The following is a 144,179-nucleotide window of genomic DNA, read 5'->3' on the forward strand; positions in this document are numbered from 1 at the left end:
TTGGAGATACACATTAGGAAAAGGGTTTGCAGATAATGACAAAATGTAATGCTGTTCACACCTTATAATAACCAGTTGTTCTCTTGAATCAAGCTACTAAGAATACAAATTGGATCTTGGCTAACATTGGAAACATGGTGATACATTTGAGGCTCCTTTTTCTCTGGTTCTTGTTGATTTATTAGAGGATACACTATAGTCACCTGGAGGTCTATTGAGGTTCACTCAGGTATCCATTAATATATAGTTTTGGGGGAGGAAATGACACTTCCAGAAGTCGCTGATCTTGTTCTTCTCATGTCTCTAAATTAAGTTTGTAGAAGAGGACTTTAATTTCAAATATGTGAAATAACTGATTGTTGCCCCATTATTTCAAGTAAAGTCACATTTTTGCTTTTGTCTGAATTGTATGCAGTATAGTTAAGGCTGAATCATATGTAGGCATTTACTATGAAGCATATTTTAAGTTTCTCTTATCTACTAATCTAATTTTAGGTTACTATAAACCATCCACATGTTAATTTGATATGGTTGGGCAAAGTATAATAATGAATGTATACATGTAAAACTCCTTATATGTATTTTTAATTCAAATTAAAATGATTAGGAAAGTTTTCATTTTATCATTTACTTTTTAAATTTATTCATGCCTCTGTTTTTCTTCTTCACTTTGAGTAACCTAAAGTTAATTGTATTTGCCTTTTCTTGAATTCCATTTATGTGTACTTTAATTTTGTTCCTTTCTCTTCTACTCTCTCAACTTTGATTAGGATTCTAAGAGTGTTACCGAGCATAAGCAAGTTCATAAAGCATATTTTTGACATTTTCTTGTAGTGTTGCTAATATCTTCCTATTATATCACAACTGATTCTGAAAAGTGTGAAATATGCATTGGATTTTACAAAACTGTTTCTGGTTTACATGTAGCATAAATAATCCCATGTGGTATAAAATCCCAGGAGAGGCTAGAAAAACAAATATACTTTATGTGAATAAATATCTCCGTTACAGGTGGAAAGAGATCTTATGAGAGAGAAGAAGGTTGACTATTGACCTGTAATCTGAGGGAAGAAAATGACATGAAAGAGTCTTCACAAAGCACTGTTGATTTAATTTTTTCACTGTGTGAGGGAGTCTGTGTTTTAAAAATTAATGAATGCCAGCCTTAGGCGTTAAAGACAATAGTAAAACAAACTATGCATGGATGTATTAGGTGGTTTCAGTGTTGTCCTATTCCATTAATAGTTTTGTATAATTAAAACTGTTGAATAAGGGGAGTGACTTTGTCCACCATTGGCCATGCATGTCAATGAGAACTATCACTGCCATCACCCAGAATTGATGGGTGAAAAAAGGTCTCAGAAATGTGGTCTTTCTATAGATCCTTCTATGAAGAAAAACTTTCACACATCAAGGACTAACAAAAAAAATAGCATTTTGGGGGTTTACATATATTTGATATTTAAAAATGGTAATGTGTGAAAGAGCATTCTCTCAGCTAATAATCCTTCCTTATAAAGGCAAACTTTTATATGCCTATAAATCTATGAGCTGGATAAGACACACATTCCATAACACACATACTTAGATTCAGGTAGTCATAGCTTCATTTGATATTTTTCCTACCCCAAATTTTACTGATGATTTTACTTAGCTTCAATGTTCTCTTTCATCTAACTGAGCTGCTTGAAGAGAGACTGAGGCCAAACACACCATCATTCAAGAATTTCATGATTCCCCGGCCACCAGAAAGCGTGGTCAGATTCCAGCCACTGTAACTCTAACTATACAGTTGTTACAAGTCACTGACAGGGAATGACCAACATGTGGCTGATATATTTTGAACGAAAATTCTTCCTTTTTGTTAATGATCCAAAGGCCGTTTGTTTCCTCTGGCAAAGCTTATCTCACAAAATTCTGTGGCTTTACTATTCTACTTGAAACCCCCATATTCTTATATTTAAGACATTAAATTCATTCTGTGCTTTAAAGGGAATTTGGTGGGTAGAGGTCTCATAATATTTTACCATAATTTGGCACATATTTGATAAATGTTGAAGGTCTAATAATATGTATCTAATTAAAGTCATCTACAGTGGAATTGAGAACACGAGATGAAGGTGGATATAATAGGTACGTATTCATAAATATATTTAAAGAGCAGCACAGAAAATCAGTCTTTGTCATAAGATAATGAATGGCAATCAAGTGATGGTGCACATAATTATAAGTAATGGTATATATTTTAGTTATATATAACTATATCTCTGTGTAGTATTTGAAAATTATTAAGTAGTTAATATTTACAAGGTACTGGATTAAGCTCTTCATATCATTCTATCCTCACAAAAATCATATAAGTTGTGTCGTAAAAAACTTATGTCATAAGTCCTATGAGTCCAAAAGATACTAAAGAGATGAGTTTGGCAGTTGGAAAACAGTGAACTTAATGTCTGGGAATCGGTATGATTCTGGAATGAGGTTTTCAGAGAATTTTGTGCACTTGGCTAGGATTACTAAACTTACATGTTGCTTAATATATGCAAGCATCGAATGAAAGGCTGTACACATAAGAAATAATACAATTACACTTGTAAGGGCCATTTCATCACTGGCAACGCTGAAGCGTAGAGCATGACTTGCCCAGGGTCACACAAAGAGTAAGTAGCAGGCGAATTTTCTCAGGTAGGAATGGGGAGTATTGGTATCTGATTAAGTGATTAAATGGTATGCGAGAGGGAAGAAATGAAGATTAAAGGTTACTGAGTTTTTGAGGCTGGTAAAATAGGAAAATTATTTTACCACTGTCAAAATAGGAAGTCCAAAGGAAATCCAATAGGGAGAACTTAACTGAAATAACATGCTTTCTTCTATAGCTTCAAGACATGAAGGAACTAGGTTAAAATTCTCAAGGGCACTATTATGAAAATTGAATCAAGGTCTACTCTTTTTTTTTTTTTTTTTTTTTAACTTTACTTGAGTCTCTACAAAGACGTAATCACCATAAGAATGCTAAAAGTCCTCAGAGGGATAGTTTTGGATGATGTATTATTAGAAAATAGCCTCTAATTTACATGTAAGTGTCAGACTTTGGTACATAGCCAATTTATTTATATATTTTCAAGTTAGAGAATGAAAGTATGGTCTCATGAGAAGAAAAAAGAGGAAAAGCTTCATAGCGTATTTACACTAAGAACAACAGTGCCAGGGTACCTGGGTGATTCAGTCGGTTATGCGTCTGCCTTTGGCTCAGGTCATGATCCCAGGATCCTGGGATTGAGTCCTACATCCGGCTCCCTGCTCACAGGGGAGCCTGCTTCTCTCTCTCCCTCTGCCTGTGACTCCTCCTGCTTATATTCTCTCTCTCTCTCTGTCAAATAAATAAGTATAATCTTAAAAAATGAAAAAAACAATGGTGACAACATCAGTTCATTTATGTACTAGTTTTCAATTGTTGAAAAGATTGTAAACCAGGGTGTTGGCAAGGGATCTACGCATCTCCTGTGGAGCAAAGTTACCATCTGTGGAGAGGCAACCTCTAAATTCAAGTCTGATTCTACTACTTATTAATTTGACACCAGGCACATCTGTTTCATAGTCTTGATACGTTCATTTAAAACATGTGAATAATTTTAGAGATCACCAGATTAAATGAGATAATACATGTAAGTATACTTCGTAAATTATTTTATAGATGTGGGCAGTTTGTACAATAAGCCCAATTTCCATGGGTATCCCCTATAAGTGGCAAACAGATACTTATCCGCGGAGGGAGAATGCAAGTTTGTTGGATGAAAGAAACTGGTCTCATTATGAAACAGTCCAATTTCCTGGGTTTTCAGTTATGTGTTTTAGAATATAGGTAGCATTAGTTGAATCAACAACCAGATTTAATTTTTGTTTTGAGAAAGTTGAGTGGATCATTTTATGTTTTATTTTAAATAAAAATATTTAGAGACGATACATTTTCTACATTGCCCTAGCTTTGGTGTGTGTTGCGGGGGAAATAAAACCAAAGCATTTCTGCATTTGAGGTTCTGTGTGTGCCTACTGAATTTGTAAGTTAATAAAAATAAATAACTTATTCCTGTAATTTCACTCTTTTGATCCGGTCACCCATTTCCCTAATGTTTAATATCCTGCTACTTTTGTTTTGCTGCAGCACAGTACAGCTACACTGAATTAGGCTTTGAAATAGGCATTTGCCTATTTTAGTAATTTCTGTCTAATTTAAAAATGTTTCATTATTGATCTAATCTTCTTGGCTATTCAGAGTTCTCCGGTTTGGATTTTTTACAGTTCAAAATTAATGTTAGAATTTCAGCCTTCAAAACACAAAGTCTAAGCAGACTAGAATGCCATTGATGAAATGTCCTTGACAACTACATTATCAAACAACATCAGTTGGGTTGCAAAGGTTAAGACCCACAATTACCTCTGGTTGCTGCTCAAATGGTCACTGTGCATTCTGGCAACTTATTCATCTTATTTCAATGGAATGAGAGTTTAAGTATGCAAAGTAATTACCTGAAGGCCGAACAGATTGGATTGGATGTTGCATCCTCATCAGGATTCAGAAGCAGTGTAAAAGAATGAAAATGAGTATAAAGTGGAAAGGAAATAAGAGATTGGCATACAGAAAGAAAAATCTATGTGATTCCTTAATTGATATGAAGAAGAAAGCGTGTTTGTATGGCTTTAAATTGTGTTTTTCCATAACTTTTTTAGATTGGCATATGACTACCAACTTAATTGCTTTGAAGAATTCTAGTTATCATTTATGCAACCTTAAAGAATCAAGTCTGGTCAGAAAGGAAACAGATGGAAAGGGCACTGCCATATAGCCCTCTGTGAGCTATGTCACTGCATTGTCATTCAGAGCATAAGTCCACAGAGTTAAAACAGCGTCGCAAGAAAACATGCGCCACCCATCATAATTGAGCTCTATACGACTGTGTCATAAAGCATAGCTGTATAAATAATAAAGATCCTCAACTCTGTCTGGTGATTTTCCTTAAATTAAAAAGATCTCTGAAATAAATCCAACTTATATTAAAAGAAAACAGATGTTTTATTTTATATTTACTCAGACTTGGATTGACACCTAATTATTTTACATGTGAGTCTGGAAATGAATATGTACTGCAGTTTGTTTCTCAGAATAATAATAAAAAATAAGGTTGACAAGTGAAACAAGTAATAAATATGACAACTAGTTCTTATAGGAAATTCTTTGTAGTTGTCATGAATTTCAGTTATGAGATATTGTCACTAATTTAGAAGTCTAGAAATAGTTTGGATAGATAACATTAAATGTAGCTGACTATTGAGGGAGAACTTCATGATCGAGCTAAGTTGAATGTATTTTTATTCTGAAACTGCCCTTTGAGCATACACATAGCAGTGGGGAAAAAAAATCAACGAGACGTGAGGAGTGTGTCATAAACATAAGATAAGCAGTGTGAAATAGAAGAAGAAAGTCATGCTTTCTAAGGACACATGGTACAGTTGCGTAACAAATAATAGAAACATATACAAATTCTTTGCAGGATTCTCACTAATAGAATGAATATATAGCTAAAAATGAAATAAATACTCATTGATACAATGCTAATTATGGGGCACCCATAGGATGAAGTAACATAAAATCCTAAAAAAAGAATGAAAGCCAATTCATTTGCAGTTAATGTAAAAAACTTTTTATGGCATATGCATATTTTAGAATAAGGTTTCTAGTATAATCCCATTTGTATGCAAATAATAAAAAATAAATTACTAAAGTTAATGATTCCAAATTTAAATAAATATAAGTTTTGGAAGAAAAAGCAAGAAACTGCCATTACTTCTAGGTACTGACAGATGCAAATAAATATAGGGAGGGACCTTCTAATATTTTCCTTGTACTCCTCTATAAAGTTTGAAATTTTTGGAATGATAAAATATTGAATGTATCACAATAAAATAATTTTTTTAAAGATACTGCTCCATTTCACTTCACCCCTAAGTGTGTTCTTTCATAAACTCTGGCTTCAAATATCTTTGGCCTTTCAAAAAAACACTAAATGTTCTTTGAGGATTTATTCCAAGGTCTTCCTATGCATTTCTTTATATTATTTTGATAATAAACATTCTCTTGTTAGAACATTTCTATATCAAATTTACCCGATTGAAAAACTGATTTCTAGGAAACATATTTAGTGTTCCTATTTTAAATCAATTAGAACATGGCAATGATGGACATTCAATTTAAATCTCTCTTAGAAGATATGTCTAATGATTTTTTAATGACTACTCTAAAAGCATTTTCAATATTATGAAGTATTTAGTTCAGTATTTCTTGAAATTTAATAACCATTTTTTATTATCTATATTGTAAAATGCTGTATATATAATGATATAAAAGGAAGCATTTACATCTGAGATTAAATATTTAACCAAATGGAAATATAATTAAATGCCAATGTACTACCTGAATGGATTTCCCCTTGTGGATTGATCTTTAGCTGTCTTATTTGCTCCTGTGATCATAAGCCTTCAAAATATTTAATGATGAAGCAGTACTATTTCCTGAGTAGCCTCAAAATTTAAATTTATATTACCTAGAAAGAGAAATGTGTGGTTTTAAAACACTAAAACTAGCTTTGGAAAAGCACACCAGGCTAATGTTATTTATCTTTTTCCAATAAAAATTGAGAAAAAAAACTATGCAAATATTCACATACCATACACTTTGGCAAATTTGATCAGTTTTGGGGTTAATATTCTATGATTTGTAATGCTTAGGTTTTGAGGCTGTGGACTAGTGGAGACATTTATTAAATATAAATAAACGGGAAAGAAAGAGAGAAAGAAGAAAGAAAGAAAGATCAAAGCCAAGGAAAGAAAACTAGGCTTGAGCTGCATCACAGTCTTCAGTGTATTGAACCACCCAAGGTCAAGTATGTAAAGGAAAAAGTGTAGAGAACTAAGATACCAGGATTTGAAAAGGAGCCAAAAAGGGGATTAAGAAAGAAGGTGAGCCTGAATGAAAGAAACCCCAGTGAGAGTTTATCCTGGAAAGTAAGAACTTTTTAAGAAGGTGGAGTTTACAGCATTGCCAAATGAAGCAGTAAATTATGGATGCCGAATAAAAATGTTTGTTGGTGATACTTTCCCATAGACCCCATTTCCTGTCAACCCTCTCTTATGCAATACTGCAAAGCTATTCGAACAGGGACTTGCATGTAGCAGACACCCTGGGAGTGTCTGATAAAGCTTCAGAAACTGATTCAGGAAGAGTCAGATTTCAGTGGACTGAGAATTGAAAGAAGAGACAGCAAATGTACACTCTTCTTTCAAAGAGATTTTATATAAAAAAAGAAAAAAAGAAGTATATTAATGGGAGAAGATTTATAGACACAGGAGAATTAATAGTTAATAAAGGTTGGTGGCAGAAGGTTGAGAGGTCATACACGATGAAACTAATTTTATCAGTTAAATTGGAAAAAAGGGTCAACTGTGGTGGGGTCATAGGGCTTAAATTGAGTGGCAGTGATACAGAAACATCATTTGGTGGGATTAGGTTTTCACAAAAGAAAAGTAAAAAAAAAAAAAATCCCTATTGTCAATAAGGGACAACATCATTGCTTCTATCCTCTGATTCTTTATACATATATATAGAGATATATATTATTTATTTATTTATTTATTTATTTATTTATTTATTTATTTGATACAGAGCACAAGCAGGAGGAGTAGCAGAGGTAGAGGGAGAAGCAGGCTCACCCCAGAGCAGGGAGCCCAATGTAGGACCCTATCCTAGGACCTGAGCTGAAAGCACATATTGAGCCACGCGGGTGCCCCAACCACCCTCTGATTCTATCTTGAAACTTCTGCTCCTTGCACGTGAAGTGAATAAAAGAGGAAATTTTCCAGGTTGTGGATCGGCACAGTCATGTCTGCATATTCTCTGCTAATGGTAGTGCCTGTGTCCCTAGTGAACAGTAAGATTCAGAAGAGGCCAAAATATTTTAAATCTCTTTTCCTACCTCAAACAATTGCGAGTGACTGACTTATTTTCATGGTAGAAAAAATAAGTAAAAGATCGAGTATCTAAGATAAGATCAAAGTTACTGACAATGCAGGTTCAAGGCACAAGCCTCAGAGGGGCTCCTAATAGAATACATTGCCGGCTTCTGCTTGTGTGGACAAGCCATTGGGGATGAAACAAGCCACTGATGCTTTTGCAGGGGTTTTCTCATTGTTGTTATGTAACTACTATATTGATAAGGAACTACAAGGGCAGGTTTTTGAACACCTATAAATGATGATTAAAGCCACACAGGTAGTAATGAATTGCCATTCACATAATCTGCTTATTTTAATTTTTAATGCCCCTGAATTTATTATCTACGACTCTTTATGATGAACATAGAAAACAAGGGGGAGAGGGATGCCTGGGTGGCTCAGTGGGTTAAACATCTGCCTTTGGCTCAGGTCATGATCCCAGCATCCTGGGATCAAGCCCTGCATCAGGCTCCCTGCTCAGTGGGAAGCCTGCTTTTCCCTCTCTGTCTGCTTCTCCCCTCTGCTTGTGTATTCTCTCCCAAATAAATAAATAAAATCCCAAAACAAAAAAAGAAGGAGAGAAACTCTTCCAAATCACAACTCATTGAATGAAGGAGGTATAATAACATGTACAAATGAGATGAAAGTGTTTGAAGAGGAGTGTCTTCTAGATCCGTGCTGGTGGTTTAGGTTACAAATAACACAGCATAACATAAATAAGACAGTAGGGTTAATTTAGAAATAGTCAGTGAACGTTGCATATCACTTCATGAAATGCTATAATGAAATCTCCTACGTGACTATACGGCAGAGAACTTAGTGTGCTTCATTTCCACATTGAATACTGGGGAAGCTTCTTTAAAACCTGGCCTCCTTTCGGTTGCTTATCTCATTGAAAAAAAGACATCAACCCTTCATAACCCAGAACATGAAATGAGAAATCTTACTAAAAACAGCTGCAGCTGCTTTTTCGTGAGAAGAGGAGGTGATGATGTGCTAACAGATGCTCAGCTTCTCCCTTAGTGACAAAAGCATATTGGTGATCTCGAGTAGGGCTGGCATCTCGAAGAAAGCAATTAGGTTCTTCATGAGTGATGGTGGTAAAGAAACCAAAGTAATTAGGACAGATTAAAGCAAAGAAAGATAAATATCTTGCCCAAACAGAGGTCGAAGCTACTTGACCACAATTACTTTGGCAGAAACAGAGCAGTACATATGGTCATGGGCAGCAGCGCCTTAATATCCCAAGTGCATATTTCATATAAAAGGGTTATTAAAAGCCTATGACTTAAGATATCTTATGTAGTCACATCATAAAAGCATATTTGCCGAAAATATTTGCTGATGGTCTTTGAAAAGCGGGGATGGGTATGTGTCAACACTACTATTTTTTGAGAAGAACTTTTAAACTTTATACTATGAATATACTCCCAGCAGACTCTAGAAGGTAATAATTATGAGTTTGAAATTTACTCTCTGATTTTATACAGGTGTTATCTAATTGGACTGTAAAAACTCCTTTTTTTTCTTTTTTTTTCCCAGACACATTTGCCAATTTCTACATTTTTGCTTTTCTGCTAACATGATATAGTCGGGCTAACATACTGAGTATTATCTACTGGCAAAATACAGGAGAACAGGCAATAATACATAAAATTACTTAGTTTAGACATTGCAACCAATAAATACCCCTAAAAGAGTGGCTTATTTGTAATCTTTCTTTTCTTCTTCTTCTTCTTCTTCTTCTTCTTCTTCTTCTTCTTCTTCTTCTTCTTCTCTCTTCTTCTTCTTCTTCTTCTTCTTCTTCTTCTTCTTCTTCTTCTTCTTCTTCTTCTTCATTGTCTTTAAAAAGGAAATTAGAGCTAAGAGTGATTCTGTGGTTCTTTTTTCTCCCTTATAGTTCTAAGATCAGAAAAGTGAAAAGTTAAATGAGAACTATATGAACTAGTGTCAAAGGCACAGATTAATAAACCAGCCTCCTTCAACAGGGATTAAATTTTCAGCTACACTCTATCATGGCCAGCTTTAGGTTGATAGGTATATTCTTATTTGTCAGAGAATGCCAGACCTTTCTCTGATAGCATGGCCCTCTCTCCACCAGCATTCACATGGGTGACTCTTTTTCTTCCAGTTTTTATTTTAATTCCAGTTAGTTAACAGAGTGTTATGTTAGTTTCAGGTGCACTTTATAGCGATTCAACACTTTCATACAAGGGCTTACTCTCATTTTGATGAAGTCGAAGATCCTAAAATTATAAGTTGGAATTATAAGTTAATGCTGAAACTGCTGAGGAAAAATGGACTGATAATAAAAGAGACAATTTTTGCTACTATTAACTCTCCTTGTTTTCCTCCTCTCACACACATATTTTAGATGTTTGGTCCCTTTGGGAGCTTAAGACAATTTTGCAAAGATTGAAAGGCTCATCTACTTTACTCTGAGATTTAGGGAATGCCCATGTCCAAAGCCAATTCAATGAAACTCCACTGAATTTATATACGTTTTAAATTTTCACTAAATCCTCCAATCTTTTCTCAGTTCTATCTCCCGCCAAGATCATGGTGATCCTCACAACAATTAAGGCTAAAGGTAAGATTTCTGATGTTGTCTTTTGGAGAGTCTCCTTAATTTTTCCTTTGATGATTCACTATCCACAGCAGTCAACAATAATTTAGGCATTGTACACTAAATATTCCAAATCACATTTTTCTTCTTTTTTCCCCCTTTTTCAAAGAATGGAATTGGAGCCAAGTAACTGAAATAAGAAGGAACAGAAGATAACAACAGTAATTGAAATGGCAGGGCCATTAAAAGGCATCTGAAGGAGACAACTGGGTAGCTCAGTGGTTGAGTGTCTGCCTTTGGTTCAGGGAGTGACCTGGTCCAGGGATTGAGTCCCCCATTGGGCTCCCAGCATGGAACCTGCTTCTCCCTCTGCCTGTGTCTCTGCCTCTCTCTCTCTGTGTCTCTCATGAATAAATAAATAAAATCTTAAGACAAAGGCATCTTAAGAATAACTCAACAGAGAATAGGGGTACCTTAAAAAAAGATTTGTTCTTCTACTACCTGATTTTGTTTAACTAAAGTTTAAAACATTCCTCAACAAATGCAATCACTGACATGATTATTACATTTTGTATTTTCCTCATGTGCAGATGATGAAAAAACTAATTCTTAAATCCTTTACTTTTTAGATGATAGTTACATTATCCATGACCTGAGAAAATTAATAAAAAATAAACACACCTAAAGCATGGTTAAGACCTAATTTTTTAATGTTTAATTTTGTTTCATTTCTTAGAGGTACAAAAGTCATTCTTGCTTTCACCAGCAAAATATGAATTTTTGAGAGCAATGATCAAAATTGCTCTTACTTCTTTTTCCTCAAGCTTCTACTTCAATTCCAGTTAGCTAACATACAGTGTAATATTAGTTTCAGGTTTAGAATTTAGTGATTCGTCTCTTCCATTCAACTCCCAGTGCTCATCACAAGTGTCCTTCTTAATACCCATCACCTGTTCCACCCATCCCTCTGCCCACCTCCCCCTTGGTACCCATTACTTTATTCTCTATAGTTAGTATTTGTTTCTTGGTTTGCCACTCTTCTCCTCCTCTATGTTTGTTTCTTTTGTTTCTTAAATTCTACATCTGAGTGAAATCATACAGTATTTTTCTTTCACGGAGTGACTTATTTTTGCTTAGCATAATAGTCCCTTTGCTCCTTCCACATCATTGCAAATGGCAAGATTTCATTAATTTTTATGGCTGAGTAAAATTCCATTCCATATATATATATATACCACTCCTTCATCCATTTCATCAGTCGATGGACATTAGGGCTCTTTCTATTATTTGGCTACTGTTGATAATACTGCTATAAACTTAATAACTTAATATTTTGATATAGAGACCAACTATGCATATAAAGTTTAGCATGTGACTTAGACAAATAAGCACATTGGGATCCTTGGGTGGCGCAGCGGTTTAGCGCCTGCCTTTGGCCCAGGGCGCGATCCTGGGGATCCAGGATCGAATCCCACGTCGGGCTTCCGGTGCATGGAGCCTGCTTCTCCCTCTGCCTGTGTCTCTGCCTCTCTCTCTCTCTCTCTCTGTGTGACTATCATAAATAAATAATAGTTACAAAAAAAAAAAAGAAAAATAAGCACATTGAGTACAAATACATCTGAAATTTCAAGACGTGTATGTATACATGACTTTATGAGAAGATTTACATAGAGGCTAACAGAAGGGAAAATAATGATAACTTGAAACACAACAAATAAATTAAAACCTATTGTGACACATTTAGGTTTTTAACATCAGTAATTTCACCAGTGAATTTTTCTACTATGATTAAAATTCTTCCTTAATCCTCACATTTGGATTCCAGATGTGATAACATATAAATATGTCTGTAGTTCCATTGTGAGACTAATGAAATAATTATAACACTCAAAACCATCAAGAAATATTAAATATACACTTTAATACAAATAGATGTCATTATTTCATAACTTTCCTGACACTCAATATAGTTAAATAAATGATACTATGTTTAGATCATGAGCAAGGATAGAGCTAATATTTACTTGATAAAGACTAATGTCAGCTGTCCTTAGACATTTGAACCTTAATTAAAAATTTAGAAGACATAAAAATAAAAATGAACACCAGGTATTAAATAGAAAGGACAATAATCAAATTGGTTCATTGTTTTAAAATTTGAAATGGCTCTGGGAAACAAACAAGGGGTAGTGGAAAGGGAGGTGGGCGGGGGTTGGGGTGACTCGGTGACAGGCACTGAGGGGGCACTTGACGGGATGAGCACTGGGTGATAAGCTATATGTTGGCAAATTGAACCCCTATTTAAAAAAAATTTGAAATGGGTGGAAGGCACGTATGATGGGGAACAGTGGATAATTTGGAAGATATTAAGAGAAAGACCAAAGCATTAATTTTGATATGCATTTTGCTCCATATTTATTAAAAATGAGAGTTATGAAATTAAGCTAGTATTTAGGAATATGTGTCTTACGGTAAAATAAATAAGGTATGAAACCAAATGACTATCCCTATAATAAGTTAGTTCTGAGAGGATTAGAGCCAGGACTAGCATAGGTTGGAATTTGAATTAAGATGAGGTAATGTATATGAGAGAACCACTAAAAGAAGAGACAACTTTTAATAAACAAAATACACCCACAACTCTACAGGGTTTTGAAAAAAAAGTAATTTTGGTACTTTAAATAGCAAAAATGTTTCCACCTCAAACCAAGCACTGACAAGCAATATATAATAGTCTATCCCAACCCTTCATGAGAATACCTCTCATATAAACACAGAGCATTCAAAATTGGTGTCAGTCCTCTAATCTTAATAGAAAGCCATAAACCATATTCTATATGGATTTCCCACTGATTATGTAACTCATATGGGTGGATTACAAAGCACAATTCTGGACAAAAATACCCTTCATGCTGAACTTGAAGTGGGTTGATAACCTCTGGAAAGGTAGGACTTTTTTCAAACTAACCCTATTATATACCTTTCATTCAAGGACACAGTGACTGCAATGAACAGACAATAATCTAAACAAATTGAAGGCCATTGCTCAGTTCACATTTGCTGAGTTTGCGTGACCGAATGAATATTTTATCCATCATTCCACTGCCATCAGCTTTCTGATTTTTACATTCATGGGATGTCATAACTAAAAATGCTCAACCCAGGAGAATGTAGAAGGTCAAGGGAAAATATGAAAAGCATTTTCAATTCCTTAGTCATGGAGGGGAAAATATTGACACTCTGAGCAGTTGAGTATAACAATAATATCAGTACATAAGGGATGTAACTCTTCATGCAATAATAGATTCCAAAACACTCAAGCTGCATTCAAAGCATCTAACGATCAGAAGAATGGGAAATATGGCTGATTCCTAAGGTCTGCAGAGATATGCATGCTAAACATCACCAATTAAGCCAGGTTGTTTTACATCCAATTTTGTGTCTTTAAACCCTATCATACATAAAGCAAATATTTTATGATGTCCCTTAATTATCTTGAAATCATATCTACAGAGGATATAACTTACCTAGATACACATTTTCTAAATATAACCTAAATGTAGTATAGAAAATGGAGGAAGTAAAAATAATTACGTATAATAAAATGTATTTACTATGCAAGCTTAAGCATTTTCTACCACAGCAATAGTCTGTAAACTAGAGAAGACATACCTCTGAAGACACACAGAGACTTTTTAAAGATTTTAGTGTTTAGTTTGGGAAAAGTTGATTATGACTCAAAATAAAATTAGTGGAGTTATAGCTAAATGTTTAATTATGATCTCTAAAAGATAGACTCATGATTACTGAAAAATGTATTTTATCATGAGCATTATAAAAAACTTATTGTTTTAGTTATACTTCATAATTACAAATTAATTAATGAAAAATACCATAATTTGGTTATTCTTATATGATAAATAACTTCTACTAGATCTGTGTCATTTTAAGCTGAACTTAGATATCTTTGTTAGTCCATTTTACATAATACATTCAACAAAGTCGTCTTTTTCCCTTTAAATAATATAGTGGCTCTTATCATATGCTTAAAAACACATTTATATGCTCATTTCTTTTTTTTTTAATATTTTATTTATTTGAGAGACAGAATGAGTGGGGAGGAAGAGCAGAGGAAGAGGGAGAAGCAGACTTCCTGCTGAGTGGGGAGCCTGTTACAGGGCTGCATTCCAGGATCCTGAGATCATGACCTGAGCCTAAGGCAGACGCTTAACCCACTGAGGCCACCCAGGTGCCCTGATATGTTCATGTGCAGGAAATTATAGTAAACCTCCTTTTTCTACAGAACATAAGTCTTACTGGTTGAATGAAAATGGAGACTGCTTTTTCTATTACTTTATGTGATAGGTATTTCTTGTATGTCAAATCTGCTGGTCTAAGCACATGTATGATGAAAGTATTTATGTGTGGACTCTAAAAAAAAAAAATAAGGGAAAGGAACACAAACTCATAGGAAGAGAGATCAGGTTTGTGATTACCAGAGGTACAGGGTGAGGGGGGAGGAAAATGAGGAAGATGCTCAAAAGGTACAAACTCCCAGTTATCAGTAAGTACTGAGAATGTGACATACAACATGATGCCTACAGCTAACGTAACTGCTGTGTTATATACAGTTCAAGACTAAATCCTATGAGTTCCCTTTACAAGGAGGGTTTTTTTTTTTTTTTAGCTTTTTTCTTTTTTTCCTTTCTTTTCTTTTTATATCTATATGAGAAGGTGGCTAACAGCTGAAGCTATTGTAGTAATCATTTCACAGTATATGTCAATCATCATCATACTGTATGCCTTAAACTTACATAGGGATACATGTCAATTATTTCTCAACTGGGAAACCTGAGAGAAAATCTCCCTCACCATTTTTTTTTTATTAGCAGAAGTATATAAAGATAAAATAAATAATTTCCTAAGCTTTTCTGTTTTTTTTTTAATAAAGGAATAACAGATAAAATTATCTGTTATTTTATAATTCTTGATAAAAGCCTTGGTTACATTTTTCAGAAAATACAAAATACTGGGTAAAAAATATATTTTAAAAGCCCTATGGTTTATAGTCTTTGCTTTCAAAGATTTAGGGTAAACATAATCAAAATGTCAGCCTAAAGATCATTAACAATCATCAATGCTGCTAATTCACTTTTTTTAATATTTTATTTATTTGAGAGACAGAGAATGAGTGGGGAGGAAGAGCAGAGGGTACATACTTAGGAAGTTTTGGGTACATACTTAGGAGTTCAAAAAAATTGAGTGACATTGCTTTAAGAAAGCAAAGTTTCTCAAAATAATCTTTTTTAATAATGCAAAGTAGAAAAATAATTAATGCTAAATCTTGCATTTATCAGAACAGTAATAATTATCCAAGAAAACAGCTAAAATCATGTAATAAAAATTATCATACTGTTTACTAATGAGTTATCAAAATCTGCAATATATTTAATTATATACCAATAATACTTGGGATAATAACTCATTCAGAAAAAAAGTCAAAGTGTTATGGACTAAAAGAAAAATAGTTAAGTTTGAATTCATACACATATTTTTCTTTGTTGCATAAATATATATTTGAGATGTCAATTTATGTTCCTAAAAAGGAAGAATAATTATTTCAAAATAATTTTAGCAGGCAAGTTAAGCAAAAATGTTTGAAGACCATTTCACTGGAGGGCAAAAATACTGTATATTCTCTCTCCCACACGTCCCCCTACACACACATACAATTTTCCATAATATTCGTAGGACAGAACAATTGCTTGTAGAAACTCCTAATTCCCATGGTAAACCTTAGGGGCAAGATACCTGCGTTCTAATGGAAAATGGAAATGCAAATATTGAATATACATCTTTATATTCAAAGATAAACATAATAAAAAAAACAAAGATAAACATAAGAAAGGGCAAATAAAAAACATACACTATAGAGTTGATAAAATAATACATCATAAGGAAAAATATTGCCTGAAAACTCAGAGGAAAACCATATACCTAAATTGAGATTATTTTGAGATAAACTTAAGACAGATACATTTCCACTTTTATGCCAACACAGAACATTAACAAACAGAATCTTTACAGCCAAAAAGGAACAGACTATAAATTACAAACATCAGGAAACATGAGAAGGATATGGTATGAAATAAGAATGTAAGTACTATTATTTATTTGTCTTCATGTACTCAGTCATGCATTTAATAAATATGTGAAAAGACATGAATTGAACAGTAAAGATATTATAATAACAGAAAGAATCCTGAGACTAAAATCCTAATGAAGAGGTATAATGTAATCAATTAACAATAGAGTCATGTAATGTTACAATTGTCATTAGTTTTGGACAAGAGCAGCCCGTGGTAACCTCATGGAAAAAAAAAGTATAGTGACTTAATCTGATTTAGAAAGTTTTTTGGGGGGTGCCTGGGTGGCTCAGTGGTTAAGCCTTCAGCTTGGGTAGTGGTCCCAGAGTCCTGGGCTCGAGGCCCACATCTGGCTCTCGGCTCAGCAGAGTCTGCTTCTCCCTCTCCCTCTCTCTTTCAAATAAATAAATAAAATATTTAAAAAAGAAAGTTTTCCTGGGATTGAAGATAGAGCTGAGAGCTGAAAATTTAATGAAGCAAAACAAAAAGGGAAGGGGCACAAAGCTGGGAGAAATAACATTTGCAAAACCTCAAATATTGGTGGTAGCAAGAAGGCATGATACAGGAATAGAATAATTCAACATTAAAAATATGATGCAAAATTACTAAAAATAAAACAACTGAAAAATCAGAATTGTTACAAAGAAATATATATATAATCTCACATATACTTTTTTGTTGTAAACCATAGTAATAGGTAAACTGTGAAACAGTTATGAGTAGGTCTCCTGATTCTGAATTTTGTAACTATTTTAGATTGTCTTGAGGATTTTACTTTTTTAATTATACCTATTTGTGTTGGTTTTGACTCATCTTCTAGTCCGTTCAAATTTTAGCATTCCCAAGTTTGTATCATCTAGAAATCTAATTAGAGTTCAGTGTGTTAGAAAAAAATATCAACCAGCCTATTAAAAGATGTGACAACATTCCAAGTGTATCACTAGAGTTTTACTTCATTATACTCGTAAAGGTCAGTGCTATTAAAGCTTATCATATTTTTAAAAAGATAGTACTACATAAAAGCTGGATAATCAAATAATGTTCAGAGGAAGGTAGTATTTGAGTTGCATTTCCACATCTCACACACAAAAAAAAGGAATGGATTTATTTCATGCTAAGCATGAAAATTATCTCCAAAATGCTTCCTGTTTAGTAAATGGTGCTGAACATGGCCATCTCTCTTGCCCTCTTTTTCAGCCATGAATAATTAAACTTGAAAACAAATACAACTGAGAATAACTCAGCTGAGGAATACATGGATGACTCAGTTGGTCAAGCAACCAACTCTTGATTTTGACTCAGGTCATGCTCTCAGGGTACTGAGATCAAGCCCCGCATCAGGTACCACACTCAGCAGGGAGTCTGCCTGAGATTATCTCTCTCTTTCCCTCTTCTTCTGCCTCTCACCCTGCTTGCACATTCTCTCTCTCTCAAAATAAATAAATAAATCTTTAAAAACCTTCAGTTGAAAAATGGTCAAGACATAGTTCCTGTGTCTATCTGATTTTTGAGATAAAATTTGGGTTTTTCATTACATAAAGTCTAATAGATACAGATGTATGTAGAGGTTGGTCAGCATTACTTTTACTTAAAAAAAAAACAAACTTTTGACTCAGCTGGTAAGTAATGAAAAAATAAACGTAGAAGCTCAAATATACGTGATGCTGGGAGTGAAGGCAGCTCCTTAATCCTTCCTTATCTCTTGAGAGGGTGCTTCTGAAATTCAATGGTCTCAGCAGCTAACATGGATAAAGATGCCTCCTGGGACAGATGAGTCCCAAAATGCATGTTACCTGCTGTCTTCTTTCCTGTTTACATCCAGTTAGGGGTAGGGCACATGTCACCCTATCTAACTCTGGCTTTACTTCTGGGGTTTACAATTTCTTAGGGTTCCATCTCATAATCCATTTTTTCTTTTAGATTTTATTTATTTATTCATGAGAGACTGAGAGAGAGAGGCAGAGACACAGGCAGAGGTAGAAGCAGGCTCCATGCAGGGAGTCCAACGTGGGACTCGGTCCCAGGACCCCAGGATCACACCCTGAGCAGATGCTCCACCACTGACCCACCCAGACATCCCTCATAATCCAATTTGATCATTCTCATAAAGTATTATATATTATCCCACCATTTCTGGGTTATATATTTAATTTCTTGCTGTACCATTTATTTCTTGATTCAGTGTAGCAGGACTTGCTGTCACCTGTGAAAAACTGGCTTTAGGATCTTTCTCCTTCAAATGAGAACTCAGAGGATGACAAAGACTACAGATTTGATCTAGGGCTACAACAGTTGGTGAAGTCTGTTCTAGACCAAAAATCCAAACCAGTGATCTTTTTATAATTCCTTTTGTAGTTCATGTAATTCTAATGCTTTATGTGAGTAATGCTAATTATTTCACTAGAATGAAGTTAAAGTTGTTTCAGAAGGCCTTTTTTTTTTTTTAAAGAGAGGCAATTGTGATCTAGTAATACTAATGATTACTTCACAACCTTTTATCTATTATGAGATCTTTTTAAACCTGCATCGGATTTAACAAGGGTAAGTAATTACTCATAAAGTCACAAAAAATCTTTTGCAATTAAGAGAGCTAGTCGGTATGTATTATTGACTAATTAAATTCAAGTTAAAAAGCACATACTGCACAACTGGAGAAAATAACTGAAATAATTAACTGAAATAATTGGATTTATTTTAAATCATCTAGATTTACTCTGCTTATGTGATATAGCTTGGATTTAGTAAACCTATCATCTACTGTAAATCATAGGAAATCATTTAAGAGATAATTTTTTGTTTGTTTTAGATAAGCTAGTTTACGTTATGTCATAAAAAATAGTCACATGTGGGGCACCTGCATGGCTCATTCGGTTAAGCAACCAACTCTTGATTTTGGCTCAGGTCATGGTCTCAGGGCTGTGAGATCAAATTCCTTGTCAGGCTCCACACTCAGTGCAGAATCTGTTGGAGATTCTCTCCCTCTCCTCCTTCCCCCTGCTTGTGCTCTCTCTTTCTCTGTCTCTCTTTCAAGTAAATAAACAAAAAAGTCACATGTCCAAAAATCAATGTAGGAAGTGGAAGACAGTATATATTTTTACCTGCATTCATTTTATTATGTACTGTCTTTGTATTGCAATAATACTTAACAGGGGGCTCTGTTAACTTATAGAATAAAAAAGAGGGAAGAAAAATTGCATTCCAATTAACAATGATTTATTTATCCTTTGAGTCCTATTTATAATGTTTATTCTCTCTTGTAGTATAGTGCAAGTTCAGAAAGTACAAAAATTACTGAGCTGTTATGAATAATATTTTTCTGTTCTTCTGAACGTTGTTGAAGATAGCCATATCCACCACTGTTAGGATACTAAATCCGCATCTAGAGTGCCCTCCTCATGATGAGGTGACAAAGCACCTTTTAGAATTTGCAAAGTACTAGCTGTGAAATTCCTAAGCAAGATTTACATTCAAGTTCCTCTGTCTACTACCATAAATGGGAACCAGATAGGTCTCCATTAACTCTGAAAGTTACTGGTCCCTTTTTGGCAATATTGAAATCAATGAATGCCTTAAAATTATTTTTTCCACGAATATTTATTAAGACCCTCCCTACAGTGTTTCAAGCCTGATTCTAAGAATTAAGAATGTAGGGAGAACCTTAGTAAACATTTGTGTACAGAGAAGTCACATACCATTGATGGAGGTAGCTTATAATTCAGTAACTGCATAAATACCCACATGAGAAATTGGAATAGATGTTCAAGTGCCATCCAGAATGTAAATCAAAACGATATGGTATAACGACAATGTGACTCCACTAGGTTGAGTGGTTAAAAGAATGCCTGTTTGAGTGGATAACACATACTCTAAGTTAGACCTATTCATGGGAAGATCAAGTAGAATGATATTCTAAGCAATTGCTCTAAAACGAGCATGTGCTCCATGCATTCAAGAAACCACAAGAAAGACAATGTGACTGGAACACAGAAGCAAGAAAAAGAGAATTACAGGGTGAGATCATCTTTCAGGCCTTGTGAGGAAGGCAGATTATGTAGATCTGTTTTAGCTAGAAGTTTAGGGTTTATCTCAAATGTCAATGGAAGATACTGCAAAGAGTTTTGTGCAGCTGTATGGAGGTAACTGATATTGAAAGTCAATTAATTACTCCAAGAAAAAGTTATGGTCATTAACACAGTGATAGTATAGCTAGTGCAACAGTCATTATGAGATTTTTTTATACAGGGAAAACCAAGTTACTGATATAGCGGGGTGAGGAAGGTAGTACTCAAAGACAACTTCTCAACTTTTGATTGAGCAACCTATTGGAAGCAATAACCTTTATTGAGCCAGACAAGATTGAAAGAGAAAACAATAAGAGTGTCAGGAACAGGGATCAAGACATTTTGACATGGTAAATTTGAGGTCACTATAAGAAGTCAACATGAGCCTGTTGAATAAGAAATCTGAGGTTCAGAGAATTCAGATATAAAATTAGGAATTGCTGACATACAGTCCATGTTGATGGGCAGCGATGGGGAAATTAGTGTTGGAGAGAGTAGGAATAACTTCTTGAAAAAGAGAGAGGGAGACTTCAGAGGCAGAGTATGAGTGAAGAGACTTCACCTGGTTGGTAAGTGTAGGGACATTTTATCCATGGTAGCAAGACAGAAGGCAGAGAATGCCTGTGCCATGTGCATCTGCTCTTGATGAATCAGTCCATTCAGACTGGTTCTGTTTCTCAATGAAGCATGAGCCAAGGCCAGTATCTGAGAATAAAGAAAGAATAGAAAAAGGAAAATTAAAATGGATATAGAAAATGAGCAAGAAACTTGGGGTGGTAGAATTTTTTTTAATGTAAAATACACTCAGATTTCTGACTTAACTATAAAGAGATCATTTGAAATTTGTAGCCCTGAATTTAAGGTGAGACAAATCAGTTTTGATGTGTGCAGTCATAGAGAAGGAGAAAATTGAATTTAATTAGGTATCAGGTAAAACAGATGGAGAAGGGGAAGGGAGTTAAAAGTATTTGCAAGGGTGTTGGTATAATTATGGAGCATTGACTCCAACTTGAAAAGGAAATAAGTGAAGACATAGGTTGGAGAAAGAGTAGTTCATGGAAAAAAATCAACTGGAGTTTTCGATAAGATCAAAAAGTTGTTAAAAAAAAAAAGGAAACTGAATTAGAATGATAGAAAACATGTTCAGAGAGCGGTTCTTTGTCTTGTTTTAGTTTTGTTTTTTCACCTACCTTTGAGTCCTAATTTAAGTAGTGACTAAAGCTAAACAAAGATAAAGCAATATATTCATTTCAGAGGGCTTTAGAGGTAGTGCTGTCAGGATACAACTGAGTTTCTGCTATGAAGGTGTAGATGGACTTGCAGAAATAGTTGGAAAACTTGAGGAAATTTGCTGACCATAGATCTTATCAGTCAAGATATGTCATAGGCTAGTTTCAGAGGTTGGATAAGCATAAGGGATTATGACAGATTAATACATATGCATAATGTGAAGTGGACCTGGAGACATGGGTTTCTAGTGGTGTATAAAGTGGAGGGGGTGTCTATGATGGAGAGATTTTTAGTCATGTACGGGAATATATAAGGCTTAGAAAGTTCATCATGATAGTCTCTTGAGAGAAAGCAGCAAATCAGTTTAATATGGATGGTGTGGGGCCTCTGAGAAATTTTCACTTCAGTCTTGTGGGAGTGGTATCCAAGGTGCTGATTGTGACTGAGGGCCTTTTTTTTTTTTTTTTAAGATTTTATTTATTTATTAAGGAGAGACAGAGAGAGAGAGAGGCAGAGACATAGGCAGAGGGAGAAGCAGGCTCCCTGCAGGGAGCCCAATATGGGGCTTGATCCCGGGACAATGGGATCAAGACCTGAACCAAAGGCAGATGCTCAACCACTGAGCCACCCAGGTCTGAGGGCCTTTTCAAACGATGGTTTCTTTAGGTGAAAAGTTCTACTCAGGCCTTTATATTCAATAACCTTGCTCATTGGCACCCAGCACTCCTCCAGTAGGAGCTAAGAAACTTCCTCTTTGGGGCTCCTGGGTGGCTCAGTGGTTGAGCATCTGCCTTCAGCTCAGGTCATGATCCCGGGTCCTGGGCTCAAGTCCCATGTTGGGCTCCCCACAGGGAGCCTGCTTCTCTCTCTGCCTGTGTCTCTGCCTCTCTCGTGAATAAATAAATAAAATCTTTTTCTTTTTTAAAAAAGAAACTTCCTCTTTTTTAAAATGGCAAAATACTGTTGTGGCTGTCCTGAGAGGGACTTGGATGACGCTTCTCCTCTGGGCAGCAATGCTGTGGAGAGAAAGAGGCATATGTGATGTAACATCTGTGGGTATCTTCAGCTATAGTTAGTCCATAACTTGTAACGATCGATCTTAGATCTGTTTCATTTTGCAAAAGAATTAAGATGTGATGTGTATATATACTTACACATATAAATACATCATATATATTTCTTATATGTAAGTACATTTATTTACAAATCAAAAAAACACATATTGGCCCTACTATATGCATTTTACATATATACAAAATATATACTATTAAAATAAATTTAAAATTTTGTATGTAAACATTCTAATAGTTTCCTCTCTACAAAGAGCCTGCCTGTTTAAGATTTTTGGAACATGGCCACCCCATCTTAGAGACCACTCAAAATATACACAGTTTTAGAAACTCACTATCAGAATTATGTTAAATTAATTTAGAATTATAGTCAGATCATTTAATATATAAAAATATGAGGATGCATTTCATTTTTGTGAAAAATCATAGGAAATCTCTAATTCACAGAATAAGTAAGAATGAACCTATCCAATAAAATGTTGTTGTTTTTTTTCAAGAGATTAAGCTTATGTTCAGCTTTATGAAACCCGATTTCTGGATTTATTGTCTAGTACAAGATATTTTTATTTCTTTGCCCCTGGCTGCTTTCAAAGTTAACATGGATACAATTTAAATGCTTTCTGATGCTCCAGATTGTATGTGGAAACATAAATCGAGCATGTGTGATAGCACAACATGCAATTTGATTCTAAGTCTTCACATGCACTATCCTTCTTTATCCCAGTTGTCCCTCCTTGATTTGAAACCCAATCATTTCATATGTGGTTTGCTTCAATAACTTTCTTTTCTATCTACTCACACTGTCTTTCACCTTTGACCCAATCTGTGACCCATCACCACATTTCTATTCTAAATTTAGGTCTTGTACGTTGTTAACTGTCCTGACTGCAAAGGTGCTGCTGATACTTATTACATCAGATTCTAATCTCTCAGCAAAACATTTATTGTCCTAAACACTTTAAAAAAAATCACCTGGCTTTCTATATCAACTGATATTTACCCTCTTCTGTGTACAAACATAAGAACTTGACTTCAAAAATTTCAATTTTTTATTGTACCTTACACAGTTTGTTTTTATTTCTTATTCTGTCTTTTGTTTGATTGTGTCTCTTCAGGCTTCTCCATTTAAGATTCAGTCTGTATACTTTGGTAAAGAATCTGTATCTCCCCAAATTCTTTTTTAAGAGGAAAGTATACTTATTAGTGAGAGATTAGCTTAAGTGAGACCAGAACCATGAGTATGCTCAATGGCACAAAAATGGACCCTAAAAGTGTTTCCAATGGAAGATGGATGCTGGAAAATGGAAGCACTTGTGTTTAAACTGGAATATGCAAGCTTAAAGATGAGACATGGGTTCGGGCTGAGATGTTTAGCATAATAAAGATAAGGACTTGAATGTCTCTGGAAAAACCAAGAGAGAGAGACTTTTTTTTTTTTTTTTTTTTTTTTTTTTAGCAAGGTTGTCACTTATAAAGAATACATGAGAAGACATCTGCTTAAGGATATTGGATATTGGAAAATATATAGACATGTCTAAGGAGATTTTATTTTGTAAAAATGTATAAGTTTTTCCTCTACATACACACTTTTAGTTACTCTTTTTCAAAAAATCAGAGAGGGACTGATACTTATTTTTGGAAAGATAGGAACAAAAATGGCATACATTGCTTCAGGAAATAGAAGATGAGAGGTTAGCTGGAATTTTAGACACAAAAGTCCTAAAAAGTCCATCTGGGTGCCATCTCTTTAAAATATCCTTCCTTAATGTTTACACCTTACAGTGCTCCTCTCTAAGTCTAGCTTTTCTGTATGAATTGCTGTTTTATTTTATTTTTTTAAGATTTTATTTTTATTTATTTATTCATGAGAAACATAGAAAGAGAGAGAAGAAGAGACACAGGCAGAGGGAGAAGTAGGCTCCAGGCCGGGAGCCTGACATGGGCCTCGATCCCGGGTCTCCAGGACAACACCTCGGGATGTAGGTGGGGCTAAACTGCTGAGCCACGGGGGCTGCCTTGAATTGCTGTTTTAGAAAATATTATAGCACTTATGTACCACCATATATAATTACTCAATTATTCTATTTTATAAACCTAATTTTCTACATTATGCCACAAGAAGTTTGAAGATGAGAAAATATAATCTAAATGTTCTTTAGGCCTTTAAAAATCTGGAATTTTGACATAGTCGACTCTGTCTAATCATTAGTATTAGGTCATTTACAATACATAGCTTCCTTATACATTACATAATAAAAATTCTAAATATTAAGATTATTACTTTGTTCTTATTCTAAGTAAAAATGGTAGGAGAGTTTACTGTACATGCAAGCAATATTGCCAGAAAACTAGAATCTTGCATTTTTTTGTCTTCATTTTGTATTTTAAGCTATTTTATAAGCTATCAGCACTAAAAATCTCCAGATATGGGTCCTAAGGATAATTTGGTATGGACAGATGGATAAATGCTTGCATAATTGTTTGAGACATCCAAAAGGGTGCAGAGTTTTGGTAGTCCCTCCTCAGCCCTTAAGTTGCCTATGTCAGAAAAATGTCATCATGATTAAACAAAGAAAAAACATGATCCAAATCTAGGCCACAAATAATAATGCTGTGAGTACAACATCCTAATTAACTTTTTGTGTTGTTTGAATCACTTGTCTTTATTTAGTTCATATTTCCCTCCATCTCTTCTAAAAGTGAAGTAATGAATTTTTTATTGATATTAAAAATGTGCTGCATTGGGGCAGGTGACTGGGCTAAATGAGTGATGGATATTAAGGAGAGCACTTGTGATGGGCACTGGATATTATATGTATGTGATGAATCACTAAGTTTTATTTCTGAAACTAATATTATACTTTAAATGAACTAACTAGAATTTAAATAAACACTTGAAACATAAAAAAATTAATTATTTTGTTTTATTTCAATTTTTATTTAGACAGAGAGAGAAAGCAAGGGGGGCGGGTAATGAGGAGGGAGAGAGACAATCTTAAGCGGGTTCCACACTTAGGGGAGAGCTTGACCTCACAACTCTGAGATCATGACCTGAGCTGAAATCAAGAGTCAGACACTTAACTGACTGAGCCACCCGGGTGCCCCCCCTCCATTTTTTTTTTTTTTTAATGTGCTACATTGGAAAACCTGATTATTTCTAGATTATTATAATTGCATTAAGAACAGGAATTCTAGGGCACCTGGGTGGCTCATCTGCCTTTGGCTCAGGTCATGATCCTGGGGTCCTGAGATCGAGTCCTACATCAGACTCCCTGCACGGAGCCTGCTTCTCTGTCTGTGTTTCTGCCTCTCTTCTCTCTGTGTGTCTCTCATGAATAAATAAATAAAATCTTAAAATAAAGGAACAGGAATTCTAGACCTTTCATTGCTACTAATACTAGTGAGTTTTGTTTTCCAGTACCTAACTGTATGAAAAAGCAGTAAAATTATATAATATATAGAATAATCCATTAAACATTGTTGAATAGCATAAATTGTCATAGCACCAGAAAAGAACCATTGACTAGAATTGCGTACTACATGATAGCTCACTATTCATTAGTGGATATATGAAAATTTGTAATCAACCTAAGCAATTTTCTTAAGGCAAAATATACTGAAGTGAAATCCTTGAAAGTAGAATTAAAATGCCAAGAAAAAATATATATATTGATTATAATGAGCCACATTAATTCTAATCAACTTGTCCCAACACTTGCCGAACTCTCTCAAGCAGTTAAATGGTTCTGATATTTTATAGATAAACTTCAAACCCATTTTGTTGCCTGACTTACCACAAAACTAGTTTTGTTGAACACTTGGAATTATATTTGCTGTTGCAAATGTATGGCTTTGATAATTAGAATCTTAAAGACTTTTGTTGATATAATAGTAGTATTTCAAATGTTATTTCCCCAAATTATCAGAAAAGTAAGAGAGAGTAAAAGTAGAACACAAGGCACCACCACTATTTTCTTGCTTTTGCATTCATTGAATTATGATAAAGAGGAGTATAGAGTAGCAGTCAGTGTCTGAGAATGCCAGAAGGAACCTAAATGTCTACCAGTGAATCTATATCTGCTAAATGGATTGCTACTTTTCCTCATTTGATTTACTTTCTTCCTTTCCCCCAAGTTGCTACATAATTACAGTTCCCTGGAATGATTTTAAAATGGATTAACATTCTTCTTAAATATATTGCTGATATAAACTGGTCGCTTTTTTTTTTTATTTAGGGATGACATCTTTTGAAATAAAACATTAATGATTTTATAATTAAATTAAATTATACAGTAATTATTTGAAAGTCACAATTGGCTTTCGAACAGAAATTGATCACATTCCTAGAGCCTGGTGACATACTGTGCATTTAATGATTGCCCAGTAAATGAATAACGAAGAGTATACAGATGCAGCAATCAATGAGCACATTCACCAATATATATTTACTAACTATAAAAATACCTGTATTATTTTTGAGTCTAGTTCCACAGCTAATAGGATGACATAATCAATATAAAGCTCTTGAATTACTGAACCAATTACTTTCTGATGACATTTTTAGGATTTTGATGAGAAGAGGTATTCATCTAATCTATCAAACTCTATAAATTGTATACATATATGCAAAACACAATTCATATGTGTCTGACTGTGTGCCTGTGTTTATCTTTCTATCTATCCATCTATTTATCAAATCAGCAATGACTTTCAGAAAGGGAGAGAAAGGGAGTTGAATATGGGGTTTTCCTCACCGGCTTAACTGTTGCACCATTATAGAAAACAAATGAGAGATTTCGTGAGGTTTTTAAGGAAGCCAAATATTTTGGAATGCTCACTATTTACTGATCTTGAAATAAAATGTAAAAATATGAAACTGCTCTACATCTCAATGTAAAATAAAAGTCTTCCACGCAACTGATAAGAAACTCTGCTGATTTTGGTTGTGCTAACATAAACAGGCTGGAAACAACCTCTGGATACCCAAGATTGATCTGGATGGATTAACCTTGACAGCAGATAGCAGCAGTGCCACACATCATACACACCGTCCAACATTTTGCAATGGAAAGGTTGCCTGAGGCAGCATATTAAAAAGACTGCAGTGCAGCGTAATACTTTGAACTGTTAAAGATTCCAATGACTGCCACCATTGCTATTTCCCCCTAATCAATGCTTTTAATATTAGATGATTACACTGTTTTTGGTACTGCATATTTGTGGCCATGTATTGCTCTATTATACACTAAAAGCATTAACACTTGAAAATATTTATGTTTGCTGTATTTTAAGTTTGTGGTAAGTAATTACCTCAAATTAGTTCTATTCTCATTGCTTTGTGAACTAATCAAATATACAGTGGCTCACCTTTTCTTCAATAAACCGCCAGTCTGCTGTGTCCTCATTAGTTTAATTCTACACATCTAGACTCCTTAGCAAAAGCGGCCATCCGTGACCCTTTAATTTTGTGATAAGAGGCAAAGTATCTTCTATAAGAACCGTACCCTACAATTGCTCTAGCAATGCATGGTCATTGGCATTTTTGAGTTTATGGCTTGTCTTCTATGTATGTCTTTCCGAGTATCTAGGGCTTCCTTTCTCTTATTATTTACCATGAAAAACACAGCAGTCTTCTCCAAACATTTGTACACAAGTCATTAATCAACTAATTAAATGAAAACTTTTTTTTTCTTAAAAATTAGTACTAAGTATGTAGTACAGTTTTAGGCATGAAGAGACACAATAAATAACATTAAAATAACCTTCTAATCTAAATGTACAATACTGGCCTCACAAGGTTTAGCTCTACAATGTATCTTTTTTGGTATTTCTAAATTTTTGTCCTCTCTGTACTTTGCATTATATATATATATATATATATATATATATATATATATATATATATTAGAACATGTCTTCTTTCTCTACATTTTTTTTTCTTTCCTTGATGTCTAAAAATGTAAATCTAATCTGAATCATCCTTATATTTATTCATATCTTTATTCAATCAGTGGCTAAATTCTCATCTACCTTAATAAGGTTTTTCAAAGTCTTGTTTAGCACCCACTATACAAATTCAGGCCCTCATTATCTCCCACAATAGGCAATAGTAGATATCTCCTAAAGAGTTACCTTCCCCTTATCCTTCTCTTGGTATAATCAATTCTAAAAATAATCCCGAATGCATTTCTTAGAATTCAAGTCAACACCCAGACCCTACACAAGCTTGTGACAAGCAGTGCTTGAAAAATAGCTTCCATATGATTAAATAGACTTTAATTTCCAATTTCAACACAATCAATTTGAGCCAATTCCATCAATGGCAGGCACATTATTGTTAACACAACTGTCTGCCGACCCTCAGCACCTACACTGTTACTATCCTAGACGACCCACACTGGTTCTTACTAGCTTGCTCATAATTTTCTTCCTTTTTTACATCTTGCCCTTCTAAAACTCTAATATACATATGCTAGACTATTTTATAATATTCCACTGGTCAATGTGGCTGTGTTTATTGTTTTCACTTTGTTCTCTCCCTACTTCTTTTTGGGTACCTTCTGTTGCTCTGTTCTCATTTTCACTAATCTTTTCTGCATCTGTTGTCAATTTAGTAAATATATATTTTTATATATGCTCATATATATTATTTATATATTAATATATATATTTAGAACTCCAGTTTCTAAAAATTCTGTTTCTTTTTAAAGACATCTTCAAAAAAAAAAAAAGACATCTTCATTTCATTCCTCACTATCTTTAGTTGACTTAAAAATTTTTTAAAAAATATTTTATTTATTTATTCATGAGAGACACAGAGAGAGGGAGAAGCAGGCTCCATTTGATGTGAGACTCGATCCCAGGATCCTGAGATCACGACCTGAGCCGAAGGCAGACACTCAACTGCTGGGCCACCCAGGGGTCCCTACTTCAAATTTTATAATGTTTTTATTAAAATCCTTCTTTACTAATTCTGCAATCTCCAACTCCACCCCTATCCCCCAAGCCTTCAATATTTACTGTGAGGCTCTGGTTCCTCCACCCTCCTCTGGCTCCAGTGGCTTCCACAGAGCATGTTGGGAAGCATGTAGTTCCCAGTATTGTAAGAATTGAGACTCTGGATTGTTTACTCTGCAACCAGGGTTTGTTTTCTAGAATAGAGATACTGCTTTTTTACTGAAAATTCTATTCAGTTCCCATTGCCTTCAAGGAAAACTCCAAAATGCTTATCATGATCTGTTTATGGTTGTCTCTCCACACTCCTCTGTACTATACAAATGGTTGGCAAAAAATTGTATTTTCTCACCTTTTATCTGTTAAAACCCAAATCAAACAGAGACTCATAAAATGAGCTTTTGAGAAAAATACAATGGACTAGAGATGTATATCGTCAATGATCATTTTGTATCCAGTCCAGGGCTTATTTTTATGGTATTCTTAAAATTATTTTAATTACGTTTTCACACAGTGAGTCTTACAGAGAAAGCAAGTTTTTGAAAACGCTTCTTCATTTGAATCACAGAATTCTTAAAGAGTTCACTAGAACCTGCCCCAGAGGTTCTGAACTGCAGTCTCTGTCACAGGGGTCTGCAATCGCTCAGTAAGTAACAATGAAAGAGAGCCATGGTTGCAAATCGCCGTACTGAAAGCCAGAAGATTGTATTCCTATATTTCTACTGTTTAATATAATGCCAAAACTTCAGTTGACAGTCAGGAAATCTTTTTTTTTTTTTTTTTTTTTAAATGATAGTCTTCTTTTTTTTTTTTTTTTAATTTTTATTTATTTATGATAGTAACAGAGAGAGAGAGGCAGAGACACAGGCAGAGGGAGAAGCAGGCTCCATGCACCGGGAGCCCGACGTGGGATTCGATCCCGGGTCTCCAGGTTCGCACCCTGGGCCAAAGGCAGGCGCCAAACCGCTGCGCCTCCCAGGGTTCCCGTCAGTCAGGAAATCTTTGTTGAAGTTATAAAAATAAGTTTTTTCTGCATTTTACATATATAATTTACAAATATATAGTTACATATATAAAGTTACATATATAAAGAAAAGATAAACTTTTCTTAAATTATATTTGTTTATAACTATTTGTTCTGACTCACTATCATTTTAAGAGGGGATCTGATCTGAGGTGGAACAATCAAGAATGTCTATGCATTTGTGATGCTTAAATTAGTGTCAATAAATTTATTTTTATCCATAATATACTCACACACAAAATACTTGCATATTCTGTTCTCTGTGTTCTCTCAAATTCTTTGTTTCTGCATAAGGGATTGATGTTTTCATCAGTCATATATTTCTTCATAAACAATATTTTTCCAAATATAAGACATTGTAGCAAAACTGTGGGAACTTTATACTGTTTGGCTTTATTAAATGCACATTAGCTAATCTAACATGACCAAGCTGTCACTGGAGAATACGCTGAGAATTATAGAAGAAAATAAACATTCTCATATTTAAAGGAAAAATACCACTATCATTATTCAAATTAAAAGGTAGATGTAAACCTCACTGTACCTCTGCAATCCCTCTGTATTTTAGTCTAGTGATTAGTGATGTAGACATATAATCCTATCTGATATTCATTTTTATTTTTATTTGGTTTTGGCAGACTTGCAAACCCTTCAACCAAAGATTTGACCACAAAGAAAACAGAACTTAAGAACTAGTCATCCGACATCAAAGTATTAGTCAAGCTGTGCTGTGTCTGCTTTGATAGTAATGCATTTTTGGAAATTCAAAAGCTTCACGAATAATATATTTTAGAGATAAGCCTGTGGCCTACATTGGGTTTGGGTAACCTTATTTTAGAAAGCTGCCCTTGCTTTACTTTCAAATAGGAAAATCCAGCTGTATTATTTTGCATTCTTTGCACTAGCAGAAATAAATTTAATAATTTGAATGAGGCTTTTCTTGTCTTTCAGTGTTGGTTAAGTCTTCATTTTCCAGACTAAATTATTTCCTTCTTATTCATTCACCTTTTCAATGATCACCTGTTGAGTACCTGTAATGTGAAAACATTGTTAGAAGTCATTTGAAATGCTCACAATATGGGTCATGATCCTTGCCCTCTAGGAGTCTTAGGGTAGTAATAGAGAGCAACACTACAAAAATAGCCACAGAAGGTTAATAGACAATAAAATCAGCACACGTTTATTCTAGTCTCTTCAAAACTACCAATTATATATTAAGCATAAGTGAGTAATTTGAACCTTCTGGCTCTCAGCTTTTCCACCTGTTCTACAAAAATAAGTTAGATTGCATTTTCAGCAACCATTCAGGTCCAGCTACAAGGCATGTTCCTAGTTGGCTTCATACTTGTGCGGCCAGATATGAATCATTTGCTCACTATATCCTCGGCCATGAAATGAGAAGGCAGTGTTGACCTTTCCTACCCTGGGTAGATACAGCCCTAAAGCACCCTGTGACCACAGTGGCATGCTTTGTTGTGGAAGGGAAGACACCATGCAAGTCTTTTCTCCAAGGACTGCATTTAAAAAAAATCTAGACATGTCAGTTTTTATTTTGGACAAAATAGGAAGAGAGCCGCTAAATTCTGTAGCCATCACGTAAAGTCTTTAGACAGAAAATTATTCTGAAAATTAATTTTTGCTCCACAATCTTGTTTATTCTATTCAGAAATAAAGAAGACAAAGACAGCTAATGAGAATTACCATGTATAAAGTCTCTGTTATGATAAGTTGGGAATTCAGCTTATGATGCACTAATTGATAGCCGACTCAGCTATCAACTATCATTTAAAACATTGTATACCCAAGAACTTCCTAACCTTTGTGTTACACTTATGCTAATATTTAATCTACAGTTTCTGACACTGTATATTTTTGTCAGTAGCTAACTTCCTCCGAGTCCTCAGCCCAGACAATTATAAAAACCTTAGACTGGTCATATGTATCCACAGATTACGACTGTTTGGTAATTCTTGCTGATGGAGTGAAAAATAAAATATAACCCTTGAGGATTGTTCCTGCAATTACTGGCAGAAGGTTTGCTCTCTGGAGCCATCCATAACTACAGGCCTCAGAGTAACGTTTAAGTTTGTTCAGGTTACAATGGTCTGTTAAGTGAGAGAGGTAGAATTTTATCTGTCCATCTGGCACTAGTTTGGGGATGACTTAAACAAAGAAGCCTGGTCTCCCAAGTTGTAAAAATGCTCAGAGGAATTGATATTTCAATACATACATACCGATGCAGATACATGTGTGCACACACACACACACATGCACACACATTTTATTGCCTCAAGTCAATTATGTACTTGGGGCTTTTTCATCTGGGTACCTTATATGGTAGCTCATCAAAGGTACTCCCAGAACTTCTCATCTCATCTTCTCCCCTACTCCACACATCTATTTTTCAGGAAATTCCCAAAATATACGATATGAGACACATCCTCAGTTGTTCTCCAGAAGAGTTGTACTTTTGTACAATTCCCTCTCCTTGCACACAGGTGGAATCTGTGATTTGGTTTTAGCCTGCACAATATTTAAAAAGCTGAAGATATTTTTCAAATGTATTTTATAATACTTAACCAGTTGATTTTAACTTACTCAGAAGGGTGAAATTCTGTGCGGGCCACACTTCATCAGACTAAAGCCCCTGAAAGAGGTACTGGTTTCTCCCTAGGTCAGATTGATCCTTCTGCTGGAGTTGAAGAAGAAAATAACCATTATCACACTAGCTATGTAACAAGCCACAAAGGAGGACAATGCAAGCAGACTAGGATATAAGGAGGACACATGCAGGCTGAGAGCCCAAAAAGAAAATGGGAACTTCAGTAAATTCTGTCGACAGCCTGCAAGAGGAGGTTGGAAGTGGGTCCTTTTACAGTCAAGCTTCTGGTGAGCCCCCAACCTCAACTGACATCTAGATTCCAGTCTAGGGAGATTCTGAAACAGAAAACCCAGCCAAGGCATACTAACTCATGATGCACAGAAACTATGAGGCCATAAAGGTGTTCTGTACTAAGGTGCTAAGTTTGTGGTAATTTGTTACATGGCAATAAAAAACAAATAGAGGTAGTATCTTACGTACATATAGCAGGAGCAGGTTTATCAACATTCTCCTACATTAGGCTGCTCACTGAAGGGCATTACCAACACACTACTTAGGGGAAGTTCCCGGCCAATGTGTGAAAGTGGAGCTCTTCTGAGGGATCCCATGTCCTTTCTTCTTGCTTCTGTGGATGCAGACCCTTTCTTGTGAGCTCTCTGAGCATCTATTTGTGTCTGCACATAGGTTTTTGTGATAAATGACCCTGTTACCAAATCTTGTTCATATTTTATCACTGACATTGCTTTTGCTCAGTCTCTCATTGAGCATGACTCCTCCAACTTCAGTTTTTGTCATTTCTCCGTGAAGACTGAATTCAGACTTGCAGATGGGGGCAGAGACAGATGACCTCCACTTTCTTACATTCCCTTAGCACTGCATGTACTTATCTGGTGCTTTGTCAAACAGAAAATGACAACCAACCAAAACAAAAACTGTCAGAACCAATCAATGAATTCAGTAAAGTTGCAGATTATAAAATCAACATACAGAAATCAATTGTGTTTCTAAACACTAGCGACGATATATCTGAAAAAGAAATAAAACAATCCCATTCACAATAGTATTACAAACAAGGAAACACTTAGAAATAAATTTAAACAAAGAACTGAAAGGTCTGTAAAATCACAACTAAGAAGATATTAATGAAAAAAGTTGAAGGATACACAAACTGGAAAGATAGCCTGTGTTCCTGGATCAGAAGGATTAACGTTAAGATGTCCATATTACCCCAAACCATCTACAGATTGAACTCGATCCCTATCAAAATTCTAATGGCATTTTTTATAGATATGGGGAAAAAATAGTCCTAAAATTTGTATGGAACCACAAAAGACCACAGATAGCCGAAGACCTCCTGAGAAAGAACAAAGCTGGAGGCATCATACTTTCTGATTTCAACCTATACTATCTTTGGAAAATAACCAGTGTCCATCAACGATGAATGGATGAAGAAGACATGACACAGAGAGATGTAGATATAAGTACAGATTTTAGATATAGATAATGGAATAAGACCAGCCACGGGAGAGAAGGAAATCTTGCTATTTGTGACGACACGGATAGACTTTGAAAGCATTATTCTAAGTGACATAAGTCAGACAGAGAAAGACATGTAGTCTGTGAGACACTTATATTTGAAATTTCAAAAGGTCAAACTTGTGACAATGGAGGGTAGAATGGAGGAGTGGGGCAAGTGGGGAGATCTTGGTCAAAGGGTACAGACTTTCAGTTAAACTAAGTTCTGGGGATCTAATGCACACAATTGTGATTACAGTTAACAGTACTGCATTATGTATTTAAAAGTTACTGAGAAAGTAGATCTTAAGTAGTCTCATCTCAAAGAAGCTGATAATTAGTTGATGTGATGGAGGTGTTAGCTAATGCTATAGGGTAATCATATTGTAATATATGTCTACCAAATGAAATGTCTACCATTTCCTACACCTTAAATTTACAAAATATTATATCAATTGTGTCTCAATAAAGCTGAAAAAAAAAAACATTCTGCCTTGGTCACACATAAGGAACTCATACTTATGCAGACAAAAGAGTAAAGGGAATGATAACGTGTAATTCTTCTTACTGGAAGCATCTGAACCAAGATTTGTACCCAGACAAGAGGCTTTAAGAATCCTTATTTTTTTTTCTAGAATTATTAGAAGATGAATCATGATCAAAGGCAGCATACTTGATAACTTGTGATGCAACTCATTATCATTTCAATTGTAAATGTGATGGCTTTTTTCCCGCAATATCTTAAACAATAAAGAAAATAGTGAAATAGCCCTGAATATGTCTACATCTTGAAAATGTGATTCTTGTCATTTTGACTCTTAAGGAATGACAAATTTGGCAGGTTAGGAAAGCTAAAAATTAAAAAAAAAATAGCTAATTGTGGTCAATACCTATAAAGCTGTAAAAAAGAATGGATGCATGTCCTTTTAAATGTACGAAAGAACTTCCAATATCAGTGAACTATAATACTATACATAAAATTAGGTTTCAGATTGCTTAAGATAAATAAGTTATTTTGTCCTGCAAAAAATTAATTAAAAGAGGGCAGTTTGACTATATATATAAAAGGCACAGACAGGATAATTATAATTAAAAAGGAATCTTTCTGATAAATCTGTTATATAATCCTCCATTACTTTACCATATTTTCCTTTTAGGCTGTGTTCTGATTTTAAACTTTGTGTAATCTGTCTCATGAGTTGATTTATTATAATCAATATGGCAGAGGGAGCTCTTTATATTGAAATTTTTATCACTTATATTTAAGTGATCTCCTTTTACATAACTTTATTTCTGATCTTTCTTTTCCAAATAGAAGGCACCTATTGTAACAGAAATATGTGGGATTTTTTTCAATATCTGGCATAATGATTTAAACAGTGCCTTTGATATCTTTGTAAAAATCAGCAAAACTGGTAGTAAAATAAGTATAATTTAATTTACTGTTGAATACATTCATCAAATCAGCACCTTTCATCACATGTTCTCATTTTTACATGGGTCTTATATGGATTTTTAGGTTGAAACTCTTGTTAATACTCAGGATATTGTTGACTTTCTCAATTTAATGGAATCGGGTTATTCTATTATATACATCTCCACAACTACTTTGCAATAAAGAAAATTCTCATCTAAACCCCAGTGTTATCTTAAGTAAAGGAAAAATGTTTAGTCAAAATTAGTAGTTGGTAGTTTCAATATTAAGGATTAAATATTTCAAATATAGTAACATAAAGCAATAGTACTGCCTTGACAACAGTGACGACTTCTATGTATCTTTAGAGTTACATCAAGAGGTGTGTTAATTATTCTCTAGAAAAGAAGAAACTATTTAAAAATAGTGTATTTAAGGTTACAGCACCTCCCCCTTGTCTTAGCAGAAAGAACTCCTTGAAAACTGTGCAATTTGAGTTCTCCTAATCCTGATTTTTAATTTCTTTGGAAATAAGTTTCTTACTTACAAAACAAAACTTGATCAGATGAAACAAGCCAGTGCTTTTCAAATTTTAATGTGCATACAGATTACCTGGGAGTGATATTAAAATGCAAATTATGATTTCATATGGTTAGGTGGAGTGAGATCCTGTATTATCAGTAAGTACCCAGGTGATGTTCCTGTTGCTAATAATTTGAGTAGTAACCGCATTTAATGTTGCCCCAGATCATAAAATCCTGATGTTTAATTGCCATTTGATAACTAAGATTTAGTCTATTTTGAGGCTCGTAAATAATAGTAAATAAACAAGTAAATAAATAGCAAAGAAAATAAATAGATAGCAATAGTAAATAGAGAGCAACTATAGGTTTCTAAAATAGCTAAGAAGGGAGTCATTTCTGGTTTTTAAAATATTAATTCAGATACAAATATATTATAATTAGGTAATAACAATTTCATTTTATTCCATGTAGTAGTATCTTGCAGGAATGCTATAGAAGACATATGTATACAGACATATATATTCACTTACATATTACAATATAGTAATTACATTAAAATTGTAATGTGTCGGGGCCCCTGGGTGGCTCAATGGTTAAGCATCTGGCTTTGGCTCAGGTCATGATCCCAGGGTCCTGGGATCGAGTCCCACATCAGGTTCCCTGCAGGGAGCCTGCTCCTCCCTCTGCCTGTCTCTGCCTCTCTCTGTGTGTCTCTCATGAATAAACAAACAAACAAACAAAAATAATGTGGCAAATTACATTTATCATCCAAGGTTCCCTTCAGATGTTCAATGAATCCATTAACCTTTCTATCTTCATCCCTCATCTACTGTATTAGGCTCCTATTGCTCCTGCAACAAATCAAGACAAACTAGTGACTTAAAATGCACACATTTACCCTCTTGCAGTTCTGGAGGTTGTGAATCTAAAATGGGCTTATCAGGACAAAATTCCTTCTGGACACATTAGGGGAGAATTTAGTTCTTGTATTTTCCATGTATTAAAGGTTTCCTATATTTTTTCAGTCTGTGGCCCCTTACTCTATCTTCAAAGTTAGCAGTGAGGTATTTTGAAATGTCTGACTTGCTTCCCTCTTTTCTGTCACTGTATCACCTTCTCTCTAACACTGATCCCCTTGCTTCCTTTTAATAACAACCCTTGCTCATTGGCCCACCACAGATTATTTTGAGATAATCTTCCCATTTTAAGGTCCTTAATCTAATCACATTTGTGAGGTCTCTTTGAACTTCAGGGTAACATTTTCACTGGTTCTGAAATTAGGACTATCTCTTGGGACTGTAACTCACCCCACCACACTTGCTACATCTTCTGGCATTTTGTAATTCATTCCAATACCTTTATCCGCAAAATTTTATCATGTCTCCCAATCTGTTGTCATCTCTGGTAATTACTGAAAGCTAATTACATTGGGTCACTCATCTATTTATTAATTATGCATTAAGAATGATTTACTAAGCACCTACTATATGATGGGTTTTGTGCTATGTGCTAGGAATGTAATGTTGAACAGATACCACGTTTCATGCAACACATATTTCTCAATAGTTTCCTTGTGCCAATCATTAATCTCGTTGCTGGGAACCCAGAAATAATCAAAAGAATTTAGGCTCTTTTTCATTTCAATACAGTGTGATATAAATGATAAAGGAGAAATAACTTAGAAATTGGTCAGAGAGTGATGACTTCTACTTACCATATAGCCATTTTTGAGTCAAAGGTAGGGAAGACTTCTCTGAACTGGTGACATTTAAGTTATAAAACGGATGATGTTCATGACCCCATCATGCAAGTATCATGTTTCAAACAGAGGAAACAGGTATTGCAAAACCCTCCAGGGGAAAGCATTTGACCTTTTCTTCTTACATGTCAAAGAATATAAAATGTACTGCTATTTGAAGTCAATATGCTAAGTGCAACCAGTTAGGAGGAAACCGGTTCAGTGGGAGAACTAATCGCACCTTAATTTCTAGGGGGTCCCCCACCTGTGTTCCTACTGCAGGGCTGCTCCCTCTACCTCCTTTGTTCCACTCAGCCTCCTCCATGTGCCACCTTCACAATTCTTCTGCTTCTTCTCCATCTTGCATGCAAGGTCTCTCTGCCTGCCCATAAAGTCAGCATGATTTCCCCTCAAAAAATTATAGCCCTTTCATGCACATTATAGCACCCTAGGAACCCAATATACCATGGTATGTCAGTCCAACATGGGGACCTAATGTAGACCCTGGGCCTTGTCAAATGTATAATTGTTGAATAATATGAAGTCTTAAGTTTGAATTTTGAACTCTCGGACTACTATTTCTGATGATTCCAGCAGTTTTCCTGGCTACCTCCTTTAAACCTTTGCTCTGACCAGACCTGACCCTTCTACATTTGCTTATTGATCTTCCAATGTTCAGTCCCTCCCCACTTCAGTCAACCCCCTGTAGCCTTTCATTTTAACCATGCCCCTTCTAATAATTTCAACTTCATTTTCTTGTCATTTGCTTTCTCTCTTTGATGGACTCTAATTATGAATTAACTTTAGTTCTTGCTTCTCATGCTCCTTTACTTTAACTACTGAGTAGAATTGGGAGAAAAATTGCATTAGCCTGGATAATTTTTGTTTACAGGTCCTTTTTTTTTAAGCAAAATGTATATAGAGTGAGAAGCATAAGTCCAACTCATTGCAATTTGCACCTTCACCTACATAGACCGCATCCCTATTGAAGCACACTATATTTCAAAACTCCAATGTTTTCCCTTGTGATAGTTTCCATTCAACAACCACAAACCTGGTCACCCTGAGGTCAACAGGATATGGTTGTTTTGTGTACAGATTTTTTGTTCACAAAGAAAGAGAAATAGAAAGCACCCAGATTCTATAAAGCAGTAGCTCAATCCTTTTTATGCTGAGTAGTAGTCCTTTGAGTAAATAGGATTAATCCACTTGACACTTTATTGTGTTGTGTCCATGTTTGTCTATGATGAAAAGATTTTCAATGAACACTGTGTATTTAAGCCAGTGCATGCACATATATTTTAATTATTGTTGAATAAATAATCAGGAGTAAAATTGCTGTGTAGTGTGGTTCAAGTGTATTTTTAACTTTATGAGAGATGTCCATATTTTTCCAAAGAGATTGGAGCATTTTTACATCACCAGTAGTGACAGATAAGAGTTACAGTTACTCCACATTCTTGAAAATGCTTAGTGGTTCCCATCTTTATAATTTAGGCATTTTAGGGGGTACACAGTAATATCTCATTATGATTCCAATTCACAAATCTGAATATTGTCTTCAAGAACAACCGGGCTGTTGGTGGGAATGTGAACTGGTGCAGCCACTCTGGAAAACTGTGTGGAGGTTCCTCACAGAGTTAAAAATAGACCTGCCCTATGACCCAGCAATTGCACTGTTGGGGATTTACCCCAAAGATTCAGATGCAATGAAACGCCGGAACACCTGCGCCCCGATGTTTCTAGCAGCAATGGCCACGATAGCCAAACTGTGGAAGGAGCCTCGGTGTCCATCAAAAGATGAATGGATAAAGAAGATGTGGTTTATGTATACAATGGAATATTACTCAGCTATTAGAAATGACAAATACCCACCATTTGCTTCAATGTGGATGGAACTGGAGGGTATTATGCTGAGTGAAGTAAGTCAGTCAGAGAAGGACAAACATTATATGTTCTCATGCATGTGGGGAATATAAATAATAGTGAAAGGGAATATAAAGGAAGGGAGAAGAAATGTGTGGAAAATATCAGAAAGGGAGACAGAACGTAAAGACTGCTAACTCTGGGAAACGAACTAGGGGTGGTAGAAGGGGAGGAGGGCAGGGGGTGGGAGTGAATGGGTGACGGGCACTGGGGGTTATTCTGTATGTTGGTAAATTGAACACCAATAAAAAATAAATTAAAAAAAAAAAAAAACAACCGGGCCCTCTATTCTGCTTGGCAAACACTGTTTTTTTTTTTTTTTTTTTTTAATAAATGTGACATTTTATTAATGTCAAAAGAGCACATGCTACTGAATACCTCCTCAAAAATCTATCCTACAAAAACTGGTTATGAAGAATCAGAAGAGATAGGGGAATAACAATCATAGACTGACAAAAAACTGTGAGAAACTCCATGAAACAACCCTGTTGCTCCAACTAAAAATTTAATTCATCTGCACACAATTTTTCTACAGTTGCACCATTACAAACATTGAAGAGGTATCCGTCCCGTCTAAGGCAAATTCTTGGGCCATCTGGTATGTTTGGTGGCTCGCCCACAGATATTCTATTAGATGATGTATATAATGCATTTCATAAAATACCCAGCATAAATGCATTTATTATTGTTAATGAAACTTTTCTTTTTATAGGAAAAATGTGCATTGCTATTATAGAAAAATGACAAAGGTGACATTTGTGCTTGTGTTTGTGTGTGTATATGTGTTTCCATAAGTAACCAGTGAGCCCACTCCTATCCAGGTAACTGGAGAAAAAGATCTTACATTATTTTTGTAAGGTAGAAAGGTTTGCTACTTGTTGCACAATTGAAGCACATTTCTGCCAATGTTGCTCTGCTGTAGTTTTAGGGGCTGCTAAGCAGCTAAGATCAAGGTTTGCACGCAGCCTTATGTGATAGATATACTAGGAAAAAGGTCCCCAGTAGCTAACATTATTTTCTTAAGATCTTTAAACATTAAGTCATGTTTCAAATTTTCACAGATTGTGATATGTCAGTAAGTTAACCGAAGGTTATAGTATCTCTTCTTTTATACTAAACACTTTTTATTTTTTATTTTTTTTAGATTTTATTTATTTATTCATGGGAGACAGAGACAGGGAGAGAGAGAGAGAGAGAGAGAGAGAGAGAGAGAGAAAGAGAGGCAGAGACACAGGCAGAGAGAGAAGCAGGCTCCTTGCAGGGAGCCCAATGTGGGACTCCATCCTGGGACTCCAGGATCATGCCCTGGGCTGAAGGCAGATGCTCAACTACTGAAGCCACCCAGGTGTCCCAATATTATACACTTTATTTGTTTTAAACTTCTAATCTCACAGTAATGGGAAGTAATTATTTGGCTATGGTAAGAATGGCCTATTTGCTTTGAGCATTACCTATTTCAGGGCAACTGGTAAACTCTAAGCTCCTTTTCCTTTCTATTCCAAGACAATGTTTAAAGGAGTGGACTTAGGACTCATGCTAACTGCTTAGATATTTCATGAGAGTTTTATGATAGTTTAATGACAGTTTTTGTACTTGCTTATTTGTCTATCACATATCTATGCATCTATATATTATCTCTGTATCATCTATTGATTTATCTGCATTATTCCACAGCAGGCTTAGTTGTTTCTAGGGAACTGAATATCAACAGTTAATAACGAATTCTCTAAGACAAGAGAAAACAAATAATGTGATTACAACTGTCTTGGTGGACAGTTTTTTGTTTGTTTTTCTAATATACAGCTGGAAATATATAAAAATAAATTATTTTAAACTTACTATAGTAGAATTCTATGCCTTTGGATAAATTGGGGGATTTTCAGACATTTTGGGGTCTTGTATTTTGAGGGAAAAAGATTTAAGAAAAGTTTACATTTCATCCGCTTTGCTTTGCTTCACTCTGCCTTTAGGGGAAAACAAATGTGTTTATTTGAACAGTTAACTCAAGAACATTAATTGGGTCACCTTACTAAGTGTAAGATTTATCAAGGAATGTAAAAACAAGTCGGCATGAAGGCAAAAATACTTATTTATCTTTTTCCTAGAGCTGACTAAGGTGTAAACTTTTGTGTATTTTTATCTCTGTAATAGACATTAACTGCAAGGATGCCAAGGAAAGGTCTTCAGTAAAAAATTGCCTTACTGACATGCAGATGGATGATCAAACACTATTTTTGTTCCATTTCCTCATTATAGTTCCATTTTCTCTCAGCAAATAGTTGTAACTAGATTTATTCAATGAAACAGTAATTGCTAGACTAAAAAGTACATCAGAAATACAATCTTTTGCTGTCAACTTCAAAGGGGTTCTATGCCTATAATAATTAAATTAAAAAGTATCATTATTCAAAAAGTTCTATGGGTTTTTTTGAAAAATATTTTACTTCATTAAACTGGAATTGAGTAGGATAGGAAAAAACTAGTTGGTGCTGTTTTCTCAATAGGGAGTATAACAAAATACAAAAATCAGTTATTAAACCTAGTCAAATAAAAAATCAGGCTGAGAATACTAGATTTTCCATTCTGTGTATACATTGAACAGAGGTGATTACTATTAAGTGACTAATTTTATGTTTTTTGAGCCCTAAATGAAATGTGAAGCATATATTAAATACAAAATTTCTCCATGAGAGATAAAGACTGTTTAAAAAGCAGCTGCCAGAACATTAACCAAATCTGGATGTTTAAAAAATAATTTTCATTCTTATAAATGTAAAGATGTTTGTATCATTTCATGAAGATTTTTATAGCATACCCTTGGAGAAATTAAGTAACTCTTTCTCTAAAGTTCTGGTTATATATCCTCTACTATTATTTATTATTGTACAAAATAGAATAAAATTATAACACAATTAATGAGTTTAGGAGAGATGCTTATACATTTTAATATCCATAATGAAAACACTTTTATAATTGGAAATATGCCACAATTTCATTGGATTCTTTTTATAATATTTTTTCTAAATGCTTTAAAAAAGAATGATGCTTCTTGGAATCAATGGTATTTTTAAATTTCATTTAAAATGTCATGGATGGTAAAAGTAATTGTAAGAAAAAGAAAAATATCTTCAGATTTTTAAAAATTCTATATTTGATAGTTTGATTCTTTTATCTTGACATATTTTAAAAATATAATTATTTATATGAAATTTGTGTACTTCATGTTCTCTAGAGCATGATTATAATTATAATGTAGGCAGAAATCAGCTCTCATGTATTTGTAAGCAGGAAAATAATCGGATTATGAAAATTGACATATTATAGACCACCCTATTTAATATTTACACATTAACAACATAGATTACTTACCTGAAAATAGCATTGGATTTATTAATACAAAATATAACAAAAGAATTTCTAGTACTATCTCAAGCTAGGCTTTATGATTCTCAAAATAGTTACCATTATAATATGTGTATAATTTTAAAATATCATATTATTTAAAGAAGTGTATGAACCTATATGTGGCATCTTAAACACATACATGAAATTATAATAATTATTTAGGATAATAATTTTCTTATCAATTTCCTTTGGTAATATTCTAAATTGACGCTGTATTCTATTTAATGCATAGAAAAAATTTTCATAGATGTCTTAAGAGAAGCTCAAGAGAATTTGTTATTGAAAACTAATTATGCCTTTCATAAGGTGATTTGGGATGAGTTCATTCATAAAACAAAAATGTATTTAATAGTACAAATGCCAGTGGAGATTTATCTAGAAAAATAAAAACTATATAAACAACTATTTTACCTTATATTTAAAATGCATTTTAGGTTTTAAGACATTTTTAAATTATTAAAATGAACAAGTGTCAAATCGAGTGTTAAAGGTTTTTTTTTTTGGAAGTTTCCTAACACCAGTACTATATATCTTCCTTCATTTCAAATTGAATTTTCATAGTCTGATTATAAACCGTTTAATTTCCCCCCAAATATTTGAGGGTATAATCGATTTCCCAAGGGCTTATTTTATTCATTCTATTGATACTGAATCTCTTTGAAGGATTTATGATACCATCATTCTTATTGATTTTTTCTTTTTCATCATTTTAATGACCAGATCCTCAACTGTCAATGAGTTTTCACATGACTTGGGCATTGTCTGATATTACTTTCATTGATTTTTATAAAACTCAATTATATGACTCTGTGCACCTCTGTATCTTCTAAACCCTTTATTATACTGTGCCCCAGAATGGCTTACTTGTCACAACCACTTAGTGACAGAAATAATACAATTGATAAATAATAATAGAGATATTTACATTAAATCAATAAATATATGTGCATTAGTTTACTAGGGCTGCCACAACAAAATATCACAGATTCTCCAGCTTAAACAACAGAAATCTATGTTCTCACATTTCTGGGGTCTAGAACTCTAAAACCTAGGTCTTAGAAGCTTTGGTTTCTTACGAACCGTCTCTCCTTGGCTTGTGATGGCTGTCTTCTTGCTGTCTCTCCATATGGTCATTCCTTGGTGTACACACACTCTTGGTGTCTCACCTTCTTCTTCTTCTTTTTCTTTTTTTTTTAAGATTTATTTATTTATTTATTCATGAGAGACACAGAGAGAGAGGCAGAGAAGGAATCAGGCTCCATGCAGGGAGCCCAACGTGGAACTCGATCCCAGGTCCCCAGGATCATGCCCTGGACCAAAGGCAGGTACCAAACCGCTGCACCACCCAGGCTGGCCTCACCTTCTTCTTATAAGGGCATAAATTATACTGGATTCAGAAACAACTCCAATGGCTTCATTTTACCTTAATGAACTCTTTAAAGACCTGCCTTCAAATAAAGTTGCATTCTGAGGTCTTAAGGGTTTGAGCTTCTATAAATGAATTTTTGATGGGACACAATTCAATCCATAACAATATGCAATGCCAATATCTTATTGTTATTATTGTTATAATGTATTTTATTATTCATCTGACATATTCATTATGTCTGTTTTATAGCTAGTACTGAGCTAGCAGTGAGAACACAAGAAAATACAAACAAAATATACCAAAAATTTTTTCATTATATAACAAAATTTAATCTATAAAACTCAAATTTCTGATAACATTTAAGATAAATAGGTAAAGTCAACTCCTTGAAGGATTTTTATTTCCCTCATGACTTCTTTAAAATTATCCTTTTCTCACTCCTACCAATCTCCTTTTCTTACTCTCATTCTTCTACTTACTGTCTAAATAAGGTAAAATCTAGGAATCAATGCTAGATACTATTGTCTTTTCTGCCTTCACTCACTCTTTATGTCCCTCATGGCTATACATGACAGCTTTCAGATATATGCCCTAAACAGATCTATTAACACTTTCTTTTCCTAAATTGTTCCTTGTCTAATCTTCTGCATTTCACATAATGGCATTGATTACTCAGACAAAAATCTTTTTTTCAGACAAAAATCTTCATACAAATCTTTCTTATTCTCCCTTTTCCCTTAACATCCATGTAGAATTAATTCAGAAGCCCTGCCAGTACTAACTCCAAAATAGGTCCAAAAATATCCCATATTATGACTATCTCATAATGGTCACTACTACTTAGGGATCAAGCTACAATTGTCCCTAAATTAGAGCCCTCCAATTTCCTAATCTCCCTAATTCCAGTGTGTTCATTATTTAATCAATCTGCTAGGGAAGTAGACTAATATTTTATACTATAATATACAAGATGAGTAAGTTATTGGCATTGCTTTATAACATAGTGTCTGTAGCTACAATTGTGTATTGTAGACTTAAATTTTGTTAAAAGGGTGAAGCTTATGTTAAGGACTCTTATCATATGAAAAAAAGTGGAAAAAATCCCACTAACAGGCTCAAAAATTTTTTATATGATTATATTAAAAGATTCAGAAGAAAAACTGACAACTCCCAACGTACTTTTCTGGCAAAAACTCGAAGCAAACTAGGAGTAGAGGGAACTTCCTCAACTTGATAAATAATATGATTTACAGTTATATCAAAAATAGTAAAATATCTAGAGATAAACCTATCCAAAGAGGTGAAAGACCTGTACTCTGAAAACCATAAAGCATTGATGAAAATTAAAGATGACACAAATAAATGTAAAGATATTCCATGCTCATGGATTGGAAGAGCAAATACTATTAAAACATCTATACTACCCATTGTAATCTGCACATTTAATTCAATCTTTATCAAATGCCAACAGTTATTTTCACAGGACTAGAACAAACAATCATAAAATTTGTATGGAACTGCAAAAGACCCCAAATAGCCACAGCAACCTTGAAAAAGAAAAACAAAGCTGGAGGCATCACAATTCCAGACTTCAAGTTATATTACAAAGCTGTGGTGATCAAAAAAATATTGTTACTTGCACAAATATACACAAAGGTCAATAGAACAGTGTAGGAAAACCAGAAATGAACTTATAACTATATGGAACAAGAATATCCAACAAGGAAGGTTCTACAATAAATGGTGTTGGAAGAATTGGACAGCAACATGAGGAAGAATGAAACTGGAGTACTTTTTACACATACACACACAAAAAAATTAAAATGCATGAGAGACCTATGTAAGACAAGAAACCATAAAATCCCAAAGAACATAGGCAGTAATGTCTTTGACAATAGTGGTAGCAACTTATTTCTAGATGTGTCTCCTGAGGCAAGGGAAACAAAAGCATATCTGAACTATGTAGATTTCATCAAGATAGAAAGCTTCTGTGCAGCAAAGGAAACAACAAAACTAAAAGGCAGCCTACAGAATGGAAAATGTTTGCAAATGACATATTTGATACAAGGTTAGTATTCAAAATATATGAAGAGCTTCTAAGACTCAACACCTAAAAAAATCCAATTTTAAAAATATGTAGAAGATATGAATAGACATTTTTTCTAAAGAAAACATACAGATGGCCAATGACACGTGAAAAGTGGATCAAGTTACTGATCATCAGGGGAATATAAATGAAAACTACAGTGAGATATGACCTCATGCCTGTCAGAATGGCTAAAATCAATAACACAAGAAAGAACAAGTATTGGCAAAGATGTGGAGAAAGGGGAACCCATTGGTGTGAATGCAAACAGATGCAGCCACTATGGAAAACAGTATGGAATTTCCTCAAAAACTTGAAAATAGAACTACCCTACTATCCAGAAATTGTACTACTGGGCATTTGTTCAAAGAATACAGGACTACCAATTCAAAGGGATACATTCACCCAATGTTTATAGCGACATTATTTACAATAGCCAAATGATGGAAAGAGTTTAAATGCCCATCAACTGATGAATACATAAGAAGCACTGTTAGCATCTGACTCTTGGTTTTGGCTCAGGTCATGATCTCAGGGTCTGAGGTCGAGCCCTGTGTAAAGCTCCATGCTCAGCATGAAGTGTGCTTGAGATTCTCAAACTCTTTCCTTCTGCCCCTCCCTCTGCTCTCATAAATAAATAAATAAATAAATAAATAAATAAATAATAAATAAATAAAATCTTAAAAAAAAACCTCTGATTAGATAGTATAGCACATCTATTATAATATCTAAAGTACAAAATGTTCAAAATACTGATACCACCAAATGCTGATGAGTATGTGGAACAACAAGAACTCTCATTTTTTGCTGCGGGATAAAAGCCAAAAAAAAAAAAAAAAGAGAGAGAGAGAGAGAGAAAGAAAAATGGTAAAAGCCATTGCAAAAGAGGTTTGGCAGTTTCTTTTAAAACTAAAAATACCCCTATTTATTTTCCAGCAACTATATTCCTTGATATTTACCCAGATGAACTCGCAACTTAGGTCCAAACAAAAATTAGCACATGAAGCTTGCAGCAGCTTTGTGAAAAATTTCCACATTTGGAAGCAACCAAGATGTGGTTCAGTAGGTAAATAGATAAATCAGCTGTGGGGTATTCAGACAATGGCATATTATTCACCACTAAAAAGAAATGAGCTATCAAGTCACAAAAACATATGGAGAATCCTTAAATGCATATTGCTCAGTGAAAGAAGTCAACCTGAAAAGGCTATGTGCTCTGTAATTCCAATTATATGATTATCTTGGAAAGGCAAAACTAATGAGACAAATGATCAGTAGTGACCAGGGGGCTAGAAGGAGAGAGGGAAGGATGAATATGCAGAGTACAGTGGATTTTAGGGCAGTGAAACTCTTCCATGAGAAACTGTAATGGTGGGCATATGTTACACATTTGTAAAAAAAAACAAAAACAAAAACAAAAACAAAAACAAAAACAAAAACAAAAAAAAACAGGATATGTCCAACACAAAGAGTTGACCTTAATGTAAACTGTAGACTTCATTAATAGTAATGTATCAATGTTGGTTCATTATTTGTGAGAAATAAACCACATGAATGCAAGACAATAATAGTGGCAACAGTGGTGTAGGGACAAAGAGAGAGTATATGGAAAATATCTGTATTTCCACTCATTATTTTCTGCACACCTAAAAATTCTCTGAAATATGAAATTGAATACATTAGCTTTTTTTAAAGAAGATTTTATTTATTTATTCATGAGAGACAAACAGAGAGAGAGGCAGAGACACAGGCAGAAGGAGAAGCAGGCTGTGGGACTTGATTCCGGAACTCCAGGATCAGGCCGTGGGTCAAATGCAGGTGCCAAACTGCTGAGCCACCCAGGCGTCCCATTCAATTAGTTCTTTAAGTAACATGGATAAAAGGGATTTCATAAGAACTTTATAAAATGAGAAGTAAAACTGACATTTCATGAGACAACTGCCAAGAATTCAGTAAATAATTTGATTACCACAACACTTAAATGGGGTGGGGGAAGAAAGAAGGAGATGAAATGGATAAGCACGGCATTGCACAAGAATGAGTTCCAGTACACAGAATGTGTTCACAAGTCATATCTCTTTTTCTTCAAAATTTTTCCTTTGCCCATCCCTGCTGTATAGTTGATGGAAATAAAATAAGTATTAAAATAAAAAATTCAAAATTGTTTTAGATTATTTTGATTTACAATTCTTAAACCCTAACCCTTCCCACTATGTATTTGACCTTTTCTGTTTTAAATCCTTTTCTTTCATTATTTCAACCTTCTACATGAAGTTGAAAATTCCTCTTCTTGTTTTGTGTTTTTGTTTGAGAGAGAGAGAGAGAGAGAGAGAGGAGAGAGAGCACAAGTGGGGGTGTGCAGAGGGAGAGAGAATCTTAAGCAGGCTCCACGCCCAGTGCAGAGTCTGATGTGGGGCTCGATCTCATGACCCTGAGATCATGACCTGAGCTGAAATCAAGTCTGACAGCTTAACTGCCTGAGCCACCCAGTGCCCCTTGTTTTGTTTTTAAAAATTACTGAACTTGCCTTTTTTAATGAGCATTTATCCAATATTGTGCTATATTATTCCCTGCCCTCTTTGCAATTGTTCCAAGCATCAAGAAATGGAGTCTCTTTACCTCCTTCTGAATTTGGGCTGGCCTTGGTTGACAAATAAAATGCAGTGAAGTGGTAGTGTGCTTCTTCTTGGGCTTAGGCTTTATATATTCTACTCCCCCTGTTAAAATTCTAAAACTGCATGAGCATACTCCGCCTAGCAGGCTGAGGGCTGAGAGCATCGGGGCTGTAGGCCAAGCTTTCCAAGCTATCATTTGTGAATGACATTTATCAATGAGCCCCCACAGCCCATCCACCTGCTGACCGAGGATAGGGAAGTGAGCCCAGCTGAGCCTAGTAAGAATGATCCAGTAAGCACCACTCAGATATTTTCTAACCTGCAAACAAATACATGAATTAAATAACTGCTTAAATTGCCTTAAGCCACCAAGTTTTAGAATAGTTTGTTACACAGCAAAAGTTAACAAAAAACTTTAAAATACACAGAATATACTAATGAGCATCAAAACTTTTTTCTCATGAACTTTCTTCTAAATTTTTTTGTCATTTCCTTATTATCTCCAGTTGGATACTTCATTAGCGACTTAAGTCTTATCAATACTGAAATCATTGTTCTTTTTCCAAATGTTCACTTTTTAATATGTTTTTCTTCAGCCATATTACTTAAAAGGCATACAAATTTGAGAAATTATTGTAATTATGCCTCTTTATCCTTAATATATCACCAATTGGATAATGAGTTATCCCAAATGCCTCATCCAAATGTCTTGCACTTTTTTCTGTTTATAGTATAACGGTTTGCTCAGCTCATGTGTAGCTATAACATGGATGATAGAACCTCTTTTTAACTGCTCTTTTTATTTGCAGGGTTTCTTCAATCTAAACCTTCTAGAAATATATTTCTATATCGCAATCATTGTAATGTAAAATATCTCATAAAATTTACCTTTTCTAGATACTTTTAAAGGAAACTTGTATTATATCTGATCCACAAAAATAAAATCCATTATGATGAGTTCCTAGACTTCTTAGCTTATATTTGTACCTTAATTTGATCCCTGATTCTCTCATGCTATAGTCTAACTACTCCAAAATAAACTTATTTATTCCATACCTCCTTGTCTTTGTAAATGCCGTTTCCCCTACCTAGGATTTCCTAAATTCAGTGTCATTGTATGTTGACTGTCACACTTTTTCCTCAAGTGACAGCTCATATATCATTGCTTGTAACTATAGTTGGGACATATTAGATAAGAATAAAAAATATGCTAGCTTAAAGAGTAAACATGATCACTGAGGCCATATCTTTCCTTATTCTTTTAAAAGCTCCTTTCAATCACTCATCTAAAAACATGGCCTGTACTTTATTGAGACTACTTTTGTTCTGTGAGATATTACCGTGAAAATATCACCAGGACTTTGTTTTCCTCCAAAGCTTCCACTGCCTTCATATAAGGTAATATAATATTGACTTTTCTTGATACATCACTATATTAAACTCAATTGTAAACTTTTATAATGCATTAAAAAAAAAAACTATGAGTAAAATTTTCTTTGAACAAATAGATCTGATATCATTGGAGATGCCAAATTTTTCTATCTTCTCTGCCCAATCATGTAGTTAATATATGTCCTGCACAGCTCTATGCTTTAAATAATTCTCAGTGTCTTTTTTCCCAACTCTACTGACAAAAATTAAAGACTGAACTGAATTTTTTTTTTTTTCCAGTGTAGCCTTCCTGGAAAAGAGACCCTTTCTTTGATAATATTTAACAGTTGTCATTCCGTCACACTTTGATATCAACCACTTATTCCACATTAGTGTTAAGCCCCCCTATAATCAGCAGATGTATCATGTCATAGTGTCCTTGAACTTCTAATTGACTGTCAGTTCTCGGCTCTATCTTCCTAAATTCTACATTTGGTGACAGTGCTTAGAAAACACTCAATTTTACTGATGCTCCTTAAGGATCATCTGAGATGTTGGAAATTAGTTGATGTCTTTTTGCTCTCAATCTGTCATCTCTGTGAGACTGGAGTCATCATTGCACTCATCCAAAAAATCGTGCAGTGATAAATCGCATACTAAAGACAGTAGGGATTATAGTTTGTTTCTATAGTTGATAAGAGTTTGTTATAAATCATAAATAATCACAAACAATTCCAGTATAATTAATGCCCGTAACCACTCAGATAAAATCAATTTAACAAATTATACATTTTCCATTTTTTAAAAACTTGAATAAAAACTTTACCGAAAGTTATTTATCTTTTGTGACTATCATTTTGAGGCATTTCTTCTTACAAGAAAATTTGAAGATCGTACTTACAATCAACAGAATTTTGATTTATAATTCACATTTACTATTTTACATGTCTTAAAAATATCTGTTTTCTAACTTTTAAATATTTTTATCAGAACGCTTATATTTGGGAGAACCTGGGTAGCTCGGGTCATGATATCAGGGTCCTTGGATGGAGCCCCACATTGGGCTCTCTCCTCAGCGTGGAGTCTGCTTCTCCTTCTCCCTCTGCCTGCCCCCCTCTCTTTCCTGACTTATGCTCTCTTGCTATCTCACTCTCACTCTCAAATAAATAAATAAAATCTAAAACAAAAACAAGCCTCTTGCAGTTGTTGAATTTAGCAAACATCTCGATAATTTTCATGCTGAGGATTTTTATATTTTTAACATTTGATTTATTTATCAAGTAAAATGATATTTATTGTATCGAGTTCCTGGTCCTCGAACCACAATCAAAACTCAGCCCCTTAGCAATAGCCCCTTATTATCTCTCATATACTTTAAAATAGTATTTTCTTACTTTAATATTACGAGATGATATTTGCTTGAGAATCACTTAATTTGACTTGTGCTTCTTTCCCATCAAAAGAAAGACAGGAGTGGCCGTGCCCTCAGCAGCAGTCCCACAAGGAGCCAGACACAGAGAGGTGCTGTTTGCGGGGTGGGGTTGGGGCGTCGCTGTGTGGGATGAGGACTGGAGGGAGCATGCACCCCCACCTCACTGCAGTGCTGGTCCCAGCGGTGATAACACCTATGGATGGAGATCCACCATTCTAAGGGCCTCTGGGATCCATGTTTGAGGGTGATGTATTTATTGTTCCTTGATACCACTTTTACACCAGAATAACTCTTCAAGCCTCCAAGGTTACATTTGGGGTAAGAATCTATCACTGCAATACTAATAGTCAAAGAGTCATTTGCTTGGACATATTAAAAGATAATTAGAGTCCAGCACTAACCATTTCTAAAGTTCTCCTGTCTATCCACTCTCATCTTACAGACTGTAATCCTGCTGACACTTTGAGGGGAAAGTATTGCCCAGATTACAGGAAAACAGAGGAGAACATGACCAGAGTGGCCAGAGTGGACCAAGAGATATGCTACTTAAATTGGGTTTTCACAATTCTTACATTATCTGTCTGTCACAGAGAGAGCTGCTCGTGATTTTGAAGGGGTGGGGGAGCGTGGGACTGAATATTTCTGTAACAGATATTATTCTGTTGTATTTCCTAAGATTTTGTAGTAACTTAAGGTATCTTCCTACAGTAGACAGAACTGATTATAACAACTTTTAAGACTGTCATTAGTTCTGCAGTATTAGCTGCAGAAAATAGACATTTGGGTTCAGTTGTTTGTAGTCTATACATTTGAAATAGTTTAATTTTGTACAGGTTACAGACATGACCATTTATGCAGAGTCCTTCCATGACTACCAATGTTAGGTAAAAAAAAAAAAAATGGAATTTCTTTTCCCTTCTTGGGAGGGAAATTGATATTTAACAGTATTTAGAGACTGCCATCTCGTATATAAAACAGATATGTGGGCTATAAGACAATCATCTAGAAAATGAGTAATTACGTATTTTATTTTATATGCCAATCCGCTTTCTTCTGCTAAGATGAGAAATTTGAATCATGATTTGTGAAAACCTATAGGATACTATCTTAACCTCTTAACTGAAACGTATGGAATAGGAGTTGCTCGGTGGATTACGCATGTTTTGTGCACCACTTAAGTCTGCATTTGTTACTGTGCTGATGAAAAATATGAAAACAAACAAAAGCATCTCTTAATTTATTAAACCCTTTCATATATATTCTCACGTGATCCTCAGATGATGATGTTTCCTAACCAACTGTCCCACAGACACATCCTTTTCCTGCCTTGAACATTTGTTTTTATCATCATCTACAACACCCAGACACTCTTAGCTAAATAACTGTTTAAAAGTGCTTGATACTAATTTGTATATACCCCAGGCCTTCCTCCTTAGACTGTAAGTTTCAGGAAGGAGTTTTCACATTTTCACTAGAGGTAGTACAATTATTTGCATAAATACTTCAAATACTTTGGCATAAACGATGAATACATCTTTTTTTTTTTTGTATATTTTATTGAAATTCGATTTGCCAACATATAGTATAACTCCCAGTGCTCATCCTGTCAAGTGCCCCCCTGAGTGCCTGTCACCCAGTCACTCCATCCCCCCACCCACCTCACCTTTCACTACCCCTTGTTCATTTCCCAGAGTTAGGAGTCTCTCATGTTGTGTCACCCCCGTTGATATTTCCCACTCATTTTCCCTCCTTTCCCCTATAATCCCTTTCACTATTTTCACCATATAAGTGAAACCATATAATGTTTGTCCTTCTCCGATTGGCTTACTTCACTCAGCATAATACCCTCTAGTTCCATCCACATTGAAGCAAATGGTGGGTGGGTATTCGTTGTTTCTGATGGCTGAGTAATAGTCCATTGTATGCTCAGACCACAGCTTCTTTATCCATCATCTGTCGATGGACACCGAGGCTCCTTCCACAGTTTGGCTATTGTGGCCATTGCTGCTATAAACATTGGGGTGCAGGTCTCCCGTCGTTTCACTGCATCTGTATCTTTGGGGTAAATCCCCAACAGTGCAATTGCAGAGTCCTAGGGTAGCTCTATTTTTAACTCTTTGAGGAACCTCCAGGCAGTTTTCCAGAGTGGCTGCACCAGTTCACATTCCCACCAACAGTGCAAGAGGGTTCCCCTTTCTCCGCATCCTCTCCAACATTTACTGTTTCCTGTTTTGTTAATTTTCACCGTTCTCAGTGGTGTGAGGTGGGATCTCCTTGTGGTTTTGATTTGTATTTCCCTGATGGCAAGAGGTGCGGAGCATTTTCTCATGTGTCTATGTCTTCCTCTGTGAAATTTCTGTTCATGTATTTGCCCATTTTACGATTGGATTGTTTGTTTCTTTGCTGTTGAGTTTAATAAGTTCTTTATAGATCTTGGATACTAGCCCTTTATCTGATATGTTATTTGAAAATATCTTCTCCCATTCTGAAGGGTGACTTTTAGTTTTGTTGACTGTTTCTTTTGTTGTGCAGAAGCTTTTTATCTTGATTAAGTCCCAATAGTTCATTTTTTGCTTTGGTTTCCCTTGTCTTCATGGATGTATCTTGTAAGAAGTTGCTGTGGCTGAGTTCAAAAAGGGTGTTGCCTGTGTTCTTCTCCAGAATTTGGTGGATTCTTGTCTCAGATTTAGATCTTTCATCCATTTTGAGTTTATCTTTGTATCTGGTGTAAGAGAATGGTCTAGTTTCATTCTTCTGCACGTGGCTGTCCAATTTTCCCAGCACCATTTATTGAAGAGACTGTCCTTTTTCTAGTGGATACTCTTTCCTGCTTTGTCGAATATTAGTTGACCATAGAGTTGAGAGTCCATTTCTGGGTTCTCTATTCTGTTCCATTGATCTCTGTGTCTGTTTTTGTGCCAGTACCACACTGTCTTGATGATCACAGCTTTGTAGTACAGCTTGACATCTGTCATTGTGATGCCCCCGGCTCTGGTTTTCTTTTTCAATATTTCCATGGTTATTCGGGGTCTTTTCTCATTCCACACAAATCTTAAGATGATTTGTTCCAACCCTCTGAAGAAAGTCTATGGTATTTTGACAGGGATTGCACTGAACGGGTAGCATTGACATTTTCACAATACTAATTCTTCCAATCCATGAGCATGGAATATTTTTCCATCTCTTTGTGTCTTCCTCAATTTCTTTCAGAAGTTTTTTGTAGTTTTTAGGGTATAGATCCTTTACCTCTTTGGTTAGGTTTATTCCTAGGTATCTTATGCCTTTGGGTGCAATTGTAAATGGGATTGACTCCTTAATTTTTCTTTCTTCAGTTTCATTGTTAGTGTATAAACATTCCACTGATTTCTGGGGATTGGTTTTGTATCCTGCCACACTGCCGAATTGCTGTATGAGTTCTAGCAATCTTGGGAAGGAATCTATGAGCTTTCTGTGTACAGTATCGTGTAATGATGAATAATACATCCTGTGTAGTGAATGACAATGAATGAAGATGTCATTGTAGCATCATTTTTATTGCAAAAATTTACTTATATGAATGTGAGTATAAATCATTTTATATCATTTAATGTTATTATTTTTCAAAGGAATATTAAAAGAAACATTTTCTAAAGCTTTCTGTTTCAAATAAGCAAAAGCCATTTAAGGGATAGAAATACATAAATATATCTCATGTTTGAGCAAGAGATCTAAAGGGGATATTCTAATTCTTAGGAGAGAAATGCTCTTATTTTCACATAGGTGATTGTCACACCTTTTGTGCCTTTAAGCATCGCCTTGCCATTCGTTAAAAGGCAAGTTGTTGTGCCAATAGCTCAATAATTCCAAATAAGTAAGTCTGAGAAAAGTCCACGGTCTTCCATTTTAAACCTTATGTAATTATTATAAGGATGATCCACAATAGTTTTTACCTGCTTGTTTTATTTCTTGTGATTTGGATGAAGAAAGAAAGTATACTGAAATTAAAAGACTAAAGTAATTTAGGAGTTAATGTCACTTCATATAATATCATCAAAAATATAGAAATTGGCTCCTCAAATCTTTAAAGAAGAGATATTTTTAGGAATTTGGAAATGGCTACTGAGAGGGAAAAAATCCATAAAATGGTGGAAAGGTTGGGTTTGAAGAGAATTATGAATAATAGGAAATATAAATTGGCAAGGATGAAAAAATAATTTGGAAGAATATTAGTATTTAATCAATTTATTTTTAAAAAATTTTAAAGGCTTTATTTACTTATTCATGAGAGACACAGAGAGAGGCAGAGAGAGAGGCAGAGGAAGAAGCAGGCTCCATGCAAGGAGCCTGATATGGGACTCGATATGGGATCATGCCCTGAGCTGAAGGCAGATGCTCAACCGCTGAGCCACCCAGGCATCCATTAATTTATTTTTTTGTTCCGATTGGGCTTTAATCTTTATTTTCCCACCACATTCTTGTTATCTTCAAATTTTCAAAGTATCCCTGCTATAGAGTTGCAATTTTTTTTTTTTTCCTGGATAAATAAAAGATGAGGAAAAGCAAACATATGGACAAAATGGAAGGGAAAAAGGACATCTCTGGAAGGTGACAAGGGAGATTGGGTCTGGGAATAAATATCAAGGGTGTGAAGTCATAGAAGAATGTAACCAACTCTTGAGGTATCATCAGAAGTAATGTAATGATAGTAGGAGATTTTCAGTAGGATTGTGGTGGAAGCTGGGGGCATTTTATTTGGATTAAGAAGACTATAAAGACTGTAAAAGGCTGGAGGATCAGGTAATGTAGGTTTGAATATTAAAAGCTTATGGTTAACAATCTCTTATGGCTTGTCTCCCTCTCTCATTTTTTTTTAATTTTTATTTTTTTAAATTTTTATTTATTTATGATAGTCACAGAGAGAGAGAGAGAGAGAGAGGCAGAGACATAGGCAGAGGGAGAAGCAGGCTCCATGCAGGGAGCCCGACGTGGGATTCAATTCCGGTTCTCCAGAATCGCGCCCTGGGCCAAAGGCAGGCACCAAACCACTGCGCCACCCAGGGATCCCCTCTCTCATTTAATCTTACTTTATTTTTCCCTTCCTTCTGCTATGATCTTCTGTTTTGTTTCTTAAATTCCACATATGATAAAATCATATGATCATTTTCTTTCTCTGACTTAATTATCTTAGTATAATAACTAGTTCCATCCATGTCATTGCAAACGGTAAGATTTCCTTTTTTTTTTTTTTTTTTTTTTTTTTGTGGCTGAGTAACAATCTGATGTTTGCTGTTAGAGAGGGGAGTAACTGGGTGATGGACATTAAGGAGGGCACTCATTAATGAGCACTGAGTGTTATGTATGACTGATAAGTCACTGAACTCTATCTCTGAAACTAATAATATACTATATATTAATTAATTGAATTTAAATAAAATAAAAATTTTAAAAAGCTGCAGTAATCAAAAAAGCTTATTACAAAAAATAAAAAATAAATAAACGCTTATTACATGTATTTAAATATATGGGGAATGCTAATAACCTGAACAGGTGTATATTTTTTCAAATATTTTTAATTAAAACATCCTTAGAAATAACGATTTTGATAAAAGTTGGCAGATAAAGATGGAATGAGAAAGAGACATAAATAATAGCAGTTTGTACCAACAATCCAGAATGTAGTAGCTGATGCAAATGAACATTTCACAACAAAATTCAGAAAAAGAAGTTTTAATTGGATAAGATCTAGAGACCAAGTAGAAATTCATGAACAAAACATATAAAAGAATAAAAATTCCAACCAAAGTGTCTTTCCCCATCCTATTTATTCATAGATTGTGCCTGACTTGAAAGGAAAGTTGCTTAACTAACTTCTAGAATAATAGGAAGATTTACTTAATCATTGAATCTGACACTAAAATTGAGGGAATGGGGAGATCCTTGGGTGGCTCAGTGGTTTAGAGCCTGCCTTTGGCCCATGGCATGATCCTGGAGTCCCGGGATCAAGTCCCACATCAGGCTCCCTGTATGGAGCCTGCCTCTCTCTCTCCCTCTTCTCTCTCTCTCTCTTTCATGAATAAATGAATAAAATCTTAAAAAAAAATTGAGGGAATGGTTTGTTCTGTACCTCTGGAAAACATCACTTTGGGAATGTGTATGTGAGATATGTGGGTCTGATAAAGCCTCTGCATTACAAATTCAAAAAACTGCAGCATAGTTTATGCCCAACAGACTACTTATCCATAGTCTGTGTACTTTAAAAAAGAAAAAAAAAAGTTATTGTCTGAAACTTTGATACCTAGCCAGAGAAATCACAAAATCAGCTTTGAACTGTTATCAGGGATGACATATGAATATGCACTGAGAAGTGAAGAGAAGCTCTAAATTGTTTATTTAGTGAGAAAACCAACTTATTTAATCCAGTGCCTGGAAGTTTCTTTTCATTCTTCCCTTTGTCTTGTTTCTTTGATGCAGGTCAGGGACCAAATGCTATCATATCCTATGCATTTAGTAAGCAGATTTTTCTCTCATTATCACATCATTCTTTGTTCAAAGCCTATTTGATGCATGTGGCAGCTTTTGAACTTCAAGATGAATATAAAGAAATATTCAAATAACGCTTTGAATTAACATCAAATACACATCAACATTTCAGAAGACAAACTGATCAGAATTTACTTAATGCCACAGAAAATTCATTCTGGATAAGGAAAAATAATTAGCGTTGGAAAAGTTACCATGTGTGATTAAAAGAATAAACAATTATAGGAGGTCTATTTAAGATGGCTTATTCAAATTAGAAACAGCTACCTCTTATCAAATACCTGCACAGCCCTCAAGATCCATGGCATTTTGCCTTATTCTGAGTGAGCTTGTATTTTTCTGAAGAAATTATATATTTATTTTATTTTTAATTTACTAATGGAAATACATCAAAAGCATCTTCATATTTCTGCTACTGTTGCTTCAATTGGTTGAAAATTTTCCTCCTAATTAGGCACAAAGACTAGTGTTGTGAGTTTAATGTTAATGAGGAAATAGTAAACAAACGTGAGATATAATTCTCTGCCATAATTAAACATAATTTTCTCCGAAAACTGAAAATTAAGGAAAAGAATATGATTAAAATATTTTACATTTATTTTAGGAATCAACAATTTTAAAAAAGTATTTGGAAGCCTCAAAACAACAAAATAAAAACACATTCTCATTGCTATTATTAAAAGAATTTCCTATTTTGATCACAAATAACAAAGCCATAAACAAATACATAGCAAGCAAATCTTAAGAGAAAAAATGTTACTGACAGTTGAAATGTTAAAAAAATGCAAGAAAATTGTGTATCAATATTTTGGAGTCTTAAGGAAAATAAAAAATGATCACTTTAGAGAAGTCTTATTAAATTCTGCATTGTTTTTTGTTTTGTTTGTTTTATTTTGTTTTGTTTTGTTTTTTTTTGCATTAAGTTTTGTGTTGGGGGACGCCTGGGTGGCTCAGCGGTTGAGTGTCTGCCTTCAGCTCAGGGTGTGATTCCTGCATCCCGGGATCGAGTCCCATGTCAGGCTGTCTGCATGGAGCCTGCTTCTTCTCCCTCTTCCTGTGTCTCTGCCTCTCTCTGTGTGTGTCTCTCATGAATAAATAGATAAAAATCCTTAAAAACAAATTTTTGTGTTGGTTATTCAACATTGACATCCTTGATCAATGATTATTAGAGGTAGAATGTTCTATGAATAGAATTTGTGAGGAGTATTTATTAATGGTGAGAAATGATTATAAGTGCTAATATGTCTATGTATTAATTTTTAATGATGACAAATTTAAGGAAGTCACTTTTCAAAAGTATAACAATGGTTATAATGGTTTATATACTTATTAAAAGTATATTCTTAAGGAATGGTCAGTGAAATGAAAATAAGGAAAAAATTAAAATATTAACCAGTTAATGCAAAAACAATGTGACCTTCAATTCCTTAGTTTTTTTCTAATATTTCTCATTCTTTTTAAATAGATATTTAATAATGAATCTGATATTTATATGGATTGGTTTAGTTTCACTCGAAGTTTAAGGCATTCTTTCCACTCTAGTTCATATTTTCTCTGTTCAATACAATAAAACCCAAAAATACATCAGGGAATCCACAGCTTTTTTTTTTTCTTTTTTAAATTCACAGCTTTTATTTCACAGAATTTATCTTTACCTTAGAAGTATTGGTACTTAAAAAATTGTGTGTTAGTATTTTTTACATAGTTACAATGGTCATAATATTTACATAGTTACAATGGTCATAATATGCATAATGTGCATTCTTAATTCACATCTGCAATTAGTCCTGATGGTTTCCTAAAATATGTACTTTGGGGGTTTGATTAAATAATGAGTTAATTCATATATGTTTAAATACTAAGGTAATTCATATGTGTGTGAATGTTTTATTCACACATTCTTTTGCTGTTACTGATAGATGTCTTAGTGAATTAAAGAAAAAATTCTAATAGTTCAAGTAAACTTAAGAGGTGTTTGAGCATGTAAAAAGTTATTTTGGGTATACAAAGGCATTTTTTCATGTATAGGAGGAAATAAACTATTCATTTGTTCAACAAGTTTCATCAGGCACCACTCAGTACTAGACATTGTCAATAAGAAGAAAATAAATTATTAAATAAACCAGTAAATTAGTAAATTCTGTACTTATAGCAAGATATACATTATTATAATAAATACTAAAATATGTAGTGCATTAAAAGTAGTGGATGTGAAGAATAAAAATAAGGCTAAGAATAAGGACATTGAATGTTGGGGGCTACTTGCAATTCAAAGTAGTCATAGAAAAAAATAAAGCTTTAATTGACAATTAAAGATGTAATGGGGTTGAGGATGGGACACAAGCAGATGGAAATATGAAGATCCTTTTCCCAGGTAAGTGTATCAGCATTGTGCTTGTAGTAAAGGAAGAACAGAAAAGGGATAGAGGTGCTGGATAAAGTGAACAAGGTGGAAGGAGGAAATGATGTCCAAGAGGTAGTTGTGTGTGTTGCAGGCTTCTGGTTGTGAGAACCTTGTAGGGAAATGCGGGGTTTTGGATTTAGACTAAATGAGGTGGGAAGACATTGGAAGGTTTTCTTTTCTTTCATTTTTTTTTTTTTCTTAAGAAGCAACATAGATTTTAGATTCTGATGGATTTGGACTTGCTATTTTAGCATCAAGAAAAGATACAGACATGAACATTGTTCTCTAATCATTTATAGTGAGTACCTATAAGTATGATGAACTAATAGAAACCTTAGACAATTTTACATCCACATTGGTCAGAGCTTCTTCAAAAATTCTAAGCATGACAGAGGCACCTGGATGGTTCAGTTGGTAAAGGGTGCAACTCTTGGTTTCTGCTCAGGTCATGATCTCAGGGTCATGAGATGGTGCCCAGGGCCAGTTCCGTGCTCAGCATGGAGTCTGCTTGGATTCTTTCTCCCCCTCTACCTCCCCTTCTACTCTTCCCCTGACCTGTGCATTCCCTTTCTCTAAATTAATTAATTAATTAATTAATTAGTTAATTAATTAAAATAAAACCTTACCAAAACATTCTAAACATTACTAAGAAAATATTTATGAATTTATAAGAAGCAAAATATCTTCAGAAATCTGGCATAAAATAATCTCTTTCCTTTGTCTAAATTATAATGAAATAGATCTAAAGACACATGTGAAAGGAGATACTACTTTTTCTGTTGAAGACATCTGCTATATTTTGCACCTCAGAAATGCCATGTCATTGTGGACTCTTTTATTGGTTGGGTTCAGCATAGCTTCCCTAGTCTTTTATTTTGGAGTCATTATAAGTTCTTATTAAAAAGCAGCTATGAATTAAACTTTGGGATATTATTTGGGTCATCTTTCTGCTATATCAAAGAGAATGTATTTAATGTTTCTGAACTGGTTCTGTTCTAAATTTGCAGCGGTGATAAATGTTTTTGTTCTTCATATTTTTATGCTCCACTTATTATTTCAAGGGGTATGTAAGAGTGAAGGCTATTTTAAAAGTGAAAGGGTTAAACACATTAGCTCACAGTGTATGCTCACATCATCATCTGTCTCTAAGGTTTTTTATGACCTAACAATAGGATATACTGAATCATCTAATATAGTTGTAGTTACATTTTTACTTTCTTTTTACTCTGAAAACAATATTTTCCCTATACTTAACAATATGTGAGAATTAAACTCCTTTTATCATATAATCTAATCACATCATAGGAACGTGTACCTCTACATAAAGTAACAATATTTACAAAAGTATATAAAATTAAAGAAGACAAACTCCTGAAAGTCCAAGAGATGGTAACAAAATTCAAGAGAACTGTTAATTGAAAAGCACTTTTATTAATATGATAATATTTGAATACTTCATTACCATACAGTATATAACCCCGAACTAAGCTTCAGACACTGGAAAATATTTAGAAATCTCTAAAGAAAATCTATATCCAAGATTAGCCGATTTGTTGTAGATTTTTAAAAACATGAGATGTGTTATAAATATATTTCATAAATCTCCAAACATCCCAAATGGGTCATTTCCATATAAAACACGTTTATGGACACATGTCATAAACAATTATTTTAATTTTAATATGTAAGCAGTGATTATTTAATCATATGTGCTACTATATCATCCTTAACTTCTGAACCTTTATAAACTCACCCTTCTTCTCCATTTCCAATTAGTCAAAAGTATTTAAAAATAGCAAATATCCATCGAGCTTTGTCACTGAACACTTGTGCAACCTCAGGTAAGCTACAGATATTCTATTCCTCAATTTCCTCAAAAAAATGGAGAAAATGATCTCATGCATACTACTAGGCTTTTGCAGCTGTTAATTATTAATACATGTAAAGCATTTGGAAGTATACCTGGCATACAGCAAGCTTTCACAATGGTTAACTATTATTATGTTTACTTCTGTTGAATTGACTTAATTCATAAAAAAATAAGAAGGATGATCTTTTGTATGGGTAGAGGGCATGGGCATTAGGAAATTGAGTCAGCAAATTCAGAAGACACTGCACAGTTGTCAAAATCCATGGAAAACACAAAACAAGCATAACTGCTATGATGCAATGACAGTCTTTATATAATTTTGCTGAAAACATCTGCATTTGGACAATCTGTTAAAGAACTAAGATTTAAGAACAAAGAAAGGAACACTTGAGTCTCATTATCTATGGTTTAATCCTTTAGGTTTATTGACAAACTACATCATTGGTATTTTGGAAAAGGACACCATGTCTTTAATTCTGAAATTGTAATTGTTTGGATGGTCAGTTGCTAAAGCTTACCTATTTTTAATATTTGTATTAAAATGCAAACTGCGTAAGAAAAATGAGTTGAAGGAAGAAGATATGGTGCTGAATTAGACAAAGAATGCCACAGGAAATGTTTAATGATAATTTAATAGATGCTTTAGAAAAGAGAGGGCCACATTCTAATATTTGATTGTTATCCCATCTGTGTGATGAAACTTTTATAACCCAAATGCTTAACAATATTCATACAAATGGAGAAGCTAATGAGATAGATTTTTCTGTCAATGGCCTTATATTTTCAGACCTGTCAGGACTAAGATGCTGCAGCCACGGGCATATGCTATGAATAGTAAAGCGGTGTCTTTCAGGGTTGAACAAATTCTGCAGAAAATAAACTTGAAAGTATAGAATCAGATTTGTGTCCTCAAATGAAAGCCAGTAATATCACAATTGTCACTCTTTGTTAGATATTTAATAAGTAGAAATCGTTTGAAAAATGTATGTGCGGTTGTTGCAGAGTCTGTTATATAATGGGAGCCCCTTTTCTCATTCATAGTTAACTATGGTTAGTTGGATTACTTGAATTTCTCTAATTTGCATTGAGATCTTTCTAATGATTTTTCCTAAATTATTTTCCCCTAAAATGTTTTCATTTTTCCTACCTCCAACAATAAAAATACAAAGTATATTTACTGAGATATATTACTTTAAAACAATAAGATTTTCCACATTGTTACTTGAAACAAATTTCATTATTTGAGCACATATATTATCTGTGTTCATTTAATTTGATCATTGAAAAACTCATCTCCTTATTTCTTTAGAAAGATAAGTTGGTTTCACTTTAGTTTTCAATCAAACTCAGGTAATTATAATTTATGAGTAACTGTGGTCATTGACACTCTTTTAATCAAAATTTCATTTTCTCTCACCTCTTCTCCCTCTGGGGAGGATACTTCCCTAGCTCATTGATTTGGGGCTTTTCCATGTGGCCAGCTCCAGCTGATTGAATAGAGACAGAAGTGACACTCCTATTCTAAGAATAGGCCTTACAGCCCAAAACTTTACATTAATCTCTGTGGGAGCTTCTTACTTCTACCAAAAGAACATTCGTTAGAGTTTTACCTGCAGTCTGGACACTGGGATAGGACATGCAGAGAAAAATCCCTCTGACTGAAGTGCAGACCTGCATTTTGAAACAGATGTTCTGTTTCTAGCTTACATACTTGTAAAGTATAAATACTTATGTTTTATGCAAATAACCGTTGAGGTGATGAAAACAGCACTGTGGTGAAAACAGTTGACTAGCACAGCAACTACCTGCAAACGCAGGAGGAACTATAACTTGGTAGAAAATATTCTGGAGTAGCAATTGAAATATTACAAATATTTCAGAAAAAATTAATTTACAAGGTAGTTAAAGAATACCTTTCTATAATAACGTCTAGTGTTTCATCCATGATGTGAAAGTTTTAGAATTTTATATCGGAGACTCAGTACTTGTTACAAACATGTGCTTAGGATGAGTAGTGAAAATATTTTGGAATCATTCAAAAGCACTCTTAATATTTATGAAGTCATTTATTGTTAACATTATTAACAATGTGTATTTTAATATGTAAAATTTGTTAGTAGAAAATCATCGAAATAATGAATTATTCTAGTGGGGTAGAGTGAAAAATTTGGCCATGCCCAAAAGCAGTTTGGCATTTACTCTTAGTTTTGGGGGGGTAATCTCTGTACCCTTGAAATGGCATTCCTTGTAAATTTATGGTGATAGTAATGGTTATAATCATACATCATCATTTATAAGATATTTATTAAAGATTTTTTAGGGAATTGAAAATTTAAAAAAACTAGAAATCTTAATTTTATATGCTTATATGGAAATAATAATTTTTGGTTTATTTCTGTGACATCTTGTTTTGTTTTTATATTTCTTTATTTACCTTTCTTCATTATTTTAAAAAATTGTGTGTCATTGGATTTTCTTGTTTAAATGAATTTGAGAAGCATTACCTATTCAAAGGATGACTTGTTTTTATTCTGTTAAAAATATTCAGTTCCTTTTGCTCTTTTTATTCCCTTTAAGATTTTCTTTCATAGGTAAACTGTAAAAGCACTTCCAGTATTTCAAAATAAGTCTTTTAGGTTTTGATTTGAATTTTATTAAACATATAAGTTGAGGTACATTCAACATTTCCACTTGAAAGTAATATATTTTCCCATTTATATGATCACAAATAATTGTATTCCTTTCTTCTGATGACTCAAATATGTCTCTTGTTAATATTATTTCTATTATTTGTTGTGTTTCAGTAGACTTTCTGGAAATTTATTCAACATTGAACAATTATTTATCTCTTGCTTAACAGGTGCCAGTTACTCCACTAGATATTTGACATGCTTCTTTAACACTTACATAACAACACTAGTTCAAGTAAAATAAGATGTACATGTTCTGTGACGACAACATGTCACCACTTCCCATTTTTGGGATGCTTTCATCGAACTGTAAATTATTACTTGAATATTATTACTTTTTCTGGACCTGGCTGCTTCTGAAGAAACATATCTCTCAGAATTTTTCTAAAGTATGGCTCTGAGGGCACTGGGTGGGTCAGTCAGTTAAGCATCTGCCTTCGGTTCTGGTATGGGTGTCGCAATGGGAGAAATAGGGGATAGGTATTAGAGTACAAGAAATAAACCATAAATAGTTGCAAGAAAAACAAAACAAAACAAAAAAATCAAGCTATCTGTACAAATTAAGACTGTGATATTATTGCTCTTCTATTAAGAAGAAGAAATCCTTTAATATAAGAACATACCAATTAACAGAGACTATAGCCTTTCTTTTTTTAATTTTATTTATTTCTTCATGAGAGACACAGAGAGAGAGAGAGGGGAGAGACAAGGAAGAGGGAGAAGCAGGCTCCCTGCAGGGAGCTTGATGTGGGACTTGATCCCAGGAATCTTGGATCAGGAAGGCAGGCACTCAACCTCTGAGCCACCCAGGTGTCCTGACTGTAGCCTTTCCTAATGCCAATCTATATACTTTACAGTCCTTCCTACTTGGCCCTTTTGGGGTATATATGATCAAACACGTTTAGAAATGGTTTCTGTTTGAAGTAGAATTTTCAATTCTCAATTCTGGGAATTTACACCCAATAAATAATTAGGTACAATATTGTAATTAGAATAATGCTTATCCATATATGAGAAATACTCTTAAGTGCTCAAAAATAGAGATTTGGTTAAACAATAAAGAAAATAAAGCATGACTCTTCTCTCACATTGGTCTATGACAGGGTCAGTGAGGTGCCATCCTTGATTCTTCTTTTTTTTTTTTTAAGATATTATTTATTTATTCATGAGAGACACACAGAGACATAGAGACATAGACAGAGGGAGAAGCAGGAGCCCGAAATGGGACTCGATCCTGGACCATGAGATCACACCCTGAGTTGAAGGCACATGCTCAACCACTGAGCCATCCAGGCGTCCCACCATCCTTGATTTTTATTGCTGGTTCCAGACATTAACACTTTTGCCTTAGATGATATCACTGACCATGTTTTCTTGCCATACACATTCTCAGCATCCATTTCATTCTCCATAAATTCCTAATATTTTTTGATGCTATATTTCTTAGGGGTTCAATAACTACATAGACTTTTTCTCAACATACCACCTACTCAGTTCCTAAAACTTCTGCCCACCAATGATCTTAACCCTACTTTTTTTTTTTTTATCCTAAGACTTTACCATTGGCCAAAAATCTACTCTTTGTACCAGTCAGGGTCCTAATGGGAGATTTACTTACTAGATGGCTATTTGGAAATGCATGGGAAGGGAATAGAGGAACCTTAATCATAATGCAATAGCATGAGGTTAGTAGCAACAGTGTTATATTATTCCTAAATCCCTAGGTATGAATCTAAACTAAAAGAATATTATATAGAGAAGACTATCTAAAGAGGAGCAGTGGTCTTGAATTGAGGAACAGAGCCAGTCTAAAGGCTCTCACAGAGAAATAGTTCATAGAAGCTTGATCTTTTTCTCCCCTCCACTGTGATTTTATGTTGATTGGCTGGACTTATTCTGTATTCATAGAATGTGGTTGGTATGGTCCATAGAATTGAGTCTCCCGGGGAAGAGATAAGCATGAAAGATAGAGACTAGATCAGGAGAGGCAAAGAGAATAGATGTGGCATAAATTCCATAATCCCATAATTTCAATTAAAGTAATTTTACTGCATATTTTTCTGTCACACTTTTTATAATATTCTAATTCCAATGTTTTAAATCTAGGACCTAAAACCCAATGACTCTACAATCACCATTTCTTTCTCATTCTATGCATGCTTAAATTTACTTCACCACCATTAGATTCCATTGTTGGCCATAATACCTTGAGTATTTCAACAATTGATTTGTCCTTCATTTTCTGTTTTGAACTAAACTGGCAAGCTCTAACCCTGGTTAAGTCCAAATCTCCATTTACTCTGTCTAGATGTATGTAGTAGTAAGAAACACACAATTATGATGATCAAATGTACCATTAGTGCTTCTTAGCAACTGTATTGGTTTCCTAGGGTGACTGCAACAAACTACCGCAGACTTAGTGGCTTAAAACAACAAAAGTTCATTTTTTTTCACAGTTTTGGAGTCAGGTACTCCAATATCAAGGTATTTTTAGAACTGATTTCTTTTGAGGGGCTCAAGGGCGAATGTGTTCCATAGCTATTTTTTAGCTTGTGGTACTTGCTGACAATTCTTGAATTCCTTGGCTCATAGTAGCATAAACCTAATCTCTGCCTCAACCATCACGTGATGTTCCTTCATAGGTATATTTCCTTGTTCAAGATTCCCTCTTCTTATAAGGAGCGTGGTCTTATTGGATTAAAGACCACCCTAATCCAGAATGACCTTATCCTAACTTGATTAAATCTACAAAAAATAAAAAAAATAAACACACACGAAAACACACACACACACACACACACAAACAAACAAACCTATTTCCAGATAAGGTAGCATTCATAGGTTCTGAGGGATATGGACTTCTGTGAGAAATTATTCAACCCATTACAGCATCATACAACTTTTCCTAAGAGCAGTCATTCTGACACTTTTCTAAATTATTATTTCACTCTTTTTCTTCTTATTTTTATTCTAGATAATGACCATGATTGGTGTTTAATTGGGAAAATATAACATAGAATAAATGTCTACATTGTATGATTGCTATGTTTATTGGTAATTTACCTTTCAACCCCTAAATCCTGCCTTTACTGTGCAGACTGCCTCAATTTCCATCTAAGTTAAGGCTAACCACTTATTAGAAATTTTTACATGAGCATGTTGGTAAACTAAGTTATTCTTTCTTAAAAGTGTTTTCATTTTACTGTCATTCTAAAAGATAATCCCATCCTTATAGGAGTACATAGTAAGAGTTATTTTCTTTCACCTCATTAAAGTGTACGCACTCATCTGGAAAGTTTTGACAAGAATGGAAAACTTTGTGAAATATCATATACTGTCAGTGAGCAAGTGAATTGCTACAACTTTGCAAATCTGTTTGACATCAACTATTAGAATTGAAGATTTGCATCTTCAAGATACAGAGACATGCAACAGAAGAAGCATAAAATAGCTTCTTTTAAAAATATTTATTTATTTTAGAAAGAGAGAGTGCTCCTCTAAAATTATTTCTAATTTTATATAAAATCATTATCCGTGATAAAAATATGGAAACAATCCAAGTGGCCTTGAATAGCAAATGGATATGGTCTTTGTATTATTTCCACCAAATCTCTACTGACCCTTTCTATGAAGAAAAAGCACACACACTCCACACTTGACCTCAGGCATGGACATGTGAATTGCTCACTAATGGAAGGAAAAGAAACAGACATGTACAACCAGTGTTTCATGAGACATGCGATTCTTCTATTTTTTTTTCCCACTGCTATGAGAATAAAATATCTGATACAGGACCTGGTTTTTCAGCTGGAATGCAGAGGCCACAGAAAGTAGGATAAAGGGAAAGAAATACGTAATTGTTGTAATGCACCGAGATTTTAAGGTTGTTTCACTAAGTATCTCTCTTGTCCCCAGGCAGAAGCAGGTAACACCAGATATTAGATATCCTTTAACACCACATATTAGGAGACCCAAATAAGGAAAAAACAACAACAACGATATTTTGGAAAAGCCTGTAACTACTCTGTTATTTAGAACCTAGTGCTTACTCCTGGCACAGCATAACCCATAACCCTAAACATCGACCATAAGGACTAACAGAGATTAGTGCTTCAAACAAAAGATGACTATTTCTGAATACTATAAAAGTTTGTAGTTTGCGTAACTGCCAACACTAAAGTCAAACATTGCTTTGGAGTGAGGAGACATTTGAACGGCAGAAGAGTGTAAGCAAGTGCAGAAAGAAATTAATTCACTTGCAAAACTGCCTCTCACATATTGAAATGTAAAGAAGTAATATTTTCTGTCAGTTGCAAACATCCATTTCCTATCTTTTCTTCATGTTTTATTTGTGGTTCTGAAGGAACTCAAAAATTAGCATAATACTGAAAAGTTTTACACAGAGCCTAAGGAACATTTGCAATATTATGATTAATAGTGCGTTTAAATTTATAATTATATCTTTCTAAATGTAACATGCATTGCTTTTTCCTACATCCTTATAAATAACTGTTGAATAAACTGCCACCACCTATTTATGAAAATGTGTTAGAGTTATTTATTTTCTACTTCCCTTTTTTCATATCATCTTTCTATCACCTATCTATCATGTATCTACCTATGAGGTATCATTTATCAATGTAATAATACACTTGTCATAGTAGTGGGGGTCTAGGAGTGACAGGAGACAGGGTTTTGGGATCAGTATATTCTTGAGTTTGGCTTACTAGTATTTGCCACTAATTTCCATATTAATCAACCCATACAGAAATTATTTGGCAATTATGGAGGGACTATCAATTATATTTCAGCCACTTTCTTAGGACTCGGAAAATGCCGTAAGCAAGAACCACATCCTTTAAGTTTGGTTGTGTGTCAGGGAGAGATATTAACCAAAAACCCACCATACAATTTTAGTTGTAGTATTTATAAGGAAGAGAAAATCTAATCTTGTTTGGTGGAATCTGGGAAGGTCCTATTTAATGAGAGACATGTAAGCTGAGGCAAGAAGGATGTTAAAGGCTAACAGAGATAATGTAGCAGGAAAAGAGTTCCAGACAGAAGGATTGGCATTTGCAAAGGCCAAGAAATGTAGAGGTCTTAGAAAGTTAAGGGAATATGTGTGGTAATAATAGAAGTTTGTCTATATTTATTTTATGCAATATTAATAAATTTTAGACATCATTGTCATACGGCTTTGCAAAATGAGCTAGATTAACCTACAACATTTTCTTTTTTTTTTTTCCCTACAACATTTTCTGCATGTAAGTCCCAGAAAAATTTAGGTAGCGAGGAGATTATTTGTTTTATTAATATCTGGAATATAATATTAATATTTGAAGATATTTATAAGGTTATTTGGGCTTTTGGCTAATTCTTAAAGGTGATTCTATTTTATTTTTCCATTTTTTTCAAAATTACATATCCATTTATACTATCTACTGATTTTTGAATTTCATTTTGTTCATTTTGTTTTTTTTCTCAATGTTCATTAACATTTTAAAACAGCATAATTTTCAATTATATACTACCCCTTATTCTATTTTACTTTCTTTCTTTTTTCTTTTTTATTTATTTGATTAGTTTTCTGAAAGACTTTTCTTTTTTTTTTTCTTTTTTTTATTTCAAGACAATAATGTTTATTTTTAAAGATTTTTGTAAGGATAAAAGATGAGGTAAGTGCTTAGAATAGCATCTGGGAAAGAAGCACTCAACAATGTGCAGCTAGTACCAGTTATTGTCATTATGTCTGAAAGACTTTTCATTCATCATGTCTCTGAGCAGTGGTGTGACCAGGCCAAGCAATTGCAATATTCCAAAAACTTGTCGAACTGTAGATTCCAAAGGGTGTTGCTGGTAGTTTGTGGCTTTAATTTATATCAACAACTGTAGCACACATTCTTATTTTTCTCACTATTGTGTCATGTAGATATATGCAAATCTCACGCCTTCTTTTGCCCTGTTTTGCTACACTTTTTATAGCAGAAACTCTGGGATACAATACTTCTCAATTGTGTAGGTGTTGAGCCAGGAAGAGGGGCAAGTGACTGTCACAAATGTCTCTACACTCTTTGATGCAGCTGATTACATGCTTGCCTGGCAAGCAAGAGACTCTTAATTGTTTTCTGGATTTACCACAAGGGGTATCAAGTCCTTGTAATGTTGAATTAGTGTCTTTTGTGATTGAAGGAGAGTCTGGGGCTTCCTGTCCCACCATCTTTCTCATATAATCACCAATTAATGGCTATTATTCACTCACGGTTTGCATGTCATATCTATCTATCTATCTATCTATCTATCTATCTATCTGTATTGTGGTTTACAGAAATTGGAAGAAAATGTAGCCTGCATATATAGCTATGTGGAGAGAGAGAGAGAGAGAGAGAGAGAGAGAGAGAGAGAGAGAGAGAGAATCTTGTAAAGCAAAGTAGAATTCTTTTAGTATCCATGACAGCTGGTTAGAAATCAGGCAGTTTTTAGTTCCAGAGAATAACTGCAGGGCTCACTATGACCCCATAAAGTTGTCAGAAAATAACATTTTTATTTATGAACATAAACACATCATGTGTTTCAAGCAATGTCATATCTTGAACTTAAAACAAGAGGACTAAGAGCAAGCCCTTAACTGCTGGATCAGAGCCTCGGACTGTAGTATATTTTCTTTTTTCTTTTTTCTTTTTTTAAGATTTTATTTATTTATGAGAGAGAGAGAAAGAGAGGCAGAGACACAGGCAGAGGGAGAAGCAGGCTCCATGCAGGGAGCCCAATGTGGGACTTGATCCCAGGACTCCAGGATCACACCCTGGGCTGAAGGCGGCCCTAAACCGCTGAGCCACCCAGCCATCCCTGTAGTATATTTTCGGATCTGGAATATTTCAATTGTGGGCATGGGAAGTCTACAGATTAACATTTTTATTGTATCTGTGATTAAGAATAGCTCTCAGATTTTGCCATTATTATAACCAATTTAGATTTGGTTATGAATTTTCAAGCTGAAACATAAAATTTTAAGTTTATTTAAACTAAAACATATGAGAAAATGCAGATTTATCAAGAAGTTACATACCATAAAGTAAAATAATAGTAGTAATTTTTTTTTTTGAGAAACAAAGCAACATTTCATGTTCTAATACCTTATCAGAAAATAGCGCTCTAAAAATCGTAATGCTGTTTCTTGAAAATACAATATGAGATTAACTTATCTTCTAGAAGAGATTGACTTATAAATAACATAGATTTTAGCTGAATTTTGAATTCCTTAGTCATTGTCTTCTACCAGTTGTGATCTGGTAGGCAAGTTCGGGCACCGAAAATTGGAAAGTATATCCTACTTTAATCTCACCTCAATGTTTGCTGCAAAACTTTATTAAGATCTCCAAATGGTAATGTGTTCCACCTCAATGTTTAGGCAGCCTTTAAAGGTCGCATTGGACTGAGGCCTATCAATCAACTGCATCTGTGATGAGAACCACAGGGATTAATATTTTTAATGTAATATTTTTCATCTTTCTTTGAACCAGCCATCTAAATTGTGGATTGAAATTGGAGGGGGTGGAGAGGAGGTCAGGCTCCAAAATTTGACATCAAAAAGTTCCCTAGATGAGAACCTCAACTCTTGGTCGCTGAATTGAGTTGCAGTTGGGACTCAGGTTCTCCTGGTAGGCCATGCTTTTACACATACCTGTGTTCCTAGGACAAATGTCTTCATTTGGAAGCTTCTTTATTTCGAGCCTTTGGCTAAGGCCTACCTCAGGTGCCTCTTCTGAGATCTCTCTACTGGAGAGGGGATGGGCTTGAAGATATATCTGCACTCTGACTCAGTGACTCAGTACTTTTTGTCTCCTAGATCTTCCTTCTCCTCCCAGTACACAGGTCCATAAAACTGCAGAAGCCTTTTATTCAGGGCTTCCTCAGCAGTGAGATGCCACCCCCCCATACTTGTGTCATTCAGTGTGGAAAAATAAAACGGAGAGGAGAGGAATCAGTGTTTTCTCCGGTTTAGCCTCTTTGTTATGTATACTATCAAAGTGAGTGCTTAAAGGCTTGGTGGTTACTTTCATATTGGCTTGTTCTCTTTTTCTTTCTTTCTTTTTTTTTTGTTTTTATTTTTTGGCTTGTTTTCTTAATGGGACACTAATACCTGGCGGCTCAGTTCTCTTGATTTAGTTAAGCTTCTGACAGTATACATTACAAAGAGAGGTATCCTAGCGATAATGAAGGGATGTCATGATGATAAAAGAACCAATTCTCTATGAAGAAATCCCTACTCTACACCTTTAAGCATAGAACCTGTGTAAAGCAAAGATTGACAGAAGTAAAAAGACAGTGAGTACCACCCACAAACCTTTCTTAATAGGTAATAGAACAGGCAAAAACATCAGTAAGGATACAGTGCATTTGAAGAAGATAATTAAGCAACTTTTCCTAACTTGCATAAATGGAACACACTACAAATCAATTTTGAAAATGGTTACAGGCACTAATAACTACAGCTCAGTGTATGTATCTCCTATGACCTCACTCTTCTACTCCTAAGAAAATACTCTGTAGAACATGCATATTTTTTTATACCAAAGACATGCACTAGAATGTTCATAAATTTATAATAGTGAGAACCTGGACACTACCCAATGCTCATCAAGAGTAGTATGAATAAATGATTGCAATATATATTTACCCAGTCAATTATGGCTTGGCAAAGAAAATTAACTACAGTCACTCAACAACTTGGATCACTTACAAATACGATGTTGAGCAAAAGAAAGCAGATACTGAAGCTCATTTACTGTATGGTTTCATTTATATAAAGATAAAAAAGTGAAGTCTGGATAACAGTTATCTTTTAGTGGGAGATGCTAAAGGGGACACTGTGTGGGCCTCTGTTCTTGATCTGTGTACAGGCTGCAGATGAAGATGAAATTTGAGCTCTTATAGATTTTTTTTTTTGTATGCATGTTATACTTTAATGAAAATTTCAAAAATGGCAATGTTGGAGTTTAGGATTTAGAAGAATTAAAAGATAAATATTAGAAATAATCACAGAAGAAAAGATATTGTATAGCTCTTACTATGTATGTGAAGGTCCATAGGATGGGCTTTAATCTTTAGTGAGAGCAGAGTAGGCACTGGATACAGATACAAATTGTATTTCTACGGCCATCGATAAGGTGCTTTTGACAATATAAGTTGCTGATATAATCACTGCTATTGCTGCATCCAGAAAATTAATGCAGTTGCCACTGTCCTACTCCCTTCTCCTTACCAACTTCAACTAGAAATAGATTACTCAAGCAACCCTTAGTTCTTCATGTCCCTGGGTTCTGATCCAAAGTGCTGGTGGATGATTCATAGCCCCACATTGCATCTTTAAAGAAATCTTGGACACTAAGTTCTGAGCATCTGCGTGGAAAGACTTGCTCTGCCCCATGAAGAGGGAACATGTCCAGAAATAAGAACTGGGGGCAAAGGGAATATTAAATGGTGAGTTTCATATCTCACTGTATTTGTGCCAGATTGTTCTATTTCGGTTCAGTTACACTGAGACCGTACTTCTCAGAACTCCCTACTGCATATATTCCTAAGTTAGAGTTCACTAGAAATGAAGTTGAGGAAGATTTAAGTGGTGGAGGAAAGCAGCAACAACTATGCTTTATTGGTTAGAAGTGGTGAGAGAAAGAATCTCAGGTCACAAAAAAGTACTAACTATAGAGAGCCGAAAACTTTCTATAGGCTTTTACTCTGGCGTCTGTAGCAGTCAGCTCTTCTGCTTGAACATTCTTCGCTTCCAGACTTAACAGCAAACTCAGGGAAAGCTGGTTCAGGTGTACCAGGGTGGAGGAAGATTATATTATCAAAACAAGCTAATGTTAGGATGTTCATTGATTAAGAACTTGCTCAAACTTTCTCTTATATAAAATGTTTTATATTTAGTAAGTAATAATATTTTTTTAAAGATTTTAAAGGATTTGTAAAAGAGTTTTAGAGGAGGGAAAATACTCTACATGCTACTATCACGGTGGATACGTACCATACATTCGTTCGAACCAACCGATTATATAGCACCAAGAGTGAACCCTAAAATAAACTATGGACCTGGAGTGATAATGGTATGTTAAGTAGGTTCATCAATTGTAACAAACTTACTCCTCCGATGGGGGGTGTTGATAATGGGGGAGCTATATGTGTGGGGGCAGGACGGTACAAGAAAACTCTGCACCTTCACCTCAATTTTACTGTGAACCTGAAACTGCTGTAGGAAACAAAGTCTTAAAAATAAATTTTGATGGTTTTAGAAATCAGTCTTCCTTCTAAACATCAGTAGCTCATAAAGAATAGGTCAGTAGTTATATTATTATCTGTTAAATGCAATGAATCTTTGTAACCATAAAAAAGTTCAAATACCTTCTAATTTTAAAAAGGAATGAATAAATAGGAATTACAATTAGTATTTTGCAAAATCATTTCTAAAGGAATTTCATTTGGAGAACATTTATAGAATAACCATTTCCCCTCTCTAAAGATGATGATCACCATTTAAGATGTTTAAATTCTTACAATACATAAAAATATTAGAAGAGTATGTTTATCTTCAGTTGTTACATTCATTACAAAATATATTAAACCATTATTTAACCTGATTCTATAAATAAATGTATCCCTTAACTTTTTGCAATGTTCCCCTACAGCATCTTTATAACTTTCTGAAAATGTGGTCACAGAATATGACATTTACCTGAGGGCAATAGTTCTATTCCATTTTACAACTACAGCTTAAGTGTCAGAAGGTGAATATGAGAATCGTAAAGCATTTCTCATCCAAAAAAGAAAGGTCAAATTTATGATCCAATGTAAATCCTCAATCAATTGGAAATACCAAGAAATATACTTCTTACATATGGGCCATTTTTTTTAAACCTAGATGCAAAAACAAGACTACAGTAAAAGATCAAAAGTATTTGGTGAGATTATGTGCACTTTAAAATATAACTTCTGATTTTGATGAAAAATGTATATGATCAAAAGCATTTTTATATTTTGGGAATCGGTTTTTACTCAATTTTCTTAATTACTTTTTGTGCTTATTGATAACAATTAATCATTTTCAAGGTTTCAAATGACTGAAATACTAAACTACTTAGTTTTATTACCTCCTTACGTTCTACTTGATGTGTAATATATCAGAATAGTATTGCGTTGTTTCTCTAAATACTGTGGAATTGACATAAACATTGTTTTGCAGATCAAAATAGTTTTGCTTTGATAAGGTAAGCAATCACTATCTAACAGAGACAATGCATTATAATGTATTGTGAGCACTACAAACTTGAATGACATATTGGCCTGACCATATTTTCAACTTAATTGATCAACAAAATGTCTATAATTGCTATCCAGTGTGTTTTACACATGCATTAAAAAATACATCTTTGGCTATTTATCGCAATGTTTTATACGTTGGCTCATCATGGCCTCCCAATCCATTATTTTCCTTTAATTTAGAATCCTGTACACACCTTTGAAGGGGAGAGAGGATTGGCAAATGTTTTTTTTTTTTTTTTCTCAAGAAAAAGACAAACAGGTTTCATAAAGACAGCACTTATGTTAGAAGATTGTGTGTGGTTTTCTAAGTTCATCAAGTATTTAAGAATATCCCACTTCTGAAACGCTGGAGAGGAAACTAAAATCTGATAGCAGATATTTCCTAGATGAGTTTGTGATGTTGTACACATCGTAGGGGATGTGGGAGACTTAAAAATTGACAAGTTCTTGGGATTGAGGTACAAACAGCAAACAAAATACAGTCCCTATGGCTTCAAAACCTCGCAGTCTCTGAAATGCCAGAAGCACTATTTATTTCTTCCCTTTTTGCCTTATTGCACACTGTCCCCAGATGCTGTTGTGTGTGGTATAAATTAGACAGACAGTTTATTGAATCTGCGTTTAGTCCATCTTCTATAACACACAAGGCATCACTTTCAAGGTGTCACTTCAGAGAAATAAAGGCAGACTAGAGCAATATTTTAAGTCTGACTGGGTAAAATATGGTTTGGGAAACTGCAAGTGCAATATTATCGGAATAGCTCAGCAAGATACACAGCACATTGGATGCGGTTTTAACTGTGATTATTGAGTCAGTTTCTTGTATTTGCATAAAATCAAGGGGAATAGATACACATCACTCATGAAAAATTGGGGGTTCAGCATAAATGCATTCCATTCAGTTTATGTGTTGCCCTCACTACCATCACTATTTTCAAATCATGGCATGTGTGGATCTCTGAAGTTTTGCTGCATGATGGAGCCAGAAGAGATGCAAAAAATGGTGAGTTTGGAACAACTTTACTCATCTTATGTATTTGAGGATTATTACGCGGCCAGCTACATATACTCTACATTTATAAGTAGATAGTTTCAAAATTACATTTAGGAGGAATGGAACTGAAAATCTTCCATACCCAGTCAGAGCAGGTGTAGTTTCCCTAGAGGCAGAGACTGTAGGGAGAGCAAATAAGTGATTGTCTAAATTCTTATAAAAGTACTAGGACTTATACAGCAATGGATCTAATGTTCAATATGCTCAGACCAAGGAAAGGAAAGAGGAGTTGTTATTAATGAATTATACTGTATTCTGAGAATAGACATCTTCTTGCAGCTTATCACAGATCTTCTTTCAGACAACCCGAGATAAAGAAAAATAACATGGAGAGGAGTGAGATAAGGGTGACGCAGTATAAGATAACCCTTCTTTTTGTCCGCCTTTATTAATAAATAATTAGGCATCTACCCATGAACAAAAATGTCTCTGCGGGAGTTGTGGGACCTCGTACCATTTACCAAGTGACGCAGGAGGAGTCTTGCGTACCTATGCATCTGGTAATAGTAGATAGACGTTGGTATGGGCTGCAAAACGGGCCTCATCCCATCTCAGCCATAGTCAGGGAAGACCAGGAGAATGCTAACTCGGACAGAAGCCCATGGATAAGAGAGTTGATAGAAATCCAGTCTTCTGAAGGAGAGAATACTGAACACTATTGGAGAAAATAAATACACACACACACTTTGGATGCATTGGAGATGGTAAGAGGAACCTTGCCTGTGTGCACCATCTACAAGGTGATATTGTGTGGAGCAGCATTAGCTGGTGGTAACCTTGGTTTTTTTTTTTTTTTTTAATTTTTCTTTTTCTCTGAATTACTAAAAGAAAAGAGGATCCAAAAGGAGGGAAGATGGCTGAGTTTCTGCTTAAAAGAGAGTGCTCAACAATCTGGAACACTGTGCATAATATGCACCAAACTTAGCAGTCCTGCTGATGTTGTATTGCAAACAAACCAATCTTTGTGTAGATAAAGATAAGGTAGTAGGGTGTGATTGTTCCTCAGGGACAGATAAGTACAATATGGAATTGGATTCATTTTCTAAAGCCAATAATTTCCCACACTGTGCCATCAATAAGTAGGCTGGAAAGGTTGTTACGATCAGACCCCATTTGACCCTGCTATCTTTATAGGTTTTGGGGTCTGACAGTCATGATTCCCTGGTCTCTTTCATCTTCTGTAGCCATGGTCAGGCCCTGAATGGCTTCTGACACCCCACAAACTCTGCCTTCAGGGCATTTGGCAAGTCTATTTTGGAGCAGCAGGATAGACCTTGGCAGCTCAGTGTGTCCCTGAAAATCCCTCCCTGTGGCCCACTGTATGTCTCCAAGGCCCAGATACAGGCCAATTGCAGGGAGCCTGGCTGCCGAGGCTCACTTGCACCTGCCCTCAGTCCTCTACCACCTCCCAGACTGTGTGAATAGCACCCCCCACTCCCTGACCCCACTAGCAGTCCTTCTTCCACTACTGATGTGAAGTGGGGAAGATTGTTGGAGCCAGATCCCGTAAGGGCCTTTGCTGGGAATATACACAGGGCCTCTCTGGATCAGATCTCCTGGGTGTCTCTCCTCAGAAGACTCCCTGGCCCAGCCAGGATGACAAGGCAAAGGAGTTCCAGGGAGATCTGGCTTCAGGAGAATAGGCTTCCTATCTTCATTTTCCCCTACCTGTGTAGTATCTAAATCAAGGGTGGATTTTTCAATGACTCATCATCTTTTCAATTTCAAACAGCAACTCATGGTTTTGATAAATTCAATTTGGAGTTGTTTTGACTAAAACCTTAATCTGATTCTCTTATCAACCAAAACCTGAAGTGAGAATACTAGCGATAGATTTTTCACTTGTGTATCCATCTATCTGGGTGACTATAATATTTCGTTGCCTCGCTGATCCTTTTCTTGTATAGCATGATATATGGTATTTGTAATTTCTACTGGTTGTAAGAAACATCAAACTGTAGTCACCATCTTCCCATGGGCACTTCTCTTAATTCATCAATCTAATTAGACCATGTTTTTTTTTTCCCCCCAAATGTGATACCATTATAATTTGGTAATATTTAAAAGCGGAATTTTCACTCGTCTATTTTCCACAACATATCTTGACCAAGAAGGAAAATTATTCTTCTTCTCACCCTGTCACTTTTCTGATTGATCATTACTTTCCACTCTCAGCCAACAATTCTTCCTTGACTGTTGTCATGCTGATCATATTTGACTTCATATTACTAAAATATATACCGAACATATTTCTTAGGAAATTTTGCATGTAATTTAATCTTTCTTGAAACCACCATTTCTTTTTTTTTTTAATATTTTATTTGTTTATTCATGAGAGTCACCGGGGGTGGGGGGAGCAGAGACACAGGCAGAGGGAGAAGCAGGCTCCATGCAGGGAGCCCAACATGGGACTCGATCCCAGGACCCTAGGATCATGCCCTGAGCCAAAGGCAGGCCCTTAACCTCTGAGCCACTCAGGCGTCCCCAAACCACTATTTCCAAAGTGAATTTCTTTATAAGACTTCAATGCATGCCATAGCTCATTTTCTTTTCTATGAGATCTTTCTGTATATTTCATAATGAGTTACTATCAGGAATACTGATTCTCAAGTTCAGGTCCATTGGTTCCCCATTCAGACATGTGCAAACTTAATGGATGTCCACCATGTCTTCTAGTAGGTAAGAAAGAAAGCCAGAGGGTCAGGGCATGAATGTCATGTTGCAACTTTTTTAGGGCTTTTTTTTTTCCCTAACCAACCACAACACCGCTTTACAGTTCTCTTCTGTTGGTGTGGTACCTCTGTGGGCCTCTTTGTATCTGTCCTGGTGTTCCAAAGTAGGAGACAAAAGACAGTGAACAGCAATACAGTGTATTGTCTACACTCTGTTGCTCTCCACTTTCCATTCTCTTTAAAAGACTCCCAGTCACTTTCTTAAAGGATAAATATATATAATACACTCATCTGACAATTCTCCTTTTGATCAATGGTTTAAAATCTGGCAAGGGTTTTAATTTCTCCATCAAGAGTCCATTTCAAAAATCAGCAATTAAATAAGTAAGCAGGGACCCAAATTCTATAGGAACAGATCTAGATCTGTAAGTTTTGGCAACCTAACCTGAAGTTATGCTAATTTTTTTTCTCTCATGCACAGTATTTTGTTTTTCTATAGAAATACCACTTTTTAAGTTTCTTAGAATTTATCTCCCGTAACTTAAGGTTACTTTATTATGTCATTTTCTCCACATTGCTTCAGCTCTTTTTTGCCTTCCTTCTAGGTGCCAAGATTATAATAAGGCCCTTAATACTATTAACTGAATGAATACAGAAATAAACTGTCCATGCCTCCAATAGGCAACTGCAATCTAGTTGTTTCATCATAAAATTAGATTTTATAAATCAAATCCATTGCTTCTTCTGAGTGTCCTTATTTCAAAATGCTCTAATGATGTTACTTCAGATACATTGTCGAGCAATTATATTTGGATTTACAGGTGTCAAACCAGATAAAATTTAGTACTTTGATCAGAAAATATTAATCTTCAACGTGAAGCATAGGCAAGAAGGGGAATGACACTATATCGTTTATCCAAAACTAAAAATTTAATACCAGTGTGCATGATGATTTCAAAATACCAAATACAGTGAAGTTGAGTGGCTACATGGATAATTCAAAACAGCTGCTAATAAAAAGGAAAAATAAATATAACATCACTTTCAATACTAAAATCTGTGTTAGGGATCCCTGGGTGGCGCAGCAGTTTGGCGCCTGCCTTTGGCCCAGGGCGCGATCCTGGAGACCCGGGATCGAATCCCACATCAGGCTCCCGGTGCATGGAGCCTGCTTCTCCCTCTGCCTATTTCTCTGCGCCTCTCTCTCTCTCTCTCTCTCTGTGACTATCATAAATAAATAAAAAATAAAAAATAAAATAAAATCTGTGTTAGTCAGAGTTCAATGTAAGAAGGACCAGTAGGAGATATATTTTAAGAGATTTATTCCAATAACATGGTTTATGTGGTTATGGAACTGTCCAAATTCCAAAGGGCAGGCCAACAGGAAGATCAGGCTGTCTCTTTTGGCATGACCTGAAGCTACTGTACATTAGCAGCCTTTTTCCTTATTGGGGAAATTCTTAGCATAATTTTAAAGTTTTTCAACTGACTGAATCAGATGCATTCATATTATTCAGGGCCATATTCCTTCCTTAAAATCAACTAATATGTATTTCAATCACACCTACAACATAAGCATAGATTAGGGTTTGAATCAGTGGGGACTGTAGCTTAATCAAGTTGATAAATCAAAAGACCATCACATGTATTAAAAAAAAGAGGATACTTTCATTTTAGAGTTCTATTCAACGTTCTTGATTTAAATATGATATGAATTGGCAATATTCAACTTTTTTTTTACTTATATGTATTCATTTTGAAGATGGAATTACACTTACAAACTTAGATTGGCTTTAAATATCTTTTGACGATTTAAAGAAATATTTCAGGTGATACTGTGATACAAAAAGACATTACTTCTGTTAACCTGCCAAGCAATGGGGTTTTCACATATAAGATAATCTTCTTTTGGCAAAGATAAGAGACAAAGACAAAGTAAAGCAACTGTAAGATTAAGTAAATATTGCAGCCCAAACTATAGTCCTAATAAAGTGCCTTTATATCCTGAACAACACCATTGTATTTTTTTTTATATATATATTTCAATTTTGTAACAGGCTACTTTACCAAGTCAATACAGATCTTTAAGACTGAAGTAACAGAAGGAATTTACAGGGTGAATTTTGACATGAATGTGAAAAACATCCATTTTATACAATTCCATCATTCAGAAGATAAAGAAAATCATTTTTTTCCAATAGACAATTTGAGGCTTTGAGAGAGAATATTGGTATTTCACTGTCAACAATGAATTAAGAATATGATATTTCAGATAGATAAGTTAGTTGCAAAAAAAAAGCAAATAACATTTTGAAAATGTTTATATAGTGTTTGCCATTTCTATCTCTTAAAATAATTAAAATAATGTTTTACTTTTACTGTTAAGATTAAAAAGAAAAACATGACCACAAACCTAAATGACATAAATACCTTCAAAAGTAAATATTGGGGCACCTGGGTGGCTCAGTTGGTTATGTGTCTACCTTCAGTTTAGGTCCCGATCCCAGGGTTCTGGGATGGGGTCCTATCTCCACATCTGCCTCTCTGCACAGCGGGGAGCCTGCTTCTGCCTCTCCCTCTTCTGCTCCCCCTGCTTGCACTCTCTAGCTATCAAACAAATGAATAAAATCTTTTTTTAAAAAAGTAAAATATTTAGCTCAAAACAGAGCTAGGTACAAAGTAATGCTTACATATTTGTATTTTATATATATACATAAAAAAGTACATGCATGAATTCGTACATGCGTTAATATGTATAATGCATATGAGCATTTACACAAAAACATATTATTAAGGAAGGTTATATTCAATATAGGGATGGAGCTTACATTTCTTGAAAGACATTTTTACATTTCAAATTCAAATCATATTGAAATTTCACAGAATTAGAGAAAAAAGTCAGCCAATTAGTTAATTAATCAACACGAGAACAGGAAAGAAAAACCGAAATACATTATGAGTAAATGAAGGAAGAGTAAATATCAAGATGGGACTCATAGAAATATAAATGGAGAGTTTTAATAAAAATGTCAAAATGTTCAAGAATAATGATAATTCAGTTCTCAAAAAGAACATTGATTTATTTAAAATGTATTAATAACACATTACATAATAATTTTATTACAGATAAAAATAATACAATGATTAAAAAGACCAACATGTGTCCCTCAAAAGCAAATGTTGGACTTGAATACAAACAAATGCTATTCCAACTGTACAGGAAATTTTCATAAATATACAGAGGAAAAGTAATTAATGTAATTTTGAAAACTGTATTTTGATTGTACACCTTTAGTGAAGCATATTCTAAGAGCAATGAAAATCGCAAGACAATTTTGAACTTTACTTAGTAGTCTTGTTGGATGGTATTCATTTTACGATTCTGTAATTATTTAGTCTGTACTCTGTGAAATCTCAAATGAATAAACATACTGATAAAATAGGGAGTCATAGTTTTTACTGAGGTAGAAACAGTAGAGAGAAAGAAAACAGAGGTGGTGTATATGAAGCCGAAGTGTAAATATGAAATATATATATATTTGAAATATATGAAATATATATATATATATATATATATATATATATATATATATATATATAATGCTCAACAACTATTGAAGTCATGTCAAAAAGATAAGGAGCCAGTTTGAAAGGCTCCCACTGGCCTAAGGATGGTTATTATGAGCATCAAACTTAGAGCAGTAATAATAATAATAGCAATAGTAATAAACATTTTATTATAACATATTCAATAGTAGTTTTAATAAAAATCCACCAGCCTATACTTAGATTCAATAAAAAAGGAAGGAGGGGAGGGAAGGGAAAGTTCTTTTTTATTGAGGAGTGCCAATTAATAAATATGTAAGGATTAATAAAACAAGAGACCTCAATGCAACAGTTGTTTCAACAAAGATCACCAACAGATGTGAAAAACACGGGGAAAATATGTCAGTCTTAAACTTTTCTCTTTGTCTATAATGGTGGTGGTGGGATGATGTTAGTATCATAATTCCTGGACTTCTCTCTATTCAACTAAATTGCAGAATAGTTTAGAGATGGTCAGAGATGGTAGCCTTATATTGAGCGGTCCAACACATTTCAATTAATAGGTTCATTTGTGATACTTATTCTTGATTTAATTAGATATCTACTAACTGTCTGCTTACGTTCCACATTTAGCACCTAGTTGGGGAACATATGGATGAAACAAATTCACTTCTATATTTTAAATTGCTCAAGTCTAGTGAAGTAAAGTCCACTCTCCACATGGAAGCAGCTAAGTACGTTATGGAGGCCCAGAATTGGAGATCTTTGGTAAGAATCAGAAGAATCAGAGAGGCTTCTTAAAAAAAAAAAAAAAAAAAATAGAAGCTGAATTGAACTATAAAGAATAAATAAAATGGGCTAGGTTAGGAGAAGGAAATAACATGTGTAGATGCTGACAACCTGACATGAAAACAGGACTCTATACAGCTGAAAAAACAGGAGTGGTTTGCTGCTGTATAATATTATCCACTAACTGGCAAAAACTGAGGCTGCATAAGAGACCTATGACCACATAAAGAAAAGCTTCAAAGCTATCCTAAAGAATTTGCTGTGTGTGTGTTGGTTTTTAATCTCTATGTCTCAGGTGCACAAAACTGAATTACTCTTTTCTGATTCATGACATTTTTTAATCATTGGCCAATACATAGTTCACCTGTATGCATGACTGTGTGTGTGAATGGCTGTATTTAAGTATATAAATGTCTAGAAACTGCTTGCCAATGTGAAAATAAAATAATGACAATAATTCATTTCCTCCTATGTGGTGCAACCTTACTCAAGTCTTCTATCTCCCACCACCCAAGATAGCCATTCTCTTAATCTTACCTTTCTTATTATCTTTTAAAAAATTTAGTTTGGTCACATACAAGGCATTTCTACTAAGTATATAGTCTTGAATATATTGACTTTATGAAAATAATATCATACTTTATGCAGTCCTTGGTGATTTTTAAACCAAACGTTGTTATTAATAGGATTCATTTATATTATCAAGATCAGCTAGAGATCATTACTGTGAACACTGTATAATATTCCATTGTTTGAATACCCATACTTTAGCTATCCTCTTGTTGATGGGCACATTTTTGCTATTCTAAACAGTGCTGCTATTAATATCCTTGTATCCTAAAATATATTTGTATTGTTTTTCTTTTTTATGTATTTTTTTTTCTTTTTTACATACTTAGAAGATAAATTCATGGATAATAAAGGGGGGTTGTAAATGTTAAAATTTATAGGATAATGTTAAATTATATTTTAAAATGTACAAAATGGCCCTATACAATACCTGCAGTTTCAACAACAATTTATAAGGGATTTTGATGAATCACGCTCTTTCAAGTACATAGTATTGACATACTTGATATTTGCTGTTTGAAAATGTGTAACATTGAATCTTATTCTGTTTTCAATTTACATTAATCTGATCATAAATATGATTGAATACCCCTTCATATCCTCACTAACCATATATGTTACCTATTCTGTAAAGTACTTTCTCATGTATTTTTTTATTTTTTTATATTAGGTTGTTTGTCATTTTCATACTGATTTGTAGGAGTTCTTTATATTTCTTTAGTGGTTGCATGTATTGCAAATATCTTCTTCTACTTTGTAGCTTGTATTTCCAATTTCTCTAAAGTGGCTTTTGATTTAGAGGCTTTTTCATTTTGATGCAATCCCATTTGTCAGTCTTTTGCTTTATAAATGGCAATTTTTGCCTTATTTAAGACATACTTCACTATCCCATGCTCAGAAATAGAGTGAATTGACTTTAGATCAAATTTTTAAAAATAATACTTTTGATATTCAACTCCTTATTTTCATCTGGATTTTACTTTCATAATGGCATGAGAAAGGAATCCAACTTAATTTATTTCATATCGATAATTGTCTGCTTTAATTAATTTTTTAAAATTTCCCATTTTCAAATAAAATTTCCCATTCTCCCCATTGATTTTCCAAGCTAACTCATCATATTTCAAAGAGATATAAAAATTGTCTCTCTTGGCACTCTATTCTTATCAATAAGTAGAATCATTCAATCATATAAATGAATACATTTTATGCTAATTACACACTATACTACATACTGTAGTTTTATAAGGCTAGATATCCTATAATGCAATTCCTTCCTCCTTACCACTCTGATGCATCTTAATTATTCTTGTCCTATTCCTCATTCAAATAAATGCTTGAAATATTTAATCAAATGTTATAAAAACCCTGTTAGTATTTTAATTTAAATTGCATTGAACTAACAGAAAATTTGCCAAAAATCCTGATTGTAATACTTATTTTCTTATTCATAAATGTAGAATTTTTCCTCATCATTTTTATTACTTTTCCCCAAATGTTAAATAATTATTTACATGGAATCATTGAGAATTTCTTGTTATATATATTTTGAAATAATTTATATCCTTTGATATTACTTTAGATAGTATTTTTATTAGTTTATTTCAGAGGTATAGATTTGTAATTGTCATTTCTATATGCATCATATATTCAGCCATAGTTCAAATTTTCCTACTATTTATAATTTTGTTTAGCATAAAAATGTATACTATCAGTTGTTCTGCAAATAATATTTTATTATCCCCCTAACCAATGCTTTGCTTTTTCAAAAAAGTTTTTACTGTATATGTCCCTCAATAGGATGTGAAAAACAAGTGATAATATAATCATTTTTGACTCTTTTCTCATCTTGATAGGAATAAATTCAATCATGTCATATTTAGTATGTATCACACTAAAAAGTACCTTTTTAAATCCCCACTTTTCTAAAAAGGTTTTTTTAAGATTTTATTTATTTGTTCATGAGAAACAGAGAAAGAGAGGCATAGACACAGGCAGAGGGAGAAGCAGGCCCCATGCAGGGAGCCCAATGTGGGACTCGATTCCGGGACTCCAGGATCACGCCCTGAGCCAAATGCAGACGTTCAACCACTGAGCCAGGTGTCCTGAGAAATACTTGTTTTATATATAATGAATTGATATTGCATTTTGTCAAATATATTTATGTTTATTAACATTTATCATTTTTCTTCACAATCTCTTTATGTATGAATTTCATTGTACATAATTTAAATAACAAATCATTCTCTTCCTGAGATAAGCCTAACAGAATCAAATGCATTTACTTTTTAAAAACACTTTTTAAATATAATGCTGGAATCAGTTTGCTACAATTTTAAGAAAAACTTTTAGAGTTAAATGACCTTGAATTATTTTTGCTTTTTATAATAACTTTTCTGGTTGGATAACAGGAGTTGCTGGCTGCCCAACCTGGGAAAATGGTATATCTAATTATTCAAGAACTCCTATAATCCCTGTCACCAATGTTTTTTTGTTTTCACTATAAGGATCTTGCAATACACTGTTAAATTTATCCCTTAGTATTCATGATGTCGATGTGGTTTTAAATACTGTTTTAAATTTTAATTTCAACTTGTTAATCGTTAATGTACAAAAAATAAATGAATTTTTGAATATTGACATAGAATCCTGCAAATTAATAGCAGCAGATTTCTTTTTAAAGATTTTATGTATTTATTCATGAGAGACAGAGAAAGAGAGAGAGAGGCAGAGACCCAGGCAGAGACCCATGCAGAGGGAGAAGCAGGTTCTATGCAGGGAGCCAGATGCGGGATTTGATCTAGGGTCTCCAGGATCAGGGCCTAGGCTGAAGGCGGTGCTAATCCGCTGAGCCACCAGGACTGCCCAATAGCAGCAGATTTTTATTTTATTTTATTTATTTATTTATTTTTTTCTTTTGCAGCAGATTTTTAATGCTCTATTATTTCTAATTTACTTTGAACAAAGTCATATTATCTATAAATAAAGTGTTCTTCCTTCTTTTCAATCCCTGTGCTTTTGGTTTCTATTCTTTTTATTTATTTTTATTTTTTGCAGTTTTAGTTTTTTATTTAAATTCCAGTTAGTAATTATATAGTGTAATGTTTCCTTTAAGTGTAGAATTTAGTGATTCATGACTTACATATAATACCCAGTGCTCATCCCAAGTGCCTTGTTTAATCCCCATGATGTGTTTAACCCACCCCCCTACCCACCTCCCCTCTAGTAACCCACTATTTAGTTAAGAGTCTGATTCTTGGTTAAGAATCTGCTTTTTCCCCACATGTTCATCTGTTTCATTTCTTAAATTCCACATATGAGTGAAATCATGATCTTTCTCTATTTTGTTTAGCATAACACACTCTAGCTCCTTCCACATCATTGTGAATGGCAAGATTTCATTCTTTTGATGCCTGAGTGATATTCCATTCTGTATCTACATCCCGCTTCTTCTGTATCAGTTCACCAGTTGATGGACTTTTGAGTTCTTTCCATAATTTGCCTATTGTTTATAATGGTGCTATGAACTTAGGGGTGGATGTATCCCTCCCGATTAGTATTTTTGTATCTTTGGGGTACACACCCAGTAGTACAATGATGGCTCACAGAGTAGTTCTACTTTTAACATTATGAAGAACCTCCATACTGTTTTCCAAAGTTGTGACTGTCCCAGGTTGCCTTCCCATCAACAGTAAAAGAGGGTTCTCCCTTTCTCTGCATCCTCTCCAATACCTGCTGTTTCCTATGTTGTTAATTTTAGCCATTTTGACAGATACATGAGGTGATATCTCATTTAGTTTTGATTTTTATTTCCCTGATGATGAGTGATATTATTTTTTTCATGTGTCTGTTAGCTATCTGTATGTCTTCTTTGGAAAAATCTCTATTTGTGTCTTCTGCCCATTTTTAACTGGAATATTTATTTTCAGGTATTGAGTTTTTAGGTTCTTTACATATTTTGGATACTAACGCTTTATCAGATGTCATTTGCAAATATCTTCTCCCATTCCAAAGGTGGCCCTTCAGTTTTGTTGATTGTCTTCTCTGTGCAGAAGCTTTTTTATCCTGATGAAGTCCTAATAGTTCATTTTTGCTTTTGTTTCCCTTGCTTCAGGAGACATATGTAGTAAGAAATTGTTACAGCTACTGTCAAAGAGGTTGCTGCCTGTGTTCTCCTCTAGGATTTTGATGGTTTCCTGTCTCACATTTAGGTCTTCCATCCATTTTGAATCTATTTTTGTGTATGGTGTCAGGAAGTAGTCCAGCTTCATGCTTTTGCATGTTGCTGTCAGGTTTCTCCAACACTGTTTTGTTGAAAAGACTGTCATTTTCCCACTGGTTATGCTTCCTGTTTCATCAAAGGTTAGTTCACCATATAGTTGTTGGTCCATTTCTGGGTTTTCTTTTTTTGAAAAAAAATATTTATTTATTCAGGAGACACACAGACATGAGAGAGAGGGAGAGAGAGAGAGAGAGAGAGAGAGAGAGAGAGAGAGATTACTTTGGTTATTCAGGGTCTTTTGTGGTCCTAGTCAAATGTTATGATTGTTTGTTCTAGCTCTATGGAAAATGCTGGTTATATCTTGATAGGGGTTGCATTTAATTTGTAGATTGCTTTGGATAGTGTAGACATGTTAACAATATTTGATCTTCCAACCCATGAGTGTGGAAATTTTTTTCATTTCTTTACATTTCTTGAACTTTTCATAAGTGTTCTATAGTTTTCAGAGTACAGATCTTTGCTTAGGTTTAAACCTAAGCAAATAAACCTCTTTGCTTAGGTTTATTTCTAGGTATCTCATGCTTTTGAGTGCAATTATAAATGGGATCAATTCCTTGATTTCTCTTTCTGCAGCTTATTATTGGTGTATAAAAAGTGCAACAGATCTCTCTCTCTCTCTCTTTTAATATTTTATTTATTCACTTGACAAAGAGAGAGAGCACAGAAGCAGGGGGAGTGGCAAGCAGAGGGAAAGGGAGACTCAGGCTTCTCACAGAGCAGAGAATCCGATGTAGGGCTCAATTCCAGGACTGTGACCTGAGCCAAAGGCATTCATTCACTGAACCACCCAGGCACCCAAAATGGAACAGATTTCTATACATTGATTCTATATCCTGTTACCTTCCTGAATTGGTGTATCAGTTCTACAATATTTTGGTATAGTCTTTGAGCTTTCTACATAAAATATCATGTAGTCTGCAAATAGTGAAAGTGCAACTTCTTCCTTGCCAATTTGCAGGTCGTTCATTTCTTCATGTTGTCTGGTTGCTGAGGCTAGGAATTCCAGTACTATGTTAAATACAGTAGTGAGAGTGGAAATCCCTGTCTTGTTCCTGACCATAGAGGAAAAGCTCTCAGTTTTTCTGCATTGAGGATATTAGCTTTGAGTCTTTCACAAATGGTCTTTATAACATTGAGGTATGTTCCCTCTGTCTCTACTTTGTGGACAACTTTTATCAAGAATAGATGCTGTATTAGGCCAAATGCTTTTTTCTGCATCTATTGAAAGGATGATATGGTTCTATCCTTTCTTTATTCATGTGATGTTTCACATTTATTGATTTGTAAATATTGAATCATCCCTGGAGCCCAGAAATAAATCCCACTTTATTATGGTGAATAACTATTTTAATGTACTGTTGGATTCAATTTGCTAGTATTTTGTTGAGAATTTTTGTATCCATATTCATCAGGGATAGTGGCTTTAATTTTCCTTTTTAGTGGGGTATTTGGTTTTGGAATCAAGGTAATGCTAGCCTTGTAGAAGAAGTTTGTAAGTTGTCCTTTCATTTCAATTGGTTGAAACAGTTTCAGAAGAATATGTATTAAGTCTTTTTTAATGCTTGGTAGCATTCCTCTGGGGAGCCATCTGGCCCTGGACTTCTGTTTGTTGGGAGGTTTCTGATTACTGATTCAATTTCGTTGCTGGTTAGGGATCTCTTCAAGTTTTCCATTTCTTTGTGTTTTAGTTTTGGTAGTTTTTTTTTTTATTTTTTTTATCTTTTTTTTATTTATTTTTTTTTTAGTTTTGGTAGTTTTTGCTTCTAGTAATTTATCGATTACTTCCAGATTGCCCAATTTTTTGGCATAAATTTTTCATAATATTTCTCTTATAACTGTTTATATTCCTGTGGTTTTGGTTCATTATTTTTAAAGATTTTTATTTATTTATTTATTCATGAGACCACTCAGAGAGAGACTGATACATAGACAGAGGGAGAAGCAGGCTCCCCATTGGGATCCCGATGCAGGACTCGATCTCAGGATCCCACGGGGATCATGACCTGAGCCAAAGGCAGACACTCAACCACTGAGCCACGAAGGCATCCATCTGGTATTGGTTCTTATTTCTCCTCTCATGTTGGTGATTTGGGGTCCTTTTTTTTTTTTAAGAAGTATGGCTAGGTTTTTATCAATTGTATTAATTATTTCAAAGAACAAGCTCCTGGTTTCATTAATTTGTTCTATTGTGTATTTTTTGTTGTTTATCATTCATTTCTGATTTAATCATTTATATTTCCCTTCTGGTTTTAGACTTGATTTTTTTTTCTTTTTCTAGCTCCTTTAGGTGTAAGATTAGCTTGCATATTTGAGAATTTTTTTGCTTCTTAAGGTAGGCTTGTATTGTTATACACATCTGTCTTATGATGGCTTCTGCTGTATCCCACAGGTTTTGGACTATCATGTTTTCATTTTCATTTGTTTCCAAGTATTTTTTAATTTCTTTAATTTCTTGGCTGACCCATTCAATTTTTAGTGGCATATTCCTTAACCTCCATGTACTTGTGGACTTTCCAAATTCTTTCTTGTGGTTGAATTCAAATTTCCTAGCACTGCCTTCTGAAAATATGCACGGTAAAATCTCAACCTTTTTGTACTTGTTGAGGACTGACTTGTTACCTAGTATATGATCAGTTCTGGGGAATGTCCCCTATGCACTCAAAAAGAATGTGCATTCTGCTGCTTAGTATGGAATGCTCTGAATATATTTGTTGAGTCTATTTAGTCCAATGTGTCATTCAAAGTCATTGTTTCCATTTTAATCTGCTGCTTAGATGATCCGTCAATGATATAAGTGGGGTGTCAAAATCCCCTACTATCATTGTATCAATGAGATTCTTCATGTTTGTTATTAATTGTTTTATATATTTGGGTACTCCCAAGTTGTGGGCATAAATATTTAGAATTGTTAGATCTTGTTGAATAGACCCCATTATTATGACATAATGTCCTTCTTTATCTTTTATTACAGTCTTTGCCTTAAAATCTAGTTTGTATTATATAAGTATTGCCATACTGGCTTTCTTTTAATGTCCATTTGCATAATAAATGGTTTCCCATCCCCTCATTTTCAATATGCAAGTGTTTTTACATCTGACATGAATCTCTTTTAGGCAGCATATAGATGGGCCTTAATTTTTTATCCATTCTGCCATCCTATGTCTTTTGATTAGAGTATTTAGCCCATTTATATTCAGTGGTTATTGATAGATATGAATGTATTGCCATTTTATTACTCATTTTGTTGTTGTTGTTTTAAGATTATTTATTTATTTTTCAGAGACAGTGAGCACAAGTAGGCAGAGTAGCAGGCAGAGGGAGAGAGAGAAGCAGAGTGCCTGATGCAGGACTTCATTCCAGGACCCTAGAATGATGACCTGAGCCAAAGGCAGATGTTTAACCGACTGAGCCCACCAGGTGCCCCTTGTTTCGTTTTATTTCTGGAGATTTTCTCTATTCGTCACTTTTTATTTTTCCCACTGAAAGAGTTCCCCTTTATATTTCTTGCAGGGCTGGCTTAGTGGTCAGGGAACCCATTAGTTTTTTTGTGTCTAGGAAACTCTTTATTGCTCCTTCTGTTCTGAAAGATAGACTTTCTGGTCATGGTATTCTTGGCTGCCTATTTTTCTCATTCAGCATATTGAATATATCATGCCACCTCTTCTGGCCTGCCAAGTTTCTGTGGAGATATCTGCTGCTAAACTTATTTCTCATCCCTTGTAAATTAGGAACGTTTTTTGTCTTGCAGGTTTTAGGATTTTTCTTTATCTCTATACTTTGCAAATTTAATTACAATATATTTTGGTGTTGGCCTGCTTTTGTTGAATTTGATGAGAGTTCTCTGTATTTCCTGGATTTACATGTCTGTTTCCTTCCCCAGATTGGGGAATTTTTCAGCTATAATTTCCTCAAATAAACCTTCTGCCTCCTTTTTCTCTCTCTTCTTCTTCTGTGACTGCTATGATACAATAATGTATTATTTTTTATGGAATCACTGAGTTCTCTAAGTCTACATTCATGATTTAATATTTTTCTTTTCCGCTTTATTTTCCATCATTTTATCTTCTATATCACTTATTCATTTTTCTGCTTCTTCCATCTTTCTATTCATTACATCCAGTTGGTTTTGAATCTCAGTTGTATTTTTCATTTCAGTCTGCCTAAATTTTAGGTCCTTTATCTCTGTGGTAAGGGACTCACTGATGTTTTCTATGCTTTTCTCTAGTCCAATAAAATCCTTATGATTGTTTTGCTTTGTTTTGTTTATAAATTCTAGATAAGGCATGTTACTTATATTTGTTTTGATTACATCGCTGGCCATGACCTTTTCTTGTTCTTTCTTTTGGGATGAATTCCTCTGTCTTAGCATTTTGTCTGGGTGTCCACCTTCTCTGTGTTAGGAAAGCCTGTTCCTGGGGGTAATGGCTTTATAAGAATGAAGTCATATACTTTTGAAGGCCTTGCATTTGAGGAAGTGTCTCCGGCGTATGCTGCATGCACTCTGCTGCTAAATTTTGGCTGTTCTTTCCATTAGGCCAGTCCATTGCAGTTTCTCCTTGTTTGCAGTGGAGAGTGTTTGGACCTTGTCTAGAGTGTAGTGAGTTTTAACTATGTGCGCTCTGATCTGCTTGTTAAACGAGACCTTTTGCTATTTTCCCTAGAGTTGAAGCTTTACAGAACTCTAAGGTGAGTAGATATGAAGTGTGCACATGCAGGTTTCTGCTTGTCTTGTGGGGGAGGGTCCCACTGTACTAGTTCTTGGGCACACTTGCCAGAGAAAAGTGGAACAAGCAGAATATGGAGGGGAGGCAGGACTTATGTCAACAGCTTATGCACCACTATTGGCATGTTCTGCTTACTGAAATTAATTTTTGCTAAGATGTGGAGGAGGAAAATGGTGCCAGCTGGCTCCCTAGTCCCTAGAGAGGTGAGTTTGGCCTTGCCCCTCTCACAGAAGCCCTCCCAGAAGAGCAACCAGTCTTTTGTTGTGTGTCCCAGGCATCCCTCGGGTTGTTGCCTCCACACTGTCTGAGTCCAGGTCTTCTTCCCAGCTGACAGCACAGTGCACCTTGGGCTCTATCTCAGGCTGGTTCGTTGTTTTAAAACTCTCAACTTCAGGGAACTGAAGTGGTGGAGACCCAGACAGGTCCTCTGGGGGAGGGTTTCATATTGCTAGGACTGATGCAGGTTTGTTCCAAAAGGGCAGTCCCACCAAAGTGGAGGGACATGGAGTTTGGAGTAAACACAGCAAAGAGCCAGTGTCCCCATTAACCACCCTCAGCAGGTGTCTCTGTGCCTATGCTGAGGCATGGGGGAGGGCATTGGCACCTGCGGGCGATTTTGCACCCAGTGAGGCAATGGCACCTCTCCCTGCACCTCTCCCTGGGTGGGTGCCACTTCCCAGTGTGTCCTAGGGGATCCTCAGATCACATCATCTGTGCCTGGGCTAACTGCCCTCTTTTTACACAGAGGCGCTGCAATGTCCCCAGGGGTCCACACCAGTCACGCAGTAGACCTCAATGACTCCACTTGTTGTAAAACTACACAAAAATCAGTCCCTCTCATTTTCCCAGTCAATGGTTTTGGGGAAATGTTTTTCTTGTGCAATCCACTGTGCCCTCTTTTCTCTCAGCTCTTTCTGTGACCAGGGTGGCCTCCTTTCTGCCACACCTAGGATACGTTTCTCCCCCAAACTACATCTCTGTGCTTTCTACCTCCTATGAAGTGACCTCTTTCAGCCCTCTACTTGAGCAGTTTGTTGGGTCAGTTCTCAAATCAATTTCTTGGGTTTTCAGAGTGATCTGATATTTATCTAGCTGTGTGTGAGGGATGAGACAAACCTAGGGTCCTCCTACTACTGCATCAACTTAGTCTTTCAACCACCCTGGTCCCTTCTCTTCTAATGTTGACCATAAGGGCTGGGAGCAGATACTTGTCTCTTGTTTTTTTATCTCAAGAGTAAATCACTTAGTATTATACCAATATCTGTAATGCTAGCTACAAGAACTTTACTTGTTTGATGAAGTTTCTGTCTGTTCTTGGTGTATTCAGAAGTTTAGTTTTTAAATTCAGTTCATGAAGAAAAAAATGGTGTTATATTATTTAAAGTACTCTTTCTGGGCAGCCCCGGTGTATCAGCCGTTGCACCGCTTTCAGCCCAGGGTGTGATCCTAAAGACCCAGGATCGAGTCCCACATCAGGCTCCGTCAGGCTCCCTGCATGGAACCTGGTTCTCCCTCTGCCTGTGTCTCTGCCTCTCGCTAATGGATAAATAAATAATTAAAAAAATAAAAAAAAATAAAGTACTCTTTCTGAAATACTGAGATGGTCATATGATTTTTTATTACATATTTATTGTGGATTGTATTGATGGATTTTCAAATGTTACATCTTAAATTTATTTTCCTATTTACATTTTCTTAGTGCTATCTGTATCTCTCTTCATCTTTTTCATTTCTTAGAATATTTTAATATCTTCACTTGGTATGTTGGTAATATGAGCTTTATAAAATAAAGAACATTTCCATTTTTCTCTATTATTCTAAAAATGTTTGTATAGTAATTGTATTATTTTTCCTCAAATATTTTATAGAATTTTTTAAAAAAGATTTTTATTTATTTATTCATGAGAGACACAGACACTCAGAGGTAGAAACACAGGCAGACGGAGAACCAGGCTCCATGCAGGGAGCTGGACGTGGAACTCGATCCTGGAACTCTGGATCATGCCCTGAGCCAAAGGCAGACTCTCAACCGCTGAGCCACCAGGCATCCCTATTTTATAGAATTTATTACCATAGCCACGTCGGCCTAGAATTTTCTTTGTGGAAAGATTTTATTGCAAATACAATTTCTTCCAAGACAGCTATTTAGCATTCTCCTTTCTTCCTTTCAGAGGGAGAGGGAAAAGCAGGCTCCCCACTTAGCAGGGAGTCTAACTCAGGTCTCAATCCTGGACCCTGAGATCATGACTTGAGCTGAAAGCAAACACTTAACTGGCTGAACTACCCAGGTGCCCCAAGAGTTCTCATTTATTTTTAAGCCAGTTTTGGTTTTTTTTGTATATTTCAAGGAGTCCATCTATATGAATTATCAAATTTATTGGAATAAAGTTGTTCATAATATTTTCTTATGATTGTTTTAAAATGTATTGGTTCATGTGACATTTTCATTCTCATTATTGGTATTGCTTATTTGTGTCTTGTTTTTATCTTGTCAGATTAGCTAATAGTTTATCAATTTTATTAATTTTAACAATAACTTCAGATCATTGATATTTTTTCTTTAGCTATCCATTTTCTACATCATACATTGGTGTTATTAACTGCATTATTTTTTCAAAAATCTTTAGGGATAATTTTCTCTTCTTTTTCTACTTTCTAAGGTAAGTACTATGATTGATAGTCTTCTCTTCTGACATAGAATTTAAAACTATAAATTTCCCTCTAAGCACATATAGTTGTATCTCAGAAATTTTGATATTTTAATTTATTTTGAAAAGGATTTTATTTATTTATTCATGAGATACACAGAGAGATTGGCAGAGACATAGAGGGAGAAGCAGGGTCTCAGCAGGGAGCCCGATGAGGGACTTGATCCCATGACCCCAGGATCATGATCTAACCCAAAGGCAGGTGCTACCCAGGTGCCCCAATTTTGATAATTTAGTTCTCATTTTTATTCAATTCAAAATATTTTCTAATTTTTACTATGAGTTTTCCCTGTCCCACGAGAAGGATGTTGTTTAATGTCCAAATGTATGAGAATTTTTCAGGTAAATTGATGTTACTGATTTATAATTTAATTCCATTGTAATTAGAAAGCATAGTCTGTATTTTTTCAATTTTTTGAGGCTTATTGCATAATGACCCAACATATGTGATATGAGAGTGAATATATCATGTGCAATATAAAAATGTGTAATCTGTTGTTTTGTGTGAAATGTTCATTAAATGTCTGTTATTCAAGTCAATTGATAAAATCATTTAAATATTCTATATATTCGCTGATTTTCCATCTACCTATCCTACCAAGTAGTGAGAGAAGAGTATCGAAATACTCAACAGCAATTGCCAATTTTTCTTTCTTTTTTCAAATCTTTTGGTTTTATGTATTTTGAGCTGGTTTTTTATTGCAATATTTTTAGGGTGGCTATTTCTTCCCAATGAATGAACACCTTTATTGTTTTAAATATCCTTCTTTATCTCTGATAATATATTTTTTCCTGAATACACATTATCTGATACCACTATAGCCTTTTTATCCTTATTTTTACCCCTTCTCTTATAAATAATACTCTTTGCTTTATTTTTAAGCAATTTATATCTTTATATTTAAAGTGTGTTTTTAAACAGAATAAAGCATATAATTGTTTTATTTATCTAGCCTGGCAAATTCTGTTTTTAGTTGGATTTTTGGACAATTTACTTTTAACATAATATTGAATACTGCTTTATTTAAATCTAACATGTACTTTATGTTTTTCGCATGTGGAAGACATGGTTTTTAAAAAATTTTCTTCTCCATTTTTAATTATCAATTCTTAGGACTGTTTCATCTTTACTGTTAATAATCATTAACTATGCTTCATTTTAATTTTTACTTCTTATTTTGTGGCATATGTGGCATCTTTAACTTATCACAATCTTCCACAAATAACATTTTGTCACCTTACCTCTATTATAAAATTCTTATAGTAGTATATTTCCACATACCTTCTCTTCTTTGTGCTATTTAAGTTTACATTGTCATGCAATTTAAGTTTACAAATGTTATATATTGCACAATACTTTGTTGCTGGTTCCTAATTTTTACTTTAAGCAATTATATTTCATGTTTCTGAAGCTCCTTTCTACTTAGTTCTCTGCTCTTATGGACTGTGGTCCAAACCTTTCTCTCTGAACCTTTCATCTCCATCTCCTAAACTCAGTAAGGTCCTCATTCCTTGTGTGGGTTTCCCCTCCTCCTTGCATCTTTGGTTTAGAAATCGCCTTCTGGCAAAGATTGTAAGTGTAGGGATCTCCTAGATATCTATCCTTTATAGAGATCACAATCCTGCACTGATTTTTTTTCCAATTTCTAAAAACAAATATTATATATTTAGTCCAGTTTTATAATTGTTTATGGTGAATGGTTAAACCTATTCCTTATATTATGACAGAAGTTAAATATCATGATGGCTGTTTTTAAATACAGTGATAATTTGCCAGAAGATTGAAGGGTAAGTTAGAAATACATGTTGATAAATACTGAATTTATGGAGGTAATGTTATTCTTAAATTCCAAAAGAAAAAATGTATTATTGTTTAGTGTTCTGTGTCTTGTGTGGGCACTGTGTCCTACATTAAGAACAGATTTTAATGGTGTTCATGGAAAAGCAGGAAGACACCTGGTCTAACAAAACAAGAAGAATACTCTTGGTAAACACTATAAACACTCATATAGGTCCTAGGTCAACCACTGAGGAAGGCTCTGAATTCAGGTTACTGTATTACAAGGACAGTCTTGGTTATCCTCATTGCCTGTAGAACAATATTTTATTTCCAAAAATGCAAATATCATGTTAAACTTTGATGTTATATTAATTTACTTGAGTATTAGGCATCCATAGTGATAGAATGGAAGATCTATAAGAGAGGTTTGTAAATTTTTGTTAATTTTCATTGCCATAAATATTCATTGCATATATAAATATCTAACACCTGGTAAACACTTAATGTATATGTTAAATATATGAAAGTGAAAAATCAAGAGTAACTCAACATGACTAAATCTACCTTGACTACAAAATTATCTAGTTAAAAGTAAACCCTGCTTCATGATCTATATGTACTTAAAACATAGGTACATCAGGAAATATGTTGATAATATATGACAATTTTCAATAATCATAACATTATGACAGAATCAGCCACAGAATTTTTAGCATGTATTTTATGACAGAATCAGTCACAGAATTTTTAGCATATATAAATTCACATCATTCACTTTATATTTGCTTAAATCATTGTTTTTCAACCCTCAACAGAATAACCACATAAAATTCTCTATTCCAGAAAATTACTGTCATCAGTTTGCAGCATTAAGTTTGATGGAATATGAAAGGCAATTTTAATTCAGTAGTTTTCACTTTCACCTCTTCCAGGAAAAAAGAAAGACAGAAAAAGAAAGAGAGAAAGAAGGAAAGAAGGAAAAGAAAGAAAGAAAGAAAGAAAGAAAGAAAGAAAGAAAGAAAGAAAGAAAGACAAACCCAGGACAGTTAGCAAATCAAACTCAAGGATGAATCCAGTTCAGTCACTCTTTTTAATAGTGTGAAATGATTTCATGCTACATTTTTTTCACGAAAGAGATAACAGAAAAGAAAATTGAACATGACAATTCCACTTTCATGGCAATTACTAAGTGAGAAAAATGTCTCATATAAAAATTCTTATTCTTCTTATTAGAAATGTGAGTCTGAGGCTCTGAAATTATACTTTGGGTCATCTCCAAGATAAGATCAGAGAATCTTATAAATTAATTCCTATTGCCAATGTTTGTGACCTGAAGTACTGTGTAAAATGATTTCTTTAATATAATATACTAAGAAAGTGAGATTCTATCAGTACAAATGCAGTTATTGGTATTGAGAAAAAAAAAAAAAAAACCAAATCAACAATGCAAACTTCTCCTCTCTAAGGAATTAAGTGAGCATTATGCCTTTAGTTGCCTTAACCTGTTCATTTCTGTTATGTTGGTTGTATAAAAGTAACAGATTAAGAACTATTAAAATGGTATTAAATTAATACCATAATATAATAAGGGTACACCAATAAATGTACCGCATTTTATCAAGATTCTTTATAGATTCAGCTTCTAAAATAATAGTTGAAACAGATTATATGCTGAGGCTCAAAGAAGAAAGTGGAAAGATTTATATTTGTCTCATTTGCGTTAGGTTTAAAAGGCTTAATTTCCTCAGAAGTAAAATGCGGATGAAATATCTATTTACTGAATACATTTATAGATATTTGTGATTATAAAATTAGATTACATTCATAAAAGTGCTCTAATGGGTTAAAAAATATGTAGTATTTAACATAAAGCATTATTAGTAAAGTTTATAACACAAGTACAGAATTTCTGAAAGATTTTTGTTCAAATGAGAAGAAAAAAATTGAATACATTTGAAATAAGTCTCATATTTCACTGCTTTTAAAGCTTTAACTGCTATTCATGATAATTCTCTATATTTTGCTATTTTTCTTTAAATGTTCTCCACCTGTTAGCAATGAAAAATGAATATTATTTTCTGTATACTGGTTTCCTCTAATGTACATCTTTCTAGAAATACATGAAAGTACTAATTTTCAGGTTTCCATAAAATTGTCATTACTAAGCTTATAAATAAAATTAATCATAATTTGAAGGCCTCTGTGCATTTCATCAAGTTTCATAAACTTTTACAATTAATATAACAAGATTAGAAGTATTACCAGAATAAGTGTTCCTTATGCAGTCAATAAAAATAATCAACAGTATTTTCATATTAAGAAAGTTTAAAAAATGAGAGATGACAATACACAAAATTATTCTTTTTTGTTTTATTGAAGTATCACATATATAGTAAAATACATAAATTATAATCGAATAACAAGTGCACTTTGAAAGAGTGAATATATCCATGTAATGAGCACTTAGACCATTGCCAGCATTCCAAACTCCCTCTCCTGCCTCTATTTAGTCACCAGCAGCGTGACCATTGTCCTGGTACCCAAAATGATGTACTATCTTTGCCCGCTAAAAGCAGCAAATAAATCATTCAGATAGTACATTTTAATGTCTGTTTACTTTTACCTAACATTATGTTTGTGAGCTGCCTCTGGGGTATTGTTTATAATTTTAATTTTCAAATTTTCAATGCTATATTATATAATATTGCATTAATTCACCATAATTTAATTATCCATGAAGATTTTGATGAATATTTGAATTGAATTTTAGTTTTTATTATGAATAGTGCTGTAATGAGGATCCTGGTGTATGTGGTTTGAAGAATGTATACACACATTTCAAAAGCCAAACTGTTTTGTGGAGTTTGGTGATTCAAAGTTGCTTGCTCCTAAAACATTTATAAAATAATTATCAGACTGGAGTACCTGGGTGGCTCAGTCGGTTAAATGTCAGACTCTTGACTTTGGCTCAGGTCATGATCTCAGGGTCATGGGATGGAGTCCTGTTTCAGGACTGCTTGGGATTGTCCCTCCCTCCTCTTCAGCCCTCCCTCCTATCCCAGTGAGTTCTCTTTCTCTCTCTCAATAAATAAATAAATAAATTTTAAAATAAATTGAATAAAATATTAGCAGACCAGGGCTCCTTTCAGTTACATTCTCTTTTTGTCCTTTTCAAATCACATGGAGACTATGACTGAGTCTTTAAGTTCTAAGTATGAGGTAGTTCATTACTATGAATTATGAGGGACAAAGGCTGCTGTTTCATTTTTCTCCTCTTTCTAGTGCCAAGTTTGAAACAAACAGTTTTGTTGAAGTTGTATCCCATGGGGGAGGTTCTTTCCCCGTTACTCCTTATAAGGAAGGTGTAGCTCTATGAGGATACAGATTTAAAGAGGTCACAACACCAGATTTCTATTGGTTAGGTCTTGTTTTTTATCATCTGTTCCTCTGAATTCCGTAGAACAATGAATTGTATTTTTAAGTTTCAGCAGGAACTGTTTATACCAAAGTTAACTTTGTAACTTTGTAATTTTGAAGAGTGTTTTTTGGTATATATATATATGTGTGTATATACACACATATATATATATACCAAATATACATTCATATATATGTATTTATATATACACACATATTTTCTGCATATGTTATATATTTGATAAATATAGTATATATTATATATGTAATATGTAGTATGTATAACACATGTATTATATATGCCAACTTAGTGATTTATTATAATATTTTGTTGTTCTATTTTTTCATTTTATATCAAACATTTATATGTGCCAGGTGCTTGGGTCAGGAGGCTCCCTTTGAGTATCTGACCTGGCTTACTCCCTGATTTGGAAATCAAGGGTTTTTATAGGACTGGCTTATTATCAATGGCCACTTCTTTAGAGAGGGATCCCCTGACCACTCCATTAAAGTCTCATGACTTTTTCACCCTCTCAATTTCATAATACTATTTTGTTTTCTTCACACACTTGTCTATTTGTTTGTTTATTTGCCAAATGTCTTTTGCTATTACAAAATGAATCCTATTATGGAAGTAATTTGTATATGTTCCATTTTTCTCCATCACCAGGACTTATTTTATTATTTTCTTATATGGCCATAAAAATAATTTTTTGAAAGGGTAAATAAACAAATCAGGTCATCATCTAAGATTGGAAATGTAAAATATTGTCCATATTTTTTAAAAAAGAAAAATAATTCACTCCTGAATATGGTCACTTTGTGCTAGGGCTACCATGTTATAAATTACATATCTTTTCTTCTGCTTATATGTAAGGAACGAGAGATATAAACAATTCATTAAAAAGCTGAAGATGAAATTTTATTTTTATTTTTATTTTTTTTTGAAGATGAAATTTCAAAACAAAATTTTAAAATGAGCTTTTCCATGAATATCTAAAAAAATGCTAGTGTTCCTGCTAAAATGATAAGTCTAATAAAAGCTGGTATAATATTCAGTCTTTATGTTCAAGAAGCAAATGAGGATGGTAGAATGTAATCGCATCTGAAAGTACTATAATTTGTTCTTAAATTATTTTAAAGGATGATAAGAACCATCTTATAAACTGCAAAATCCCTGTCAAGAGGCTCAACTTCAAGCTTTATTATTTAAGATTATTTTTCACCTAATCAAAAGTGGATAGCAATAACTCAGGAGGGATAGAACTAGTGAGTACATTTTACAAACATTTTATAAGCAAACAACTTGATCACCAAAATTAAAACTACTTGTAAAAGGAAATTGATAAAGCAGGTTAACAAGTCATTTTGTTCAGTTACATAAATTCTTCCCTGGTTGACAAATAAAATTCTCATGCCAAGTTACAATATATTATCACTATTTTATTTTTTATTTTGCTACTGTAACACAGCCCTTGAAACAATGAAAAAGGTACAATTTCTCATTGGCCTATTTGAGTCTTCCATTTGAATGATTTTCTTATTTTCTGATCACTATGTAAACAAATAGGCATAACTATTTTCCAGAAAAATGCTATTTACAAAAAGAAGTGACTGGCCTGATGGCCTAAGTTTTCCTATCCTTGCTTTAGTGTCTGTGTATAATTTATGACTTAAAAATAGAATTTGATAAAAAAAAAATTTGATCTGATTGTTTTCTACGTCTTTGCATTTGTTTTGTTTCATTTACTTTTGCAAACATTGTTTTCAAAAACATCCTTTTAGATGAACCTTTGCTTTCATCTAATTATCAAGTGCAGGTATGGATCTAGGATTAAGATAGCTGGATCAAATTGTACATGTCTTTGAAAAGATATAAAATAATGTTCTTCTTGAAAATAGAAACCAGGGAACCCTGGGTGGCGCAGCGGTTTAGCGCCTGCCTTTGGCCCAGGGTACAATCCTGGAGACCCAGGATCGAATTCCACGTCGGGCTCCCGGTGCATGGAGCCTGCTTCTCCCTCTGGCTGTGTCTCTGCCTCTCTCTCTCTCTCTCTGTAACTATCATAAATAAATAAAAATTAAAAAAAAAATAGAAACCATTTATACTACTCTTTACAACATGGAAAAATACACATTTCACCACAGCATCACCAACTTTGTTTTGTTCATCTCTTACAGTCATTGACACAGTGATATCACATTGCTATTTTATTTGAACAAAAACTGTTCCAAATCTGAGCTAAAGCAGAATCTTTTCTTGAGATTACCTGCTCCGTCCAGAATGAATGAGCCTTCCTGATATCATCTAAGCAATTTTCTTATACAGTTCCATGAATTTAATGAGCCCTCTGGAAACCCACCCACATGATTGATTGTATACCCCAAACATAACCTGATGACCTTTCTCAGAGATATCCTTGGTTTCCATACACACTGACACATGCCTCTTTGTTTTTGTCAGAGGTTCTATCCAGGCTTCAAAATCATATTTAGTTGTCTTGTCTCCTTAGGCTTCTGTTGGCTCTATTTCTCAGACTTTCCTTATTTTTGATGATCTTAATGGTTTCTAAGAATATTGGTCAGGAAGATTGTAGAAAGTTCCTCTCTTGGAATCAGTGTAGTTCTTTTCTCATGATTAAATTGAGGTTATGGGTTTCTGGGAGGAAAATCACAAAGGCAAAGTGTCAGCTTTATCATATCCTATCAAGGATATATCCTACCACCTAGAGGTACAGGTGTTGATGCTGACCTTTACCACTTTGGCTGAAGTAGTGTTTGTCAGGGTTTCCTTCTTTAATGTTACTCTTTTTGATATGCATAGTGCAATGTATAGAGCAAACTTAATGGATAGGGATTTATGCTCTCCCTCCATTAGGATGGAGTATTTACACACATTATTCAGGATTCTTTGTACAAGTGATGTGTCTCTTCTCCTTCATTTGTTAGTTTATTCACTCACTTATTGATATCAGTATGGACTCATGGACATTTACCTAATGTGTGTTTGAGGGACACCTAGGTGGCTCAGTAGATTAAGTATCTGCCTTTGGCTCAAGACATTATCCCAGGGTCCTGGGACTGAGTCTTGCATTGGGCCCTCTACTCAGTGGGGAATCTGCTTCTTTCTCCCTCTGCCTCTTGCTCCCTGCTTGTGCTCTCTCAATCTAACGAATAAATGAAATTTTTTAAAAAGTTCTTTGACATAACTCACTAATAAATTTTTAATATCAACAAAGTTTAATTGTTTTAAGAAGTCAAATTAAAATATAGTTTTTTAATTGAAAAATTTGGTTTATAATATATTCGTTCTGTGGCATATACTTTTATACTTGACAGTAAGTGTTTAGCACTCATATTACATGAGGTAATTAATGAGTAATGTTTTTAAAGAATTTAAATGATAAAGAATACTTAGTTACCACAAAACAATTGTTTTCTTTGTGACCTTGTCTATATGCAAATATGTTAGCTCTTCATAACATTTAAATTAAAAAGGTAAAATAGTTGTATTAAATGGACATTATAAGTATATTTTGAAAGATTGCATTTGAAATTTTACAGTTAAAATTTTAAGTGCTATCTACTATTATTTGCTTGACTGTAAATATATGTATACAGTTAAAAGACAAGCATATTAAGGTATATGTTGATTTGTTTTCCTAAAAGAGAGAAGTATGCATGTGTATATATTTTTTAGAGATTTTAACATATATTTTAATATAATATAATATAAAATATAATATATATTTAACCCAAAAATGTTGGATTAAATTTATATTAAATTGATATATCTATATATATAAAATAGAATGGAAAACACGGTGGCACTTTACAACTTTACAGTATGTTATTTAGGTAGATATTTTCTTGTCATAAAGAAACAGAGAGGTCATTTTTTGTTTTCTTTATATTTAACCTGGATGGCAGGGATTTTTTGTTTTTTTTGTAGGTTTCAAATGTACTTTATTTCTTCAGTCATGCCATATTTTAATGGGTGCGCAGTGCTTTTACTTGGCATTGATTATGAATTGGTTTAGAAACAATTCAGTACCACACCAGCTGGGATTATTGACTGTTGATCTCTCCATTTCTTTGGTGTGACTGCCAAATGGGGATGGGGACAGGTTCCATCCTATCCTGATTTGTGTTGCTGTCTGTGTCCATACCCTAGCTGATACACCATGGATATCAGGTGTCCATTTCTGGCAGCTCCCTCTTGCCATTGTTTGCTGAATGCTTTGAACTCATAGATGACTTAGAGCATTTTGGGCCATGGGAAACACTATGAAGCTGAAGTTGTTTGGCTTTTATACTAATGAATAGATGAGTCAGAAAAGTAAGGAAAAAGTTACACAATATGTTTCCTACATCTAAAGAGAAGCTGAATTCTAGTATCTGTTGACTTTACATATGGATTACCCTCACTATCCCATAAGACCTTCTAAGTGTTAATGGAACTGTTGCACATAAGGTCTCATTTTATGTACTACGCTCTCGATAGGGGATTCCACACTCCTCACTATAATGTTGTTAGTTACTGGAATAAATTAACTGAACTATTCAGTCTTGTCATTATCTGGCGATTTCTGTGCTTCTGTAACACTAGCCTGAATGTCTTGCCATGAATTAGAAGCTACAGACCAGATATTCTAGAAGAAAAATCAAGAAGTATCACTTTAAATACTTTATTTTCTGATAATCCTAGAATGAAGGTCCTTTTCCTTTTTTTCTTAATATGCAATCCTAATTTTGCAGGTTTTAGCTGTACTTTTATAGTGGGCTCAGCTTAGAAAAATCACTGCTATCCTTTGACAAAGGGCATTGGGCTAAATTTTCTTAGTTCTCACTATAATACACTATTTTGCAAACAGTGCCATTGCCAGAATTTACAATAATTCTGCTGAAATATTATTTATAGATGATATTGCTTGCAAAACTACTAAGAATTGTTGCTGGATGTTTTATAGTTACTTTGTTTTCTTGTGGATATATAGTTCCTTGCATAGGTCAGTACGAATCATCTGTCCTTCAAACCAGGGTATAATTACATAAAAAGGGTGTATAAACCAAAAATGATAGAAGCATTATAGTTAAAGATAAATTGCATATAATTAAGTATTTTCAAGCATCTGTTAAGGAAGACAGAAAGTTTGCATTTTATATATGGAAATACTGTCTTTACAGTTTTCCCCAAAATTTAAGCTTGTACTTGCTCCATACTTTGGAGAATACCTGTCCTATAGGTTTGAAAAATTTTATTCCCTAGAAAGCCAAGAACCCTCACAAAACTTAGAATCTTGAAGAAAGAGGGCTATCCCGAATATTTACATCAGTGGGTACTTGGTTTCTGGTTTGAGTAGACGAGGTGATAAGGATAGCAAAAAGAAAAAATATTTACTGAGACAACAAAAGAAATCCAAAATGTAGCCCTGAAGTATTATAAGATATCTCTATAAGAAAGTTATTGCTCCAGCATTGATCTGTTTAACAGTTATGTATGACCCTTTACATTTATTATGAACATAAAGTAATGAGATTTAATTGTCTTAATTAATCAGAATCTATATAAATAAAAATGGCAAATAGAAAATGCATACTAGAATAGCTCAAGTTTAAATAAAATTCTCCCACTGAAACTGAGTCATTCTTATAATAATGATAATGATGAGAATTTACCTGGAAAATATGCACTAATAAAGCAAACAGTTTAAGGAATAATGTTGATTTATGAATGAATATCGTTGATAGTCTTGATTGTCAAGTTATGTAAATGTATAAGCTTAAATCTACGAATACGGAAAATGAAAAAGGAAATTGACTCTAACCCAAATTCAATTAATGACATTAGCACGAAACACACCCGCATCTTTCTTTAAAAAGATAAGTCTTTAAAATGTACCTGTTTTAAAAAGGGTTCTTTAAAGGGCTCCCCTGAGCTTGAAGGTGGCTCAGTCAGTTAAGCATATGCCTTTGGCTCAGATCATAATCTCAGGGTCCTGGGATCCAGCCCTATATCATGCTCCCTGCTCATGAGGAGCCTGCTTCTCCCTCTCCCTCTGCACCCTCTTCCTCCCACTTGTGCTCTCTCACTCTGAAAAAAAAGAAATAAAATCTTTTTTTAAAAGTGAAAAGTGTTCTAATTCTAGACCGTGGCATAACTTTGTGTTCTAATGTGATTAATTGACCCTATGGGAACTAAATTAGCATTCTTGAAAGAATGCTTGAGCAATTCTCTGATGTACTTTAATGGGCTTAATAGATGTTCTTGGAAATTCATTCAACAAAATGTCCATCTTAAGAAGAACCTTTAAAGATCTCTAACCAGACTTGCAAGAAATCTAATGATCTTTAACCAAGCTTTATTTATTTATTTATTTATTTATTTATTTATTTATTTATTTAATGCAGCCTAACAACTGATTATATAGTGTTTTTACTTACACTATAAATGTCTCTGCCAAAAGGATCTTTGAATTAGCTTTTATGAGCTGCTTCTTGTAGCAAATTTGAAATATAATTTTGACTCATGATCAAAATTAATTAAGACTTGGTTACTTTTATTAGTTTGTGATTCACTTTTATTGAAAATTAAGTGTGTAAATCTTTTGCCTGTATATACTTTACCATATTATTTCCAAATTGTCATTTGTTTCTAAACTTTATGTTATGGATTTTCCCTTTATAACATTTTTATTTCTTTGATTTACATCAATTAAAATTGCTAAAGTTATCCAGTCCCTATTGTGCTTACAAAAATTAAAATAACAACAAAATATTCTCTGTCATCTAAATTGAATTGATACAGACTATTTTTTAAAATATAGAGCAAACACATTAACAAAAGAAATACAACTTGACCACCTTTCTCCACACCTATAGTTCATTAGTGGGTTAAAAGCTTCTCAGATAAGAATAATGTCTACAAAAATAACAAACAAGGTAACCATTTCTTCTTCCACAATCATGTAAACTACCTCAAAGGTCATACATCATCAATATGATTCAATTTTTTTTTTAATTATAAAGTGATATTTAAAATCAGAATCTTCAGATTATCAGTTGATCTTTGGGAATAGAACTTTAATTTCAAACTAACTTTAAAGAAAGAAGAAGAGTGGTGACAAAGAAAAAGAGAAAGAAAAAAGAATTATGTTGAAGTATTCATGTACCATGCAGGATAAAAATAAAAAATAAAGATAGAAAATAAAAAATACTGTAATTACAGAATAGTAAAAGTATCATAACATACTAAAAATAAAAATAAAGATCTTTCAAATGTAAATATTTTAACTTTCAGAAAATATATATCAGATATAATTTTCCATAATTTAAAGCTTCTTAGAAACGAGACTTTCTGATCATGTGGCATTGTGCAAGAAACTTGATTTCCTGATATAGTATTATTGTAGGTAGGCCTACATACTTCTATAAAAAACACAAACATTTTGCAGCACCTGAGTGGTTCAGTTGGTTAAGCATCTGCCTTTAACACAGGTCATGATCCTTGGGTCCTGGGATGGAGTCCTGAGTTAGGCTCCCTGCTCAGTGGGAAACTTGGTTCTCCCTCTCCTTCTGCCACTCCCCCTGCTTGTGCTCTCTTTCAAATAAGTAAAATCCTTAAAATCAATCAATCAATCAATCAATCAATCTACCATATTGCTCAAAGACTGAGAACTTTTTCCCTTCCTCATCTGTCTAAGAGTGCTTCCTTCTATCATGCCCTTTGCTCTTTTCTCTCTCTCCTTCCATACTTTTCCAATCTCTCCAGGGTTTTATCTGTTTTTGCCTTTGCCAAAGACATACCTTATTTTAGGAGTCATCAAAGAGCTTTACCAGATTTGCAAGGAATCTGATTCTTTGTAATCTTTTTTTTTTTTTTTTTTTCTCTATCTTTTGGTGGTGGTGGTGGAGCAGGAAGAGACCCAGCTCAACAGTTGACTGATGTGACTCTTTTTTACCAATTACTTTTTCCTCTTTTTCATCAAATTTCTTCCTTTTCCTTTCTCTCACTTTCAAATCCCTTATGAAACTGTGTTTGTGTTCTTTTTTTCTTATAGTAACTACAATTTTGTTCTATTCTCTGAGCTCAAGGGTATGAAGTTTGGAATTTTGAATTTCTGATATTAAGTCATCCTTTACATGATCACTTCATTTATTTTGTGTACATAGAAAAGCTATTGATTTTCATAGCATATTATGTTTCCATCCATTATGTAAATCTCTTTCATTAGCTATGTTGTACTTTAGAATACTGGCTTGCAGTTTTCCTTAGTAATGATAAAATCTACAAATAAAATAATGACTGCTTTTGAAAAGTTCTTGTTTGTTTTCATCACCTAGACTTTGCAGACAAATGCTAAGTAACAATATAGTATCAGACATCCTTGAGTTTTTTGAGACCTTAATGATAAAGCCACCCCTTTACCTTCTCCAACATTTCAAAGTCTGCTCTTCCCAGAAGTTTGTCCTACAGAGGAATGTGGCCTCCATTTAGAGGAAGAAGGGGTCAAAAGCCTTGGGATAAGACTGCCACATCAATGATCTCTGTCTCATTGTAGATATTAAGAAAAGGCCAGAAAGATCACTGATACTCCACACCCAAACTCACAGCCTTCCATCACCATTTGCCTTGAAGACCAACAATAGGAATCTGATGCTTCTTACCTGCTTCTTCATTCACCCCAAAATTAATTTTTCTCATTCACTCCATTCTAATCACCATATACCCAGCACACTCCCTCTCCCAATCCTTCTCCTTTCCCCACTTCTGAAAGGGTTTCTTTCAGTCCTGGAAACCCATGATTGATCACCAGAAGAATAATCGAATGAGACAGCCTTTTTCTTAACCTTTTACTCTGAATAAAATTTCTCTTTTGCTGGGGTCTTTTTATACCTTCTGGTCTTATAGGATAGATATATTCCCCATCCCTCATATTTACTGGAACTGAAGGTAGATAAGTATTCTAGGTTTTACATAATGATTATTTGAGGGACTTTAAAAATAATAATGCTAAGGACATGCCCAGACTAAATTTATCATAATTTTTAGGGATGAGATGTAAGCACTAGCATTTATTAAGCTCCCTGAGTAATTCCACTGTGTAGATATATTTGAAAATTACTGTCTAGATTCTTACTGTCATTTGAAATTTATTATCACTCCGTATCTCTAAAAGTCCCCACTTTTATTTTAGTTTCATAAATTTATACTGCTATTTGTCCTTTGCATTCAAATCACCTACTGACCACCAGGACATTTTTCCTTGTTTCTCATCAGATGTCATCTTCTGGATCACTATCAGTCTCTATAGCCCTATTATTCCTTTATACTTGTTAATTTCAATTTCTTTATTCTTGTTAATCTCAACTCTAATATAGCTTTGTCTTCCCCTTTACTTGAATTTCTCCTCTCTGAAATTCTTGTCTTTCCTTTCACTTAGCCACCCATTTGCATGGTCATTTCTACCTTTTAATTAGCAATAACAAAAATTCCTCCATAATTTTGCTTAGATTTTATTTATTTATTTATTTATTTATTTATTTATTTATTTATTTATTACACAGAGAGGCAGAGACATAGGCAGATGGAGAAGTAGACTCCACGCAGGGAGCCCGATGTGGGACTAGATCCCAGAACCTTGGGATCACACCTTGAGCAGAAGGCAGACGCTCAACCGCTGAGCCACCCAGGCATCCCTCCTCCATAAGTTTAATTTTAAGTACTGCATTTTTCAACTGCATGCTTTGGTCTTCCCAGCGCTCTCTCTATGGTATCCCAAACAGTCTAGTTTCTATTGATCCTCACATTTTATTGTATGCCTCAACTACCTCATCACCAGGGAATCCATGAAGATAGAGAAAAGAAAGGAGTCCAAAACATGAGTCTTGAGTCACTCTAGCATTTACAGTAAGGGGAGTTGAAAGAAGACTAACCAAAAGAGAATGAGACTAAATTAGAGATGGAGGAAGGCGAGGAGAGAGAGAGAGAGAACTGAGAAAATGAACATCCAGTGAAAAACTCAAGGTTTAAAGTCAAGTAGAGAAAATAATTGGTGGAAGAGAAAGTGATTTCTCCATCAATAGCTAATTTTAAATAAGCAAGATGAAGTCTTAGAACTAAACATTGGGTTTGGCAATATGAGAGTAAATGTCTCTAAAAAATTATTATGTAAACCTGTAATTGGAATGAGTCTATTAATAAATTTGGGATGAGAATTTGAAGACAGCGAGTATAGATAACTCACTTGAGACTGTCTGAAGATCTTTTTATGTCAATGACAATGACTTATGTTGGGGAGTAAGAAATCCTATCCCCTTGAAGTTCCTTCTGGATAGATTCAGAATCTAATTGACATGAGACAGATTAAGAGGAGCAAATCAAATTTAAAAGGTGTAAATATGGGGAATCCGTACAGACATGGAGACTCCAAAGACAGTCAAGCAAAATGAGATATATATGTCATTCTGACCTACAGAGAAAGTGGTAGGTTTGAGATTTCGGAGGAAAGGAAAGCACTTCACTGATAAGTGAAGAGACTTGGCAATTAAGTGTTTGCCCTGCCATACAGATGGATCACTCAGACAAAATTCGTCTCTCCTAATAACTCTGTTATTAATCCTTATTCTGGGAAAGATTCCCAATCTAGATTCTTCTGTGTGGTTAAGGGAGGAACAATAATTCCTCTTGAGCCTACAGGGTCCCAAGTGCCTTCAGCTCAATATATTCCACATGCCAAAGCGGCACATTCTGGGGAGGAGGGTGCTGTCTTGAGCTCCTTCACTTGGTAGGAGGGGGAATTGTTGAAGCAATATCCTTTATTAAGTGAGAGATAAGAGATTTGTTGATGACCTTAGAGGACACTGGATAATTAGCAACAGTCTTTATCTTAATACATTCTATACCAAATTTATTATCTTTCTTTCTAACTAATCCTCCTAAATCCTTCCAGTAGCCCCTAGGGATATACTTGGAGACATCTCTGAGTCCTCTTTTTCTCACCTTCCAAATCTAATTCATCCACAGGTCATATTAGCTCCAATTAAAAATACGTTGAGAATAAAACCATTTCTCTCCACCTGCCCTGCTATTGTGCTGATCCAAATGTCTCCAACTCCAGCCCAGATTGTGATCATATTTTAACTAGTATTACTGCTTCCGCATATAAATTCTAGTCTCAGCACAGCAACCAATGATTCAGTTTAACTATGGGTGACATAATCTTACTTCACTGCTCAAAACACTTTAATGGGTTTTTTTTTGTGTGTCATCAGAATAGAAGCTGAAGCCCTTACACGGAATTTTTAATGTCTTTTGTAATCTGTCCACAATCCATTTTCTATGTGTGCTCACTCACCTCTAGTCACACTGACTTTCCTGATGTTTTTTGAACTCACTAGGCAGATTTATACCTGCTTCAAGGTCTTTCTCATATTTTTCTCCTTCTCTAGAAAACCCTTGATGAAACAACTCAATCTATCATTTCTTTAGTCTTTGACAAAATGTCCCAACCTCAGAAGCATTTTTGGACTGCCAACTTAAAATTGTACACTATGCCACTAATGCCCTTCTATCCTTTACCTTTCTTAATGGCAACTATCTCCTCCTAACATAATATATACTTAAAAAAATTTATTTTCTGTTTTCTATCTGTCTCATACCCAGTAAGATGTAAGCCCTATTAGGACATAAATTCTATCAGATTATTTTCTTTTCACTGCTATAACTTAAGCCTTTAGATGCAATACCTGTATCATATCTTTATAAAGCTGGTTGCTGTAATAAAAAACCATGTCACATGAAAATCAATGTGAAACAGGAAATAACAATGTCAGTGTCTAGTGGGATTTCAATGTTTGTCAAACAAGTACTAAGTATTTAGGGCATAAATGTTTACTAAGATGCATGGGCATAACAATATACTACGTGGAACTAATAGATATTTATTTTGGTGCAGGTATTCCACGAAAAAATTATCATTATACCAAGAAATCTCTGGACTACTGCAAGAGCTCTGAAACTCTTCTGCTACCAGAGAATTCGTTTTAAAGATTTTATTTATTTATTCATGAGAGACACAAAGAAAGAGAAAGAAAGAGAGAGAGACAGAGACATAAGCAGACAGAGAAGCAGGCTCTATGCAAGGAGCCTGATGTGGTCTTCAATCCTGGGACTCCAGGATCACGCCCTGAGCCAAAGGCAGATGCTCAGCCGCCGAGCCACCCAGGCATCCTAGCTACCAGAGGCCATATATTTTTCTATGCAATATATTTTAAACATTGTTAATCAGCCTGGTCAGTCATTGGTTTGGAAGAATTTCTAATTACCTGATCCTGATAGAAATCCAACAATCCTGCTTCTGACATGTTGTTTTATGTCTCCTATGAACATACTCTAGGTACGGTCAGTTCATGAGAAAGATTAGAGAGCTGGGACTTCATCAAGTCAGGGAAAAGGTTGTGCAAACACATTTATTCCCTGCTAATAACTGCATAATAAATATCAAGGCTTCCTGGAGGTGACGCAGCCCAAATTACTTTAAATAAGTGTACAGCGTCTGATTGAAATCTAATCATCCTTAGGAAAACAACTGAAATATTCCTTCTGTAAGTAGAAAGCTATCCCTATTAATATTTCATAAAGTATTACACTTTCTACATCTAGCAATTATAGGAATTGAAGTTTTATGAACTTAGCAGCTGCCATCAGAATTCCTTGTAGAAATGGAAATCCTATTGGGATACTTTGTGAGCTTAGACTGTTATCAGCTGTCCAGCTCATTAATTAATGCTTTTGCATATGTAAATACAAGAATACAATATTGTCCTGTGATGGAAGGAGGAAAAAGAGAGAAGGGAAATTGATGAGTATATGAAATGTGGCAAAGGACAAAAATTTTATGTGCGTTTGAGCAAAAAAAGATGTAGGTGAAGTTATCAGTAAACATTGACAGGGTGGAGAATCTAAAGTGTATCTTAAGAATCATAATGCCTAAAGTATTTACATGGATAGGATCTACAATACTTTTCTATATGTTTACAAATATTGAATTAATTCTACTTTATTCACAGATGTTCTAAAAATTTTAGATTCATTTTCTCTCCTTATTTCTCTATATTTAATGTGGGTACTGAATAAAGGAAAGTATTTTTAAATTCAAGGAAATCCTAGCTAATGAATATCTCTAGATTGAAATTGGTTGAAAAGATATGAATGAAGTCAGGATTACACAGTTTTTACCGTTTGTGATTATAAATATTTCATATGCTATTTGATCAATCCTTTTTCCTCAATAAACTCTAATTTCCATGAAAAATTTCTATGTGTCTGTTGGGCTCATCATTTTAACATTAGTAACTATCACTCTGTCTGGCACATTGAAAGGATTAAATTAAATGAATATTGAATTATGTCAATAATTTTTGTGGAGTTGTCAAGCCCTCAGCTTAACACTTGATACTATTCATAGACTTGTTATAGTACAACAGATGAATATAATGTAAGACAATTTCTCATATTTAAAATACAGTAAGACCTCTTGATAGCCATGGACTATGATTTATTAATCACTAGATCTCTAACAGTTAATTCAGTACCTGACATTAGTGGGTTCTTCATCAACATTAGTTTATTGAAATGAACTTAAGGAAAAAAAGTATGTGATCATTCCCAACCACTGGCATCTGACTTCTGCCTTATTTCTCATAGTTTATGAGATACTCATTCTTCTCTAATTATTATGGTCCCATATGCTTTAATCCATAAGAGAACATTCTCTAAATTTTAAATGGACTGTTTCTTATGCAATATATTTTAAACATTAATCCATGTATTGGAGTAGTAATTTTAAATCATATGGTTAAAAAAACTAATCTTTGAACATGAGCAAATTTTATTATTAAAAGTTAACTGGTTTTCTTTTCCAACTCAGTATTGATTATCAGAAAAGGAGAAAGATATTTTGTGTTGCAAATTTATAGCATCAAATGACAAGCATTACTATAAACAGAATAATGCTACACTCTGAAAATCATTCTTAATTGTTAATAATATTTCTCTCTGGATCTGCACATGACCATTTCAAACCCCTAAATGAATTATTTCCTAAAAAAGAACAAAACAGAACAGAACAAACACAGGTTTTCAATAAAAACAATATATTGCAAATTAATTACTTTAAGATCTTCCTTTCTGGCCTACATATAATGTCTCATTTTCTCACATATAAAATTCCAGTGAAAATTAATAGGATGACTTTCATATATTTTTCTAAGATAGATGCTTATGTATATTTTATTTTTTTTTTATTTTTTTTATTTTTTATTTTTTTTTCCCATGATGGAAAATATACATTTATTATAAAATAATGTTTGTTTCATGATGAGAGTAGAAAAATAACACTATGAGCCGCTAAAAGAAGGTCTGGAGCTCAGTCTCAGGACTGAAATGAAAGGCTTTTGCATCACCCTGGGAGCAAAGCATCCGGAGGCTCTCTGCCCATGTGACAGGTATGGCACAGCACGCATGGGGAGGATGTGGCTCTGGTTCTGCTGGAAGCCCAAGGAGCCTCCCTGGTCCACACAAGATGCTCTGGCCACGAGGATCAAAGAAAACTTGAGGTCAGCAGAGAACTGGTTCTGAGAAGGGCCAGGACAGGACAACCTTGCCCCTCCCTACACTGCAGTGTAGAACAGTCTCTTAGGTTGATGGTCCTGGTTTAGAAGATGATGCCCAGTGGCCTTATGCTGTTTGCTGCCCAAATGTCTGTGTTGAGGAAAAGCTGCAACCTGTCCCAGGACAACTTGACCCACCAATTCTCATTGATGTGGCTAAAGACCAGAAGAATCTGTGGTCTCAGCCCATAAGGGCTGCTGGCTGAAATTTTTGTATTTCATATCCTGTCCATACTGGAGAAAGCAGTCAGGGTGAGCATCTCAAGCAGCAGCTCTGAACCACAGAAGAAGAGCAAGATGCTGTTCATGATGGCTTCCAGGCGGAGCACGTAGGTCTGCAGCAGCAGGTAATAGGAGGCCATCATGGCAGATGGGAAGGTCAAGGCCACGCTAAACCCAAGTGGCATCTTTCGCTGGCAGAGGTTCCCCTTTGTACCAAAAAACAGTCGAATTACTTCAATTCCAAGGTAAAGGAGAAGCATCACCACATCCAGTACTAGATTGGCTGTTGGATATGGTAGGAGGAGAGCTTTATACAGAAATATGAAGAGTTCCAGGAGAAAATAGGTAGCATAGTACCACCCGTTCAGAAAGAACAGGATTTCCAGCGGGGTGGAGGACAGCCGTTTACCTCCAGAATCTCACCTCGCGACACCATCTTCTGTCCTGTATATTTTATATAACAATCTTTAAGAAGCCCCTTCCAAGCAATAGACACTTAGCAATTTGAGTAAAAATGATAAAATATCACAATAAATTTAGATACCTAGTGTGAAAAATAGAAACCGATTTTTTGTATTCCCCCAGCTTTATAGTCACAAAATATTTTAAAATAAACTAATAAACAAATTAAATTAAAAGATCTTTTTCTAGAATCATGAAGTGTTGAGAGAGAGATTTTTGCTTTATTTTTAGATATACATTCTAATTTCAACACTGACTATGTTTATGAAGAGCTTAATTGCATTAGTAAATTTTTTATATAAAGGACCAGATAAGAAGTATTTTAGGCTTTACAGACCTTATGGTCTCTGTTGCAACCACTCAACTCTGTCATTATAAGGTGAAAGCATCCTTACACAATGATAAGCAAGTTGGTTTGCTGATATGTCAATAAAACTACTTACAGAAACTCTTGGCAGGTGGCTTTTCACCCACAGGCTGTGGTTTGCCAACCATTAACTAGATGGATACCAAAGAAAAGTATTCTGTGCAAATATTTAACCTGAGCCTCCTGTGCCACATTTGTGGCAAGAAAAACACTTATAAAATCAAAACAACAATTTAATGTAGCTATGTGGACTACTACTGTTTTTCAATTGACCTCCCATACGATTAGGATGAATTAAATTTTGGGGAGGCATACTTCTCAAAGATGTTTAGTGTTACCTCAGCATGACTGAAGGACTTTGAAGGGATATTGCACCATCACGATCATTCTTTTGGTCTTTATTTGCATAATATTTGCTCTTACTCTTACAGAGGTTAGATTTTCAAATACTGCGCAGTAAGGATTATGATCTTCACAAAAGAATTTTTAAATCCCTTATAATAAAATTTCACTAAAGGAAATCCATTCTATCAGATAAGCAACTTGGACATAAAAGAAAAAAAATGAGAAGAGAAATGGAGCAATTATCTATGACCTTAGTCTGCCTTATTCTAGTTCAGAAAAATAGTTTCTGAAATTCTTAGAAACTTCCTTAATAATAAAATATTCTTAAAAATATACTTTATGATAATAAAATATTCTTAAAATATACTTTATGAGGAATATTATTAAGCCTTATTATTTTCATTTGAGAAAATGCCATCTGATTGCAATAAATATTTGTTTTTGACAAGATTAACTCTATCTCCAATCATATAAGGGGTAAACATTCCCCATAAACCTGCACATTTCCATTGGAACATGACTATTCTAATTTACATGTTAGAAATTAACTAGGAGAGAATAAAGTCAATTCTGCTATTGACATGCATTTATAATATGATATGATATAATTATATTAATCCATTGGTTTTGAAATTTTAAAGGCAAAAAAAAATGGTAATATATTTTCCATGAAAAGGGTCAAATAAATGATGTTAACTCTATTTCCCATTGATTTCACATTACTAATTCTATTCTTTTATACCACACTGACTCATTTATAATGCTAATGATTAGGAAAACAAAACAGACAAAAGTAAATACTCCTAATTTTTCATTTAAAAAAATACTTATTAAATAAACACATGGCAAAGCTTCTAGTCAATCGATATAATGAACTGAGGAATGATCCTGTGTGGAGAAATTCACACATCCTGTGAAGATTTAAATGAAAAAAGAACAGTCCTTGGCATTTAATCAAAATAATGAGTGACAAAGAGTAATCATTATATAAATGACACTGACCAATCGAGAAACTGCTCTCATGACACCATTTTCATTTCAAGAGACAAAACAGTATTTTCATGATCATTTTACTAAGATATGTAATCTCTAAGACCATGGAACCAAAAATAGTATGAAAAGTTAATGAGGTTGAACAAGTATTATAATTTAATGGATATATTCACAAATCTCCATTGATTTAGGAGTCAATTCATTTATTGAAGTCATCACCATTTTATTTGCATTTTGATGTTAACTAGATTTCAATATTAATTAAATGCTAGTACGTCCATTTCTTTTTTTATTGTTCATTTTTTTTACATTACATTTTTCTTAATTTAAATTCAATTTGCCAACATATAGTATAACACCCAGGGCTCATTATATCAAGTGCCCTCCTCAGTGCCCATCACCCAGTTACCCTCTCCCCCCACTGACCTCCCCTTCTGCAACCCTTGTTTGTTTCCCAGATTTAGGAGTCTCCCATGGTTTGTCACCCTCTCTAATTTTTCCCACTCATTTTCCCTCCTTTCCCTTATAATCGCTTTCACTATTTCCTATATTCCACATATGAGTGAGACCATATGATGATTGTCCTTCTCCAACTGACTCACTTCACTCAACATAATGCTCTCCAGTTCCATCCACGTTGAAGCAAATGGTGGGTAGTCTCTCTTCTAATGGCTGAGGAATATTCCATTTGTATTATAGACCACATCTTCTCTATCCATCATCTGTCAAAGGACATGGAGGCTCCTTCCACAGTGGCTATTGTGGACATTGCTGCTATAGTGTCCCTGCATTTCACTGCAGCTGTATCTTTGGGGTAAATCCTCAACAGTGCAATTGCTGGGTCATAGGGCAGGTCTATTTCTAACTCTTTGAGGAACCTCCACACAGTTTTCCAGAGTGGCTGCACCAGTTCACATTCCCACCAACATTGCAATAGGGTTTCCCTTTCTCCACATCCTCTCCAACATTTGCTGTTTCCTGCCTTGTTAATTTTCCCCATTCTCACTGGTGTGAGGTGGGATCTCATGGTGGTTTTGATTTGTATTTCCCTGATGGCAAGTGATGCAAAGCATTTCCTCATGTGCTTGTTGGCCATGTCTATGTCTTCCTCTGTGAAATCTCTGTTCATGTCTCTTGCCCATTTCATGATTAGATTGTTTGTTTCTTTGCTGTTGAGTTTAATAAATTCCTTATAGATCTTGGATACTAGCCCTTTATCTGATAGGTCATTTGCAAATATCTTCTCCCATTCTGTAGGTTTTCTTTTAGTTTTGTTGACTGTTTCTTTTCTTGTGGAGAAGCTTTTTATCTTGATTAAGTCCCAATAGTTCATTTTTGCTTTTGTTTCTCTTGCCTTCATAGATGTATCTTGCAAGAAGTTGCTGTGGCCAAGTTTGAAAAGGTTGTTGTTTGTGTTCTCCTCTAGGATTTTGATGGATTCTTGTGTCTGCGAGATTTGTTGTTCTTTGACTAAATGAGACAAGAACTGTGCAACCCTGTAATGCTATGGCATCTTATACTTGGTTTTAATTTGCTGCTTAAATTATCTAAGCCTGTCATTTTATCTCTTCAGTGTATTAGTCACCTATTAAAGGCTATCAAATTCCACATTCCTTGTGTTTGCTATTTTCTCCATACTTCTCAAAGACAAGGGCTAATGCACAATTTAGAATATCTCTTTATATCTATATTCCATCACAGGTCCCCCAGGTGAAAATGCCCTGCTACAAATAATGCCCTACTATCAGTCCTGTTATACATACTACCTGTGATGCAGTCTTCTTTACAGCCCAGCTGGAGAATGGCCACTTCCATATCAGTACCATCCTTACAGTTTGATTCCAAGGACTATGTCAGGTATCAAGTGTCTCAGATTAGATTCCTTAGCAGTAGAGTTTTGGGGATTTATGTGAAAGTTATTTGTTGAGGAAGGAGCTCTAGTCAAAGGGAAATGATGGACACAGAATAGAGAAGCAAAACTAATCCAGATTGTCTTGTCTGGAGACTAGCATCCCTCTGGTCTCATAGGATGTCTTAACACAGGTTTTAAACATTTTGAGAACAAAGGGGGACTTTTACCTCTATCACTCAGTTATAGGGTATTGACTGCCTTGGCAGGAGTAGGGTGCTTAACTTTTTAGGCAGGGTTATCTTAAACTGAGAATGATTTTTCCAGAGAAGAGGCATCTTTAAGCCTTATCAACTGATGTTACTAAAATCTGGAAATGGGGACACAGTCCAGTGAAGTTGGTTAACTAACATACTCCAAACCCTTTATCTCTGAAAAATTTTGGCCGTTGGAAACAGGACCAGAAAATCATCTCTGTTTTCTCAAAAAGCAGCTGGAAGAAATAATATCTCTAGTAAAAATTTCCATAATTCAGAATGGATTTCAAAAATGTCAGTCCACAAAGGACAGAAAGATAGTAGCAAATAGTCAAAGATGAAAATAATTATAAAATTACTTTAAAAAAATACTATGAAATACTATGAGCTCTCATTAAGAATGCAGAACTTGGGCTGCCTGGGTGGCTCAGCAGTTTAGCACCACCTTCAGCCCAGGGTGTGATCCTGGAGACCTGGGATCGAGTCCCATGTTGGGCTCCCGGCATGGAGCCTGCTTCTCCCTCTGCCTGTGTCTTTGCCTCTCTCTCTCTCTCTCTCTCTGTGTCTCTCATGAATAAATAAATAAATAAATCTTAAAAAAGAAGAATGCAGAACTTTATACCATAACATTGTTTCCAATATGCTCCTTTATTCATTTACACATTGTAAACATTGCCATAGATATATAATGACTACCAAATGTGTACTATTTGCTGTACAAATCATTGGGACAAAAGCAATAAACAACATGCCTATGCTTCTGTGGTTTACAGCACAGAAAGCTTATATTTAAAGATGTAGATTTCAACTATCAATAGAATATAGTATTAATGGGTCTATGAATAGAGACTTTGGAGAGATAGAAAGAAGCTCAAAGGAGGGATGGGTTAGTTTTACCAAGAAGAATAAAGAAATTCATTAAAGATGAAACCAAATTTTAAATGCATGTTGGAAAATAAGATCTTGATATTCAAATGAGGCAAATTATTTTGGGAAAAAATTTTTTTTCTACTCTCTGTATTTCTTCATTCATTCACTCATTTGTTTTTCAGTACTGATATGCAAAAGATACTTTGGTATGCTTATATTCTAATAATGAGGTTTGGGTTTGACATAGAAGGCATTTTAAGTTAATCAGCATTTTAAACCAACTTTTACATATTATACCCATTCTCATATGGTAATAGTGATACTATAACTCTCTGAGTTTTAATTCTCAGCATGGTAAACACATTCATTTGGCCTTTCTCAACACTCAGGACAGAGCAGTAGCTTGGAAAATTATTTCCAAGCCTGCTATGTATTGAAATATTAACAAATTTACAGGAAGAGCACATTTTCTTGTTGGCCACAGAAAAGGCACTCAAATCTCATGGATTTTGGATTCTAATATTATTAATTTTTTGTTATAAATAAGTTCTCAAAGTCTCAGTTTATGATGAAATATATTCTTTTTCATTTTTGCTCTTCATGTTTGTATGGAAGGATCTGTGCCTTTTTTTTAAGATTTTTTTTTTTTTTTTTTAATTTATGAGACACACAGAGAGAGAGAGAGAGAGGCAGAGGCATAGGCAAAGGGAGAAGTGGGCTCTCCATGGAGAGCCTGATGCAGCACTCAACCCGGGAACTCCAGGATCATGCTCTAAGCCAAAGGTAAATGCTCAACCACTGAGCCACCTAGGCATTCCAGAAACATCCGTGTCTTAAGAAAATTTGTTAGTGACAGACAGTATTTCAGAGATTTCATAAGAGGAAAATTGATGTGTATGTATGCAGTCATTGAATAACTAAAAATGAATCCAGTTTATTAAATTACTACTATTTGCAACATAGTTTGATAGGTACTTTTAACATATCATCTCCAAATTCTATATAAAGCTGCTAGGAAGGAAACAGATTGGCCCTGTTCTATCACCATATTCCCCTCCCATTTAATGATTCCTATGTTGGTTATATAGATTATGTTTGTGACAGATTTATTCACAATTGATGAATCACATTGAAAATTCAAAAATAAAAAAAGTTTAAATAATTGTACAATAACATTGACTAGACACATATTTCCATTCTGGTTATTTTTGCCAGAGACCTTATTCTAAAATTTTTCTTCAAATTTTCTAAAACTCCTTTGGTTTAAATGCTTTATTTTTTTTCTTTTCTTTTTTTTTTTTAATGCTTTATTTTAAATTACCATTCCATGTCTTCTGAAGACAGTCACAATATATCACATGTTATGATTCCTTTCATATGATGTAGCCAGAATAGGCAAATCCATAAAGACAGGAAGGATATTAGTGGTTACCAGAGGATGGGGGTAGGTGGGAATGGGAGTAATTACTTGTTGCACAGAATGTTTCCTGGGGAGATGAAAACGTCTGAAACCAGAAAGAGGTGGTGGTTGCACACTTTTGTGAATAAACTAAATGCCACTGAATTATATACTTTATAATATTTAATTTTATGATGAGAATTTCACTTCAATAAAAAAAAAGAAAAACACATATAAGGAAGTTTTTCACCTGCATTTTAAAAATTACCCAATTCAATTAAAGCTAGATATTTAAAAGGTTATTCTTCACTTAAAAATTATTTTTTATTTTCAATATTAATATTCCTCAAATAAGAATTTATTTTCACATACAGAAATATCATTTTTTAGATGATTTTTAACACCACTTTGCCTATCTATGTATGTTTTTACCATACTTTCCTTATCAAGTACGATTCTCCTACTCCTTTTCCAAAGAGAATATTCTTGTTTATTTTTTGACTTGCTTATTCACTGTCACTTGGAAAATACTGTCACTCAATTTCCAGAATTCTAATCATTTCTTTGACTTTCCTGTCTCCCTAAAATTATACTGTAAAAATACTTGTCTTCTCCTGTCATTCATATCTTATCATCTTTCTCTCTAAATTTATCTAGGGACTCCTCTTTGCTATATATATTATTTTAAAGTCAAATTGCTGCATTTTGTGTAAATATGATATATTTTGACAGAAGCATTCTTTCAAGAGTTTGAAAAAGCTTGAATGCATGAGTGGAGTTATACATAATACAACAGTTTATTTTAGAAAGATGTCTAAATTCATCAGGCAATGTATCAGTAAGATATAATTAAGTGCCTACTTTGCACCTCATCTGTGTAAGTCAAGATCTTGGACTAACAGAGTATTCATAGAGCTAACACTAAAATGATGCCAAACAATTACAGAAAAGGATAAGTGCCTTTCAGAACAGCTTGACTTCTGAACTTTTACAATGATAAGTGTGATACTTTAGAAAAAGGCAAATATGTCTCCATATTTGAAATAGGAAACACCTTGCAAGATACCATTTATATGCAAGAAATATAGATTAGGGTGATGGTTTGGAGACCAGTTAATCAATTAATTGTCAGGTGTAATAGAAGAGTAAGAAAATGAAATGACCTTGCTTGAGAATGCAAAAGGTACTTATCTCTATAACAAATCCTTTTATATGTAATAAGTTTAATCTGGGTAAAATTGGACTCTAGAGATATTTTGCTTTGCTTTTTTTTTTGCTTTTGACAAAGAACATTAAAAAGAAAATATAGTGTAGGTGGCTGGCTCACTTAGTAGATAGAGCATGGGACTCTTGACCTCAGGGTTGTGAATTTGAGCTCTACATTGGACATAGAGCTAACTTAAAATATAATATAATATAATAATATAATATAATATAATATAATAATTAGTTTTTAAGTTTCATATTATTTTTTCCTTCAAGGTGATGAAGAACTTGTTTTACTTCAAGAAATACCATTTGTTCCTGGAAAAAAGCATATAGTCAATGCAGACTTAGGCAAAAATACACTACAGATTTTCCCTAAAATATAGACATTTAAGGGGAAAAGACGGGAAAAGAAACTAACTATCTCTGCCTACTAATGTAAAAGGTTGTTTTGGGTCTTCTAGAAAATATCTTCACTTATCATATATTCATATGCATGCATATATACTTGGCAAGTTGGATATGGATTACTCTAATTTAGGTTTTTATTTGCTCAGTTGTTCATTTGTTATTTTCTGGTAATTTATGCAGATTTAGGGTAGACAGTCCTTTAGAATGTACATGTATGCCTTTAAAAAGCTCATATTGTAATAGACATAGAAAGGAACTGACTGAGATTGTTACAGCCTCAATCTAGGCTATTTTATCCTATTATTGATGTTTAAGTTACATAATTCAGGAAGTATTCATCTTATAGTATTACATTTCCTTATATTTTTATGTTGCCTAAAGGCTAGGATAAGCCATTCATTGAGGTTGAGTGGTTCTTGACTGAAATAATATTTCTCATTTGTCATTCTAGAAGTCAATCCAGGGCATTTGCTGCAAGCTGACATGCTATGCATTTATGCGTTTTGTTAATTGACTATCTCTCTCCACCACTAGGCAGGGGAAGTATCTATTCCACTTACTATAGTATTCTTAGATCCACAACAATACCTATACTTCATAGATACTCTATATTGTTAAATAAATGGCTGATGTGAGAATTAAATTGCACATTACTCTAAATATTTTTTTTTCTTCTTTATTTTTTATTTTATTTTGTAGCAGAAACAATGATTGATAGTTTCACAATTTCATTCTACTTGTATATGGTATTATTAAAACTAGAAAGGTTTAGAAAGTGTGTTGATTATTAAATAAAAATATACTCAGTTGAGTTTTGTGTGCGTTGAAGTTGGGGACTCAACAGGGTATCAAAATAGAAATAGAAAACATTTGGTAATATGGTTAAGCACTGGAGAACCTATAGAGGTAAAAAGTAGTTGGAGTTTATAAGTCCTCTAGTCTTATTATTTCATAATATAATTAGCTTCTCTTTCTTAACCAATTATATGTACTTTTAAAAGAATTCTCTATTTTGGAATATTGAAATTATAATTATGGATCTAATCATAATATGAAAATAGGTTTATTTTTAAAACTTCCCATTGGATTTGTCACACTCAGGGCCCAAAACATAATCAATAAATTTCAGAAACAGATAACAGATTTGAATAGTGATAAAAAGTGAGTCATTTAACTCTTAAATAATATGTAAGACAAAAAAATCCACAAATAAAGATATAAACACTCTATTAAGGAAGCAAGTTCAGGATACTTGTAATAGCTATGGAACACATTGTTTCTGAGGGTCTCTAACAGTGAAATTTGGCCTATAGTTACTATTTGTTACAGTGACATTATGTCAAATTCTCAGAAGTCTGTTCATACCACTAGTTGTTTTTTTTTTTTTTTTAAGATTTTATTTATTTATTCATGAGAGGCACATAGAGAGGGGGGCAGAGACACAGGCAGAGGGAGAAGTAGGCTCCATGCAGGGACCCCGATGTGGGACTTGATCCTGGGACCCCAGGATCACGCCCTGGGCTGAAGGCGGCGCTAAACCTCTGAGCCACCTGGGCTGCCCTATAATTAGTTTTAAATGTTGTATTTCAAAGCCTTAATTTAAAAGAGTTTCGTTAATTACAGTAAAATGGACAGACACCAGGGCTACAAAGGCGAATTCTAGACTCCTTTACTAGGTTTAACGTTCCTGAATCAAAATAACTGGAATGATCTGGACAAAGAAGTTCAAAATGCAGTAACAAAGAACAAGTTTTGCATGAGCCTTATGATTATAAGAAGTTCATGATGACATTTCCACGTAGGCAATCAGAATTGGAGTCCAACAATTTGACATAGCAAGCAATGTTTGTAGTTCAGGGGAAAGTGCTATTCTGTACCCTGGAAAGAGGTGAAAATTCATAAGGGCAAAGTTGACCCCACTCCTACATAGCCTATGGAATGTGGCTTACTGGCAAGGATGAATAGAAGCTCAGGGCTTAGTTAACAGTCTTTGACTCTTATCTTTACTTGAAGTAATCCTGAGTTGAAAGGAGTTGAATTTTGTACTTAAGATCAGTATTTGAGGAAAAAGAAAGAGACTAAGAAATTCAAATTAGGCAGATTTTGAATTTAGGACTCACTTGAAATAAAATCATTGTTGATAAAAATCACCTGGTAGGAAGCTTAAAAGGGAAGATGAAGATTTTTATGAAATGTCAAACATAGTTCTTAGAAAATAACAAACCATATTCAAAATTACAGACATATAATAAATCACAAAAATGTAATTCATAAGATATAACTAACATTGATTTTTCTTTTTTCTGCAACCAATGAAAAACTTCTAGGAATCAATTTTTATATGAAAACTTATTTTAAGAATTTAAGTGGTTTCTGTCTGTTTTTATGCCCTAAGATTATAATTATTTCTTTAATGGTAAGTCCCTGGTAGTTATGTTCTTTTGCTGCAGTGAAATGTAGTATTCAGTGTGATGTTCAGTCTTCATTTTAGCAAAATGAAGAAACATTTTTTTGAAGGAAAACTTTATGTGGATACCTGTGATCAGAGGATAGTCAGTTATTTGGTCAGACCAAAGAAGAAAGATTGTTGACTCCTCCTCTTTATCTGTAGGTGATAGTGTTATTGTAATACATCAGATTTTGTTTAAAAAAATGTTAAGTTGGGATGCTGACTTTCTAATTTTCAAGCACCTTAATTCATAGAGGTTTTTACTTCAACAAAATATAACTGTTATAACCTCTGATTCTGGACACATACACACAAAATACAGTAAGTACCTTAAACAGAAAAGATGAGTTAAAAATTCCTATTAACCAGATACTTCTGGAGAGCTAAGCCCCCAATACATATTAAATGCACTACAATCAATTTTTTTCTGCCTCATTTACAACAATGACCCACATTTCAGCTCTCAGGCCAAAACAAGCATCATATAATTGCAAAACAAATTTTCTACAATTTTATAAAGGACATGGTCTCAGATGGCTTCTTAGAGCTGTTCATATCCATTTACATATTAATTAATATTACAGGAACTAACATATTTACTAGAAGCACAAACACACGTAATTTTTGGTACCAGAAATGTAGTTTGTAACAGTGAGCCAGACGTGGCTCTTTTATTTTGGTCACTGAAAGAGGCGGCACGTAGTTATGCAGGAGATTAACACATTTTATTTCATATGGCTAGTTTTATTATTAGTTTATGAATCTACATTATTTCAACTGGTCCACAGGTTTGCCGACTTTGCAGTTTTAATCTACTAAATCTCAATTCCATGTGAGTACTTTCTTGCACAACTCTGAATCGTGACATTTACATGATATTGTGTGCACTGGAGGATCTGATGAAAAAATAAGGAGAAAGAACAAATTGCCCAAGAGGGATTGCAGAAAAAAATGACAACAAAGGAGAACTCAGCTTCTCTGTCCTCCTACAAAGATCAATCGGATAACTCTCAATGAACAAAAATAGCTATGGGAGACTGTAAAATCCACTTAGGAAGTTTTAGCAAAGCAATAAAACAAACAAACAAACAAAAAACAGAATAATTGTACAAGGAGAGAAGGGAGACAATTTATTTTTGCTCTCATCACTCTGTCCCCTGATGGGCATTGTCCAGTGCCAAGAGGGAACCTTCTAGCTACAGTTCCTCTTACCAAGAAAGGAAGAACAGCATGAGCAACCAGATCTCCAGCCTTTCAAAGTGCTGCATGAAGATCCTGCCTTGGTTTTACCCCATCCAGATGGGCAAAACAGATGTTTTGACCTAGCTAGAATCATGGGAGAAAAGCAGAAGTTATTGTTAGCATGCATTCAGCGGGAGAGATAGCAGTTCCCAGAAAACTGCTCTGTAGACAAAACCAGCAGAATTTGCCACTGACGAGTCAATGGACACCTCATCCTCTGCAGGCGGAGCTTGCCAAATGTTACCCCATGGGTATTTGGATTTGCTGATGGTGACTACTTGCCAGCCACTTCAGTCTTTCCTGAGTACTTCCACCCCTCTCCGTCCCAACCCTATGGGAACCTAGGGCTGGCATTGATAGGCTTTCTATGTCTCTGTGCCTGTGCTTGTAAGATGCTAGCTACTTGAGTTCTTCTCTGCTCTATCAGAGCATGGGGGGCATACTGGTATCCAGGCTGAGCTTCTGCAGCTAAGTGAGTATAAATAAAACCAGCCTAGCTTCCAGCTGACCCCTACCACTGTGCCCACCCTTAGGGCTAGCCGCTCCAGCTGTGTACCTGCACCACACAGATCTAAAGCCCTTCATCTGCCTTCTCTGTAGTACGCATGCCCAAAAGGAGAGTGTGTAGTCAAGGGTGACCACACTGACAGCTAGGTTCCTCACAGCTGTTCATGGGTTAGGTCCTGCTTTCTGTCACTGGCTTATACACACACCTATAGCTAGTCCTTAAAGCTGTGCATTGACACACGTCCAGCCTCACTACATCCCCAGTTTCTGCTGCATTTTTTGTGCCTAAGGGGAGAGTGTGCAGCCGTAGGAGAGCGGGATAACAACTGAACTCCAATAGCAGCCAGTTAGCCCACAGTTGTCCACAGCCCTTGACTAACGACCCTGATCCCCAACATTACATGCAACTAGTTGTTGCAACCACATAAGGCACCTACAACTAGCCCTCGTAACACCACCAGCTCTCACCACCTTCTTGGTCTTTGTCAGTCTTGGGGTACCACTAAGGAACACAACAGCCCTTAGAACCACTGCAGACACCCTCCCCCGCCCCCAACTACCACAGTGTTTCCTAGTACCACAGAGTTGTTAATGCTGTGGAACTCAGTGTCCTGAGTCAAAAAGACATAATGTTCTCTTGGACCTGTTGCTGCCATGCACCCTCACACTTGGCCTGTGCCACTAGACCCAGAGTCATAGCATGATCTATCATGCCCCCATCTGAAAGTGGAAGCCTTTCCTTAATGCAGTCCCTGAAGTCTGGACGATGCTGCTGCTTCTTCAAATACACAGACCCTTATGCAGGGCTATAAAGATTATGAGGAATCAGGACTATATAAGTCCAATAAAGGAATACAGTAAGCCTCCAGTAACAGATCCCATAAAATGGAGATCTAAGAATTGCCTGACAAAGAATAATTGTTCTAATGATACTCAGAGAGCTACAAGATGACACAGATAAACAATTTAATGATATCAGAGAAATACCACAAGAACAAAATGTGAAGTTTAACAAAAAGATAGAAAACATAAAAAAAGAACCAAACAGAAATTTTGGTTCCGAAGAAAACAAGAACCAATCTCAATAATTTTTAGCAGCAGACTTGAACAAGCTAAGAGAGAATCAGTGAGCCAAAAGACATCATCTGAAATTATGTAGTCAGAAAGGCAAAAAAAAGGATTGAAAAAGAATGAAGAAAGCCTATGGGAATCATTGGATGCTATACAAATAAATAATGTACCTATCATTGGGGTCCCAGATGGAAAAGAAAGGAAGAAAGTTTATTTAAAGATATAACACCTAAAAACTTCCCAAACTTAAGGAGAGATTTGGATATCCGAGTTCATGATTCAATAGGTTACCTCAAAATACCCCAACAAAATGATCTTTCCCAGGACATATAATAATAAATCTAAAACCAATGGCAAAGAGAGAATTTTAAAAGCAGTGAGAGGAAAAACAATTCTCATACAAGGGAATTCCCACAAGGTGATCGGTGGATTTCTCAGCAGAGTTCTTGTAGGCCAGGAGAGAATGGAGTGATATATTCAAAGTACAGAAAGAATAACCTGCCAGCCAAAAGACTTTACTCAGCAAAGTTGTCCTCCAGAATTGAAGGTGAAATAAAGACTTTTCTACAGTGAACAAAAGCTGAGGAGATTCATCACCATTAAACCTGCCTTACAAGAAATGCTGAAAGGAGTTCTTCAACAAAAGGATGCAAATTAGTTAACTTGAAAATATTTGAAAATATACAATACAATGATAAAGACAAACATAGAATCAGATTTAGAATAGTCTAATACTATAATACGGTGATGTGTTAACTACTAACTCTAGTATAAAAGAAGGGACAAAAAAATTAAAAATATTGCTTCAACAATTTATTAATAGATATACAAGATAAAAATATGTAAATGGTGACATTATAAGCATCAAAAGGGGAAGAGTAAAATGATAGTTTTTAATATTATTGAAGTTACAGTATTCAGTGCAATTTATAAAGGAAAACAGCAAGAAAAAAATCTAAAAAAAAAAAAAAAAAATGGAACTATAAAACAGCCAGAAAACAAATGTTAAGATGGCATTAGTAAGTCCTTACCTATAAATAACTACTTTAAATATTAATGGATTGAATTTTCCAATCAAAAGACACAGAATAGCTAAATGGATTTAAAAAAAAGATCCAATTATATACTCCCTAAAAGAGACTCTCTTCAGCTTTAAGGACACACATAGGCACAAAGTAAATAAATGGCAAAAGATATTTCATGCAAGTGGAACTCAAAATAAAGCAAGTGTATCTGTACTTATATCAGAGAAAGCAAACATTAAAAATTGGTAACAAGAGACAAAGGCAGTCATTATGCAATGATAAGGAAGTAAGTCATCAAAAACGTAGCAATCATAAATATATTCATCTAACATTGGAGTACCTAAATATTAGGCAAATACTAATAGAAATGAAGGGAGAAATGGACAATAGTTCAATAATAGTAGGGGAGTTTAATACCCAACTTTCAACAATGGATTGATAATCCAGATGAAAAACTCAACAAGGGGATACTGGATTTGAACCACATTTTAGATGAAACAGAACTAATAGGGCTATACAGAGCATTCCATTTAACAGGAGCAGAATACAAACTCTTCTCAAGTACACATAGAACATTCTCCAGGACAAACCACATGATAAATCACAAAATAAGTCCTAGCAAATTTAATAGGATTGTAATCATACCAAGTATCTTTCTGACCAGTATGATATAAAACTAGAAATCAATAACAAGAAAAGGTGGAAATTACACAACTATTTAGAGATTAAACAACTTGCTCTTGAATGAATAATGAGTTAAAGAATAACTCAGGAGTGAAATAAAAAATATATTGAAACAAATGAAAAGGGAAGCATAACTTATCAAAACCTATGGAATGCTGCAGTAGTCATTCTAGGAGGGAAGTTTATTCTGATAAATGCCTACATAAAGAAACAAAAAAGATCTCAGATAAACAATGCCACTTTATACCTCATGGAACTGGAAAAAAGAAGAGAAATAAACTGACCCCAAGGTTTGCAGAAAGTAGGAAATAAAGATCAGAGTGGAAATTAAAAAAAAAAAAAAAAAAGAAAAGAAACCAGAAAGACAACTGAAACACAACAAAACAAAAAAATCAATTAAATCAAGGGCTGTTTTTTGAAAACATAAAACTGACAAATCTTTTACTAGACTAACTCAGAAAAAAGGAGGGTGGAGTCAGAAATAAAATCAGAAACAGAATATAAGATATTATAGGTGATGCCACAGAAATAACAAAAATCATAAAAGATTATTACTGTTATACAGCAACATATGGGATAATACAGATGAAATTGACATAATTTACCAAAGAAATAGAAAATGTGAAAAAACTAATAATGAGTAAGGAAATTGAATAAGTAATAAAAAAAAAAAAAAAAAAAAAAAAAAACCTTCCTGGCACAGCAGACCTTAGAAGAAGATGGTTTCACTGGTGAATTCTACTAAATATTTAAAGAAGAAATAACCAGTAGTTCTAAAACACTTTCAAAAAATTGATCAGGTGGGAATACTATCAAACTAATTTTATGAAGCCAGGATTAACCTGATCTCAAAGCCAGATAATAGCACTACAAGAAAAGAAAACTATATACCAATAACCTTGATGAATATATATGGAAAGATTCTAAACAAAATATTAGCAAACCTAATTCAATAACATATTGAAAGATCATTTACCGTGATGAAGTGGGATTTATCTCTGGGATGGAAGGATGGTTCAATATATGCAAATCAATAATTTGATACTCTATATTAATAGAATGAAAGATAAAAATCATATGATCATCTCAATAGATGCAGAAAAAGTGTTTTATAAAACAACATTCCTTCATGATAAGAACCTTCAACAAATTGGGCACAGAAAGGCATACCTAAACACCTTAAATAGGCACATATAACACACTCACAGCCAACATCATACTTAATGTTGAAAGTTTGAAAGCTTTCCCTTTGTGATCAGGAAAAAGACAAGGGTGCCCACTCTCACTACTCTTATTCAACATAGTACTGGGAGTCCTAACCCAAGAAATCAGGTAAGAAAAAGAAATAAAAGCTGGCAAAATAAGACAGGGAGAATCAAGATTGTCTTTGTTTATAGATGATATAATATTAGAGAGAAAAATCTTAAAAACTCCACCCAAAACTGCTAATCAACAAAGTCAGTAAAGTTACAGAATACAAAGTCAACACACAGGAAATAGCTGTGTTTTCATATACAATCACCAAAACATGGGGGAAAAAAACCCTCATTCACAATTGAACCAAAATAATAAAATACTAAGGAATTAATTTAACCAAAGAGGTAAAACATCTGTACACTAAAAACCACAACTTTCATTAAAGAAAATTAAGAAGACACAAATAAATGGAAAAATATTCCATGCTTATGATTTTTTTAAAAAAAATTATTAAAATGTTTATACCACCCAAAGCAACTGACAGATTCAATAGAATCCCTATAAAAAGTTTCAGTGACATTTTACCCAGAAATAGAAAAAAAAAAAACAAACTATTCTCAAATTTGTATGCTACTATAAGAAATCTTGAGAAAGGTTAACAAAGCTGGAGGCATTATACTACCTGCTTTTAAACCATACCACAAAACTATAGTAATTAAAACAGTATGATTTTTGCTTAAAAATATATACATATATCAATGGAACAAACCTAAGACCAAAAACAAAATCTTTGTATATATGTTCCATTAATATTCGACAAGGTATCCAAGAATACTCAATGGGGGAAAGGATGGTTTCTTTCAATAAATTATGTTTGTAAAGAGGAAAGCCACCTGCATAAAAATAAAATTGGATTCCTACCTTACATCACTCACAATAATTAACTCAAGATGGAATAAAGACTTATAGATATGGTGTGAAACCATAAAAATCCTAGAAGAAAAATTGGGAAAAATCACTGGATTTAGGTTTGGCAGAAATTTCCTAAATATGACAGCAAAAACACAAACAACAAAGGAAAAAATCAACAAGTAGGAGTACACAAAACTAAAAATCTTCTGCACAGCAACCTTCCCAAAACAAATATAAAACCAAACCAAAAACCAAAAAACACACACAAAATGGAAACACAACTTATAGAATGGGAGAAAATATTTGCAAATCTCATATCTGATAAGGGGCTAATATCCAAAATATGTGAAAAACTCATTCATCTCAAAAGCAAAAGAAAAAAGGGAAAAAAATCCAATTAAAAACTGCACAGAGGAACTAAATAGGCATTTTTTCCAAAAAAGACATGAAAAGGTAAATAAAAAGTTGTTCAATCTTACTAAATGTCAGGGAAATGCAAATCAAAACCACAATAAGATGTCACCTCACATCTGTTAGGATGGTTATTACCAAAAAGACAAGAGATAACAAGTGGAAAGATGGGAACCTTTGTCCACTGGTAGGGACAGTTGGTAGGGATGTAAATTGGTCCCTCCACAATGGAAACCAGTATGGAGATTCCTCAAAAAAAAAAAAAAATTAAATAGAAGAACAGTATGATCTAGAAGTCCTACTTCTGAAGGAAATGAAATCATCATCATGGAGAGAGATCTGAGCTTTTATGTTCATTGTTGTGTTATTCATAATAGACAAGATGTAAAAACAACCTCAGTACCAGTCAATGGAAAAATGTGTCATATGTATACACTGGAATATTGTTCAGTCACGAGAAAGATGGAAATCCTGCCATTTATGTCAACTTTGATGAATCTTGAGGCCATTACGCTAAGTAAAATAGGTCTGCATTCTTTGTTAGTTGCAAATATTTTTCTTCTATTAATAAGGAAGGTTATTATAAAGAAGTTAATGGTAATAACATAGTAAACCACAAACAAAGTTAAAAATTGGAAGTATATTTTAGTATCTGAATAGAGATGAAATTTCTATAACAGGTCTCAATATGTAGTTATTGAAATAAGGTACGATTTCATTTTTTAATCGTCAAGTCCAATCTGCAGGGCTTTTGTTCGTGTCAAAACATCATCTGCCTGCGTAAGAGAATAGCACTGACTTCAGAAAATAAGCTGGTAAGTACCTCTTTCTTCTTTTCTTTCTCAAAGTGCTTAATATTGGCATTATTTTTTCCTCAAATAACAGACGGTCTCGACCCATAAGGTATCTGAGCCTGGGGTGTTCTTTATGGAAAGAATTTTCTAAAGCTAGAGACTATTCAGGTTTTCTATTCTTGTTTGTTTCTGTTTTCAGAAATTTATGTTTCTTAAAGTTATCTGTACATTTCATTTAATTTGTCAAGTTACTAGTTTAAAGCTGTTCAGAATCTTTCCTTCTTATTGGTAGGTTGTCTTCTCTTAGCCTTTGTGAGTTTACTTAGAAACTGATGAATTTTATTTACCTTTTCAAGAAACCAGCTTTTATTTCATTGTTTTTTTCTCCATTATTTGTTCATTTTCTTTTTCTCATATTAATGTTTTATCTGAATCATTTCCTTCATTCTATTTTGGTTTTAATTTGATCTTTTTTTCTAATTTTTTAAGAACTCCTTTTTAATTTCTAAGTTTGGGAATTTTAGATTTTTCTTGTTTTCTAAAATAAGAGTTTAAGGCTATGAGTTTCCCTCAATGTATTGTATTAGCTGCTTCTCACAATTCTGATATGTTATTATTAATGTAGTTCAAATTATTTTCTGATGTGTGACTTCTCTACCCATGGATTGATTATTCATTTATTTATTTATTTTTATTTATTTATTTATTTATTTATTTATTTATTTATTTATTATCCATGGATTATTTTGAAGTGTACTGTTCAATTTATAAATATTTGAGGGCATATATTCTTATTCATATTATCATTATGGATTTCTAAATCAGTCCCATACGGTCAGAGAACATATTCTGTATGACTTCAATATTTTCTCTTAGCTTAATTACTATTACTTGTTAATAATTAATTCAAATATAATATAGCCCAGTGAATGTACAATGTATGTTGAAAATAGCTAACAATATGTTAATTGGGGCATAGTATCCCATAGATAAATTTTAAAAGAAAGGTAGTTGATAGTGTTACTTAGGCCTGTTCCATCTTTTCTAATATTCTCTTCAGTTATTTTATCCATTCCCGAGTGGTGGTTTTTAGCATTTTGTTAGTATTTTTTATGTATTTATGTATTTATTTATTCCTTTAATTCTATGCCTTTTGCTTCACGTATTTTAAAGTTCTCTCTCATTGGGGCACCTAGAGGGCTCAGTTGGTTAAGTTTCAGCTCAGATGGCGATCTCAGGGGAGGGAGAGCAGCCCTGCTCCCAGCTCCCAGCCTCTGGCTCCCTGGCTCCTTGTGGAGTTTGCTTAAAATTCTTGCCTTCTGTCCCTCCCCCCACTCGCTCTCTGTCTTTGTCTCTCTCAAATAAATAAATAAATCTTAATAAATGTTCTGCCATTATGTGCATACACATTTGTGATTGTTGTTCTCACTGTGTGGATGGGCTCTTCCTATCATTATGGAGACCTCTGTCTGTGTATATTCAACACTACTATTTATCTTGGCACATATTTCACCTGATATTAATATAGCTACTGGAGATTGCTTATTCTTACTTGACTGAATGATATATTTTTCCCAACCATTTATTTTTAACTTCTCTGAGCCATGTCTATTTAAAGTGTGTCTCTTAAAGAGCATACAATTGTGTCTAGATGTTCTTATTCATTCTGGTGATCTCTAGCTTTAAACTGGAATCTTTCATCAATTGTCTCTTTATGTAATTATTTAAATGGTTGGCTTAGATTGCCACTTCATTTAATTTATTTTACTTTATTTTCCATTTTATTTTTGTTGTCTACTTGTATCTTCAGATTCTGTCTCCTTTTGCAGGATTCTTCTTGAATGTTTAATTTTTTATTTTATTTTTACTTTTTATTTTTTAAAGATTTATTTATTTATTTATTTATTTATTTATTTATTTATTTATTTATTAGAGAGAGAGAGAGAGAGAGAGAGGCAGAGACACAGGAAGAGGGAGAAGCAGGATCCATGCAGGGACCCCGACGTGGGACTCAATCCTGGGTCTCCAGGATCACATCTTGGGCTGAAGGCGGTGCTAAACCACTGAGCTAATGTTTTACAATTCCATTTTGATTTTCCTTTATGCCCTTAAGTCTATGCTCATTTGCATTATTTGTAGTGATTTTACTAGGAATTAAAATATATATCTTTAAATCTCCACAATTTATAGCATTATTGTATCCTTCCATGTAAAATGTAGAGATCTTTTTATGTCCATGTTCTTTCTTTATGTTATAATTTGTACTTGCATTACATTTACAATGTTTGTATAATGCCTGTAAGGATTTTTTAAATGCTCTTTTGTTTTAAACGGTTTTATAAAAATTTAAGGTACACACAATAATACTTTATATATTTACTAGATGATTAACATGTCTGATTTTAAACAGTCCTTTCTGAAAGTTGAAGTTTCTAACTGGAATGATTTTTCTTCCATTGTACATTATCTGGCAATAAAGTCTCTTAGATTTCTTTTTTTTTTTCTGAGGATGTCTTATTTCACCTTTTTCTTGAAGTATAATTTTACTACATATAGAATTATGCATTAATTTATTTTTCTTTCTTTTGGTATTTAAAAAATGCTGCTCTACTCTATACTTACGTCCCAAGATTTTTATGATATTTCATTAATCAAATAGTTGGTCCCATGTGTTATAATGCATCATTTTTATCATACTGCATTTAAGATTTTCTCTTACTCTTTAGATTTTAATAGTTTCATTATTATCTGCTCTCTTCTTCAGTATGGCTTCTTCATATTATTTTATGATAAAGTCTGATTAGTGTTAAAAATTTTCAGATATTGACTTTTTCAATTCTAGATTTTGATTTAGTTGTTTTTGTTCCTATTTCTGGCTAAACTTTTATAGCTTTCATTCATTGTCAGAATATTTTAGTTTCTTTCATTGACGGTAGTTTTAATGGCCTCTTGAAATTTATAAGTTGCATAATCTAGTATACATGGATCATCTCAACATTTTTATCATTTGATTTTCTTTTCTATTCAGAACATATTTATTTTCCTGGTTCTTTGTATGTTGAGGAAATTTGCATAGTATCATGAAAATTGTGAATGTTAAACTGTGGAGTTCTGCATAAAGCTTAGACATAACAAATATTAATTAATTAGTTAATTAGTTTGTTTGTTTGTTTTTGGTCTCTCCCTCCAATGAATGTCCTATCTTTTGTTTTAGCAAGAAAGAAGGTTGTTCAGACAATATATTTTATTTTTTAAGTGGCAGTTCTTCAGTTTTTCATTTTTGTATACTGAGCACATGGCTCAAGGAACAGTCTGAGATCTTGCCAGCAGAGTTTAGGAATCCCCTTTCTAACACTTCCTTTCTGAGATTCTTTGAAGTCTTTTGAGTAACTGAGGTTTCCCTGGCACGTCACAGGCTGAATCTGGTCTAAGATTAAAAACTGTAAAAATGAAATTCATCTTACTAAACTCCCATCCTCTCAGTGTACTCCTAACCACAGAATGTCTCCCACCATCCCTCCCCCAGTGACTTCATGTAACTGTTTTCTTTCTATTCTGTCCATTTACATTTATATTACCCCACACCCACAGGGTATTTACTCCTACAGGATCTTATTCTGTTATTACCAGACACCGAAGCTCCAGGGTCAGCAATCTTAGTGAATACATTCTATTTCTTCCAAAGAATGGGCTAGGAATTGCCCTGTTATCTTCTGTTACACAGTTAATAATGAGAACTCTTATGCTAAAGCAGTAGGGTACACTAAGTTTTTCTTATTTCCTTTTGTTTTGCTTTGACTACGATTATTCTTAAATTGCTTTCCTTAATTTTTTTTTGAATTTTTCCTTTAAAAACATTTAGGTTTATTAAGACATTCTCATTAATCTGAGATGTTGCTACTCTGTATTCACATGGTTTTCTTAGCTAGTTCTCTTTATTGCCTTCATAACTATTGGGAAATTATCTTATATAGTCACATATTTTAAATTTGTCATTCCCTTTCTTTTATTTTTTTTAAGGTTTTATTGATTTTACTTTTTAGAGAGATGGGAAGAGGAGTAGAGGGGAAGGGAGAGGAGCAAGCCAACTCTGTGTTTAACATGGAGCCTGTTGCAGGGCTTGATCTCAAGACCCTGAAATCATGACCTGAGCTGAAATCAAGAGTTAGATACTTAACATACTAAGCCACCCAGGTGTCCCCGGTTATTACCTTTCTTTTAAAGTTTACTTGAAACTGCTTTCTTCCTTGTAGACTGATTTGAGAATTGTAAGAAGTAATCAGCCAGGCCAAATTATGGTGTTTTGTTTTGTTTTGTTTCTATAATGGTTTTCAGTGTTAAAGGTTCTGCAGTTAAATGGAACATGCCTCAATGCAAAACTGGCAGTAATTTAATTATCTCATTTATAGTCTTGGATTTTTGTTTTCTATTTTGGAGAAACCACAGTGGGCACTAGTGAGAGGGTAGGAAAACCTAAACTTTAATTGATGAATTGCTGGAGGTTTAGTATGGAAAAGTCTGAGTGTTAAGAACTCCAGAGGGACCTAGTTTTAAGGGGGTGCCCGCACAATATGGTGAGACCACCAGGACCTCAACCAGGTTCCCAAAGTAAATACCATAAAGAAATCCACTGGTGCTTCCAGCCTTCTCTGAAAGAAAGAACCTTTTCTGTTTGTTTGGATTCATTTTCTGTTGTCAGTTTATATATTTTATTTTTTAAAAAAATTCCCTGTTGGGATCCCTGGGTGGCGCAGCGGTTTGGCGCCTGCCTTTGGCCCAGGGCGCGATTCTGGAGACCCGGGATCGAATCCCACATCGGGCTCCCGGTGCATGGAGCCTGCTTCTCCCTCTGCCTGTGTCTCTGCCTCTCTCTCTCTCTGTAACTATCATAAATAAATAAAAATTAAAAAAAAAAATTCCCTGTTAGTGAAGAATAATTGACAAACAATATTGTATTTGTTTTAGATGTACATGTGATTTTATATATGTATATATATATAAATATATATGTGTACACACACACACATATATATGCATATATAATGAAATTGTTACCACAATAAGCCTAGTTATTATCTGTCACCTTAAAAGTTGTTATAATATTATGACTATAGAGAAGGACTCATTTTAAAATAAGCCAGAGGACTCTGTCTTAGTTAACCAAAGACACTGGCTGAGTTATTATCAGACCCTAAGTGATCTAGGAAGGGGGAAGTAACCATCTCCAACCTATTCTAACCATCCTGTCCCATCTCTGGTAGGTGAATCTATGGCTTGTGGGGTTGGGTGGGTGGGTGGGTGGGTGGGTGGGAATAATTTTAGGAATACTTGTGAAACTCACATTTCAGAGGCCTACGGTCACTAAAAGACTGAAACCTAATCACAGGGCTATGGAACACTTTCCCCACATTTCCCCCGTGTAGGTTAATCAGATGTAACAAATGTACCACTTTGGTGGTGAGTGTTGAAATTGCTGGATACTTTGCAAGTATAGAGGAAGGGGTATGTGGGAAATCTATGTATCCCTCTCAATTTTGCTGTGGGCTTAAAACTACTGTAAAAAACTCAAGTCTAAATAAAAGAGATTGAGAAAGGAGGTTTGAAGATGCTTCATGTGCTAAATCTTAAGAATATGTGCATGTGAAAAAACAAATTTAATGTAGACTAAAAATCAGTAATACATGCTAATATGAGCATTATGGAAAACTTGGTTGGTAAACTCATACATTCTTTAGATGTAAAATTTAATTTAGCCTAAGAGTTCTTTTTAACTTTACCAAACACTATACTCACATGGAGATGTGCCACTTATTACAACTACATTCGAGAGCCATTGTTTTTTATATAATATTTTTTCAAGCTTCCCACTTTAAATAGAATAACAGGAGAGAAGTTATTATGCCATTAAGCAGTTTACCTTGAACAAAAAATGTAGAGTAATTATGTAAAGCAATGCTGAAGGAGATTCTTTCATAAGTCATCCGTGATATCATTTTCCCAATCTGTGGTCATTACTGGGCAGCCAGCAAAGAGATTGGGGAGTTTTAAAAACAAAATCCCAGAGACCGTATATTTGAAATAGCAGATTGCAGTTATGATATATAGATAAAAAATTAAATACTTAAATAATATATCTTATGTAATACACACACACACACAATTGACTCTTGAACAACATGAGTTTAAACTGTGTAGGTCCACATATATGTTGATGTTTTTCAACAAATACAGTACTGTATATGTATTTTGTCTTCCTTATGATTTTCTTAATAACATTTTCTTTTCTCTAGCTTACCTTATTATACAAATACAGTATAAAATCCATATACAATACAAAATATGTGTTAATTGACTGTTTATGTTATTGGTAGGACTTCTAGTCAACAGTATGCTATTGATTAAATTTTGGAGGAGTTAAAACTTATATGCTTCTAAACACTTTGTTCAAGGATCAAGCGTATGATGTTTATTAAAGAAAATAAAATATTTTTTAAAAATCAATGTATAACTTTATATTATTAGATAAATGTTCACTATGCACAATAGAAAGGCTCATAGTTTTATTGGAGACTTTTTGTGTCTCTTTAAAAATATAGGGCCTGTAGTTCAAGATTATATGAAGAAGAAATGAAGCAAGATTATTAATATTTATTAATTATTAATCATATTAATATATTAATACATTAGTAAGATTTATTATTATTAAAGATGTATTTATTTATTTGACAGAGGGAGAGAAAGAGTGAAAAAGCAAGGGGAGCAGAGAGGAAGAAGCAGCTCCCAGATGAGCAGGGAGCCAGATGCAGGGCTGAATCCCAGAACCTTGAGATCATGGCCTGAGCTGAAGGCAGATGCTTAACAGACTGAGCCACTCAGGTGCCCCGAAGTAAAATTATTTTTATTCAATGTATACTAATTTGATATTATTTTTACTAACCTTTATTTTTATTACTTTAAATAGCAAGAGAAAAATATTCTTCCCTTAAATTCCACACTATTTCTGTGTGTATTCTGGGGCTTCTAATTTGTGTCTGTCTGGGTTTCACATGATTAACGTATACTTCTTCTAAGAATGTGTATAATACAGTCTCATGCATACACACATATATTGTGAAATTTAATCATACTGCAGACTAATAATACATACTGCAGACTCCAATACATTACTATAAATGACTCTGTAAATCCAGTATAAAATATAGTTCACCTTGTTTTGACAGTGTTGTATTTTTGATATTTAGTTTGCTTTTTACTAGTGTTGACTTTTTTCAATATTGTATGGCTAATAATTTAAGCATATTTTAATTTTTTTTTAATTCCTAGAAGAATGTCAGTGAGTATACTTGTATTAATATATACTGTCAAGCATACAAATATCTATTCTTACATATTTTA

At 34.2% G+C, this 144,179-nt stretch overlaps 2 pseudogenes; both read right to left on the bottom strand.

Annotated features, from left to right (window-relative positions):
• Nucleotides 1-10,232: 10,232 nt before the first annotated feature.
• Nucleotides 10,233-112,142, bottom strand: LOC144281732 (cytochrome c oxidase subunit 7B, mitochondrial pseudogene; annotated as a pseudogene).
• Nucleotides 112,143-117,774: 5,632 nt separating this feature from the next.
• On the bottom strand, nucleotides 117,775-118,772 carry LOC144282631 (transmembrane protein 216 pseudogene; annotated as a pseudogene).
• Nucleotides 118,773-144,179: the final 25,407 nt, after the last annotated feature.

This window comes from Canis aureus, chromosome 13 (assembly GCF_053574225.1).
Source record: "Canis aureus isolate CA01 chromosome 13, VMU_Caureus_v.1.0, whole genome shotgun sequence".
NCBI classification, from domain to species: Eukaryota; Metazoa; Chordata; class Mammalia; order Carnivora; family Canidae; genus Canis; species Canis aureus.